General features: G+C 47.9%; 2 protein-coding genes across 2 annotated transcripts; both read right to left on the bottom strand.

Moving 5' to 3' along the window:
* Positions 1-12,995: 12,995 nt before the first annotated feature.
* LOC144124621 (COP9 signalosome complex subunit 9) lies at positions 12,996-37,537 on the bottom strand. Its single transcript, XM_077657420.1, has 3 exons — positions 37,345-37,537; positions 33,874-33,946; positions 12,996-13,101 (listed from the first exon to the last, which is right to left on the bottom strand). The coding sequence occupies exons 1-3, from the start codon at positions 37,414-37,416 to the stop codon at positions 13,064-13,066; spliced, it is 183 nt and encodes a 60-aa protein (XP_077513546.1). The 5' UTR covers positions 37,417-37,537; the 3' UTR covers positions 12,996-13,063.
* A 23,143-nt stretch (positions 37,538-60,680) lies between these two features.
* Positions 60,681-106,021, bottom strand: Lamp1 (lysosome-associated membrane glycoprotein 1). Its single transcript, XM_077657421.1, has 5 exons — positions 105,805-106,021; positions 81,580-81,884; positions 77,146-77,362; positions 69,424-69,603; positions 60,681-62,045 (listed from the first exon to the last, which is right to left on the bottom strand). Exons 1-5 carry the CDS (start codon positions 105,854-105,856, stop codon positions 61,903-61,905), a joined length of 897 nt encoding a protein of 298 aa, XP_077513547.1. The 5' UTR covers positions 105,857-106,021; the 3' UTR covers positions 60,681-61,902.
* Positions 106,022-130,775: the final 24,754 nt, after the last annotated feature.

Consider the following 130,775-nt stretch of genomic DNA (forward strand, 5'->3'; position numbering starts at 1 on the left):
GGGACGATGGCCTAGTAGTTGAGCATCCGCTTCGCGCGTGGGAGGTGCGGGGTTCCATCCCCAGTGCCGTCGGGTGCCCACCGGTGATACAATGGGTACAAGCCTCTCCTGCCCTGGTGCTCGGCGTAATCATGGTGATAAACTTGGGAAATTGGTCTTTGACTCCAGCCCGATAAACCTAGCAGGGCCCAAATTTAACCCTACTTGAGCCTCAAAACAATTTTTTCGTTTGCATGTGCATTCGCCGTGTTCGTGTTGCGCAGTGTTGGCAGCGCCACCGAAACAGATGTGCAAAGCACGCTCACGCCGTGGACTAACAGCAGGCGCCAAAGGCCTAGAAAGCGAAACGGGACGGGGCTGGATTGCGTCGGTCACCTTCCTCGTCGCGCATCGGGAGAAGAGTCTCATGTCCGTGCACATCCGGCGGCGGTTGGCCCAGGCCGCTCGCATTCGCCGCGGCTTTGTTGGCTGCAACAGTATTTTGGCGCAACTTCATCAGAAACCACCAATTCGTAGCGGCATGTACGTAGCAGGTTTAAAGCAATGGCGCAGGTCAGCATTCCCATTACTGCATTGCTAACTGATGTCAGAAAACAGATGTATGATATGTCAGCCACAAAAAAGGGTTAACTGGTTTTTTAGAGTTAACTCTTATTGCTAGACGCCTGGCTGCTATTGGATATATAGAGCTGGCCCTTAGTAAAAGTTGTATCAGTTTTTAGAATTTCGAAAACGCGATTACCCTCGGCGCTGTAGCTAAAGAAACTGACTGTCTCGAGCGCGTTTCGGGAACCACCCGTTTTTGGCGTGCGCGCAACAACGCCGACCAGTACACGTCACCTCGCGGCACACATGTCATGTGACCATCTCATGTATGGGCCGGAGCACTGAGTAGTGGCGAGCCCTGCAGAGCGGGTGGAACAGAGATTAACGTGGCACGTGAGCGAATTAGTAGAAAAAAATTCAGCCACAGTGCGAGGATAATCACGTTTTCAAAAATCTTGAAAAACAGATATAGCTATTACAATCACTTGGTACGGCTATTACTAAAGTCACTTGCATCCAGAACCAGTCCTGCCTTGTTCGTCCTGTCTTCTTCGTGCTGTTCTTTACAGCTTAAGGGCATGAACCAACTCGTCCCCCCCAAATTTTTATCGCCGATGATGGTTCCAGCATGACGAATGCACTCTTCTCGGTAATCTCATCCAGACGGCGATTGACGCTCTTTTCTCGAAGTTTCTATTATACGCTGAAGTTGTTCACGAGCCCCATGGCTTGCCACTCGGTAATTGGCGGTATTTCTTTCGTCTCCGACTCCGCGGTCAGGTTGTAACTATACGCATTTGCCTCAGCGATGCATTCGCCCATGGAGGAAAAAAAATTCTGCCTACACTGCCTCAGTGTTCGACTTAAGAGCATTAGCTACGGGAGCTTGAAGTGTTTACATCGGTGTGCTCAGCAAATGTCGAGAAGACCAAATGACCAAATCAAAACATCCGCGAATGTTTCCTTTCCGGAAACATCCCTTCTAAGACACAAGCAGCACCATCTACCTCATGGATGTTGCACTACTGTTGCGATTTACAGCCACCTTCGCTATATGCGTTATATTTTCTCGTTATGTCAGTTGATAAAATTTTACAAACGCGTGCATCACAACACGACGAATCGTTTGACACCGTCCGGAACCCCTGCGACAAACGGTTCGACCGTAAAAGGCCCTCGCAATGCACGGTTTGGGAGCGAAGAGGACGTCGTTGCAAATCCCACACATATTTAGGGCTTCATCTCAATTAGTAATTTTATCCTCAGGAACATGCCAAGTTAGTTGACACCACTTCGAACATACTGCGTCGAAAGGGTGGGCCTCAAATTTTATGCAAATGGTGGTCTCGGGGGAGTCCCACTTCGATGACCACTACCTGGCAGCACATATATAAGGGATCGAAAGTATACCAATTGTAGTGTTCCTGTATATGCTCCCGCAGGGAGCTCCCGCATACAGGAACACTAACCAATTGAGGCGCTACGCGCCCCCTGTTGCTCAGTTATACAATGTGGTCACGTGGTTACTGTTGCGGTCAATTTGACCTTCATCGCAGAAATACGCGTCCTTGACAAACGTGACGCTCTTAAAAACTCGGGAGGGAGCATCGGGCGATAACCTTAGCCTAGTCGTAAAAACCAAAAAGGGAAGCTGGTCTAAACGTGGTCACACCACGTGATAGCGTGTGGTGATACGTATTACCACTGGTCGCATTTGAATGGCGGTGAAATGCTAGAGGCCGGTGTGCTGTGCGATGTCAATGCACGTTAAAGATCCCCGGGTGGTCGATATTATTCGGAGCCCTCCACTACGGCGTCCCTCAGACTGAGTCGCTTTTGGACGCTAAACCCCATACACCACTACCACCACCTATCACCACTGCGCATGCGCATGCACGGACCAGCGCGAAACTGACTGTAAACGCTGCAGACCCATCTCCTTGCTGTAGACGCGTGCACTAAAGCATACTGTCACCAAAACGTTATGGACTGACTTGGAGAGCGAAAAACCGGGGTAGGGAATGGGTTCATGAGCACTTGGCCTGCGAAAGCTGGCCGCGCGACGTCACGCGCTCTCTCCTTTTGAAGCGATAGCTTCACTACGCCATGTAAAGCCAAGGTCACCGGGCCGAGCCGGAGCCGTTAATGCGCATGCGCCGAGCAACCGGTGCGCCGCGCGTGACGTCAGGGTTGCGCCGTCGCCGCTGCCGACTCCGCAGCCTCGCTGCGCGCGTCGCGCATGCGCAGAAGCTACAGGTGCGCTGCGCTTGCGTAGTTTGGCAATAGATGCGCTTCATTGCTCGGCCACTTTATAAGCAGAGGGTGCGAAGCGCTCGTTCTTCAGATGAACGATGGGTGAAGAGCGGAAGGTCAGCGTGCATACTGCGACCGACATCAACGGCGACTGCGGGGAGCCACGTCGACGGATCGTGAAGTTGTGGCGCGGTATAAGGCGAGTCGACAACGAGCCCAAAAAGCCAGGAATGCCAAGTGCGCGGCCGAGACGACGGAACAAGGAGAGGAACGGCTCTCCAAACGACGCCGCCAAGAAGCGTAGAAATGACAGCGACAAGCCGCGAGTGAAGCGACGTCTTCTTCGGGTCAGCTATCGCGTACACACTACGTTTAACCGGAGCTAAACCGCCAGCTTTTTTTCCCCATGCCTTCAACAGTCCCAACGCCTAGAGACTGATCTTTGAACGGGGTGAGGCGCTCACTTCATCCAGTACACAGAGTCCAGCATATGATGATGGGGTCGTATTTGGTGGTATAGGCCTCGTCTGTCTTGACTCGGACCGACTTCGGCCGAACGTCAATGACAGCTCGGTGCTTGGTGAGGAAATCCATTCCTTATCAATTACGCCGCGGGAGCACTCGTGCAAGAGTACACGAAGGCCACAGTGTGCGTGTTCCACCGACAGGGTGTACTCGTAGACAAGGGAGGGGGCCACTTCTAACCTGCCTGGACATAAAGTCGACAATATGGCGCCCCTTCATGGCTGCTCAGTGCTTAGTTTCAAACTTCGTTATAGCGAACAGATTAAAAATCGTACACAAGTTCGATATAGCTGAAATTTGATATATAAAATTTCACCAGAAGCTCTCGCAGGAGAGCCGAAATTCAATCAGTGAAAGCGCGGCAACTGGAAGAGACCTTTTCCGAAGTCTTACCGCTGTTTCGAAGCCGCTAGCGGCGATTGCGGAGGCCGTAACAAACCGAGCGCCAAACGCCAGTTAATTTCACCGCGCAAGTAATTTGCAGCACGGTAGATACTAAGGTAACCTGAGCCAATCAAGATGACATGCGCTCCATGCATAATAGTGTTCCCCTGTTCCATGTGCCCTATTCGGCAACGAGTGAGAGGAAGGAGTACCAACAGTCAGCTGCTGTATCTTCGCTGCAAGTGGCGTCTTTTAAGGTCCTTTTTTTTTTCGACACGAAGGAGCGACTCCAGGACTTTCAAGGCTAACTGCTCTGCTTGCTTGGGAAAACGATGCACTTTCGACGGACGGCGCGCAGGGCGGCGACCGACCAGGGGTTTGTTTCCCCAGGAATTGACATTAGGACGGGTATTCAAATTTCTAAACGAGGGGGGAGGGGGTGTAAAGAAGCATGATAAACATTTTTTTCTTTGTTTTCCCACCACAAGTCAGCTATGGACGATGTGTCTCGTCTCTTCGCATTGCTCCAGCGCTATTAAACTTCCTGTCGTGTGTAAAACAAAGAAAATCGTCAAGAGTTACAGTCGGTGCCTTCAGAAAAACAATTTGAGATGTGTACACCCCTATAGAGAGTGTGCAGAGAAATCTCTGCGACGGACTCGTGCCGCGGAAGCCAGGTTAGCGAATGGCGGCGCGCCACTTCGCAGCAGGCCTCTGCAGAGCTATGTCCATGCGGGCTTTCTCCGTTAATTTAGGCAGTAATTGAAACGCTCACTGTATTTGAAAAGCAGCAGCCCGAGCTACCTATTCAATTACAGCATTAATTTTTCTACAATAGTTTTGCACTCTTCAGATATTCCAGAGACTATTTGTTGTGTTCATGCAGCATTGATTGGACGAGAGAGCTGCGGGTTTCAGACTACTGCAAAATATAATTGTGAGATGGGGTATACCGGTTGGCTTCGCCGCCCAGCACCGCCAGCACGTGGCGGCGGCAGGTCAGACGCCAACAAGGGTGTTTTATTTTCAACATTACAGCGGTGTCGAGAGAAAAATACGTCGCCAGAAAGAAAGCTATCGCCCTTTTCAACACGTCTGATACAGTCGATATGTGCAGAGGCCATGGCAACTGAAAAGCTAGAACCGACCACCCTGCTGGTTCCTAGGCACTGTGAAGGGTGCGAGAGGCGCTAACGGGCGCCGACCTACTAGCGACCAACTGTTCACGCCGCTATATATGCCGTAACACAATTGGCAAGTGCGAGACAAAACGTGAACCGTGCCGCGAACGCTTACCGCACCGCTAGTAGTCACTCGTGTAACGAGGCAGAGCCTGCCTCCTGCTATCCGAGAGAGCACAGCTTGGCGCTCGGCAGTTCGATATATCTACTTTACGGAAAACCGCATTCAATACAGATAAGAACTGCATGTGTTTGAAAGATATTTTGGAAACGTTCGAGATATCCAATAAGTAATAATATTCGTCCTGGTTAACCAGCCACCGCGGCGACTCAACACTCGATAAAATTATATCGAGGTTTAAGCCGCCGCGGTGGCTCAGTGGTTTTGGCACTCGGCTGTTGGCCCGAAAGACGCGGGTTAAATCCCGGCCGCGGCAGTCGCATTTCGATGGAGGCGAAATGCTAGAGGCCCGTGTACTGGGCGCCCTTTAAAGTGCCATTTAAAGAACCCCATGTGGTCGAAATTTCCGGAGCCCTTCATTACGGCGTCTCTCATAGCCTGAGTAGCTTTGGGACGTTAAACACCCATTGATCATAAGCACCCATAATCTTATTTCAAGGTTTGACTGTATATTCGTCGGTTGGCTAATTAGCTGCAGGAGTTTGAGCAGAAGGGGAATAAACTAACTAGCAAAGAGAAGTCAAGGCTCATAATTCTGCAAGCATGGCGGGCGAGGAACATGAAATACAATACTTCCAAAAGAAAAGAGAAAGCATAAAGGTAACCGAGGGCAGATACGATAGGCGGTCACAGAAATTATGCCAGCGACTACGACCGGCTCCACGTACGGCAGATCAAAGCGCCCTGATCGCCATATCCGTTTTTTTTTCTTTAGGGGGTTTAACGGCTCCAAGCTACTCACGCTATGACAGACGCCGTAGTGGGGAGCTCGAGATAATTTCAACCACCTGGGATTCTTAAGCCCTTTCAGGCCTAGTGATTCCAATTGGAACCACCAAATTTAGAGGCCGACAGTATTCAACTGAGCAAGAAAGTCACACTGTTTTTGCAGTAATTCCGACATTTAGCACTTCATCAACTTACTCTAGTGGCCTTCCACCTGGCCGACATATGCAACAGGCGCGTAGCGAAGCGAGGCCCCGGCGCCCCCCCCCCCCCCTCTCCCGAAAGTTAGGTAGGTCTATAAATTTTTCGTCGCCATCACTTAACCGAGTGCCTGAAGCGGGTTGGTTTTAGGCTGTGTGTGTGTGTGTGGGGGGGGGGGGGGGGAACCTGTGTCGCTCCTGCCAACTTGGACAGCATACATCACGGTCGTCCTCATAAGCATGCCTCTGGCAGGTGGTAGTTAGCTGGTTATATGGCCAGGCGGGCCATGGGGTGAGTCAAAACCGACTTGGCCCACCCTTGAAATTTTGGCAGCCTACCCCAAAAATAAGGCCGGAAAACATCGCGGCGGCTGCGTTTTTATGGAGGCAAAACGCTAAGGCGTCCGTGTGCTGTGCGATGTCAGTGCACGTTAAAGATCCCCAGGTGGTTGAAATTATTCCGGAGCCCTCCACTACGGCACCTTTCTTTCACTCCCTCCGTTATCCCTTCCCTTACGGCGCGGTTCAGGTGTCCAACGATATATGAGACAGATACAGCGCCATTTCCTTTCCGCAAAAACCAATTATTATTAATGGATGGACACACAAGATTTCGAAGCGTTCGCCCAATACTGCGTTTTTGGCAGAGTCAAACCGTCTCTCGTTTATTTCAGACCCCCACTAACCTCGCACGGATTTTTAAATCGCCGCCATATCAATCCCCACATTTGACAGCTATTCGCAGGTGTTCGCCAAGGCTTGGGAGCGATCGCTAATTGGACCGCTAGCTTGCAGAAAACAGAAGTGTTAATGATAATACTAAATTAACTCACTTCGGACTTTTGGGTTTAAATAACAACGGATAAATCACACGTGGACAAGACTGAAGAACGATAACAAAAATGGTGGGTATATTCAACAGACAAAATTACACACTTCTTTCGACGACTTTTCGTTGCGTACTCCATGGCCGCTCCGGGTGGAAGTGGGAAACTCCGAGTTCCAGGTGGGTGGAACGCCACGAGGCGGTCGCAATGTTTAGTGAGGCATTGCCTCAAATAGTCGCCGCACTAGAAGAGCTCATGGGAGCCTCCTGCGACGCAACAAGCGCTTCCACCGCGTCTGCCGTCGACCATCGACTATGCTCATTTAACTGCATTTGTCTAATTGTCTGTGACACCTAACGCATCATTTGTCCGAGTATTTGCAGAGCACGTCGGTTGACATGAACGTCGCTTTATACTACGTAGATCTCAAAGAAGTCGCGGCAACTTTTAATTCACTTATGTTTATACTGATGTGTCCGCGTTTCTTTAAACATAGTATGTCGATGTAGCCTCTATGTGCCTATGGAAGAGCACGAGTACGTGCACGCAGTTCCAGTTGTAGTTTCTTCTAGTTAGGCAATTCCTCGCACTGCACGTGCGGGGACATACGTGCTGCTTGTTCTGGCTATCTCTTATTTTTTTGCCAGCACAAAGTCACCCCTACTACTGCCAATGTCTTGAGCTGCTTTTGTGTATTCGTAAATTTTTTCCTACTTCAAGATGGCGGCCATGCAGGGTCAAAGTGCGGGTGCCTACGTGACTCCTTTTTTGTGTGTCAACTACTTGGTGCGCTTTTTGGTGTTTTTTTTTTTTGCTCATCGACTCCGTGCGTCCGCGAGTGCCTCGTCCGCTAAACGACCGAAGCCTTAAAAAAAGGGCCGAATGGGCACGAGCTTCAGTGCGCTCTGCGGAGGGAAAGCCACCGCCGCGTACTCCCGGGATCCCGAACCGCCGCACCGCATCCTTGAAGCCGCCCCGGAAGGACCGTCGCCTTCGGGGGCCGCCCAGCCTGCGTCTTTGTGGATGGACAGCCGCCCCGCTCCCCGGTCAACTGTATGCTCGCTACCCTTCTGAAGTTTCTTTTCGACTGTCGCTAATTGGACTCTATCCGTCGTCGTGATCTCTGCAGAGAATTTCTTATTCCGATGTATAACTTAATTCGGTGTATTTAATGCGACGCGTGTTTTTCCGCAGTCCGGGGTTATTGTCGTGTAAAACTGTCCATTCCTCTACTATAAAAACTGTCGTATTCATCGTATCGAATCTATAAATGTTGTTTTGTTGTTGTTACCGCTTAACACGCGTCTGTCTCATTCACTACGTTTGCTTACCGGCTATGCGTGGTCACCGAACCTGTGACAATCTCGTTTTGTTCAGGCTGGAAAGAATGGCTGCAAATTCTGAGGAGGAGTTTCACAAAATTTTATCTGTATGTCAATACAACGGCTGATTTAGGCGTAAGCTCGGAAATGCCGCGAGTGGTAGGCACTCAGAAGCACCGGGCTATTACTCTTCGACTTCAACTAAGGAATGCTATAGGCTAACGACATTTAATCCTTACATGGACGATCTCAGAGGTTCTCTTGAGCGCTGCTTTGGAAAGCACAGGGCAACTTTAAGTAGCTTGCAGTTTGTTCTGCCAACACACGTCTCCGAGGGAACTTTGAGTCCGTGGTGCCGGGTTTTGAATTTTACATACAGGACATGCATACAACGTGCATCCCTGCGCTAAGGGGAGAGTGGCAGATGTGGAAAGCAATATGGGAAGCAACAGGAGTATAAAAAACACTGCGCTGCGCCACTGACGCATTAATGAACTGCGATAATTAAGGTCCTATTCCCAAATGTTCATATACTGCTCAAGATTTTAGCAACGTTGCAGAACACAGTTTCTCTACATTGAAGTGGGTTAAAACATACCTTCAGAACCGAACAGGTGAAGAACGCCTTAACGGGTTAGTCCTGATGTCAATTCATCGGGCTCCATTTAGCGTTGACAAAATTATTTCGGCATTAAGGGCAGCACCAAGACAACTTGGGATTACAGCATGACAAAAATGATATTGCAATCCAAACCAAAAGTAGTAGTGGCTGAAGAAAAAAAAAAGAAACAGTCATATATAGTGCCTTTTTGTGATTTATATTATGCCACTCACATAAAGATGTGGTAGTGCTGATGTTAATGCTTATTTGTAGCAGTGCGTACATCGCTAAGGTGTCCATTCTATGTGGCGAATATTTACTGTTATGTGTGCAATGCTGTGTATTGTTTTCGTAGTTTAAATTGTAAGCTGTGTGTTTACTTTTCACAATGCGTATATGCTTCGTACTAGTTGCTTCTGTGCAACTAGCATTGGTAGTAAAGAAGGTGCATACAATGCCACACTGAAATGAAGCTCTGTTTCTTGTTTCTTTCCTGGACCATTATAAGCTTAATGAAGCCAGATTAAACAATTTAGTTGCAATTATGAGTGAAATAGAATAAGAAGGTCTCTGTTTTGTAGTTCACGTTTTCGTATTTGCCTGAGCGCTTTTTTCATCACACTGTATATATGACCATGTTGTATTAAACGGTAGCAGAGCATGAAAATTCGCCTGTGTGAGTCATTATAGTGAGGGGCGTACCTCACATGCGCACCAGACATACTTTATTTTATTCACACTTGCATTAGCAAAAATCCTCCTCTCCTTCAGTATAAAAGAAGAAAATTTTGTTTGGTTGCCCCCCCCCCCAAAAAAAAAAAAAATCCTTGCTACATGCCTGATATGCAAGTATATAGGTAGGAAATGGATACAGAAACTGCGCACGCTTTGATGTTGCCATCGGCTGCCGCCGGTATCACCTCTCTTGCATCGTGTAGAAGATAGAAAACTATTCGTTTTTCTCTAATGACTTGAAGGGGTACAAGTAAGGTTCACGTTGCTCCTTCGAAATAAATTTTTTAGGTAAAACACATTTACAAGTGCTAAAATATTTCATACAGAATAATGATTCCACATGAAATTGCGAAGACTTGGAGAAAGGATAAGCAGCACGGTCGTAACCGAGTTACTTGTGGCTGCTTATATTTTGCAAATACCACTTCTTATACAGCCTACATGTAACAATAAATGTTCTTTCCACCGAAGAAGATGTCTACATACTGCGCAAGAGCTTTTGATAAGATAAAGAATAAGTTTCAAGAGCGGCCAACCACACGTGTTGAGGCGTTGATTTGTCCGATGCAGAATAGCATTCATTGTACAAACACGAAGACAAAGTATATATAACACGAAAGCATTGAACGTCTGGGAATGCAGCCCATGGCAGCAAATTGAAAACAGGACTACGTGGAGCCGAGTGGTAATGCAACCATGCTGAAGGTTGAAACACATACAGCTTTCAACCTTTGAAAAGCCTACCAACTCACCCAACAGTTGGTGCTGTACATCCAAAAAGGTAATCACAGGAAAGTCCACTTTGCGGACGCAGCATATGATGCTGCTGAACAAGGTGGAAACAAATAATGCACCACCCACCCCGCAAGGAGCACCTTGACTGTAACAATAGTTCAAAAGCTTCTGCACCAACTGAACCTTTGAGAACTTCCCATTAAAAAGTTTGTCAATGCAGAAAGCTAGATGATAGCACGAGGCTGAAAATCTGGATACTTGGAGTGTAAGGGATTGGCGGATGCCCGCGGCATTGTTGGACCATCCGTCCTTTTGATGTTGTCCCGGTGCCTTGAAGCGGGGATCTCCTCGTTAACCCCTGTCGTGTGTGTCAGCAAGAAGCGCACAGGGCGAGGCAGCTGGACGTTGACCAGCCAAGGCTGCAACAGAATTAGAGGAAAGGATGGGGCACGTTTTCCCAGAACTTCCCGAGGTCCCAGTTTTGCAGGAATGATGCGACAGCGCGCAGAGACGCGGATAAGGCCGCACTGTTTCCTAGTTGCCCTCCACAGAGTTGCTTTGCGCCAGAGGTGCCAAGAGTGGTGGGAGCCATCGCCCCGTCGAAGCCGTCATACGACGACCGCCCCCTCGTCCCGACATTGCAAAGATAGTCTGGGTTGGAAGGTCGGCAGAGCATTTGAAGGGCGAACACCGCCGGATGAGACAGGTCCAGGCGCTTGCTCTTTACTGGGAGCAATTGTGCGTGACGTACAGTCAGTAAGGATGCGGCTAGCAGGCTCTATGACGGCTCCAACGCCCGAGGACGTTGTATGTCAACAGCCCTTGGGAAACGGGCTGGCATAACGAAACACAGCCGGACAAAAGGGATGCAGCTGCACGCTCAAGGACAGCAACGGCAGGGTTTGTGCCATTCCCATATTTCGGGAGCGCCTGTCACCAGTCGTCGTGAAGTCAAGTAGCGTAGGAATACGGTTGAGCGCTTCCATTTGTTACTCGCGGCGGTAGCGGCTCGTGTGAGGCCGATAATTGCCCTAATGATGGGAACCATCATGGTCACAAGTCTTCAGGAAGCCGGCGACACGTGGGAGTGTTTTTGATGCCTTTTCATATACCTTCCTTATTTCGTAGGGGGAGAGTTTGTGTTATACTGTGGAAGTATTGGGCGTAGCACGTAATCTAGTGGGCCAATCATTTTGGGGTCCGTTCCCGGAATGCCGATTTTTTAAAGCAATTTTGATGTTCCTTAATCGCACTGTGTATTTTAGGGAGAGGGTTTTGAACCTTGAGGAAAGTGGAAGGCGTGCCATGCAGTATGTAATCCAATCATGTGTTGAGTTTGTTGTGATTAAGTGATGCAAAATCTAGACCAGGCTCCTTGGTCTCAGAAGTGAGCCCTGGCGCCCAGAAAATAGTTTTGAGCTAGATTTAGATCCCTTGCATCTTTGGCGATGCCAAGGAGGGAAGATTTTCTCTTAGCCAGTTCCGTGTTGTGCTGGCTGCTCGATCTGTTGTAAATATGTAAATTTCTTTATAAAGCTTCAGTTTATCTTCCCTCAAGTCAAGTGTTGCCTGACCTCGTCTGTTATACTGCCTCGGACGGTGGGGCACCTTTGGTGGAGCCCGAAGAACGAACTTTGAATCTTAACTTGGAGTGTGGTCGCCCTGCCTCTTACATGCCACCTCTCAAAAGAACCAGTGCTTGTCTTCAACCAACTCAAGAATTCCTCTCACAAAGGACTGCACATTTGTCCGCACACTGAAAAAATAACAAAGGTACAGGTAGATGTCATGTTATTCTCGTGTTTCCTTGGGGAGAGCTATGACACACGCCTATACTTCAGCAAAGACAAGCACTGCTTCAAAGCAGTTATTAAATTTTCTAAGAAATTCCCCTACTAAGCATGTTGCAACCACTAAGTCCCAGTGGTTCCATCTAGAATCATGCAAAAAAACTGATAAAGAAGCGATGGAACTTTCATTTTAATGGAACATTTTAATTTGGGCCAAAAAAGGTTAATAAGCTCTGGCATCGCACGGCACACTGACCATTTTCACTTCCATCGAAATGCTACCATCGTGACTGGGATCGAACTCGCGTTTTTCGAGTCAGCAGCCGAGAACCATAACCACTGAGCCACCGTGGCAGCTTGATTGCCATATCTGCATGCGTGTGTGCATCAACCATGAAAGTGCTGCTGAAAGTAAACGTATTAAGCAGAAATATGTCTGCCAGGAAAAACTTAGTATTATAGTCGGGGACCACACCAAAACAGGCAAGCCTACAGTGCACACCAAGCGGCAAATAGAGCTGGTGATGTAGACATTCTGCTTGAGGTTTGCAATTATGGCGTTCCTTTCTTTTTTTTGGTCGTCTTCTCTAGTGCAGATGGTACTTATGCTGGAGCGTTAGAACCACAGCTGTTTTGAAGAGTTCATTTTGCTATTCCTCACAAGCCTACATCCTTAAAACTTACTAGCGGGCTTCGCTGAAACACCCTATATGCTTAACGTGGATTTCTCGACACAAGAGCATGGTGGGAGAGACAAACGTGTTATTTAGTCACTGCAGCGGTGGCCTAATGGTTTGAGCATCCACCTCACAAGCGGGAGGTGCAGGGTTCGATCCCCGGTGCTGCTGGGTGCCCTGGCCTGGTGCTCAGGTTATCTGGTGTGAAATTCTTGGAAAATAGGTTTCTGACCCCACCTTGAGTAGACAAAAACGCTAAGTCATGGGACTCTTTGGCCACACATACCTTTACACCACAAAAGTGCATCCTCATCCTCATAAAATGGCTGATTTATTTTGAGAAGTGAAAGGCCTATGTACAGAAGAATGCTGCTCCTATTTCACTGCAGGTCCTCATCGTCAAAGAGGTCATCAAAATCTGCAAAAAGAAAATAATACGACAAATGAAATTTCCTCACGAGGAAACTATGTGCCAGCAGAGAAGATCAGGTGCAGGAGCTTAAACTCTTGCACTCATGCAAGTGGGAGCAATAGTGATATAGGAGATAACTGTTACTCTACAGAGGCGATTCGCAGTGGCACTGCTTGCTCACTCATCTATCTGCGAGGCTCACTGTGATTTGAATTGTTAAACATTTTCAAACAAACCAGTGTCAAGTCAGAGTCAAGTAGACATGCAGCAAATAATGCACTAGCATGAATTACCCCTCCCAGCATTTGGTGAACATTGCAGTGGTATGCTGAGTAAACAAAACAGTGTAGTATGGCAATCCCTCACAGAACACCAATTGTATGGTCACTCGTGGGGCGACACCAGAAGACAGCATGCGATGTACATGTCTCTAACACGCAAGAATCACAGCGTGACACTGCGATGACCAGCTGTTTTTTGCTGCATCCTACAATTACGGCAAAAACTGCTTGAAAGAGAAATACTGTGTCGCTTATTTATGGTTCCGGTGAAAAAAGCATGAACAAATTCTCAATGACAATGCTTCAAAAATAGTTGCTGTTTATGTGCAAGTAAGGTTTGGTGGTTCTGGCATGCATTTTGTTATCATATCAAGCAACATACACACGTGGCAACATTCCTTTGATCATATGTTGGCAATGTATTTGCTTCAACTATCCTGCCTTTGCTGATTACGTTGTGCCAGTTGATGCAGACTGCAAGTGCGAAGGCGGGCTACTCACCAAATAGGTTTCTGAACAAACTGCGAGTAGCGCTTGTCTCGTCCTGTTCTTTTGTCCTTTGCCTTAACCTCCGGTTTCAAAATTCAGTATGCTTGTGACTGTTCCACACCACAAAAGAAAGCTACAAGGCAAACATCCACTCGATGACTATGGTGACATGCCTCTCAGTGGTGTGTAGTGCGACATTAGCAGAGGACATTTCCCATCCTAGGAATCGCAAAGCCTGAACACACAGGGAGGTATTGTATTGTACTGTATTGGGCTTTACGATGAATAAGCAACTCAGGCCATCATGCGGCAAACACTTGGTATAATTTCTTTCAAAAATTGGGTGTCATCAGCGAAAGTTCTTGTGTGGACAAGGACTCCGAGGAGCCTAACAAATCAAATAAATACCACAACCTTCTTCTCAGGACCGAGAAAAACGGATGAGGTGCATCATGAAATGCATCAAAGCACAGGGTAAGGATTTTTAGAATTTATAGCTTTTGTGTAAAACATTTTTTCCTGGGCAATTCAAGTTCTGTACATGAAAATAAAATGTGATTTACTATGAGTTCACCTCCGCATTTTTCACATGGAGGTATGCCTTGTTTTGTCAGCAGAATGTTATTTATGTGTTAGGTGTGTGTGTCTGATACGCATGTGGCATAAAATTACCTCTATAAAACGTTCCAGGTGCCTGCCTGATCTCCATTCTCCCAGGATGGTTTTTACTAAGCACAATTTGTTATTTTCTTCACTATTCCATGTAAACTGCCATTTTTCTTTAAGTTTATTTTTTACTAAGTTTAAGCAATCTGGACAGGGCATATTTACAGTCCTGACTTCCTTATGGCGAGCTTGAGCAGTGCACGCGTCAGCTCTCTCGTAGCCAAATTCCAAGATGGCTTGGTACCCAGTAGAACTTAATTTCGCGTCCTTGTGTTTCAGCAGTTATTATGTTATGTATTATATCTCCTATTAAAGGTTCTCTTACATTTCTGTCGTGCAGTGCTGTGATTACACACAGCGAGTCCGTGTAGATGATGCTGTTTTGAATGTTCTTTTTGACTATTTTTGCTACAGCCATGGAAATGGCATAACACTGGGCTCAGAAAATTGACGCGCACTGAGGCAACCTGACTACCTTTTCCCATTTATCTTGCACTATAGCACTTCCGACATAAAGTGCTGTTTTATAACAGTATGTATAAAATGCTGTGTAGACTGTATTTTTCGTCTAGTGCCTAAAATTCTTGTAATATGTGTTCAAGTGGAGTTTGCTTTTTCTGAAATTGTGTCATTGTGTAGTCCCGTACAGCGGGAAAGGTGTACCAAGGTGGCAGTGGTTCGGGTCTCTGGGCAACATCAGGTAGTGTGTCCAGAATGGCTAATTCCTGGCAAATTCCTTCAAAACGGAGCATGAGGGGTCTCATTGCATTGGGTTTGTTAATGAAAAGCTGCTTTGACGGGCGCTTCGTAACTATGGAGCAGCAAAGATGTTTTGGTAGTGAACGGGTTCTTAAGACGTATGCACATCTGAGCATGGTTGTTCGTTACATTCTACACATAGACTGTTTATGGGCGATGTCCTGTATGCCCCACTTGCAAGGCGCAGACCTGAGTTATGTACATGTACTGGATCTAATCGCTTCAGGTATACGGCCGAGCTGAACTGTACACTATGCACCCATAATCTAGGCAAGAGCGAACTATGCTGCGGTAGATGTGTAAAAGGCAGGTCCTATCAGACCCCCAGCGTTTATGTGAAAGCACCTTTATGATACTTAATGATCGAGAAGTTTTCTTCTTCAGGTTCTATATGTGGGGTAAGAAGGCCAGTTTTCTGTCAAAAGTTATGCCCAGGAATTTGTAGTCACTCCTTACCGATAATTCAGTTTCATTCAGGTGTAGGCTAGGATCTGGTTGTAGGCCATGTTTGAGTGAGAAAAGAATGGCCACTGTTTTCTGTGGGGGGAACCGGAAACCGTTTCGGTCAGCCCACATTGAAAGTTTATTTATTGTTAACTGCACTTGTCTTTGCACTGCACTTGACTGAATACATAATGTACCTTGGAATTATTTTACTAATAGAATTCATTTTAACAACAAAGAAGGTTGTGCTTAAAATACATCATTGAAACACTCCATTTTTGAACCAACGCATATATGGAATGAACGGTTTGACAGGAAATCTTTTAGGCAGTTCAGCATCCTGCCGCAAAGGCCAAGTTCAGCCATCCCGAACCTCCAGTCCGTGCCATATGCTTTCTCTAAATCAAAAAAACAAGACAGTGTTGCTTGTGCACAAAAGCTTCACTGACAGTATTTTCAAGATGAAATAGGTGGTCTGTTGTGGACCATGCTTTTTTTTAAACCGCACTGATGGACATCGAGAAGCTCATGCGCTTCTAGCACGAAGGTTAATCTAATATTCACGATACTTTTAAAGGATTCCGCAAGGCAGCTGGTGAGGGCTATCAGTCTATAACTGCTGGGAGAGGTTGGTGGTTTTTCGGGTTTTAAAAATGGAACGATGATGGCCTTCTTCCAGGCTTCGGGTAGTTTACCTGATACCCAAACCTTATTAAAAAAACTTAAAGGTACCTCTACGGCAGGGTCAGAGAGGTGGGATAGCATTTGATAGTGTATTCCGGCAGGGCTGGGCACAGACTGTTTACCAGCAGACAAGACTAAGTGGATTTCTTGAAATGTAATAAGATTATTATATGGTTCATTTGTATAGCCACTTGTAGGAAGTCTTGGTTTCTTGGCTGTGTTCATGTACTTTAAAAATGATTCTGTGTAGTGTGATGAGCTGGAAACTGCCGAAAAATATTCACCTAAAATGTCTGCCTGTTCTTCGATGTTTGTCTGTATACCAGGGGCTGTTAAGAGGGGAAGTGTGTGAATGGAGAGTATTTACCATTCAGCTTTCACACATTCTCCCACATTTCTTTTGATGTGGTTGAGCTTTTTATGGATGTCCCTAACTTCGCCACAAAGTCTTTTCGGCACTACGGCGGATATATCGGGCTTCTGCTCTTGCCTTTTTAAAGTTTGAGATTTTTTTGCGTGGGGTACCTCCGAAAGATTCCCCATGCTTTCTTTTGTTTCTTTTTTTGCCACTCTACATTCTTTTGTACACCAAGTTTTGTGGTTTTGTTTCACCACTCCAGAAGACTGTATAGCCAGGCACGCAGTGGAAATAATGCAATTTGTGAAAATTTCATTAAGTTCATCCATACTTAAGTTATCTGGATATATTTTTTCTATGCTAACGTTACCTTGAAACAGCACCCAGTCGGCCAAATGCAGCTTCCATTGTCGTGGTTTTGTAGGAATGATTTCCGGAGAAGATGTTAGGTTGATAAAAACGGGCAGGTGATTGCTGCCATACGGGTCGTCCAAGACATGCCATTTGAACTTAGTAAATAACGAAAGGCGATGTAAGTGACAAATCTAAGCAGCTCCATTTTCCTGAGCTCGGAGAGCAATATGTGTGTTTGGCTGTGTTGAGTAGGCATATATTATAGCACAGAATAAAATCTTCTAAAATACGGCCTCTAGTGTCTGTTTGTTCGCTTCCCCACAAATTGGAGTGAGCATTAAAATCCCTGAATAACAGATATGGCTCTGGTAATTGCTTTAAAAGTAGCTCTAAGTCATGAAGTGTTATTGTCAGGTGTGGTTGGAGTTATACGGAACATATTGTCATTGTTTTAAAATGTACAACAGTGACTTCAGCGGCTTCAAATGCAGTCTGAAGCTTGACTGGCCACACTACTTTGGACAACTATGGCGGTACCTCCAGAGAGCCTATTTGCTTGCTCTCGGTCGTGGCAAAAGACTGTATATTTACTCAAAATATTTTTATGTTTTGATCCCAAGTTTGTCTCCTGGAGCCACAAAGCAACCGGGGAATATAAAGCTAGAATATCTTCTATGTCACTGTAGTTTTTTAACATGCCTCGACAGTTCCAGTGAATTAGAAATGCCATATCTCATGCCTTTTGTGGATGTATTTAAAAACCTATGCCCCCAGTTTTGTGGGGCCCGTTATTAGAATTTTCCCTCCCTTTTTGTGTTCAAGGGAGTTGCGCCGCTGCCGCTACTGCTTATATCCATCGCCTCACAGGAGGATATGGATTTGCGCGGGGGGGGGTTGAACCTGCGGGGGTACGGATTTGTGGCTTCTCCTGATGGGGAGAAGGCGTACGCCCTGCCGGCTCAGGGGTCAGCCAGCCAGCCATTTTTTTGAGATGGCACCTGTCGGATATGTGGATGGCCCTGCCTGGGCAGTGGCCTGAAGCTGGAGTGGTGTATTACCACTCCCACTAACTTTGGTTGTCCCAGAGGCCGCCGCCAGGTGCACCTCAGGGATGTCAATTGGGCCGACACCGGAGTGCTGTTCGGGTGGGGGACAGGGCAGGCACACATCAACAATGGTGTACTGTGTGCACACTGTCACCAGACGTCGCTTGGCCCCCCGGTGCTCAGTGTCAACATATGGCCTGGGTGTCTGCTCACTGTACTTTTTTCGTGCCTCAGGGTAGGATATATTTTCACGTACTTTCAGACTGATTATTTTCTTTTCTTTTATGAAGACTTCACAGGTTTGCGAGGAGGCTGTGTGGTCCTTTGCAATTTGCACATTTTGTTTCAGTTGCTTGGCAGCTGTCTGTGTTATGTTCGGTTCCAGCACATTTACCACAGGTCTCTTTGCCTCTACATGTCTTGCTACTATGGCCATACCTTTTGCATTTGAAACATCTCCTAGGTTTAGGTATGTACAAGCACACTGGGCACCTGATGAATGCAACCTGGACAAACTCGGGCAAGCGAGTGCTGCCTAATGTTAGAACAATGTAACGAGTTATTTCTTCTCCTTTGTGCCTTATAGTGATGCGGCGAAGGGATGTTATGCCTTGGTATCGCAAATTCTCGAGCAGCTCGTTGTCATCTTCCGCCATTAGCAACCGCTCAGAAATTACTCTCTGAACACTGTTCAGGTTTCCGTGAGGCGTTACTGTAATGTCAAGGTCAGGAAGTTTCTGTAGTGTGAGCAATGCATCACTCTGCTTCTTGGATTTCACCTGCACTGGCAAATCTCCGGAGGAGAGTTTCTTTGTTTCATATTCCTCGCCTACGTTGGTCTCTAGCCACTATTGTATCACGAACGTTGATTGCGCGGCCACTGGCTCATTTTGCTCAACAGCGTACACTATCAGCAACTGGGGGAAATTTTCAGCAGATTTCGAAGTCGGAACTTTGATTCCTTCGATGCAGTACCGTTTTTGGTTCCGATAGTTTTTTTTAGGGGAGGAATTGAGAATCCATGCAGCATGTATGGATTAAGGGGTCCTATTCTGTCACTTGTTCTTCACCCTTAATGACACAAGAAGGTCCCGAAGCCCGTCACCTGGTATACAGATGGGGAGCGCATCGGCTGGGGCTTGACCATGGCCTCGACCACCACTATTCCTGGTTTCTACACTTCACCCTACAACCTATCGCCACGGTGCGGATACAGCTTCAGTATGGTGACTAAGGGTCCGTGGTGGCACCAAGCATCATCACCTTGAGATTCAAGGTGCCCTTGCGGGCACACAGGGAGAATTGCATGCAAGTGCTGACAAATTATACAAAACGTTGATGAAGTTTCACTGCTACTGGATGACTGAGCCACATCAAAGTAACAAACTACACTGTGACAAAATGTGGCCACAATGCCATCCCAAATTTGTGCAAACCAAAACATTATTGAGACTCATGAACATAGCAAATCTCATTATTTGCCATTCACTCATGGTGAGGAATTTTCTGCACTGACCAGAGCTGGATGGATGTAACATCACCTGGGAAGACACTGGCAAATATGGTAAGTGGCTTCTACACAGCAGTGCAGAGTGTGGCTCAACTACGCAAGTCTGCCCCCCATGTATCTATCTAATAGGTCTCCACTCCTCCCTTCCTGAACAACACAATTCCTTCCCAACAAACGGCAATGAGCCTCCCTCTATAATGAACAGCTTGCGTGCATCATGCGGCTTATCCAATGAGGTCATTCAGTCGCACAGCTGCAGCCAATGAGAGAGGGGCTGTACCACAGCTGTGGCCGTGTGGCGCGTGTACTGCAGATGGCGTGGGATTCTCGCTGGGAACTCCACATGGAGTAGACATGCGCCGCTCGCATTCCCGCAAGCAGTGCTATACCACATACTTCGCATTTTGATTAACTATGCCAATTGGCTGTCATTTTTTCCACTCATGCTGGCACCGCCGATGACAAAGCAGTTTCAACAGAATGAGAGCCTTAACGTTGTCGTGTTAAAGGTTAAGGGCTGAAAAATCTTCTGTAAAAGTTATAGCAAAAGTTTTCTGAGTCGAGGAAGCTCTCGGCAGGCCTGCTGCACCTTGATAAAAACGTACCAGTGGAGATGTCTGCAAAAGCTCAAGCTGCCATTCGGCAATGTGAGCTATAACAGCTAAATCACCCACCCTACAGTCCAGGCCTAGCTCCCTCGGATTACTAATGAGAATGCTTAAGATGGCTTATCGACATGAAAATCTAGTATCGCCCAAAAAGTGACAGTAATACAAAACACACGAATGATTGAAACGGTGTGAAGTCATCAAAGGCAGGAAAATAAGAAATTTTTGCCAGTAATAACACTTGCAACTGCTCTAACTACAAAGGAATTGAATAGAATTAGAATAGAATTGGAACAGAATGCCTTTGTATGTCATGACACGACTCCAGCCATGACTGAGGATGTTGTCGTTCAGGCATTCCACACGATCGCTTCCTATACACAGGGTGTTTCACCGAAAATGTTACACAATTTTTAAATATAGGCCTTTTGAGTTAGAAGAGCGCTTTTTTCGGCATAGCATTGTCAGCTATGTGGCACATCAGAATGCAGCCAAGACATGCTAACTACTCGGCCGGTTAATTAACATTGAAAAGTTAATTTTTAACTTTTACTGACAGTCTCCTTAATTACTGAAAGGCGTATAACCCACCGTAAGTTATATCTTCACCCGTTTTTAGACTTTCAAAATTGAGGTTACCCTCGGTGCTGCGGCCCAGCAAAGTTTGGCTATTTTGATGAGTTACGTGCACTAGAGAGGTTGCTTTGCCTGCAGGCTTCTTGAAAGCGCATGTATTTTGGCATAATGTAGCCAAAATTTGTTGGGCCACAGCGCCGAGGGTAACCGCCTTTTTGAAATTCTAAAAACTCGTATGGATATTACTTATGGTGGGCTACACACCCCTCAATAATTAAGGAGACTAACCAGTAAAAGTTAAAAAGTTAACTATTCAATATTAGTCAACCAGCACACTAGTTAGCACATTTAAGCTGCATTCTGATGCACTACACTGCTACTGACAATTCTATGCCAAAAAAAGTGCTCTTCTAACTCAAAAAGTCTATTTTTAAAAATTGTGTAAAGTCTTAGGTGAAACACCCTATATATGTACCTCTAGAATGCTGCCAGCTTGCTTAGCGGTGTGGTTTGGGTCAGATTATGACTACCCAAGTTGTTGTGCCAGTATGGTGTCCGTTGCATTCAAATCTGCACGAGATGTCGCAAAGAATTGCTAGTTGTAATGTGTGGCAGCCATCAAACAGGAGTCAGCCCGCTGGCCAACAAATGCAAGGGTGTCTATGAGAGCGGGCCGGCCCCGTGTCGCAAGCTCATTGGTGGACGCAAAGCCATGCTATTGCATTGTCACACGTAATCAGAGATTTTCACCCGAAATCGTTTTCTATTCCAACATTTAAAGAAATTTCATCGCACCCAACAGTTTGAAGCAACGCAGATGTCAAGTAAGCAGTGATGACCTGGCTTGAAAAGCAGCCAGAAGGCTTTTTTTCCAGTGGAATAAATTCGGAGCACCAAAAATTAGTGAAATGCAAAGAGTTGTGGGAAGACTATATTAAAAAAAAAAAAAAAGAATACTTATTTTTAGAAGTTGTTTCATCCTTGCTCAGGCAGATAAATTACTGAAAGCTGTGTATATGAATCTTTCATTTGTATTGATTCTGATGAGACTAGGAACCCAGCAGAACTTTATTACCTGTCCTTGTGCTTCAGCTGTTATGATGCCTCCTATCAAGGGTTGTACAGTCAAACCCGACTATATCGAACCCGTTTACATCGAATTACCCCGTATATCGAACAATTTATGAACATTGTATTGCTAAAATGAGAATATATAGCAAAAAATACTAATATATCGAACAAAAATAGCAGCCGCGCTTGATATATCGAACTTCAAGCCGCGCAAAACTGCTCCAGAAGTTGGCTTTCCCGCGTGGCGGCCGGACGAGCTGCGCCAACATCCATCCCCCCCCCCCACTTGGCCAAAGTGGTTTAGCCCAACAGCGCTCGCACGGCGCTGCTATAAATAGAGTCCCAGCGCTGCTCTCGCTCCCTCAGACAGCCACCCAGCCACCCCTAGCAGAAGTGGTTCGACCGCGCACTCTGTTTACTCGCAGCCACGTGCGCCTGCATTCTGGTATGTGACTCGCGCGACTGCCATTGCGACTGCTTTGTTCCGTGTGCTTCGTTGCTTTGTGGGAGCGGTGAGCTCGTCCGCTTCGTGAAAGATGGCTGCTGTGAAGCGACAGAACCTAACCATATCTTCAAAGCTGGAGATCATCAGAAGAGTTGAGCGCGGAGAAAAGAAGTCGGATGTCGCCGCAGCGTACAGCATCCCCAGAAGCACGCTGAGTACGATTTTGAAAAATAAGGCCGACATTAGGGCTAAGGCGGACAAGAGGCCTGCTGCTACCACCAGCGCTCGACGAGTACGGACGGCTGCATTTGAAGACGTAGAGGCTGCAGTGTATAAGTGGTTTGTTGACGTTAGGTCGCAAAACATCCCCGTTTCTGGCCCAATGATCGAACAGAAAGCAAAGGACGAAGACATCATTGCCGACCTCACTAGGGATGCCGCCGGCGACAGTAACTGTCAGGATACGACGAGTTCGTACCCGCCATCGTGTTCCGACGCACTTAACGCGCTGAGCGTTGTTCGCCGTCACTGTGAGTCAATAGAAGGCTGTGGGCTCAGCTGTTCTCAGTCGCTCGATAACGTTGAGAAGTGCATGCTTAATAATGCTTTCAAAATCAAAAAGCAGAAGAAGATCAACGACTATTTCTCGCATTAATAGTCCCACCGTACATGTTTTTATCAAATAAAGAATGCTTTTTACTGAGGTGTGGTTTGTACATTGCCAAATTTGTTAAAAGTTGTATTTCGAATTACACGATATATCGAAGTGATTCCCGTTTTTTTACGAGTTCGATATATCCGGGTTTGACTGTATTGCATTTTCGGTGTGTAGTGCCATGATTACGCTTAGGGTATCGGTGTAGATAATACTTCTTTCTGTATTCCTGTTCATTATTTTCTCTGCAGCCACAGAGATGGCATAACACACCATGTGTGTAAAATGCTGTGTAATCCTCGTATTTTTCATATAGTGCCAAGAATTCATGTAATATACATTGTGTGGTGTTTGCTTTTTATGAAAGTGTATTAGTGTGAATTCACATACAGAGGAATGGCTGTACCAAGGTGGCAGCGGATCAAGTCTGGACAAATATCGGGTGCTGTGTCCAATATGCCTAATTCTCAGCAATCCTCTTCAAAGCACAGAAGTGGTATGATTGCTCAGTGTCTTTCATTGAACAGTGTTCTCGACAGGCACTTTGTAATGATGGGGTAGCAGAGATGTTTCTGGAGTGACTGTATTCTTAATATGTGCACCCGTGTGAGCATAGTTCTTCTTTCTGTAAAGGACCGTTCATTGATTCCACAGTACACTGTAAACAACTTATTCTCCACAAGCAATTCAGGCAGTCACAAGATGATATAAAGAAGCAGCCAATATTTTTGTTGATTATTGAGAAAAGTGGAGCATGCCCTAAAATAGATGGGAAGGATAGTGCTTACATGGCCCCATTAAGCTTAAAATAAAGCCCGCACGATTTCGAAACTATCACGTGATTACAGTAGAGCCCACTTACAACGGCCTGACGGTCACGCAGAATGCGTTCTTTGTATTCGAGGTTTGTAGTAAGTGGACTTCCCACGTTGCTTGCAAAAATACTAAGCCACACAGTGTATGCCCTCTTTGCCAACTGCTTATTCAAACTAGACCCCACTACGGCGCTTTCCAAGCCCCCAAGCGCAATCATATTCTCCTCTCCAATTTCATCGCTACCAACAAGCTGCTTTATGGACGCGATACAACTAACTGCGGTAGAAGCGCTCACAGTAGCAGGTGGTAGGTTAGCCTCCTTGTCAATGTCCTAATCAGATTCCTGGCAATGCGAGTTTCCGTACTTCGCATACTATTAGGTTGTTCAGTGTATGGCTGTCCGATGTCTGCGTCATGATCTGCACCAATGAAGTATCCCCACGCGAAATCGGGTCAGGCAACTGCGCATCTGTGACGCGTTGCCACAAATAAATATGCGTCCAATAATGTGGAGTTCGATTGTGTCCTCCATCGTTCCTGGGTTTGTTCCAAACACTGCCTTAGGAAAGCAATTCTAGATGTAGTGCACAGTCAATTCCATTCACGGGATCTTATCATTCCACGGCAGGCAGGAGAAAAGCGTGGTCACTGCAGTGAGGGAAGCAGCACTTCATGCGCCACACGGTTGTCGACCAAGAGAAGGACCTTCCTATGTTTGTCTCTCATTTTGTCTTTTTGCTTTTTATGGAATGTCATCGTCAAACTCAACAAGCCACTCGGCGAACAAGTCACCTGTCAATCCTATGCCCTCTCTAAACTTAAGCCTAGTGACGCACTCGTCGAATAAAAAAAAATTCTTACACCATTCAGGACTTAGTACGACAGCGTATGAGAACATAGTTTCCATAGCACTGCACATTGCGAATCTTCCTGATAAGAAACGGTGACCACCGGTCGTTGCGGTTGATGCTCCTGCACAGAAAGCTGCTAACGCAAAGCTTACTGCACTTCCCACCAGCGCTAAACGTCGCTTTTCAAGGCATACGTTTTTGACCGCCACACATGGTAACAAGTTTTGTCAGCATTCCGTATGTCGTGTACTTATTATTTGTTAATTATTTTATGGCTTATGCATTTTGGGTCGCTGCGTTATTTCCGTAGGAAGGGGGTGACAGGGCGGTTAGGAGCTTAGAAGACACTCATCCTTCTCCGCTCTGGCAAGAAACACTGATTTTCGACTGCGGAACCGAGGTGTTCGCTGTATCTGAGACCCAATGCCATTGCCCTAATACATTTTTTGATAATAGCAATGCCCCCATCCGTAATAAGCGAGTGTTTGTTATAACTGTGGCCATTATAAGTAGGCTCGACTATATGTGCTCCCATAATGAGATATCAGCATGGTTAGCGTCCACAAACGCTCTTCAATAGAAGTAACTCGCTGTAATGAATAATGAGTAAAGCTGTAATGAGTCAACCAGCAAGCAGTCACCACAATCATTCTGGTATAAGCATGGGGTACTGCTTTGTATAACCATGATGCTGCAGCTGTTACTTGACAAAGCACAGGTAATTTCTTGCAGTGCAACATGGCTACGCATCTTTCCATAAAGCATTTTTTCATGCATGCGCGGTCTTCCTCTCAATGAGCAGTGCCACTTTGCTTCGGTCATAGTCTCCGATGTTGCAATGTACATCCTACATGCTTCGCTGCTTCCTTATTAAATGCTTGCATCAAAGGAACTCTGCTGAAATGATCTCCCCACACTGTGCCTATCAATCAAGCACGTGTGATGGAAGGCGTCCGGCAATGATAAAAGCTCAAGTTCATGCGTGAGCAATGTGATCACTGTATGCCAACCTACTGAAAATAGCACCCCATCATTAGTGGCTCAATTAAGTCAGAACTCGAATTTACTCGAACTAAACTTCTACCCTAAAAATTCGAAGTTACATGTTTCTACGGCACAAACATATCAAAGCTCGGATATCAAAAAACTATTACAACCAGTGTGATGTTCGCAAAATCAAGCTATCAGCTGTAATGCGGACTAAACATTACTCGCGGTGATATATTGACCTAATGGAACATGTAACAGTGCTGCGCAAAAGTCAGATCAAATCTAGGATTGACATTAGCCCTTCTTAAGCCTCTCCAAAACGCCTTCTCTGCATGTGCACTCACTGTGTTCTTTTCGGACAATGTTGACAGCGCCACTGATGCAGAAATTCAAACTTTGCGCACTGTGTACGAAAACTAGGCGTAGAAGGGCTAGAAGGTGAAACAGGGTACGGTTTGGTTACAGTGATCCTCTTTCATGTCTAATATCGAGATAATAAACGAGAATCATGGTTCTGCACATTAGACAGTAACCTCCACCCCCTCTCATTCATCCCTGCTCTTGGTAGCTGGAGCAATATTTGGGCAGCACAGCACTGGCGCAATTCCACAACCAATTTCTAGAAGAATGAAGCAGGTTTAATGCGATGGCGCAGGCTGGCGCAATTGGTGGAGTGTTCGACCACTGCATAGCCATTGTTCTTAACTTAGCCCTTTAACTCCCAGGCATTGAAAATATCGGATAAAAGTTATCAACTTCTAGGATTTCATCACTGATGGCTCCTTGAAGGCAGAAATGTAAAAAGCTGAGAGATTTATTCAGAAAAATTAATTACATGGTAACGGCAAATTTCGATAGTTTCTGAATGTCTCAGGACCACAAAACCGCGTGTAATACATAGGCGCATGCAATTCATCACTTGAAAAATTCAAAACTTCTCTATCATCTGTGAATACGCATTACGACCACACACATTTTAGGCTGTTTTACTGCTGGGGTTAGCTTTTCGACGAATTTATCTTTCCAAGGGCCCCCTGCATCCCTGGCAGCCTACACTTTCGTCTTGCGCTGATGAACATGTTAGAGAAGACCGTTACTCCCACTATGCTAGCAATTCATGTAGTTATGTGACCAGAAATGAAAATTATTCACATTTTTACGCTCAGTATCCTACACAACATGTTCAAAATTATACTTTATTGATTTTTTTGAAATTTGAAGCGCCGTACGCTAATGCCGCTTTAGCACGTTGGTAATTTGGCCAGGCAAACACAAACTGGGGTATTAATTGTCCCTTGTAAATTCAGTCATTAACTAAAATTCACTAATTAACGCTTTATTGACTGAAGTTAGCGTGCATATTTATACTGAGAACTTGGAGGCAGTTGCTTTTGAGGGTTATTCCATTTTGTACAATTTTAGTAACGCGCCTGTGTCCTGACGCACATCTAAAATTTTGTCCCAGTTCATCTAATTAGCATGCAAGACAGTGGCTCTCGGCGTTAAGCACCTCCCTCGTGTGATGCAGCTGTTGCGTATGGCGCTCCATCTTACAAGAATGTGCAGCGAGCGGTGACGCGGATGACTCTTCGTCCTGGGCCAGCGTTTTCCTTCTTGGCGATCAAAACCGATGAGTAACTTTGCTGGTGGTGGATTAGAGCGAGTGATGACTTTCTAACTTCGCGACTAGGCTTGGTGCTGCCGTATAAACATGGATGAGATAAAGTGGGCCACGCGATTCTTTCTTGCGTTAATTTTTTTTTCTTAATGCGGCGTGTTGCAGAACTACTAAAAATGAAAGCGGTTTCGTCATAGCTAAGCTCGACAAAGGTGACAAAGGTTTGTACTTTCACAAAACTGGTGAAAGTGATGGGCCCCGTTTTGTAACGAGCGCTGGCAACTTTGGGCTTTTGTTTTGTGCGGCCTTTGCGAACGACTCCAGATCGCCACGCCACTGAAACAAGCAGAACCCGCATTGAAGTTTTCTCCGTTGGAAAATGCTCAAGGTCAGAAAACGACGCCTAAAACGTCTAATTGGCGTTTCGCGTCTCGCCATCCAAATCGGCGAGGTCCAACTAGGCCGATGTTTTACAGCATTTTCCAATGTTTTTGCAAAAGAGGCTCTGGTCACCAAAAAAAAAAAACAGCCAAAGAGGAATTATCAATGAGGACTTCGAAATTAATGTCCTTGCCTATGTGACTGCAATGCCAAATGCAAGTGTCAGGGAGATTTCTGACCGATGCAGAAAAAATGTCGGAACAGTGCTGAATGCCATAAAAAGGCACAACCTTACTATGTCAGCCTTTATCAGGACCTAAATGTTGCTGATTTTTAGAAATGAGTAGAATTCACTAACTGGGTCTTAATAAAACTTGACCAAGATGAGCACTTCCTAGAAAAAGTGATGTGGACTGACGAGGCTAGATTTTGCAGAAATGGAACTTTGAACTTCCACAATGCTCACTACAGGTCCCAAGAAAATCCTCACTGGCTGCGGCATCACAACAACAAAATCCGCTGGGGCGTAAATGTTTGGTGTGGCATACTTGGGGGCAGGCTAATTAGGCCATAGTTCTTCGAAGACGACCTGAACGGAAAGAAGTACGCATGCAACATTCTTGCTGGAGTCATCGACAAATTCACCTCCAGCATCTCTCTTGGGGAACTACGGCAACTGTGGGTCCAGCATGACGGAGCCTGAGCATATTTGGCTTCTTCAGCAAAGAACTGGTTAAATAGAAACTTTCTTCGGCATTGAATTGGGCGAGGAGAGATGCTTTGGCCACCCAGATCTCCTGATCTCTCTCCGTTAGACTTCTTTCTGCGGGGCTATGTGAAAAATCAAGTTTATGTCATGGAGTCCACTGATATCAATGATATGAAGAATAGAATTAATTCCGCCTGTAGGAGCATCGGCCCAGTACTCTGTGGAGTTCTTAACTCAATGCAAGAGCAGCTCATGTGCTGTGTTCCCGTGGAAGGCAAGCATTTCAAAATTTTTAACTGTGCGAGATTCTCCAAAACTTCTCACTGAAAGTAAGTCTTAACAACCATTGTAACTCATGGAATCTTTGACAAAAATTTGTGCTATATTTATGAAATGTTTAAACGTAAAGCTTGGGCTGGCACTACTTTTTTCGCGTGCCTCTGCCAGGGTAATGACGGAATTAAAGCTGCAGGTAAATAAATACATTTTTGAACACTACATTGGAATACTTTTGTTCTCTCTGATTAGCACTTGGCAATGCGGTTTTACTTCAGAAAAAGACAGTGCAATACAGAACGCAAGTCCGTCATATGCTTTCCCAGTCAAAGAGCATGCAAAGCCGCTAGGTTACTTTTCTGCATGCGCCCAGCTACCTCGAAACTTAGCATCGCGTCGCCAGACGAAGTGCCATATGCAACAGCTGCGTCACACGAAGGAGGTGGTGCTTCATGCCAAGAGCCGCTGTCTTGCAAGCATAATTAGACGAACTGGGACTAAATTTTAGACGTGCGCATGTCAGGATGCAGACACATTACTAAAATTGTACAAAACAGAATAGGCCTCAAAAGCAACTGCCTCCAAGTTCTCAATATAAATATGCCGCTAGCTTCAGCCAATAAAAAGTTAATTAATGAATTTTAGTTAATAACTTAATTTATTGGGGACAATTATTACCCCAATTTGTGTTTGCCTGGCTTCATTACCAACGTGCTAAAGCGGCATTAGTGTAAGGCATTTCACATTTTTTAAAAGAATCAGTAATTTTGAACACGCTATATAATACAGCCCAGACCATTTATAACGTAACCGCTTATAATGCGAGACCGCATTGTATGCGGCTTTTTGTGAAAACCGCCTAGCTTCTCATACAGTTAAATGTATTGTCGTACCGCTTAACACGCAGCAGCGCGTAACTAAAGACAGCGTATAGTGCGGTTTTTGAAAGCCTAGCGGCCCCTTATCGGCGCTGCCAGTGGGTAATGGCGGACGCGAGGAGCATGCTTCCCAGATTGGGCAAGAAGAGGGCAATACGCGGAGCCTGGGAGCGTTGTCGGATTGGTTAAAGGCAAGGGTCAAGGCAGGAGAGGATAGAAAAAAAAGTCCCAAAGCAGGCGTTGTTCCTCTCACTCTCCGACGCGCCTCTACTGCGCACGGTGACACTGATTGGTCAAAGCTGGGAAGCACACAACGGTACCGCCAGAAGTGCATGCTGGAGCGGCGGCCGCAGCCGCATGGCATAACACTGCAAGCGCCGCTCGTACCACGCGTGCGTGCGGCTGCATCTTGTCACGCCTGAGCCTATGAGCGCGATATGTGTCGTCGCATGAAGCGAAAAGTGGACAACATAGGCAAGTCTACCATCCTCGGCTGTCTTCAGTTGCGATGGCGTCTGCGCCTTCGAAAGTCAGGAAACGGCAAACTCTCGAAACCAAGCAGAGCATTGTGAGACGCGTCGAGAGCAGTTTGAAAAAGGCTGCGGTGGCAAAAAAGTGCGGTTTCTCCAATGCTACTGTGTCCGCCATTTGGAAGAACAGCGACAAGTTGCGACAATAGTTGCAGGAAGACTCCGCTTTGCTTGCTAGGAAGCGGATTCGTGCATCGAAGTACGAAGATGTCGCCGCTTTGTTTCCATGGTTTCGTGAGGTCTGGGCACAGAGCGTTCCGGTGAGTGGCTCGATATTGCAAGCCAAGGCCAGGTCTCTTGCATACATTTTCAGGCATGATAGTTTCAACCCAGTGAACGGCTGCATTCAGCATTTCATGGACCGGCACGAGATAAGCTCGTCGTCATCACCGACCACGACGGCGTTGTGTAAGAAGTAGCCGCCACAGATGAGGACATCGTGGCAGTGGTGCATGGTCGCGATGAGCCTCTACCCGAGGATGAGCCTTACGAAGTGATTGAAAGTGCAGCAGAAGTTTCGTGCAAAGATGCGCTCAGCGGTTGCAACAAACTGCGCCTCCACTACGCTCACAGAAACCTCAGCAAGAATGTGCCTCACTGTTATTTAAGATGAAGCCATTAGCAACGCAGTTCAGTCGCAGCACCAGACTAAAATAACGTCGTTCTTTTATTCATTACAATGCTTCGACAAAAAGGTGAAATAAACTTCATCGTTGCCTGTGATTGCAGTGTTATACACCTGACTCGTTGTCAGGTGCTCTTTGAAAGGTAGTCTGGCCATTATGAAAACGCGAATGCATAGAAAATCTACATTTTGGTTACAGTGCAGTACCGTTTATAATGCAGATTTTCACGACTCACGCGCTATGCATTATAAGCGGTCTATGCTGTACACCAGGTGTTACAGGGTTAAGTAGTAAGAGGTGTTGCCTGATTACGTATTCTGGTGTTTTCTTTTTGCCTACCTCGCTAAAACTTTTATTAAATGTTACTGGGAACACATCCCAAGAAGCAGGATAACTGCTGATACTCATTGTGTTGACTTCATGAAAACAGACTTAAAGCTCTGTGGCTGCAAATTTACTGCAATAAAAATGCTGGCAGAATAGAAAGCCACCTGTACAAAAGCTGCGTGCAATATTTGTATTGGATGACAGACCCTGAACAACACTACATTTGGGGAATTGTCTTACACCATTGCCGCACAGATAGGCTATTTTAAATGCCTGATGCAAACAGCCTGGGCAATGGCCCCATACTGTACATATTTACATACCTACAACTCAACAAAGTCCAAAGTTATAAAATGGGTAACATTTTGATTGAAGTTTTCAATGCAGATTGGTAGATAACCTTACAATACTGTAACGGACTAGAAGACAATGAGGTGAAGGGCAGTGGCGCTGGCAGGAGCGCTTGTGACAGGCAGTCCGCCATTAAATCATGCCATAGCCATCTGTCATGTCGTGCGGGGTTTCACTGCCATCCTGGCCCCGGAGCTTCGCCGTCCTGCGTCTGCCGTGGTAGTTGGCCGTGTGTTCTTGATCTGCACCGCCCGGCCTTGCCCCAGCCCCCGTGACCACCAGAACCAACCTCGCCATTCGCCCAAGCCAACGTCCCGACCAGAAGACACAACGAACTGATGATGCCGCCATGACCAGACCCTACGACTCCAGCGATCCGAAACACGTAAGCACATAGCCCTCTGCCCATGCAGCTTGGTGTGTCCACGAACTTCGGCCATCGGCTCCTGGTGTCCTGTGGCCCAGAATCTTCGTGGGCCAGGGCTCATCTGATCATCTTTTTATCCACCTTGGGGGCAAGCCCTTCATCTTCTTCTCTTCTCCGTTCATCCCTTCTGCCACGCCCATCGTCATGTCCTGCGTTTGATCGTCACCGCTGTTCTAGCTCGTGCAATCACTCGGTGGCTCCAGGTCGTGTCACAACTAGAAGACAACGAAGTGGGCAGTGGCACGGGCGGGGCCAGGCCACCCGCCATTAAATTATGCCATAGCCATCTCTCATATCCTACAGTATGTATCGCCTTGCTGTCACATAGTATTTTACCCCCCCCCCCCACAGTGGCTCAGCGGTTATCAACCGCTGCGCCCGAGGATGTGGGTTAAATCGCAGCCACAGTGGCAGGGTTTTGATGGAGGCGAAATGCAAAAGACGCCCATGTTCCCTGGAGTGTCAGTGCACGTTAAGAATTCTAGGTGGTCGAAATTAATCTTGAGCTCTCCATTACGGCACCTCTTTCCCTCTTCCTTATTTCATTCCTTTCATCCTTCCTTACCCCACAGTGTGGTTAAAGTGTCCACGGAGAGTGAGACAGTTGCACCTTTTCTTTCCCAACAACCCATTATTAATGTGTTAGCATTATGAGGGTCTATGCAAGAAGAAAAGGCGACCGCTGCATGTCAGCAGCCAGTGGCCAACCTGCCACCTGCCGACTGGGCTATGAACAAACTAATGCTCCATTTTATACATCAGGTGCAACGTTGCAAAAGCTAGTGCTCTTGTTCGCGCTGCCTAAATCCACAATCAAGAAGCAGTGCATTTCTCATGGTGAGCGCAAAGTAATAAATTCTTTGCCAGCAAACTTATTATTGCATGATGCATTTGTCATGAGCTTGATTAAATGCGTTCTAATTACTGACGACACATTGTCACTTCCTCGTGACTTCGCTTTCTCAGCCACAAAACAAGTGCGGTGTAACACACCTTTCTTTATTTTTTTTTGTGCAGACTACTTCCGTACCTTTCACAGCATTGCACCTGATGTATGAAATGGAGCATAGTATACTACCTCGGATTAACGAACCATAGTATGCCACCTAGGATAACACAAACTTTCGTGTCTGGTCCTCAGATGTAACGAACTTAGTGTGGTGACCTCGGATACAGCAAAACCTAAGTTTACCACTTCGATATAATAAACAGCACGTCAACCTCTAATATAACGAGCGTTTGGCTGCCAATGCATTGAAACGATGCACCGAAAACAACCTAAGATATTTTTATTATTACGCTATTGTATTGTGGTCTTGACCTAGTGATACTGTCAAGAAATCTTATAAAGAACTTTTTGAATCTATCAAGACAGGTGTGACAATAACTTAAAAATGCTTATCGTCTCCATGCACTTTGTCTTTCATGTGTGAAATGGGTTTCAAGCGTGGAACAAAAGTCAATTCACAATCCAAGAAAATCCCTAAGAAATATCTTTGCTTTCTTTACTTGAATATGTTGACCATGCAGTATGTTTCGTGATTCTGCTTGAAAATCACACAGTCTCAATGAAAGAAGCAAGCAGTGTTAAATTCAAACCAAGGTATTTTTTTTCAGAGACCAGTTTAAGGGCATATTTATAGCCAGAGGATTCTTGCACTCAGAGATAAAGGCATTACACGATTTAAAACTAGTTTGCATATCATCAACACATACATATAACGAAACTGCAACCATGTAACCCTGTATATTTCTTGATATGACTATGAATCTTAGTCATTTTAATGGCACAGTAATTAATGGCATCTGCAAAGTGTTCCCTCTCCTGCTTGGACTGATCTTGGTCCAAAGCAAGGAAGAGCTGAGAGAGAGCAACTAAAATCCCCGCTAAATCACATGGCTCAGCTGGTTACTGGACCAATTTTCAGAACCGCTGGATGAGAGGTGAAAATCTGCTAATACAATGAGGAATTTGACTCTAACAGTTATGAATTTACCGAACACGTTTACTGAAACACTCAAAACACAATTGTGCTCTCCTTCTGCCCATACCATTGAAGAAATCTGCGTGAACCGACTTTTCGTTTGCAGCCAGGTCCATCAGCAGACCACCGGAACCTCCAGCCTGTAAAGCATTTTGAACAGTCAATAGCACATAAATGTAAAGCCTAAATGCAAAGGCAAACTGCACCTCACAAGAGCCAGCTGGTTTTGTATACTGCACAAAATACAGACCACAGCAGACCGCTGCAGACACGTAGAGAACAGAGCGGATCATGGCACAAACACAAGTTAAAGGGGCTCTGTAACACTTTCTGAGGGGAGTACATAAACTCACTCAATCACTACACTCTATTGTCATGAACTCCTGGGCCAAATAATACACTTCTAAACACAGTGGAGAACCCATAATTGAGCACGAAACTTGGCGAGTCCTTCAAGCGGTTTTTTCATGCTCACCCCCCCCCCCCCCAGCCCCCACCCCCCACCGGCAGGGAATCCACGCAGTGGGGCCAGCGTGCAAAAAGTGGCAAAAGGAGAGGGAAAGGCGCGAAGGCACTGAAAATCAAATTCTGACTACTGATAACTCAGCTTCTTCAAAATGCATTAAAAAAATTCTTGCTGCAGGATATTCGTGAAGTGGTGTCCTTCAATATCCCAGGAATATCGCACCTCTGTTGAGAGCCCCTTTAATAACCCAACAGCCGAGATTAAAGAGAGGAAATGCACATGGGTAGGGCATCTAATATGACAGGAAGATAAATCATGGCCCCTTAAATGAACAGAACACTGAATATTAGACATTCAATTTTTTTTGCCACAATGGAAAGCTTGACTGTCTAAGATGCTCAATTCTGCAACAGTTTTGTTAGAAACGCTGCAGGCAATTTTTGCCGCGAATTTTTTATTACTGTGTTTGCCCATTTTTATGTAGGCCAATTGTGGAAACCATGATCAGCGAAAGTGATGGCGACTGCACGTTGGCAGAAGTGATGAACAAAAGAATAATATAAATGTCACCCCAGACAGTAATTAGACATGTTTAATACAGAGTAGCATGCATTTCAGTTTCCATTCCCAAAGCTATTACATCATAATGACGCACTCCTCGTCAACAAAACTTTTAGTGGACCGTGATTGCCACTTCACAAAAGAACTGCAAAACACAGCGGTGCCACCTAGTGAAAAAAGCTAAAAGCACATATTCGGCGATGTGAAGGCTGTGTTGCTTTTAAATGAAAGGTGCACTGGAGAGAGTGCGAACTTTAATAAAACATGAGAAACACTCCTGAATGAAAAAAGCTCTGTGCATTAATTTGTGCTTTGCAAAAAAAGAACCGATCTAAGAATGTCTTGATCTGTAGCATGCCAGAAGGAACACAGGGCATGTTAAACCAACCTTCTGCCACATTTTCTTAACTCTGCAGCCTATTAACAAGATTCAGAGGAGAAATATACATTATAAAACAATTTTCCGGAGATATAACGGTAAAATTTTTTGCGAGTAGGCATAACAATACTTCTAACATGCTCAAAAAACTTCATATAAATACATCAAAAAATAAAAACATTTTTGCTTTATAGCATATCAAACTCATATCCAATTTCATTAAGTGGGCCATACTAACAAACTTCTGGCTCCAGCGGGGGCCAGTAGCTGGAGAGGGGGGGTGGGGGCAGAGACAAAGAAGTGCAAGAAAAAAGTAAAAATTGAAAATGTAAGCAAAAGTTTATAAAGAAATATTGCAAGACACACGCAAAAAAAGAAAACAAATAAGGAGAAGCTTCAGTGACAATAGAATTGCTCAGACTGAAACTTTCTTTTCTTTTATTCTTTTTCTGTTGTATTCACAGTTTCTAGGCCCTATCACAAAAAGCCACTGATGCAGATAGGGACAACTGGATGTCGAGGAATTATTAACTGCTATAGGTTACCAGAAGGCAAACAGGAAGGAAAGTCTAAGGTCGCATGGAGCAATGCCTGAAATCCTTAGGGCCAGTGGGCAACACGGCAAGATCCAGCAGGATGCATGCAGCCCACAGGCTACATAATTGAGACCACTAATTTAAGCCTTTAAAGCTCCGCAGAAATGCAACTGAATAAGCACCTGACATAACTAGAGATCGTGACAATACCCCAAGCTCAAAACAATTTGCACATCAAATAAAGGAAAAAAATCTTTCATTTTTTAGAGACGACGTGCGAGATACACCAAGCTCATATCTACCTATGACATAGACACACACACTTTAGCACTTTATGTCAGAACCTGATCTCCACAGTTTAAATGCCTGTGCTTTGAGAACTTCGTGGCATGTTGACCAAATGGGCTGTACACAAGACCGAGATCAGGCTTGGTAACACACCCTGGCTGGCAACAACTCAAAGGGCTAAAACAATGCTATGCTTGGACTGACTTGCAATTGTTTGCACCAACTTCATAACAGTCTCCAAGTTGGCGAACCAGGACAATGGTGAAAGTGCTTGCTTGTCTCGCCTGCTTAATGCCACACACCTTGATGTGAAGCGTGGAAGCAATTAATCCCTGGTTATCCCATCCTGGCATCCGTGACATCAAGAGCAAGCCATGAATAGTAGCTTTCGTACCTACCTCGTGTAACAAATGAATCGTTCTGCCAGGTCTTAAAACAACTAGACCTAAGCACTTCACCAAAGAAAAACACCATCATTAAAGACTCAACTTACAATGACATATGAGACCCAAACGGAAACTGAACAGATGACTTATAGCTTTGTCTACAGGCAACAAATTACTCATGTACAAGTAGATTTTCCAAAACTGCCTTCAGGTGTAATTTTATTATTTGTATACAGGCGAAGGACCGTACTGCTCCAAGCTGGGGAACTCAGCTTCGTGTAACGGTACATGCAGCAAAGGCAATTTTGGAAAGCTTGGAAAGGTAATACGACAGCATCATTTAGCCCCCACAGAATGAAGTGACCAAAGTTTCAATGGAGGCGAAACGAAAAAGGCGCCCGTGTGATGTGCGATGTCAGTGCACGTTAAAGATCCCCAAGTAGTCGAAATTATTCCCGAGCCCTCCACTGCGGCAACTTTTCCTGCATTTCTTCTCTCACTCCCTCCTTTATCCCTTCCCTTACGGCGCGGTTCAGGCGTCTAGCAATATGCGAGACAGATGCTGCGCCATTTCCTTTCCTCAAAAACCAATTTTCAACTTTCAATAGAGTCGACTCAAATATAATGACAACAGAAATGGTTACGATAACCCAGTGCTACCAAGAATTAGCGACGGAAGCCGGTGCAGTCAAAAATGAAAGTTGCTGAAGTAATTAACAAACGTCAGTGCTCAAAAAGAAGCTAGGTTATTTGCTGTGCCCACACGTTTCTCTAGCATGATGCCAGTCATCACGAGCTAATTCCAAACGCAAAATCATGCTTTTTTCAAACATGCAGAAAACAAAGCAAACGAAAAAAATGTAAACGGCTACCCAAGTTTGTAAGAAGCGAAGTTAGCGCAAGCGACGTTTGCGGTACTTACCTCTTCGAGATCTGTGTAGGGCCCGGCGCCTTCGGGAAACATCTCGTCGGCAACCACAACACCGGGCTTCATCTTTCAATTTCTTGAGTGACCGAAGCGGGAGAAAACTTTCCACGAGAACCTAACTACGACGACGAGTCGCAGCACAACCACAGGCCCCCTTTGTGGCTAGCTTTGGCCTATGCTTTGGCCGACAAGGGCTTCGTCAAATTTAGTATCATCATCATCATTGAAATCACCGCGCGTGATTTGAACAGCGCTTGCAATAAAACAAACCTATTCACGATAGCTACTGACGCCTCCAAATGTGATGAAAGGGCAGGGGTGGGAATATATTGCCCGCTTCTAGATTGGTCTTTTTCTTTGCGGCTTCCCGACTACACCCTAATTTTCCAAGCGGAGTTTCTGGGGGTGGTTTTTGCTCTTCGCAAATTAGACCCATCTTTCTCTGCAGTGTCTGTCATTACAGGATAGCTTTCTTTGTGCTCGTCCCTTGCTTCGACTTTGGATTCTCCTCTCTTGAACACGTTCCTATCATTACTCCCTCCACATCTGAGCCTTGTTCATATCATATGGGTACCAGGTCATAGCAGTATGACAGCCAATGAAGTTGCTGATAGCCTGGCAAAGGCGTCCCTCAATGGCCCCATGCTACCTATCGTTCCGGCTGCAGCGTACATCACAGCAGCGAGATTTCGAAGACGGAATTTGTTAAGCGTGACAGCTGGATCTCTTTTCAGAGTTGACGATTACCTACACCTCAGGTATTCGTGGAGCAGGAAATCATGCCATTCACGACAGCTTGAGGTCTCATTAACAAGGCTCCGCTGCCGGATCCCACCCTTAAATTTTTATTTTCACAGGTCTGGTTTGGCGCTTTCTCGCCTCTGATTATTCTGTTGTGAACACGAAACCATAGACCATTTTTTTGTTGTTTTGTCGCCACTTCATCATGATGAGAAGACGGTTTTTAGAGAAGCCATTACAACAGATTGGCCTTAGTTTGAGCAGCCGTCATATTCTCGTTAGGAGCCACCATACTTGGCATCTGTGGGCGCAATGAGGCCATATTTCTTATTATATATTAGAAGAGATCCAGTTGTCATGCTGTCATGGGTACAGTCACAAGTCTGTTTTTACCGCCGTCCAAAATTTCTGAATGGAATCAAATCGGCTACCTTGGCAAAATTTTTTCAATATTATTATTTTTACAATTATCATATTTTAACCACTTGGCTACAAATCTCATTGTCAATCTCCTGCATGCGCTGTGCATTTCCCGTTTAATTTCGCAGTTTCTTTTTGTTTACTTCTTTCTTCCACAGCATTCATTTTATTTTCGTCCATGAAAAGATTAATCTGAAACGCTCTCTGTGCTCCCCACTTCTTGGCCAATCCCCCTGTGTGGGCATGTGCCGTTGTGTGAGGGTAATAACAACAACAACAAACCTCGTTACAACACCTCAATGGATTAAATTGGAAACGTATAGGTGAATGTGGGGTCCGCAGTGATTCACGGGAAAGGAGTGATAGGGCAGGCCCACATGATGCGGGATAAGGTAGCGTGCCCACCGCAGAAAGTGAGGTTCTTTAACGTGGGTAATGCTGAAGAGGGAAAGCGCAGCCCTATAGGAGGAGGAGGAAAGGCGGGGAGGTTAACTGGCAGATGAAACCAGATTTCTATTCTGCACTGGGGGGAAGCAATTAGGGAATATAAAGGTGAGAGAGAAAAGGCAGTGATAAAAAAAACAGAGGGTGAAAAGGCTTCAGCAAAGTCACAGCCTGTCGTGCAGGCCCTCACCGCCGATGATCGCTGCGGCCAGTGTTCAAGAGTCTTACCTCTGTTAGCGGGCGTGAATCGATGTGCTCCAGCGCACGGCGTAGAGAATGTCTTTCGGAACTGTACGCTGAACACTCACAAAGAATATGAAATACGGTCTCATTGCGCCCACAGATGCCACATGCAGGGTTATCAGCCTTGAAGATCACAGTAGTGTAATGGTTTGCGAATGCGAAACCAAACCACAGGCGACAAAAGTTGCCTCATGTCGTGATAGGCCGGATGGAAGCCGTAGTTTCAGGTCAGGATCCAGACATACAAGACGCGGGTTCGAAAACTGGCCTACCGCAGCGGTGGCCTAGTGGTCTGAGCATCCGCCTCACATGCGGAAGGTGCAGGGTTCGATCCCCAGTGCCGCCGCGAACCCACCGGTGATACAATGGGTAGAAGCCTTCCCATGGTCTAGTGCGTGGCATATTTAAGGTGAAATACTTGGGAAATGGGTCTTCGAAAACACCTTGAGTAGACGAAAAATACCTTGTGTCATGGCGCTCTTTGGCCACTGATGCCCTTGCGCCATAAAAATTCACCATCATCATCAAAAACTGGCCATAATTCCACAAGGCAAGCGTTATTTTCCGCGCCAGCGTTCGAATATCCTACCCGCTGCGTCGGCTCTCGAGATGGGGATGGTCCCTATGATTAAAGAAGACAGTTTTTGTACTTTCCTGTTCGAGCGATTTTGCTTAACTCATGCATGTGTTTCGTCCTAGACTCCTACAGTGTACACTTCCTTAGCTGCATGATTCTATGCTGCCCCGTGTGCTAGGGGTTCAGGACTCCTCAAGCTGTTTCTCACAGCTTTTACCTGTCCTCCTCGTAACTTTTTTGCCGTGAAATAAATTTGATTTGATGGTTTGGTTTATGGGGGTTTAACGTCCCAAAGCGACTCAGGCTATGAGAGACGCCGTAGTGAAGGGCTCCGGAGATTTCGACCACCTGGGGTTCTTTAACGTGCACTGACATCGCACAGTACACGGGCCTCCAGAATTTCGCCTCCATCGAAATTCAACCGCCGCGGCCGGGATCGAACCTGTGTCTTTCGGGCCAGGAGCCGAGCACCATAACCACTCAGCCATCGCGACGGCTGTTCTTCCAAAGGGTTTACTGTGCGTTACAATATGAGTGGGTCTTTTCTGTAATGTGAGTACTTTAATTAGGTGCGTAATATGAGTGAGTCACCAAGATTCAATACATTAAGTCATTTGATTAGTAGGGCGAGAGACGCACCCGCTTGATTTACACGCGAGGGCGGAAGTTAGCGGTTGCTATATAGTCTAGGAGCAACTTGTGGAGACTGGTCTGTTTCCCAGTCGCGCACAATCTGCAGAGTAGAGGCACGGCAGGTACAGGGTGGGACACAGATATGGTAGAGAAGAGAGAGATCACTTTATTGACACCGATATGGCGCAATTTGGAAAGGCGGGCGTTTGAAGCTGGCGCCAGGAGATTTCCTGTGTGAAGGTGGTGTTTTGGCGCTTCTGTTTTATGTGTAATCCAAGTACACATAGCGTGGAGGCCAGCGCGGTTTCATTCATCATCATCATCATCAGCCTTACTACACCCACTGCAGGGCAAAGGCCTCTCCCATGTCTCTCCAATGAACCCTATCATTTGCCAGCTGCATCCACCCTTTGCCTGCAAACTTCTTAATCTCATCCGCCCACCTAACCTTCTGCCGCCCCCTACTGCGCTTACTTTTTCTTGGAATCCACTCCGTTACTCTTAAGGACCAGCGGTTATCTTGCCTTCGCATTACATGCCCTGCCCAAGCCCATTTCTTTCTCTTGATTTCGACTAGGATGTCATTAACCCGTGATTGTTCCCTCACCCACTCTGCCCGCTTCCGGTCTCTTAACGTTTCACCTATCATTTTTCTTTCCATGGCTCGCTGCGTTGTCCTTAACTTAAGCTGAACTCTTTTCGTTAGCCTCCACGTTTCTGCCCCGTAGGTGAGTACCGCTAAGATTAAGCTGTTGTACACTTTCCTCTTGAGGGAAATTGGTAAACTGCCACTCATGATCTGCGAGAATTTGCCATATGCGCTCCACCCCATTCTTATCCTTCTAGTTATCTCCCTCTCATGATCCGGATCAGCTGTCACTACCTGCCCTAAGTAGACGTATTCCGTCACAACTTCTAGGCTCTCGCTGTCAATTGTGAACTGTTGTTCCCTTGCTAGGCTGTTGAACATTACCTTGGTTTTCTGCATGTTAATTTTTAGACCCATCGATCTGCTCTGCCTGTCTAACTCATTGATCATGATTTGCAGTTCACCTCCTGAGTGACTCAGCAAGGCAATGTCATCATCAAATCGCAGATTATTTAGGTATTCTCCATTTATTCTTATTCCCAACTGTTCCCAATTCAGGCCTCGAAATACCTCCTGTAAACATGCGGTGAACAGCATTGGCGAGATCGTGTCTCCCTGCCTGACGCCCTTCCTTATTCGAATTTTATTGCTGACTTTATGGAGGACTATAGTAGCTGTACAGTTGCTATATATATCTTCCAGTATTTTGACGTAAGGCACTTCTACCCCCTGATTACGCAATGCCTGTATGACTGCTGAGGTTTCCACTGAGTCGAATGCTTTCTCGTAATCAATGAAAGCTATATATAGAGGTTGGCTATTTTCATTAGGTTTAGTTATACCAGCCGGCCGGTCATATTTTGATAGAATAAAATGAACAGAATTATTTTGAACAAGTTCAAGTGAATTGATTAGTTTCTCGTGATAGGAATCCCAAACCGGCGTCGCGTATTCCAATTTCGACCGAATTAGTGTCTTGTAAAGTAATAGTTCCAATGAGTATAAGGACTTGGAAAAGTTGCGGCATAATAACCTAACATGCGGTTAGCGTCGTTTTTATCTTTTGAATGTGAGGCGACCATGTCAGGTTAGCGGTGATATGTACCCCAGTGAATTTGTATGAATCTACTGATTCAAGGGGGCAGTTATTCAAGTAATAGGAAGTGTGCGTATTAAATATCCTTGAGACCCGCACAATTTTGCATTTGTGCATGTTTAGCTCCACAAGCCGTTTTTTACACCAACATGCTATTGCACAGATTTCAGAATCGAAGAATCGTTAACATTATTTATTTTACGATCAACGACGCAGTCGTCTGCTAAGAGGTAAATATTAAACTTTATTAGAGAGCGGACCAAGGACTGTACCCTGTGGTACGCCAGAACCATCATTACAGCTTGACTATGCAGACTGCAGTGCAAAGGCCTCTCCCATGTCTCTCCAATTACACTGTGCTTTTTCAGCTGCGGCCGCAGTATTCCTGCATGCTTAAGTCTTGATCTCATCCGCCCACCTAACTTTCTGCCACCCCCTGCTACGCTTGCCTTCACTTAGAAGGACCCTTAAGGAACAGCGGTTATCTCAATTGCCTTCGCATTGCACGCCCTGCAGAAGCCAATTTTTTCCGCCTGATTTCCACTATCATTAACCCGCGTTTGTTCCCTCATCTACTCTGCCCGCTTCTGGTCTCTCAACATTACACCTAACATTTTTCTTTCGATAGCTCGCTGCGTTGTCCTCAATTTAAGCTGAACCCTTTTCTTTAGCCCCCCTGTTTCTGCCCCATAAGCGAGTACCAGTGAGGCACACCTGTAGTATACTTTTCTTTGGTAAATTAACTGCCTTTCATGATACGAGAGAACCTGCCATAAGCGCTACACCCCGTTCTTATTCTTCTATATATTTCCCTCCCATAAAAACATGCACAAAACGAAAGTAATGTTCAACAGCCTTGCAAGGGAACAGCAGCGAGTCAACAAAGACTCCGGGGAACGACTCTCTTTATTCAAGTAGGCGCGCTCCGTGACCTATATAGCTGCGCCTTTAGCCAATGAGATGGGGAGGTGTCGCCATCTGTAGAACTTTCCGAGTAACACAGATGCCGATTACGATAACCACTTTGGTTAAAAAGAACATTGCTTACTATTACAAATGCACCATTGACGACCAGACCGTTCGTTCCTCATGTCTTACTGGACATTCTATCGAAGCAATCCCCCCGCTAAAGGGGCCGTCCGAAACCACTTAGTATTCTGAATATTTAGTTAACCTCAGGAAAGACAAGAAAATTATGTTTGACAATCTTTTTAGCGCAGCTAGGATTAAGGGGGTTAAAGATTAAGGGAAATCACTCGATACACTGGTATCGAGTGATTTCAAAGCTCCCCACCCTACGCGGGAAGGGGGGGGGGGGGGGTTATCCTATCCCCTCATCCGAGGTACAGAAGCTTCACACCCTACACCAGCAATATGCACTCACGGTTTTCACGGACTATACCCATACTTGTCTTGGCAGTAGTGCTAGTCGGGACACATGCCCTGACCTTACTCTTTATCATATGATCCCCTGACTGCGCCCTGGGTGAATCTTGACGAGCACCTTGGCAGCGATCAATATATCGATCCTGTCTACCAATATTAACACTTGCGACTTTCATGATGAGGCTCGTTCGGTGCGGTTTACTAAACTGGTCCTCTTTCTGCGCTGCGACTCATGCCGGCTCCTCAAATGATTAGTCGCTTCAGAAGTGGATGCAGGCCCTTCAGACGCGATTAGACAAGCACACCAAAAGACTAACCACCACTACGGAAACTCCCGACTTCGATCACACAACTGATTGGGAAGCGAGCTGAGCACTGGTTCGCAGGTTCCGTCAACAAAACCAGAATCGCAAACTTAAAAAACGAATAGCCCGAATACCACTAAACTAACCAGTGACAACTGGCATACCCTATGTAACAAAGCTTGGCGGCACGCTTGGCAGAGCACGAATTTAGGGTCTTCGCCACCTCATCCAACATGGACACTCGCGCCCGGATCGCTCAAAGGAGTATAGACACCAAAATTTCGGTGGCATGTTTTCTTCTCTCCACTAATGTGGAAGACATTACTAAGCATGAATCACCATGTCGTATTCAACTAAGACAGCTAAACAATTTAAAATCGCTTTTTTCTGTCATGCTGTTTCGGTTTTGGTTTCAGCAGCCGTGGCTGTGACGTCAGAGTCGTTTATGTCACCTTAGGCATCTAAAAACGACGATATAATCCCCGTGTAATAAGGGACGTCTTCCAAAGCACAGCGTCGCGAACAACCAGCGGTACAGTCCAGACACAGACCAGAGGCAGCGTTCAGTCCAGAGCACGCAAGAAGGACCGAGTGTTCTGCGCTCGAGCTTCGGAGCGTTCGGCGCTTCTCGTCGTCGTCTTCGTTAAGCGCCAGCCTCTGAAGATTCCAAAGCCGAAGGCCAGTCTTACAATTCCCCTCGGGCGAAAGGGCGCCATCCTGGCGGCCTAGAGCGATGTGACGACGGCGGGGTCGTAGTATGGTTTGAGGCGGGTCGTGTGGACCATGACGCGGCCTCGGCGACGATGATCAGGGAATGGCGTAAGGGGTTCGATGAGGTAATTGACGGGGGATGTCTGCTGAAGAATAAGGCAGGGTCCATGGTACTTGCTAATAAGTTTGGAGGAAAGGCCGGGTCCACAGGAGGGTACCCAGAGCCACACCAAAGAGTCAGGAAGGTAAGCGGGAGGAAGTGCAGGGGGATCACGGGTGCTTTTCTGCTGCTGCTGGGCGTGAGAAGTGAAGGACCGGGCAAGCTGTTGGCATTCTTCGGCATAAGTTGCGGCTTGAGAAAGAGTTGTAAATTCGGAAGCATAAGGGCGGTAAGGTAGAATGGTGTCCATTGTGCAAGAAAGCTCACGGCCGGACAGGAGAAAGTACGGAGAGTATCCGGTGGTGGCTTGAGCAGCGGAGTTATAAGCGTATGTGAGAAAAGGGAGGACGCAGTCCCAGTTACAATGGTCGGAAGCAACATACATGGCCAGCATATCTCCGACGGTGCGGTTAAAACGCTCAACCATGTCATTTGTCTAGGGATGGTAGGCGGAGCTGGTGCGGTGAACGACGCTGCATTCGTGAAGGAGAGCTTCTACAACTTCAGAGAGGAAGGCCGGACCTCTATCACTGAGCAGCTCTTTGAGCGCACCAAGGCGAAGAATGAGGCGATGGAGAATGAAGGAAGCAATGTCGTGGGCTGTAGCGGATGGTAAAGACGACGTTTCAGCGTAGCGTGTAAGCTGGTCGATGGAAACGATGATCCAGCGGTTCCCGGTTGATGTGTTGGGAAGAGGACCGTAGAGATCGATGCCAAGACGCTCGAAGGGCTGTACTGGACAAGGCAGCGGCTGCATAGGAGCGGCGGGTCGGCGAGGTGGATGTTTGCGTCGCTGGCATGCGGTGCAGGACTGAACGAACTGGCGGACATAACGGGCCCTCCCACGCCAGTAGACAGCTGTCGTAGAAGGGTGAAGGTCTTCAAGAATCCGACATGGGCACACTGGGGATCATCGTGATAGGAAGAGCAAATGAAGGAGCGCAGATGTGTCGGAATGACGAGAAGCCACTTGCGACTATCCGGGATATAGTTTCGGCGGTACAGAAGCTCGTCTCGGATGACGAAATGGTGAGACTGACGACGGAGAGCACGGGAAGGAGGTAGAGACGATTGGCCAGATAAGAGATCTAAGAGGCAGGTGATCCACGGGTCTTTGCGTTGCTCGGAAGCCATATCCGCGGACTCAAACGTCACAGAAGGCAGGGCGGCTATACAAGGCACTGCCTCAGATGGTAGAGGGGAACGTGAGAGTGCATCATCATCGGCATGTTTGCGGCCGGAACGACAGATAACGCGAATATCGTACTCTCGGAGTCGCAGAGCCCAGCGCGCCAGTCGACCAGAGGGATCTTTCAGAGAGGACAACCAGCAGAGGGCGTGGTGATCGGTGACAAGGTCAAAAGGGCGCCCGTACAGGTAGGGGCGAAATTTGACGACCGCCCAAAGAATGGCTAAACACTCCTTCTCGGTGACAGGATAGTTGGGTTCAGCTTTTGTGAGTGTCCGGCTAGCGTAAGCGACAACGTATTCGTCAAAGCCTTGCTTGTGCTGAGCGGGTACTGCACCGAGGCCGACGCCGCTGGCATCAGTGTGGAGTTCCGTCGGAGAACGAGGGTAGAAGTGGCGCAGAATTGGTGGAGTGGTCAGGAGGCGACGGAGTGTCGTAAACGCTTCATCACAGGCTGGCGACCAGGCCGTCGGAGAACGAGGGTAGAAGTGGCGCAGAATTGGTGGAGTGGTCAGGAGGCGACGGAGTGTCGTAAACGCTTCATCACAGGCTGGCGACCAGGCCGAAAGGTCGTGGTTGGAAAGGAGCTTGGTCAGGGGTCGATGATAGTGACGAAATTGCGGAGAAAGCGGCGGAAGTAGGAGCAGAGGCCGACGAAGCTGCGGAGGTCTTTTACAAAAGTGGGCTTCGGGAATTCGGCCACGGCTCGCAACTTGGCTGGGTCCGGGAGAACGCCATCCTTACAAAAGGTCACAACGTCGTCTAGACAGCAGAGGCATGTGTGCCATTTGAGCCCTCGGAGTATGTTGTCCATCATGCGCTCGAATGTGGCGGGTGCATTGCAGAGGCTGAAGGGCATGACATTAAATTCATAGAGCCCGCCGGGTGTGACGAATGCAGTTTGTGGGCGATCGGCCTCCGCCATCGGCACGCACCTGCCAGTAACCGGAGCGCAAGTCCAATGAAGAAAAGAACTCAGAGCCCTGCAGGCAGTCGAGGGCATCGTCGATACGGGGGAGAGGGTAAACGTCCTTGCGTGTAATCTCGCTCAGACGACGGTAGTCCACGCAGAACCGGATGGAACCGTCTTTTTTCTTGACCAGGACCACTGGCGATGACCACGGGCTGTGCGACGGCTGTACCATGGGTCGCTTCAGCATGTCAGTCACCTGCTCGTCAACGAGGCGGCGCTCAGCGGCTGACACGCGGTACGGACGTTGGCGCAAAAGGGGCATGGGTTCCAGTGTCAATACAGTGGGTAACGGTGGTGGTGCGGCTCAGGGAAGGTTGCTGGTAGTCAAACGAAGCTTGAAAACGCTTCAGAACGGCGACAAGCTGGTCTCGTTGGGTAGAGCTAGGTCATGGCGGCGTCGACGGAACGATGAAAAAGATCAACAGAAGACGGATTGGCGATGGAACAGCCGGAATGGCGCTGACGTGAAGGCCGGCCGTGCTATCGACGAGGGGATTGCTGAGGCGGGATCGAGAAAGGCGACGCTACCAAGAGATTGACCACAGAGTAAAGTGGCAGGGCAGGAGAACGGGTTGGCCACAAATATCGCAGGAGCCACGAACAATTGTCAGCACGGCATGAGGCAGCAAAGCAGACTTCTGGTCAGCGCATCGTAAAGAGGGGGTATAAATGACAGTTGCATCTGAGAGAGCAGCACAAGAAAGAGGCACCAGCACTGAAGAGAAAGGCGGAACGTCTGTGTCCTCTGAAGCGGCCACAGTAGCGGCAGCAGCACCGGTTACGTCCAAGGGGGCGTCAGTGTAGGGCGACAAGTCAAGCTGAGCACGGGCGCAGTCAATAATGGCGTGATGTGAGGAGAGGAAGTCCCAACCAAGGATAACGTCGTGAGAGGAGCGGGCGAGGACGATGAACTCGATTGTGTAGGGAACGTTCTCGACGAGCAGGCGGCCGGTGCAGGCGGCTAACGGTCGAATGTCCTGAGCGCTGGCGGTTCGGAGAGAAACGGGAGGAAGGGGCGTCGTCACTTTTTTGAGTCTGCGACAGAGGGTGTGACTGAGAACGGAAACGGCTGCGCCAGTGTCAACAAGTGCTTCAACGGCGACTCCCTCAACGAGCACGGTAATAATATTGGCAGACACAGAAACAGGTCTTGAGTGAGTCGCTGGCGACGCAGTTCTTGCCTCCGGAACTGCGGCCGTTAGTTTTCCACGTGGACGGCGGGTTGGCGGCGGAGCATCGGAGAACGGGAACGACGGCCAGGAGACGGCGAGCGGTGGGACCGGCGATGGTAACTGGGAGAAGAAGAATCCGGAGGCGGCTCGTGTGACGCAGGCGAGGACGACGGCGGAAGGTCGTACGTCAGCTCACGCCTATAATCGTAGGGACGGTGGTCACGACTGCGACACAAAGGAGCCACGTGGCCAGCGACGCCACAGGCGTAGCAAATAGGGCGGTTGTCTTGTGTGCGCCAGGGGCTGAGTGGCTGCGGCTGTGATCAGGGGCGGGCAACCGAACGGTAAGGTGGGGTTGCGGGTCGCTGGGGTTCTAACTGCCGGGTAGGTAGCCTGTACATAGGGGCAGCCGGTGAGGGCCGCGACCGCACCACGGCATTGGCATACGTCAGAGGAGCCACGATCAGAGGTGGCTGAGGAGGAGGTGGCAGGACTTCAGCGACCTGCTTCTCGATAACACGCTGTAGGTTGGGAGTGAGCGACGGCGTAGGCGGGCAGGTAGACAAAGATAGCTGGCGTGCGATTTCCTCACGTACAAAACCGCTGGATGCGCTGGAGGAGCGACGGTTGGTCCAGAGTACCGTCCCCTGGGAGAGCCAAGCTGGAAAGTGTGGCCTCCTGAAAGCCTGCACGCCGGGTAGAAAGGCGCTGCTTGCGCAGCTCATCGAAGCTTTGGGAGTAGCCGATGACACCGGAGACAGTCTGGGGATCTTTGGCGATGAGCATCTGGAAGGCATCATCCTCAATGCCTTTCATAATATGTCTGATCTTGTCGGCCTCGCTCATAGAAGGAAGGGTTGACACGCTTGCAGAGGTCGACGACATCTTCTATATAACTGGTGAATTTTTCACCGGTTTGCTGGGCCCGACTTCGCAAGCGCTGCTCGGCGCGAAGCTTACGCGCAGCGGGACGGCCAGACTTATGTCAGGATGGTTTTTAGAGCTGCCCAGCTTGAGATGTCAGCCTCGTGGTTTCGAAACCAGAGATTGGCTACTTCGCTCAAACAAAAGATAACGTTGGTGAGCTTGACGGTATCGTCCCACTTATTGTATGCGCTTACGCTTTCATAGGAGGCCAACCAATCCTCCACATCCGTGTAATCTGTGCCGCTGAAGATGGCCCGGTCACGCTGGCGCGCGGCGCCGGAACAGAAGACAGCCGACGGAAGCGGTTTGGGTGACGGTCTCGGGCATTGCAGAGGCGGTAGGCAATGCGCGGTGCGATGGCGGGTGCGAAGCTCCACGGCGAGGGGATCGTTGGCACCTCCACCACTTGTAATAAGGAATGTCTTCCAAAGCACAGCGTCGCGAACAACCAGCGGTACAGTCCAGGCACAGACCAGAGGCAGCGTTCAGTCCAGAGCACGCACGAGGGACCGAGCGTTTGGCGCTCGAGCTGTTGTTGTTGTTGCTAGCCTATAAAAAGATGGCACATACCCACACTGGGGGATCGGCAAGAATCGGGTGGCTATTCACCTGAACGCAGTTAATAAAAAGCAAAAGCACACAGCCGACGGAAGCGGTTTGGGTGACGGTCTCGGGCATTGCAGAGGCGGTAGGCAATGCGCGGTGCGATGGCGGGTGCGAAGCTCCACGGCGAGGGGATCGTTGGCACCTCCACCACTTGTAATAAGGAATGTCTTCCAAAGCACAGCGTCGCGAACAACCAGCGGTACAGTCCAGGCACAGACCAGAGGCAGCGTTCAGTCCAGAGCACGCACGAGGGACCGAGCGTTTGGCGCTCGAGCTGTTGTTGTTGTTGCTAGCCTATAAAAAGATGGCACATACCCACACTGGGGGATCGGCCAAGAATCGGGTGGCTATTCACCTGAACGCAGTTAATAAAAAGCAAAAGCACACAGCCGACGGAAGCGGTTTGGGTGACGGTCTCGGGCATTGCAGAGGCGGTAGGCAATGCGCGGTGCGATGGCGGGTGCGAAGCTCCACGGCGAGGGGATCGTTGGCACCTCCACCACTTGTAATAAGGAATGTCTTCCAAAGCACAGCGTCGCGAACAACCAGCGGTACAGTCCAGGCACAGACCAGAGGCAGCGTTCAGTCCAGAGCACGCACGAGGGACCGAGCGTTTGGCGCTCGAGCTGTTGTTGTTGTTGCTAGCCTATAAAAAGATGGCACATACCCACACTGGGGGATCGGCCAAGAATCGGGTGGCTATTCACCTGAACGCAGTTAATAAAAAGCAAAAGCACGTGGGAGCGCAACACCGGTGAATTCTTCATCATGAACAGATAAGGGACGAGAGTTTTGATTTCAAAATTATATGAATAATAATAAAGAGAGGGATTAAATAATAACGATTAAGTCAAAATGTAATTCAGAGCGTTCGGCGCTTCTCGTCTTCTTCGTTAAAGGGACTGTGCAATGAATAAAAAGTCGCTTGTAAATGTTTTCAATGCTTAGAAATGATCCTAAGAAGCATTCACACCAAGTATGAGTCTTCGGAACTGAGCGGGCAATTATCAATTTTTAAAAACCGCGTTTTTTTAAATTCGCGGGCCGATTTGTGTGCTCGTAGTGACCGATTTTGAAACTAAAATCGTGAAAAAAAGACGTCACTCTACCCATGACGTCACCAGGCCACCACGCACTTGTCATTCGCTGGAGCCACGGCAGCCACGACATCACGGGCACACTTCCGGTAGCCGTGAAAATCGTCTGCTCGTGCTGCCGCGCGACCCTCTCGGGCAAGCGCGAGCCAGGGCATGGCCTTCGCACATATGGTTTCAATTTTCCTCTGCCGCCTCCTTCTGTCGGGAGTTCCGGAGCCACTCGCAGTGGCTCGCCGAGTCGCTACTGTCGCCGCTGGCGTTCAGCCGGTACTCTGTAGGCTCGATGCCCATCGCGGCCGTAAGAGCGAGCAGTCGCACCTTGTGATCCGGGTCCATTACTGCTAACTACAACAGACGACACAAGCAAAGAAACCCGACGCGCGCCGCAATCACGCCGCCGACACTGCTGCTGGGGTGCTAGGAGGGACAACCGGAAGTTGCAAAAGGAACGTCAGCGGATGACGTATTGATGGGCAGGACCCAGTCCCAGAGCTGTTTTCTTTATTTTTGTCTGGTGCGCAGCGTGTACGAGTTGAGGGGGGAGAGGAGGAGCGTAATTTTTAATCGTCTATATCTTGGTTGTTATTGATGCTAGCTTAAAAATTCTTGCGTTGGTGTGACGAGTGATGAAATGCCTATCTCTCATCTGCTTTACGTAATCTCAATTAATTTATTGCATAGTCCCTATAATGAACTGCAGCTCACTAATCTCTCTTACCGGTACTCACCTACGGGGCAGAAACGTGGAGGCTAACGAAAAGAGTTCAGCTTAAGTTAAGGACAACGCAGCGAGCCATGGAAAGAAAAATGATAGGTGTAACGTTAAGAGACCGGAAGCGGGCAGAGTGGGTGAGGAAACAAACACGGGTTAATGACATCCCAGTCGAAATCAAGAGAAAGAAATGGGCTTGGGCAGGGCATGTAATGCGAAGGCAAGATAACCGCTGGACCTGAAGGGTAACGGAGTGGATTCCAAGAGAAAGTAAGCGTAGCAGGGGGCGGCAGAAGGTTAGGTGGGCGGATGAGATTAAGAAGTTTGCAGGCAAAAGGTGGATGCAGCTGGCAAAAGATAGGGTTAATTGGAGAGACATAGGAGAGGCCTTTGCCCTGCAGTGGGTGTAGTAAGGCTGATGATGATGATGATGAATCTCTAGCAGTGGGAGGCCGCGTTGCTTAACTGAGACACGGTCGTACGGCGCCGATCCACGGAGCGAGCCATCGATGTCGTCAGTGCCCAACAGTACCTGACCGCCACACGCCACGACCTCTAGCTACCACCTTTTCTGAAATATAGCCATCCATCTGCGTCCACTCTCCCTCTGTGCGCGTTTTAGCTGGTGTCGCAGAAATGCCGGTGTCAGCATTGTGGTTGTAACACGAGAATATCCATATGAAAAATTTTGGAGATACGGGGAATCGAATCAAGGTCTTGTAGATTTCGAGGCGAGCACGCGCAGAACACGCTACAAAGGCGGCTCGAACTGAAAAGTGGACTTATATAGTGAATGCGTTCTGGTCTGTCTTCTTAAAGTGCCTATGTGTACTGATACGTAGATCAGGAATTATGAGTATGCGCATTTTGAAACGGGACCCGCCGCAGCGGCTCAGTGGTTAGAGCGCTCGGCTATACTGATCCGGAGTTCCCTGGTTCGAACCCGACCGCGGCGACTGCGTTTTTATGAAGGTAAAACGCTAAGGCGCCCGTGTGCTGTGCGATGTCAGTGCACGTTAAAGATCCCCAGGTGGTCGAAATTATTCCGGTGCCCTCCACTACGGCACCTCTTTCTTCCTTTCTTCTTTCACTCCCTCCTTTATCCCTTCCCTCACGGCGCCGTTCAGGTGTCCAACGATATATGAAACAGATACTGCGCCATTTCCTTTCCCCAAAAACCAATTATTATTAATATCATTACCCGATAACAATCGCGTTCTACTTCATAAAGCATTTCAATTGACTGCCACGAGCTGTTAGTGTTCCTGTATATGCTCCTTGCGTGAGCATAAGCAGGAACACTACGATGGTTGGATGGATACTGCTGAACCCTTTAAATCGGGCGGCGGCTCAAGCCACCTAGCCATGTCTTGTGAAATTTTACTCCTGTCTTGCTTTTAGCCACCAATCAGATAACCTTCGCTTGGTTACTTCTAACCTCTTAAAATCCACTTTCCCTTCACTATCCCTAAACCCCAATGCCTTGGGTAAGTCAGCCCCGCTGCCTTCCACTGTAGGGTGAAGCCCTTTACAGAAAAGTATCAAGTGTTCAGCCGTTTCCTCCTCCTCTCCGCACGCAATGCACAAAGTGTCTATCTCCTGGTACCTGACTCTATACGTCTTAGTCCGCAAAACTCCAGTCCTGGCCTCAAACAGCAAAGAACTTCCCCTACAATTATCATAGATATTTTCTTTGACAATTTCCTGTTTAAAGGTCCGGTATGTTTCCAGTGCCGATTTCGTCAGCATCACTGTTTTCCACAACTCTCTCTCAGTTCCTTTAACCTTTTTCTTAACCGATAAATGCTGATTTGCCCCCTTACTGCTGTCCAGATATTTGCTTGTCAATTTTCTAGTTCGCTTTCTCCATTTCATGTCAACATTCTTTATATACAGGTATCTGAAAACTTTCCTAGCCCACCACTTTTCCTCCATCCTTCTCAATCGTTCCTCAAATGCTATCTTACTGCTAGCCTCTCTGCTCTCGAAAGACGCCCATCCCATATCCCCCTGTACCCCCCGATTTGGTGTATTGCCATGTGCTCCCAAAGCTAACCTCCCTACTCCCCGTTGCCTAATTTCCAGCCTTGCTTGAACATCTGGCCTCATACACAGGACCGCATTCCCGAAGGTCAGGCTAGGGACCATCACCCCTTTCCAGATCCCTCTTACCACCTCATACCTATTGTAATTCCACAGTGCCCTATTTTTCATGACAGCTGCATTCCTACTAGCTTTATTCATTACATATTTTTCATGCTCTGTCAGATACTCAACACTGTTATTTATCCACACCTCAAGATACTTGTACTCATTCACTACTTTTAGCACGAACTCCTGTATTCTATGCTCGCCGCCCTCTTCATTAAATATCATGACTGCAGATTTTTCCTTACTATACTTGAAGCCTAATCTATCTCCCTCTGTACTGCATATGTCTAACAACTTCTGCAGGTCTTCCTTGTTGTCAGCCATTATCACTATATCGTCCGCATATATTAGTCCCGGTAATGTCTGTTTAATCAATTCCCCTTGCTTGAAAAAAGATAGGTTGAAGCCTAGTCCACTCCCCTCTAGCTTGGCTTCCAAACCTTGCAGGTACAACATGAACAACAAAGGGGACAGAGGACATCCTTGTCTAAGCCCCCGCTGTATCTCTACAGGCCCTGATACATTTTTTTCCCATTTTATGAGCACTCTGTTACCTCTATATATATCTTTTAAAAGATTAATTACTCCATTTTCCACATCCAATGTGCCCAATATGTCCCACAAATGCTCCTGAGTAACGTTGTCATAGGCTCCCCTAATATCCAGAAATGCTAGCAATAAGGGCCTATGTTCCTTTTCCGCAATTTCTATACACTGTGTCAATGAAAATAGATTGTCCTCCAACCTCCTTTGTTTCCGGAACCCATTCTGTAGTTCCCCTAACACCCCCTCGTTCTCCACCCAAGCCTGCAGTCTATCCTTTATAATTTGCATCACCACCCTGTAAACCACAGATGTCACTGTTATGGGGCGATAGTTACTTACGTCTGCTTTGTCCCCCTTTCCCTTATATATCATGTTCATTCTACTTAATCGCCATTCATCGGGGACTTTCTCTTCCACTATCATTTTGTTCACTACCTGTATTAATGTTTGCTTGGATTTTGGTCCTAACTTCTTTATCAACATAATCGGGATACCATCTGGTCCTGTTGATGTGCCACTAGGAACCTCTCTGCCCTTTCCCACTCTCCTTGCTCAAGTGAAGCTATTGCTGTAACCGGTCTATCCTCCTTCGATAAACTATGTACCACGTGCTTTGCTGAAAATTTTTCCGTCATCCTTGTTCCTATGTGTTTTATTGCTTCATCCCCTTCTAGTCGAATACCCTCATCTGTAACGATAAACCTTTGTTCTAGCCTAGTTTTATTACTCATTGCATTTAGATGTTTCCAGAATTTTTGGGCTGCTTTTCTATCCTTTTTATTTACTTTTGACATCCATTGGGCACCCTTTCTTCTAATTTTCTCATTAATCAAATAGGATGCGTCCCTTCTACTTTTTATGAAGGTATCCCATTTTCTGTCTACTTCGGGTTTTGGTTCCCCCCTCTTCTTGGAATATCTGTGTTCTCTGGATGCTTCCTTGCGCTTTTCTATTGCCCTCTTGACCTCCTCATCCCACCAACTCTTGGGTTTGCATCTTTTCCCTTTTAGCTTTACTCGCACCTTAGCTAGCTCTAGCTCCAGTAATCGAGTTAATTTGGTTAAGTCCATTCTGTTTCACTATCCTCAAAAATTACTTTCTCGATTCTTTTGGCTGCTACTTCCAATTGCTTTTCTGAGTAAAAATTTCCCCCTGATTGTCCATCTTGCTTCAGTCCTACATTGCTTTTTCCTCTGAAGCTCAACTTGATACGCTTGTGGTCACTACCTAGACTTCTGGAACCATCTTCATCTATGCTCATTACCCCTAATCTGTTATACATCCTCTGTGACATTAGTGCATAATCTATCGTCGAGTGCAGACTCCCCGCCTCCCATGTTATGAGCCCTTCACACTTCTCGGTGCTGTTGCATACAACTAAATCATGCCTGTCACACATGTCCTGCAGCATGCTTCCTGTCGAATCCGTGTACCCATCCAGGTCTTTTAGGTGACATGAATGCACATATAATTATCTCGCCCTGTCCTCCTAGCTCATCAATGCCGCTTGCAATACATTCTAAAATTTTCCTGTTTTCCTCTTTGGCATTGACCCCTGTCCACAGGTATACAAAGCCAAGGAGTGTTAGCTTGCCTGCCACTGTTCCTTTTAGCCATAAATGTTCCCTGCATCCCAGTCTAACCCTTTAAAAATTCATACTTTTATGAATGAATGCCCCAATTCCACCTCCCTTTCTGCTGCCCTCTGTTCTATTGCAATATTCCCATGCGTAGTCTGGGTTACAGGGTGGTTGCTCCATGTCTCTAAGATGTGTTTCCGCTAAACCATATACCATTAATTCCTCCCGTCTTAACTGTTCTTCTATTTCCTCCCATTTCAGTCTATTCCTGCCACCTTGCATGTTAATGAAACCTATATCTGAATTAACTTGGCCCTGGCGCTTGCGTCTCTTTCTTCCCCTATGGTTCCATTGTCCGTTTGATCTTAATTCTTCCTTCTCTACACTGGTTCCTTCAGAGCTCTGGGTCCCCCCAAAAAAGCTGTTGCCTGGCGACCTATCCTACTACCCACCTTCTTGCCAGTGGCACCACCGTAGTGGATGCCATCCTGTGCAAAAGGGTGGGGCCTAACCTCGTACACTTCCCTGTTCACCTCCATCACCTCGTATCTTAGTCGTCGACTCAATAGCCTAATTACCCGATTAGTCTCCACGACCCTCCTTTCCGTTTCGCGTGCCTGTCTCTGGACCTCTGGGATTGTGCATATGGTCACATGCACACTGTGGAGCTGTGACAAAGCAGCGCCATCTATGTTGTAGAGATGAAAGTAAATGTGAATAGCTTGCGCTGAGGCACGATAGGTGGCATCTGTCAGTTTATGGAGTCCCTACGTTTCAAAGATAGGCAGGGTACGAGGGACGCCCCAGCGGAGGGCTTCGGTAATTTCGGCGATCTGGGGTTCTTTAACGTGCATTGACATCACACAGGGATTGTGGATTTGAATTTGGAGGACCAGCAGACAAAACTTTTGAAGACGTCACCTGCATGGTCCGAATGCGGAGCCCGGTGGTAACACGACAGTTTCGCCCCAGCGGGCAGCAGCGCGGGTGCAACCCTTCGTGACCTCTTCTGGCTTCAGATGGGCAGGCAGCGGTGACCAGAACTGTGTGCGCCATGCTTTGTGCTGGTGTCAACCATTGCGATGTCATGGAACCCACACCGGCCGAGCGCCTGTGATGTACAGTCTTGGTCAAAAGTCTTAAGGCCAAAGGCTTATCGTTTCAGCTGCGTAACAGAGCCATTACGGCACTATTAAAGACCGAATGAACTTGAAATGCCAGCAGAAGGTTTCTTCCTGCGGTAGAGAAGCCTCCTGCTTGACTTAAGTATTGAATGATCTGCTACATGGAACATTCATTTCGCTGCACCTGTGCAATGTCAGTGCACGTTAAAAATCCCCAGGTGGTCGAAATTTTCGGGAGCCCTCCCCTACGGCACTTTTCTTTCACTCCCTCCTTTATCCCTTCCGGCGCTGTTCAGGTGTCCAAGATATACGAGACAGATACTGCACCATTTCCTTTCCCCACAAACCAATTATGATTATTATTACTGAACGCTGTGGCCTTCTGACCAAGGCTGTACAAGTCTGTGTGCTGTTGTGGCCAACCAATGCCATGAATGCAATGCCAGCGGAGAGGTAACCTCCATTACAATCTTCTCTTTTTCACTATGAGCTTCCTTCCCTCACAACGTGGTTGAGGTGTCCACCGATATGCGAGGCAGTTACTGAGCCTTTCCTTTCCTCTAAAATCGCAACGGAGATGCATAACTGCCAATTCAGGGATGGGCTGTTATGAGAATCCTCCTAGAGATTCCCAGGGATTTGCCTAACGAGACTCCCTAGCAGTGCTGCAGCACGCTGTTGCATTCTACTATGAAAGGCAAAGCTCAGGCGTCCACCATTTTTTTTTTTTTTTTTACTGGAACCACGTGTCTAGTCTCATAGTGTTATGAACCACCAACCAGCAGAGCTGTCTACGTTTAGTAAGCGATAGCGCCAGCGGTACCGCCGGTTGCATTCTGCACATCGCAAGTGCACGTTGCCCATTTACCCAGACTACTTCGACAAGCGCTAGTGGACCTAAAAGTGACCCGTGACGAAACCATTCCCTGAGGTCATTTACATGTTATACACAGAGGACACAACTATTTCCTTCGACAACACTCAGATTTTCAGCAGTGTTGCCAATTGCGCGTAAGCATTGCAGTAAAGAAGTTTGACTTGGACTATGGTCAATGACCGCTTCATTTTACATACATGTTCAGGCGCGAGCAAAGATTAGCACAAATGAAGTGGTGGTCCAGCCATTTCAAGTTCTGGAGCAATTCTTGGAGCAGAAAAATATTCATATTAATTTTGGAGCACCTTTGTATCAGAATAACAATTGCGGAACAACCTGGGAGCAGCATGAACGGAATAAACGAGTCCCCCAGAAGAGTTTGTTAATAACGAGATCAGGTTATCACGTGTAGTTAGCAAGAAAAAAAAAAGGAAAGGTGTTCACAAGAGATTAAACATTTTATTATGCTGGCACTGTCACGCACTCAAGTTTAGCCAAGCGTACATGCTTCACTTTTAAAGGACACGTTCACTAGAAGCATTCTTTTTTCATGTTGACACTGTCTCAATGCTTCTTGGAATTTTTTACAAATTCATCAAGCTCGTGAAGTGCCGAAATTCATTGTTCCAACAAAGCTTGACCTTCTTCGGCGCTCTTCAGGGCGCAACCGACATGATGCGCGAACATGGAGGAAGGAAAACTCGGGAAAGGCCCTCTCTTTTCGAGCTGCAAGCCAAAAAAATGTGCCGGAAGTCACGTGCTTTCTCAAGGACTACTGCGAGTCTTTGGCCGACGGCGCAGCCAATAGTAACAATAGGCACAGCGGAGTCACCTGCTGCAATGCCTGATACACATGCGTGCCGAGACGGCGGCCAAGTAGGGGGAGATTGCTTCAAAAAACTGCCTCTATAGAGTTCTTTCCTCCCTCCATGTATGCAAAACTGGTCGCTACATTCTACCACGAGCCAGCCCACCAGCGGCCTGGGTTGCCAACTGCGGAAACGTTTTAGTAGGTTGCCGCCTGAAAGCCTGAACGGTTACAAAAATAGTTGTTTTCCCACGAGCACTTCTTTTTGCCGCAGCTAAGGTGCAATATTGATCAATTTGCAGCTTGTGGAGCAGGCTGTAGCAGTAAGATGTAAATAGCCAAGGGTTCGACGAAAGTTCGTCAGGTCAGGCATTAGTAGAAGCAAAAGATGACTGTCACTAACCAAGCCAAAGTAAAAACAAATTGAAGTTTCGGAACCCGTACGGGTTCCTTGTTCACATTGAGGCTAAAATGGCAGTGGTCGAAACTTAAATACGCAGAATATGACTGTATGTACACGGGTGGCATCGTCCCTTCCTTCCGGTTCATAGTATCAGGTGTTGTCTGGATGAATGATGACTCAAGCAAAAGGAGTGTCGTCAGGTTCCGCTCTTTGGAAAGAATTTCGGCGTTGTTCCAGGCGATGCGAGTTTTTTCGTGCGCGTGCTCGGCAATCGCATTGGAAGCCACTTTATGGTTATGAACATCGTGCTGATGCTCTCAATCTTCGGGGAATTTTCTTGTTTTGCCTATGTAAACCTGGTTACAATCACCGGACAAGATTCGGTACACAACACCAGGAAAGCGGTTATCTGGAAGAGGGTCCTTGACATTCACCAGCATACTTCGAAGTTTGCTGGAACGCATGTGTCCGGAAGGGACGATGCCACCCATGTACATAGTCATTACGTCATATTCTGCGTAAATTCGACCACTGCCATTTTAGCCTGTGTGAACAAGGAACCCGTACGGGTTCCGAAACGTCAATTTGTTTTTACTGTGACTTGGTCAGTGACTAATCTTTTGCTTCAATATGTAAATGTATCAGAATGGCATAGCTGGAGCACCACTGCCACTGCTGGTACAATGGGTACAAGTTTTCCCCTGGTCTGGTGCTCTTTAGGGTGAAATGCTTGGGAAATGGATCTGTCACCCTCACCTTGAGTAGAAGAAAATACCTTGTGACATCGCGCACTTCAGCCACAGATGCCCTTGCGCCACAAAAATTCATCGCCACTTATCCGAGTGTTCATAACCGCAGCTCCCAGCATTGTCACCTGCCACTCCGTTGGCTCGTTGCTGAGGCCAATATCTTTTGGTTTGGTTAATAGGGGGGGGGGTGTTGAACGTCCCAAATAGACTGGCTATAAGGGATGCCGTAGTGAAGGACTCCGGAAATTTCTGGTTTGGTTTATGGGGTTTAAACGTCACTAAGAGACTCAGGCTATGAGAGACTCAGTATTGAAGGGCTCTGGAAATTTCTATCATCTGGGGTTCTTTAACATGCACCAACATCGCACAGTACACTGTCCTCTAGAATTTCGCCCCCATCGAAATTCAACCGCCACGGCCGGGATCGAACCAGTCTTTCGGGTCAGCAGCCAAGCGTCATAACCAAGCCATCACGGCTGATACCAATATTTTTTGCTGACGGCTGTACCTTGCATTAAATAAGACATTCTGGACTTCTGAACTCCAAGATTTGAATGCCATTATGGAAAAAAAGATTGTGGTGCTTTAGCAGTCTCATTAGACATGATTTTGTGGCACAGGAAACGGTAATCGCTCGTTAGCATCAAACACCTAAATTGTTGCTGCACTTGGCATTCCTAGTCCTGTAAGCATTTTGGGTTTAATTATAGGTGGGGTTTAACTGAACGACCAGGAGCGACTCTGGCTATTAAGGACACCGAAATGGAGGGCTGAGGATTTAGAACACCTGGGTATCTTGAACATGTGCAGACATTGCACACCACAGGCATCTTTATATTTAGTCTCCACTGAAAAATGGCTGCCACGGCCAGAATCGAACCCATGACCTTGGGATCAGCAACCAAATGCTAAAGCCACAGAGCCACCCTGTGGCTCTAACTGGCTCTGTGGCCAACTCTGACTCTAACTGGGCATCCTCAAAAGGGCCAAAGAACATACCTCCAATATTGCTTACACATCAAATGTGCAGGGGTTTGCATGCTTGCAATTGAGGTGCAAAGGACACCACACTGTAGAAACCATTTTCCACAGAAGAAACTTAAAGACGAAGTCTAGAAAGTACTCTTTATTAACTCTCAGTAAAAACGCTCAAACACCCAAAAAGTACTTCAGCTGGAGAAAGGGACCACTGCATCGCATCACAAGGCAACCTAATTGATGGCATATAGTATTACACCCTCCAGACACTAGGCACGAGCATTTTTTCTTCATCCCCACCCCCTCCAGTTTAAAACCTAGTGAAGTGAGAAACTGAACAACAGCCACGAAGAGAAAAACTGAAGCGCTAAACACATGTAGGAACCGATGCCTCGTGGCCCCTTCCCCTAAGTATATGTACACTTCCTTCGGTCCCAGAGGAAAAGAAATTTCCCACAATTCGTGGCCTCAGTCCTGACTTGCTGCAATTCAAATGTAACTCTTAACTGCATATACACACAAACACACCTCATGTAGCCTCTTAAGGACCGAGAGTGTGAGAAATTGCTACACCATGAGCTAATGGCTAGCTACAGGTGTGTCAGGCACTCCTCAGGAGACCTTGCCTGCAACGTCATCAACACTTGTGTGAGCAGTGCCAATGGAGGGACTGGCTTTCGCACTGGTGCAGGTCAAAACTTCAAAGTTGGGGAGGGGAGGGGGGGAGGTGTGTGCTTTGGTAGGATATAACAGCGCACTGAGGCAGGGAAGAAAAACGAAACACCATTTCTATAGGACATGATGCACCCCACTCACTCTCTCACATCTCACTCTGCTTGCCCAGGGCAAATGGCAGGGAAGGAGGGAGGGTGCAAGAAAGGTCACTAGAAAAACCTGGGAACAAGGAATACGAAGCAACAAACAACGAATGGGCAGAGGCAGGGAGCCATGTATGCATTAAACTGGTCAGCCGCTTGCAACTATTTGAAATATCAGAAAAGAGGCAGCTGATAACCTATGAAACCTCAAAGCATCAGTTACGTGCTTCAGAGACAGTTGGGCAGAGTAGACGTGCCCAGATTAGTGAGGAAAGTATTCCAGGCACGGAAAAGAACTGGAGGAAATGAGCACGCTAGTATTGTTACAGACGGAGGGGAGACTGACCAGTGACCAGTTGGGCCAGGATAATGCCATACCGTAGCATTTGGCGCAACAGCTGGGCATAATTGCTAATAGGGGAGACTTGCCACCAAGGGGGAAAAAGGAAGGTGTGCGGTAGGAAGTCATTTAAAAGGAAACAACAGGGAAAAAAGAACGAAGAGTGGAAGAGGGACACTGGATCCAAGCAGTTGTTCCTAGACGGACTGGTATCCCTTCTGCCGGCTCTTGCTGCGGCCAATGAGGTAGGCAATGAGTACGATGATCACGAGGGCTGCCAAGGCTGCGCCAACTGCGATGGGCACAATGTTGCTGATGTCGCCCGCTGAGCACTCCACAGCTGAATGGGAGAGAGCACAGAACAGGACTGATCAGTATAGTGGAGCAATAAAAGCTGCACATCTGTTTCTTCAAAGGTCTCATGCTAGGAAATTACATGAGAGAGTGAGAGTTTAATGGCAAACAGTTGTAGAAGTCAAAGGTTTTGGACAAGCCATTTTAGTGTCAGTGGGTCGACGACTGTGGCAACTTCGGTGGGAAGGCCATTACAGTCCAGTTATAGTTATAAATTATTCAGCTGGTGGAGGTGAATTCCACGCAGTGACCCGTGTATACCAGAAACACCAGGAGAGTTACTGCTGCTTCGCGTTCTAGCAGCCAATGCTGTGGCCGAAAATGCACCACATGACTTGGAGGCGTACAGACACTAAACTTTAGCTGTTCTCTTTGGAATGATGCACAGCATATTAAAAAACAGAAAGCCATGTGGATTGTGTCAATAAGTGGTAATTTAATACAATTTATTTCTCCCGTGCTGTTTTGATTTTGGTTGTAACAGCCAAACGACAGTTGAGACGTAAAAGACATGTTCAGGATACGCGAGCCATATGAAAACTCCAGTACGGTTGTTTGTTTCTGTATTTCAGTTCGCACTTACGCAAGCCTGCTCAATAATTCAAACGAAAAATAAACAAGCAGCGATTCTATGTCTCTTGCATGCCTCATGAGACCTGAACAAGTCTTGCATGTCACAGCAACTGTTCAGATTTTGAAGCCGAAACGACACGAGAAAAACCAATTAAAAATTATTCGGCTGCCGTACGTGAATTCCATGTCGTGATACATTATACCACTGCCCAGTGCATCACTTCAAAAGAAATAAATATTCATCCAAAAATTTGGTGCCTGCCCCTTTGAAGGTCCGAAGAAAACGCTTGGTTTTGGCAATGAAAATATTACTGCCTGGGAGTGTGAAGCAGCCAAGCCGGCCTTGGGGAGAAAAAGCATCGGCCTACCAGCTTGCACAAGTCCGGTGGCATAGGCCGCCACGATCCTATGCATCTGGCACTAAAATGGGTCTGATCTGGACCTCTCGTAGCCTTAACTGAGGGCATTTAAAACTATATCCTTGATAATTTTTGTCTGACTTTTTTATATGTGAAAGTAAAGATCAATGCTGCTGAAACAGTCAAAAACAAGTACAATTTTTTTTTCCAGAAAATCTTCACATTGCGACCGGAATATCCCCATCATCGTCAGCCTGACTGCACCCACTGCAAGGCAAAAGCCTCTCCCATGTCTCTCCAGTTAAACCTGTCCTTTGCCAGCTGCGTCCACCCTATGCCTGCGAACTTCTTAATCTCATCCGCCCACCTAACCTTCTGCCGCCACCTGTTACGCTTGCCTTCTCTTGGAATCCACTCTGTTACCCTTAAGGACCAGCGGTTATCTTGACTTCGTATTACATGCCCTGCCCAAGCCCATTTCTTTCTCTCGATTTCGACTAGGATGTCATTAAGCCGCGTTTATTCCCTCACCTACTCTGCCCACTTCCGGCCTCTTAACATTGCACCTATCATTTTTCTTTCTATACCTTGCTGCGTTGTCCGCAACTTAAGCTGAACCCTTTTCGTTAGCCGGCCTCCACGTTTCTGCCCCGTAGGAGAGTACTGATAATATACAGCTGTTGTAAACTATTCTCGTGAGGGGTATTGGTAACCTGCTAATCATGATCCGAGAGAACCTGCCATATGCGCTCCACCACATTCGTATCCTTCTAGTTATCTCCCTCTCATGATCCGGATCAGCTGTCACTACCTGCCCTAAGCATTCCTTTACCACTTCCAGCACCTCGCTTCCAATTGTGAACTGCTGTTCCCTTGCGGGACTGTTGAACATTACTTTCGTTTCCTGCTTGTTAATTTTTAGAGCTACTGTTCTGCTCTGCCTGCCTAACTCATTGATCACGATTTGCAGTCCACCTCCTGAGTGACTCAGCAAGGCAATGTCATCAGAGAATCGCAGATTACTTAGGTATTCTCCATTAGGACTTCTCCTTCCATAAATCAAGTCTTGAACCTCCACGTCACCCTTAGGAACAACCTGGAACATTTAACTAAAAGAGTTACTGAACTGGAATGCAAAATTGAAACTCTTCCTTCCAGTCAACCTGTGTCAAATGCTGATATCTCTAAAAAAAATAAAAAGGACGAAGCTGATGATCTGGAAAATCATTCAAGGCAGTCAAACGTGTATTTTGGCATCGATGATTCTGATCCTTGGGAAGACTGAGCGGTATGCAAGAGAATTTTGTTCAGAGAAACTTGGCATTACTGTCACTTCTGTTGCCAGAGCTCACCGCCTTGGCCGCCTTTTGACTGACAAGAAACGTCTCATTATTGCCAAATTTTATAACGAGAAAGAAGTCGAATCAGTCATTACTCTTGGCTACAAACTAAAGAACACCAATCTTAGCATATCACGCGACTACTCTGAGGCTGTTCGTGATAAGCGCTGTAAACTGTGGCAGTTTTCTAAGGCGCTAAAGAAGGAGGGGGACCGGATTCGTCTGTAATAAACTTCATGTAAACGACGCTTATCTCTGGGGCACTGCTGGCAATCGGGCTGCGCATCTGAGCCTTATGCCGATGGACAACATTCAAACCATCATGCTGCTTCAGACCTTGCTCCGCCAATCTTGCCGGGACCGAAGTGCTTAGATAACATTTTCTTCCTATATAGTAACATCAGAAGCGTTACAGCGAGAAGTGATGCCCCCTACTCCCTAATGGACTCCTCCGAAACCTCGCTAATAGCATTAACTAAAACGTGGCTAACCGATTATATCTCAGATGATGACACCCTTTCATGCAAATAGTGTTTTAAATTTTTTTGGTGCGACAGAAAGAACAGAAGAGGAGGTGGTGTGCTTATTGCGATTAAGCAAGAGCTGATTTCTATACCAATTGTTACTTCTACTTAAACATTATTGCTGGTGTGTTGTATCGTCCACCCGACCTGTATGATGGCTTTGCAGATGAATTTTGACGCTTACCGACAGATGCGTGTATGCGCTTCCCAAATTCTGTCCTAATTGTGTTTGGCGACTAATTTCCCAGGTATGAATTAGGAAACACTTTCTCCTAGTGACAAGGATGCGCACGCTTTGCTACAAACTTGTCTTGATTTTCATCTAACACAGCTCATTACAAAGTCCACACGATCCTCAGGTACCACTGCAAACATTCTCGACTTGATTCTAACCAATAATCCCGATGCTTGTTCTAAAATATTTCACCTTAATGGTCTCTCTGACCATGAAATTATTACTGGGTGCATCAATTGCAGAATTATCGACAGAAAAACTACCACCAAGCTAATCAGGTTTTATAGCAGAGCTAATTTTGACCAAATGAATCATGAATTAACCTCTTTTTCTGAAAAGTTCTTGGCTGAATCTTCATTCCGTTCCATTGAACAGAACTGGATACTGTTTAGAACTACCCTAATTAACCTCATTATAAAATACATACCGGTTATCAAGATTAAGTGCAGCAAAAGTGCGCCCTGGTTCAATGGGCGGCTGCGAAGAGCTAATACGAAAAAACATTTGTATAGGTAGGCAGTTGCTAACAACCTATTAAACACGTCGGAAAAATACGAAGTGATAAAAATTACCAGAAAATTCTTAAAGCTACCCGTCGCCAGTTTTATACGACGTTTTGCCCACAATGCTGTATAATAACCCCCTTAGGTTTTGGAGCGTAATTAACCCTCATTCACATCCTGATTCTTTCTTGACAGGTTCTAATGGTGACCAGCTGGACGATGCGCATTCTGTACAGCTCTTTAGCAACGCTTTCTCATCTGTTTTCACTCAAGTCATCACCCACCTCTCCAGTTCTTAACTCATTTCATAGTTACTCTACACCCCCAATAGTCATTAGTGATAATGGCATTCTTTATTTGTTAACTAATCTTAAAATTACCACAGGTGCATATCTGGTTAGTTTGAACAACAAAATATTAAAAAACATACCTCAGTATTTTTCAAGTCTTGTCTGCGCTGTTTCTCAGTCTTTATCATCTGGCTCCATCCCTCACAACTCGCGTGTAGCCGAAGTAATACCTATTTTCAAATCGGGCATCCGCTCTGATCCTCTAAACTATAGACCCATTTCACTGACTTGCTCTTCCTTCAAGCTCCTTGAACACGTCATACACACTCAGATCATTCATTATCTTGAAGGGCATAGCATCATATTCAAATATCAGCACGGTTTTCGCAAAGGATTTTCTTGCGACACTCAGCTTGCCGGACTTACTAAAGACTTTTTACTTCTTTGGATGCCGGAATTAAAGTCTATGCTCTGCTTTTGGATTTTTCGAAGGCATTTGATCGGGTTCCCACCATAGAGTACTTCTCAAGCTATCGCATCTTAATGTTCACCTTCAGGCACTAGCATGAACAAGACTTCCTTTCATCTCGCGTTCAGTTCACTTCTGTTAATGGTTCTAACTTTACAATGGCTCATGTCACATCTGGTGTACCCCATGGGAGCGTGCAAGGTCCCCTGCTCTTCTAAAAATTATTAATGACTTGCCAAATTGCATTTCTTCACAAATACTGCATGCTGACGACTCTGTTGTGTACCGAACCATTACAAATGACTGACCGACAATCTTTACAAACTGACCTCGATTCTATAAACACTTGGTGCCAGTTGTGGCTTATGACCCTAAATCCCTCTAAAACAAAGCTCGTCTCCTTTACTAGACATTCTTATCGCATCCCAACCACATACTCTCTTCATCACATAACAGTTGAGACAAATTCCATTTACAAGTATCTAGGAGTTTATCTTCAATCAGACTTAACCTGGAACAATCATAATAACTTGATTCTAGCAGCTGCTAACCGTTCTCTTGGCCTTTTAAAACGTAACCTTCGACATGCTTAATTACATTAATTCGACCTAAAATTGAGTACACTGCAGTCATATGGAACCCAGATCAAGCCTACATAAAATATAATAGAATCCCTGCAAAACAGTGTTGCTCGTTTCATTTATTCTGACTACTCACATTTTACTAGCGTCACGGCGTTAAAAGCTCGTGCTGGACTTAACCTTTCCCATCGTTGCAAACTGGCTCGCTTAACTCTTTTCCACAAAATTTACTATCATCCATTGCTTCGAGATGGTTTCTTTCAATCACCATCAGTAGTGTTTCCACGCCCTGACCATCCTTTCAAGATAAAACCCATCACACGTCACACTTCAAGTTTTGCCAAATCATTCATACCCAAAACCATTATTGACTGGGACCGGCTGCCTTCCACAATCGCAACTGAAATGAATACGACATCATTTCATGAACTTTTAAAAAATCAAAGCGGTGTGTAGTTTTCTTCAAGTTCTGTTCTGCTCACCATAATGTGAGTTTTGATTTTCGTTCTGTTTATTGCACTGTTTTATTTTTATCATGATCATTTTGCATTTTGTTGTTCCACCACATTTTGATACTTGCTGACTCGGTTATTACGCTTTTCTTGTTTTCTTTTTTGTTCTGTTCCTCATGTTAGATGTTCCTTCATGTATCTTCATGTTCGAAGTTTTACCCCCCCTATGTGATACCCTCGTGAGGAGGGCCTTTAGGGGTATCGTGAAATAAATAAACTATTATCCCCAACTGTCCCCAATTCAGGCCTCTAAATACCTCCTGTAAACAGGCGGCAAATAGCATTGGCGGGATTGTGTCTCCTTGCCAGACGCCCTTCCTTGTTCGAATTTTATGGCTGACTTTACGGAGGACTATGGTAGCTGTGCAGTTGCATATATATCTTCTAGTATTTTGACAGAAGGCTCTGATCACGCAATGCCTGTATGACTGCTGAGGTTTCCAATGAGCCGAATGCTTTCTCACAATCAATGAAGGCTATATATGTATAGGGGGTGGTTATATTCTGCGCATTTCTCTATCATCTGATTGATAGTGTGAATATGATCTATTGTGGAATATCCTTTACGCCTGATCATTTGGTTGATTAAACTCTAAGGTTGTCCTGACTATTAGCGATTACCTTAATAAATACCTTGTATGCAACGGACAGTAAGCTGATCAATCTAATTTTTCAAGTCCTTGGCGTCTACTTTCTTATGAATTAAGATTATATTTGCGTTCTTCCAAGCTTTTTCCCTTTAGTCCTTCAACAGATTTGCTGTTACTCAATCCTCACCAGCTGCTTCTTCACTTTGCATTGCTCTTAAGGATTTCATTACTTCCTCTTTCATTACTGGCGGGATGAGACTCATTGCTGTGCGGTACTGTCTCTCTCATTAGCGTTCTGATCACATTGGCTACTGTATAGATTTTTGCATAACTCTTCGGCTACTTTAACCATCTTATCCATATTGCTAATGACATTGCCCTCCTTGTCACTTAGCGCATACATCTCGTTTTTAACCTAAGCCTAGCTTCCTCTTCACCGCTTTCAGGCTACGTACGTTCTTTAGAGCATGCTCAATTCTCTTCATATTGAACTAACTTCCTTATGTCTGCTACCTTCTGCTTGTTTATTAACTTCGATAGCTCTGCTAGTTCTATCCTGTCTGTAGGGTTAGACTCCCTCATGCTTTGGAGTTTCTTAATCGGATCTTTCGTCTCCCGAGATAGCTTGCCAGTATCCTGTCTGTATCCTTTCCTCCGCGAGGCAGGAGTAAACGATTTCCATTTCCGCTGAACTGCATTCTGCTGCATGGTTTCTCTGAACATCCATATGTGTGCATACTTGTGGTACACAGTTCTACATTTTTAACAGAACAAAGAGTTTGCTACTTCATGTGAGCTACGCTGCCGTATAATATATAATAAAGGGTCGTGCGCTTAACGAAACCCTTTCAGAGGCTCTTTATCCACAGTGCTCTGCATCCTCGATTTTGATTAAGATTTTAAAGCAGTCAATGCAAATGTAAGAGTCAACAGAAGGCATTAACTGGAATATCCATATATGCTGTATACAGCTGCTCTATGAATGCCGGACCATGGCCAACAAATTGTGGCTCCGTACCCAGATACAAACGTCCCTGGCAAAGCAATGCTAGGCCGTTCTACAAGCCTGTCTGCAGGAAACTACACAATTCACTCACTGTAGGCTGCTCTCCTTGCAAGGCTCGCAAGGAAATAAATTTAACAGCACAAATGAGAAGCCACGCTCTTCACAGGTGGTAGGGAGCGCAAGTGGTGAATTCATCACAGGACACTTCCAACCAAGAAGCCAATTGCACGAACTGCTAAGAGTAGGTCAAGCTGGCATACTGTTCGCCAGCTGGCCTCAATGGCGACAGAGAGGGCGCAAATAACAGACACACATTTTCACGGAGCAGTCATCACAGTTGGGACCACAGACAAGAGGTAACGAGAAGGGAGGCTGCACTGACCAGCACCAAACTGGCCCGGCTTGTCCGTGCCATTGATGAAGGCCTGCAGCTGGACATTCATCACGTCCAGGGTAACATTAGCCCCTAGATAGACAGGTTGGTCCACGCCACAGTGGTATGACCGGTCATCAGGCACGCTGTACAGCATGAAAGTGTCGTTCCGCACGGTCACCACCTCGTCTGAAAGGAATTGGCGGGAATAGGAGTGAGTGGGCATGCGATCACACACAGGACAGAAAGTGTACCATCCTGCAGTTGCTGCATGGCCGGACAGGAAAGTCCAATATGGGTAAGAAAAATGCGGCACATAATAGCCATGACTATTTCTACCTCTTTGTGCAACATCAAGTAGTGCTGTGATGCTCTTCAGCCATAAAAACACTACTCCTAAAACACTACGGATGGTTTGTATAAGCGCGTGTAAGGGCCGGAATTTTTTTTCCACATTTGAGGGCCAATTTTAGGGGTGCGGCCCATACACGCAAGGTGCGAAAAAAAATTTTCTGAAGTAAACACCAATCAGAAAATGAGTGTCATTTATTCTATGTTCAATTGTCACTTGCGGAGTCTTCCGACTGAGGTGGTGCTGTGCTCTGGTGCACGCCCATTCCACAAGAAGTCTCACAGCATGACCGCTGCCAACACGTAGCCGTTGTTCCGCACTTCCATCACGTAGCAGAGCAGCTCTTCCAGTTCGGGAAACTTGCACGGCTTGCATCGGAAAGAGTGCTTTTTGCAGCTTGTGTGCAACCTTCTGGTTGCACCATCGTCTGACTCACTTCTCGGCCATGTTGAATTTCCTGTCTGCTGCACGCTTGCCGTGTTTGAGAGCAAACTTCCAGCCGTGTAGATATAAGGTGCTTGCCCCTCGTGCTAAAACTGCAACACTCGGCGGCAGCACACGAAAGTCACAGCTATGGTGAACTAACATGCTACCACAACTCCCGTGCCCATTGAGAAAGCCGTGCATTTATCAGCCACAAAAAAACCTGCAGCTGGTGACACTGATATGGATAGTGGGAGCTCGCAGCGGAGAGAAAAGTTTACGATGGGCCGCGACCTTGGGCGCCATCCGTGGGCAGCACCTGGAAGCTCCTGTGTGTGCGCGGCTTCCACAAACACACACAGCATTGCTCGCAGCCAGAGCTGATCGCGGAGACCACGCCGTGTGCATTTCAAAGAATATTCCCGCGTGGTCTAGGAAAGTTTGGGCACACCTTTATCACTGATTTCTTAAAATATATTTCCTTGAGGAAAACAGGGTGCAGCCCTTGCAAGAGTTTATAGGATACACAGTATTCATTGGTTTCATGCAAAGAATGCTTCTCCAGTTTCTACTGGGTAAAGGCTTCTTACATTCTCTCTCACAACGCAGAACCACCTATCTGCATTTAGTTTTTACTGCCAGAGCATTAGAGGGCCCATGGCAAGAAATCGTGGTGTGGTAGTGATTCATGGAAAGGAGAAAAGCGAAAGAATGAAAAGAGTGAAGATGTAAAGTGGGAGGGACAGCAAGGGCATGCGCTCTCTGGAAGCAGCCAATGAAAGGGTGCACGTCTGAGAACCAAAGAGCATAGAAAGAGAAGATTACGAAAGGGAGGAGGAATAGAAGGTGCGTGCTGGCTTAGAGCATGTGTCAGATGGGAAGAGAAAGAACCAAAGAGTGTCTTAAGAAATCTGAGAGGGAGACATAGCGGAGAGTCAGCGCTCATGGAAATGAATCATGCTCTCGCATTAGCCTCATTACCAAAGATCACAACGCAATTTCTGAAACAGTCACAATCACCAGCATGCCAATTGTGGTCCATGTGGCACTTTAATTCCACGCTTTGTGCTACACACACCAATCCCACCTTCAGATGAGACCTTTATGCAACACAACCACCCATGTGGTTTTTGTACTGGCAAGGCTGAATAAACCCTTCAACACCCAGGCCTGAGCTTTACTCATCATGGGACATTATACCAATGCAGTTGACTACAGAGACAGCGAAAAATTCGAAAAATCTGAAAGTCCAAAATATCTAATTTTAACGAAAAGCGTCACTAACTTGTTGCCAATATGCCGAGGTCAGCAGAGTGTAACCTCTTTACAAGACACTCACAAGACCCGAGAAAAATGTCTCCTGCAACCAAAAGTTCTAAAAACACTTAAGAGTCTGACCAGATCAGTTTATTGCACATCAGCATATAAGCGTGTTTGAACACATTAACAGGAAATTGTTCACAATAGCTTAAAGAAGTCCTTTATAGTAGTAATGTATTGGGTACCCCGCTGTTACGTTGTAGCTGTGAAAACGTTCCCGCATGATACGTCGCAACCTGGCACCCCGAACCTGGCCGGGCAACGCGCGCCAACCGCCATTTTGACGAGTCTTGGCCAGGCTTGGCTACGGAATTGGCTACAAGACCATGGCCTCCGAGATCACCCCCTTGCACGCACATGGGTAATCTCGGAGGCCATAAAAAGCTGCACGCGAGTTGGAGAGATTGCCACTAGATGGCCACTGCCTCGTCAGCCGAAGCGAGTAAAACCCGCGGGCCCGCAGCAATCCAGTCTTTCTTGTTTGTGCGGTTCAACCCATCCGAGTCGTCCGTGTCCTTCCGTCAACAGCTATGCTACCTACGCCTCGTCAGGCCTCGCTAATCCAGTCTTGTTTGTGCGGTTCAACCCATCCAAGTCGTCCGTGTCCTCCCGTCAACACCTACGCTGACTATGCCTCGTCGGGCCTCGCTAGCACCGCGAGCGATTTGTCGTCCTTTGATGGCGTCGCGCAAGCGCAAGGCGCTTTCCCTCGAGGAAAAGCTGGATGTTCTCAACGCGGTCGACAGGCAGCCAGAGCGGAAAAGAGTCCACATCGCCAAGGATCTTGGTCTGCCACCCTCGTCGCTTAACAGCATCATCTCGAAGCGTGCCGAGATACAAGGGAATGCCGCGCTCTTCGGCCCGAAAGCTAAGCAGGCTCGTGGCGTCAAGTATGGAAACCTCGACAAGTCGCTTCTTACTTGGTTTAAACAAGCTCGCGCTGCCGGTGTTAACTTCGATGGCAGCATTTTGCGTGAGAAGGCGATGGAAATAGCCGACCGACTGGGCATCAGTGACTTTGCAACGTCAAATGGCTGGATCAACCGTTTCCGGAAGAGGCACAGCATTGCGTATAAGACGGTATCCGGGGAAGCAGCAAGTGTAAACAGTCGATGATTGGAAGGCCACACTATCTGCCATAATTGAGGGGTATGAGCGTTGTGACATTTACAATGCCGACGAAACGGGTTTTTTCTTTCGGGTGCAGCCATCCAAGTCATTAAGCCTGAAGGGCGAAGCATGCCACGGAGGCAAATGCAGCAAAGAACGATTGACGGTGCTCCTTTGCTGCAACATGGATGGCTCGGACAAGCTGAAGCCATGGGTAATCGGAAAATACGGAAACCCACAGTGCTTAAAGAACATTCACCTGCTGTCATGTCACTACAGAAGCAACAGTCGTGCATGGATGACGGGTTCTTTGTTCGAAGAATTTCTTCGTTACTTCGACAACAAGATGGGCTCCCAGTGCAGGAGTGTTGTCCTTTTTCTGGACAATTGTGCTGCCCACCCGAGAGACCCGTCGTTTCTTCGGAACGTTAAGCTTGTTTTTTTCCTGCAAACACTACAAGCCACTTGCAGCCGTTGGATGCCGGCGTCATAAAGAACTTAAAGCACTCGTACAGGAAGTCCATCGTAAAGCGCTGTCTGGCGCGTATTGATCACGGACAGCAGCCTACGATCGTTTCAATACTGGATGCTATGCACTACGTCGCTTCAGCGTGGACTGCAGTGAGCGCGCCAACTGCACAGCACTGCTTCGCGTTGTGTTGCTTTCACATGGACGGCGGAGAGGAAACTGCCACGGAAGCTGAAGAGACGGAAGCAGCCTCTCATGATCAAGAGCTGTGTGAAGCTTTGAATGCGCTGGGTGCCACGGGAGTCAAGTATGACGACTACGTCGCCGTGGATGCTCCTGTCGTGACGTCCGAGTGTCAGAGTATCGCCGAGATCGTTGCAGACTCGGTCGCGAGTGAAGCCTCAGACTGTGATGACGAGGAGCATGAGCCGCATGATTCCGGGGAGTTGGCGGACCCGAGCTTTGGAGAAGCCGTCGCGGCTCTGGACCTCCTCCGCAGGTACGTCGCACCTCAAAGCGACGCTGAGAGCAATGCGGCTTTCCAGGCCATCGAGAAACGAGTGGTGTTTTCCAACGAGCGGAAAAAACGGCAATCGACGATTCTCGATTTTTTTTAAGGCCTAAGCTCACTTGATGTCGAAATAAATTGTTTCAAGGCAAAGCTGCACTGTTTTCATTAATTTTCGGACCTTTCCTCACTGTTGCGTTTTCCCGGCTGTTACGTTTTTTTTTCGCGGTCTGGTGAAAAACGTATGAACGGGGTTCCACTGTACTTGTGCGAGGATTGCATGGTCTGTAAGCTCTTCAGAGCACACGAGGTCCACATCTGCAGATATGAACTCAAGATTCTGGTACCTCTGCAGTCCCTTGGATGGCCGCCCAAGCTTCACCTTCAAGGAAGTTTTCCACATGATCCACATATAGGGCCTCTCTTCCGAGATATCACCACATTTCAAGGGATCATGCAATGAATTAAAAGTCGCTTGTAAATGTTTCAATGCTTAGAAATGATGCTAAGGAGCATTTACACCAAGTAAGAGCCTTCGAAACTAAGCCGGCAATTTATTACGATTTTTAAAAAACTCAAAATTCGCGGGCTGATTGGGGTTCTCGTGGCGGATTTTGCAACTAAAATTGTGAAAATATACGTCACTAGTCGTCTGCTCGTGCCGCCGCGCGAGCCCCTCGGGCAAGCGTGAGCCAGGTCATTGCCTTCACGCATATGGTGTCAATTAACCTCTGCTGCCTCCTTCTGTTGGGAGTTGTGGAGCCACCCGCCGTGTGTTTCGTCCGCAACAAGAGACGACAAGCAAAAGAATCCGACGCGCGCCGCTATCCAGAAAGGCAAAGAGAGACTGCGGAGATGCTGCCGATGCTGCTGCTGGGGTGCTGGGTGCAACAACCGGAAATTACAAACCAAACATCAGCGGATGAAGTGTTCATAGGCGGGGCCCAGTCCCAGACCAGTTTCCTTTATTTTTTTTTTGGTGCCCCGCGTGTAGGAGTTGAGGGGGAGAGGAGGAGCCCAAGTTTTAATCTTCTATATCTTGGTTGCTATTGATGCTAGCCTAAATATTCTTGCACCGAGGTGATGAGTGATCGAATGCCAATCTTTCTCGTCTGCCTTATGTAACCTCAATTTATTGCATAGTCCCTTTAAAGCCTGCTTTTATGAAATATTTTTTTTCGCAACTTCACTTCTCAGGCCACTCCAGACTGCTGAAATCACCTGAACAGCAAACTTCACGTCAATTACTGTTGTACAGTATTGCTGCATGTCGAACAACAGACAATCTACCACCCTAGTTCTGTACTGCAACTTGAAAAAGTGCACAATCCCTTGGTATATTGGTTGAAGGTGGGATGTGGCATTTGGAGGGAAAAAAACTCGTGGCGTTGAGCAATGCGACGTTGGTGTGGCTTTCATTTCGTGATCAAATTCTAGCACCCAGGAGTTGAAAATACTGGATGTCGGCCTTCCATTCTGGTTTCCTCCGTACGTGATGGGAATGTGATGCCAGTGGCTTAAACAACTGGGTTGTTTAGACTTCTCAATCACGAAGAGAAGCTCCTCCCCAGTACCTGACAAAATGCAACAATAAAGGATGCTGATGCGCTCCTTCGACTGGTTCTCGCGTCGCTACTACAGCCGAACCCTGCTACAACGAACGCTACTTCAACAATATATTTCAATTCCCTGTCAGCTCGCCATAGAAAGTAATGCAACACATTTCTCACCACAAAGAACCACTTTTGGGGCGTGTTTCCACTTCAACGAAATTTTTGCAATGCGAAGCTGGGTAAAAATCTATCTTACAATAAAACAAGCATATCGCTGCCCATCTGTGTACTTCCATATGTCCACGCTGCTTTGTTTCATTAGACTTTCGCTGGAAGCGATTGATCCACTCATTCAAACGCACATGGAGACCGCCATTGCTTGGTGGTGATGACAATCGGGCTAGCTGCCTTGCGACAAGGCCCAGGTGCAACATGAAGTTTTCTTCCAAGCCAAAGCCGCAACCAATCCGTTGCCAAAGGACGCAGCAGCCTGGCAACAGCAGCAGCGTGTTTGCCCTAGTTTTTTTCATTCTTGCTTGTGCGCTGCAATCGACACGAGCATGGCGACTGTGTCGGAAGCGGAAGTTCCTTTCTTCCGAGGAGCTGAGTGATGAAGCCATAATTGAGAGCGTTCGCCACAGCGACGCATCATCAGGTGATGACAGTGACGCAGAGAATCTAGCACCACCATCTGCACTAAATGCGAAGGAAGCATTTGATCTGCTGCGCAGATTTATTGGTGCTCACGATGACGACGTCGCGATGCAACTGCTCACCGAGTGCGAAAGTCGCCACTCGTGGCAAAAAATGAGACGCAGAAGAAGCTGAGTGACTTCTTTGGAAAAAAAATGATGTTTTGGGACTATGTTTTCCAACCTGACAGTATTTTTGGCCTGTTTTCGCTGCAACAAAATTTTTCGCGCGCCCTATCAGTGTCGTCGTAGAGAGGTTCAACTACACTTTTATTTGGGACGAAAGACTGCATAGATGAGTTCAGCGAACTGCGACTACTGTTCAAGCCTGTGTGGCGGAGGACATCCAAGAACAATACGAATTCGAAACACTCGAGCACAATTTGCCTGCTCGTGGAGACCCCAAGCGCTGCCATTCAAGAGCCTCCCTTTTAGCTTTAATTTCGTTTTGTTTGATCAAGTTTTCAATCTGCCTTGCAGTTTGAATGCACAAGGTATCACTGCACACATTATATGGTGGCTTGGGTATTGGCGGCAAGTGCGAACGAGGTCCAAAAAAAATCTGAGCAGTCAGTTGTGGTGCGCCCAAAATTTCAGGAGCTCAAAAATTGGCTCCATGGGCTGTGTCACGGTGACGCGAAGTCTCAATAATCAAGCATGTCGGAAAAATCAGGGGTCCGATTTTTTGGTCAACTGTACAATCAATGACTACATCACGCTCCTCCAGCCCAATGCTGCTTTGGTTTCACTGCAAAAGATTGGGGCAGGCTCATGCACAGGTCTCTACAGTTTCCCAAATATTTTGTTACAGTGTGTCTGGTCCCCTAAAACAACTGACCATAAAATAAAATACTGCATATTACAGAAGGCACTGAGGGACAGCTGTAAACAAACTGTTTGAAGTTTCTGTTAATACCAATCAGGAACCAATAGAACAACATACAATGGAGCCCACTTACGAAAACCATGACAGCCAAACGTCGTTCCTTCATTACGCATAGTCCACTTACTACGAACATCCAGGTGTAAGACCAGACTATCATATCAGACTGTCTCAAAACAGAGTTTGGTAGTGGGCTTTCCATGATATTTGCAGGGGTCACCATCTGCCTGGTGAAGTGGTGTTATGTACCCATGATTAAGCTTGGTGGTCTTTGCTAAATCTCTACACAATTTCATGCATGCATTTCTACTCTCCTGATCTAACAGAAATAACAGTGCTTTCTAGAGCTTTCTTTTCCTCATTACTAGGATCTCTCAATACTGATAGCCAGCAGCGGTGAGCACTGAACACTCCAACTCACAAGGCTTGGAAGCATTGGGGAAGTTGACTGGGTCAACCGTGAATGCGACGGTGACATCGTGTAGGTAGACTGTGCCATTCTTCGCAAAGCTCAGCATCAGGCTGTCGTTGCGGTTAAACTTGAGGGCCAGGGTCTGCTCTCCACCCAGGGAACTGCAGCTGCTGTGGACATGGTCCACCACTGTCTCGTTGTCCAGGGGCAGAAGGGCTTCTTTCACCTGAGGACAGGCACAGTAAAGCACACCCCCCATTCATGGCCGCCCTTCAAACAATTGGCTGCAGAATGAGGTGCTGACCAATAATATGTTAACCAAGGGACTAAAAGAGGGGCAATATACCACAAAAATACACTGCAAAGGTTGTAGAAGTAGAGACCATAATTTGCAATCTTGCATGCCAATGGTCATCTGGCTTGATGGTTATGCTGTAATTTGAGTTCTTAAATCACCTCTTACGTGAACGAAATGTACCGACTGCACGTGAGCTATGAGGAATGCCATAATGGAGGGCTTCAGATTAGTTTCAACCACCTAAAGCTCCTCAACATGCATCGATATCACAGCACACTGATGTCTCCACATCATCTTCATGCGGCTGGGTTTCAATCCCACGTCTTCGAGGGCGGCAGCTGAATGCCAAGACCACCGAGGCGCCACAGCAAGTATCCAAGTCATTTTTGTAACAAACTCCTTGCTTGATTAAAGGGGCTGTTGAGTTAACTTCTGAACAGCCAGGCTGTGAATGAAACAGGATTAAAATATAGAATCAGAAATTGCCCTCTAGGAAAGTAAGCTTGGGAGGGGGGTGAACAGAAGCAATGAATAAAATCAATTTATACAAAATCAATTTATACATGTGAATACAAGCAGGACTCCCAGAAGGACATGCAGCACAGCAACATGGGAATGAGGAATGAGTGAAACTGCTTGCTTTGATTATATGTTGCGAGGACTAACAGATTGAGCACATGCCAGAAGTCTACTCTCCATCTGACTGCATATAGGATTGAGCAGTTTGACTTTCTTCAAGATCTCACTTTCCAAACTATGAGGTTGGCCAATAATATGTGAACCCTAGCCTGGGCAAGGTGCAGACCTGGCTACAAAAAGGAGAAGACTATGACAACTACGCTACTGAGAAAGCCCTGTGGCTGCCTCTGCACTTTCACAGCAACATCGCCACCGAACACCACCTTCACAGCACAGCACAGAGCACCACATTCTCGCTGCCTGCTAGCTAAGCACCATCTGTTCACCATCAACACCTGCTTAGAGCAGTTAGTGAAATAGGTTTATCAACTGCAGGCATGACACAGACAAAACTGCGCATGGTTGTTATGAACACTATCATGTTCAGTCTACCACAACGATATATAGCAGCAGTTCGATCGCTACCATCAACACTGACCACGTGATGCCACGGCCTCTCGCACAACCCAGCATGACAACCAAATGAAAACTTGAAAACCTAATTCTTAAAGGTAAACTTACTTGCGTTCTTATCTGTCGGCTATCTGATTAAACTTCCGTCACTTTCTTTTTAAATGACAACAAGCACACCTCCTTGTGCAAAATTACTGGTAAATGATGTTAATTACTGGCAAAGTAATTGTTTATGCTGGCAAAAATGCTGAGACAGATGCTGAGAGACTTTGCCACAAATAATTACCACATTACGTTATCAAAGTCAATGATTTCATGTTGCAATTATTATTCACAGAAAAAAAAAGTGCCAAATTTCTGAAAAATAAAAATGGAAAAGTTCAATCCTTAGTGATAAGCCATGGCAATTGCATCAACTGAATAAAGACTTCACAGCGAGAGAGAACTGGTGCCACCATAACTGGTCACAAGACCTTTCCGCCATCGACGACATTCAGGCCTTCTGGTTTCGACAGCTGCCAGCATGCCCTGGCTGTGGATACAAAGCTGGCAGATGGCACAAAAACATTCAGCGAATGCACACAGAGGTTATGCTAGTGCTGAAAATTCTTCATTCAACCACTTGCTTTATTCGTCTCCTGACTGCCTGCATCAGCTCAAATCTAAACACATTGACCAAGAGATAGCACAAGCAGCCCATTGAGGAGTTATCTCAGCACTGTGTGCAACTAGAAGAATAAGAATGGGGTGGAGTGCATTTACCGGGTTCTTTCAGATCATGAATGGCATTTTACAAGCATCCCTCAAGAGTAAGGATGAAACTGCTGTATCTTACCGGTACTCCCTTACGGAGCAGATAAGACGAAGGCTAACGAAAAGGGTTCAGGTAAGTTAAAAACAATGCAACGAGCCATGGAAATTATAGATGCAACGTTAAAAGACCGGAAGCGGGCAGAGTGGGTGAGGGAACAAATGCGGGATAATGACATCCTAGTCGAAATCAAAAGGAAGAAATGGGCTTGGACATGGCATGTAATGTGAAGGCAAGATAACCGCTGGTCCTTAAGGGTCACTGAGTGGATTCCTAGAGAAGGCAAGCGTAGCAGGGGGCGGCAGAAAGTTAGGTGGGCAGATGAGATTAAGAAGTTTGCGGGGATAGGGTGGCCGCAGCTGGCAAAGGACAGGGTTAATTGTAGGAACATGGGAGAGGCTTTTGCCCTGCAGTGGGCCTAGTCAGGCTGCTGCTGATAATGATGTGTTGCTATCACATTTGACAAGGCGGCATTTTCTTGCGCAAAGACGTTGCAACTACATCCCCTTGATGTTTGTGTAAACAAACCCTTCCAGGACGCAGTCAAGCAGTGCTATGCAGAGTGGATGTACTCAGGTGAGCCTGCAGTGATGCCAATCGGGCGGCTGAAGCGGGCTTCGCCAGCCACGCTGTGCAAATGGATCGTGGACGTGAGGGCGGCCATCCCAGAAGATCTTGCGAGTTGTTCTTTTAAGAAGTGCGGCATTTCGAACACCCTTGATGACACGGAAGATGAGTACATTTGGGATGATTTGTCGGACAAAGAAATGCCCACAGAAAACGCTGCTGAAGATTAAAGTGATTGAAGTGAAGTGCGGGATGTGATTTGAATAAATGTCTTCTCCGAGCTTTCGTCACTCTTATACGCGGGTATAGCTTTTTCTCTATTTCGCGTCTCTAAAACCTCACCTCGTATTATATTCGGGCTTTTACGGTAGGTGCGCAGTTTGGTTTCACTTCGGTACCAGTGTTCAGATGCAGTGTTCACGGAAAGCAGCTGTTTGGATAGCGATAATGGGGTAATGTCCATATATGTAGGTCACCTACATTCATGGATCCCTGGGAGTCTTCCTACCAGTTCTGGCATAGTGGTGCAGTGGTTAAACGATGCACCACTGCCCTTCTATGGCAGGTACTGTCTTCGGTGGGACTCTGGTTGCTTGGGTTGTGATTCACATTTCCCTTCCCGAGCAGCCTCTCAAGATTAATTGAGCTGCCACCTGACACTGTGGGCAGGCTGCTCACCTGCCCACCGAGTTATGCTACAAAACCACCCTCAGACAAACACACGATGGCAAAATGCAGGGAACGGCCATTATAAGTGCTGGCGCACTAAAGCACTAAGGGAACATGCATGCTTGACTGTTCAATGGAACCCCCTTGTGTGAGGTCACAACAATGCGAAATTAATGTGCCATTTCCCAGGAGGAATGCAGCTACCAAACCGGAAACAAGCTTGATCATCAATGAGATCACTAACTTTAGAACTAACATGCGATGAAAGCAAAGCTGTGATCTCAAAAATGCCATTTCTGTCAGAATAGTAATGAGCTATGGAGTGGTGCCCGCATATGGTTTGGATGTGTGGCACTAAATTTTTCAATCAAACTTGCGATGGCACTGAAGTCAGATCAGGTCTTCGATCGAGGCCATGCACAAGTTGGCACAGCACTGGAAGGCCGGACACTACATGCTCTAGCCACTGTCCCACCACAGTGAAACTACTCATGACGCAAAAATCCACACCACCCTCTGCCTGCTCCCACTACGCCTGTTCACGAAAGGAAGGCTAGTAGCCTGCATTCTCATCACACCATACTACAGGGGAGGGCAAGCAGACATCAACGTGCTGGAGTGCAGGCCTGATCCCACTAAGGAGGTGCAGTGCGCCACATATAGGTTAACATCCCAAAGCTGCACATGGCCAAAGTGAGCAACAGTGCCAGGGGGCATCTGAATTAATTTCGGCCACCTGGGATTCTATAACGTGCACTGGCATTGCATAGCACATGGGCGTTCTTTTCCACTGTTTCCTTTAAATGTGGCCACTGCAGCTGGTACCTTATTGCACAGTCTTGAGCTCAGCAGCTAAACTCCAAAGCTGCCAAGCCAAATCATGACTGGTCCTACTAAAGGGGAAGGCTCCTTCCTACTGCAATGGCTAGGAAGGCACAAACCCTGATTTAATGTCCCCAAGCAGGGTAACTGCAAGCATCAATGGCAGGAAGGAGGGGTCTCTCACCTGGTTGTCCGTAGTCAAGTAGTTAACCTTGAGCTGCAGGGCTGCCTTTACCAGAATGCAGGTGTGGTTGGCCGGATCGGTCACATTGTAGCTGTTCACTGAGGCCTCCTTCTTGGGCGCTGGTGGTGGTGATGGCGGCACCGTGGTGCTCGAATGAGGGGTGGTCGTAGTAGGAGACTCGTGTGTGGTGCTTGGGCTCTCTGTGGTCTTGGGACTGGTCACAGGTTCATGGGTGGTCGACTGGATAGTCGTGGTTTCTGTGTGTGGCGGGGTCTTCTGCGATTCTGCTTGTGTCGCACTTTGCGCTGCACAAGAGAAGAAATGGAAAAGCTCTTGAGGTAACAGCGAAGGATAGACAAATGGACTTAAAAACAATCAAAACTAATGAACCCTTTGATCAACCGCTGACACTATGGTTACAAAGCAAAGCATGTAAATAATGGTACGGGTTTTGGCCACTTGGTGCAGTGCTACATGCGATAATGTGGTAAACATTGTGGAACGCATACTGGGAAGTAGTCAAGTCTTAACCATTGCCTCTTCACATCAATGTATCTAAACAGGATGCAGAACTTCAGTTACGAAGCATGTACCATTGACAGCCCTCTCGAGCACTGCAAAGGTATACTTTGATGGCTGCGACAGTATGCAAACTGTGTTGACGTGGGCGCATGAGCCTCACACTGATAAGCAAAGTTTGAGATACCACGCACCTATACTAACACTAAGGAACAAAACTTGAGAAAATAAAATGCCACGGCAACATGCAGAACACTCAGCATTACCGCTGGGGCCTTCACAACTCAGATAATAGAACAAAATTATAACTCAGCTTGGCAACACCACACTTACTGGTTTGCATGTTCACAGTGCTGTTGGCATTAAAACTAGTCACTACCTCAGTGTCACGACCGCAATTGCAGGCAAACTATTACCTGGTTCTAATGACAGAGGCTGCTTTGACTGAAAACAGGTTTTGCAAGCAAGAAAACACAAAATGAAACACCAGTAGGGCCATCGGAGAAGATGTGTGAACTGAGGAGATTTTTTTTTTAAATGCCAAACCTAGTCCACACCACCAGCCATTTACTGGTGATCAATGAGCACTTTTCATTATTAATAACGCAAGTCTGAACCGAACCCAAGAAAAAAACATTTGAATTTTTGAACTGAAACGTTTAGAGCAGTAAGTGTTGAAAAAAAAAAAGAACAAAGTTGCAAAAAGCCAAACAAGCGATTTCCACTAAGAGCAAGAATTGGATGCACTGGTCGCCAGTGCCGCTTTAAAATGTTCAGAGGCAGAATGAGTTGTAGTGCTCTTTCAGCCTGTGCAGGCATTTTGAAACTGGATGCACATCCTGTTAAACATCGAACAGAGCATGCCTGCAATCAGAACAGCCTCCCTATTAAGAACCATTAGGAATGGAACTCAAGACCAAACTTCTTTGTCACATCTTAATTATGTAGCAAGTTTATAGATTAGCTGCATCATGGGATATTTCATAACTCTGTACCAGTGTACCAGTGCTAGGATTTGATGTTTTTGTTTCTGTGCCATGTTTTGATGATGCACTCCCATTAATAAACTGCGTGTGAGGCGGATAGAATGAATAAATGAGAAATATACAAATAATTTGAGGATTTGGATTATGGTGGTGTGCAGGAAAAAGGGGCAACCAAGCTGCAGTCGAGCCCCGCCTGCACGCGGAAATCTGCAAGGCAGGCTGCAGTGCAGAGCACGGGAGTGCACTAAAGGCAGCCACAACTGCTATGCCAATTGAACACCTACTGCAGCCGTTCTGTCGCTGGTAACGGCAAGATTCTATGTCACCAGCTGCACTGAGTGGCAGAGCAGTCAAAAAGGTATGGTGCCTTCCTGCAGAGGATTAGTTGCAGGGCCTTGCAACAATGGAAGCTTGGATGGGAAACTGGCAACTCAAGAGCCGAGAAGCCTGTGAAACACCAAGGGGCCAGAGCTGTGCCTGTCAAAAGCTGGCACGACAATCGCGCCATGTCTTGGGTCTGACTGAGCTGCACAAGACGTTCAACCCGCGCAAGGCCAGATGAACAAGCACCTCGCAACACGACCTGTCGGTCAAGGACCTGTCACACTAGGCCAACAGCCTGCCGATTCAGTCTGCCAAAACCATGTCGTGATGTCTGGTTCTATGTCACACTGCACCGACTAAAACAGTCGGCCAAGTGTCGGCGTTGGCGCCAGGTCTCCCACAAGACGACAGTTGACCGATGGTCCGCAAACGCCAATGTCACTAGCGAGACAACGTGAGAGACCTCCCGCCAACTTGGTCCTTTCTCGTTCTCACTCGTCATTTCTTGCTATGCGAAATCCATGGGGCGGGACGCGTCATTTTTAAATCAAATAAATCACACTATAGTAAAACAAACTCCTTAACAATCATGATTATGAACCTAGACTGAGTGCAGTCCAGTACTGAGCGGCACTCATTGCTGGGTCAGAAACGCATGGGTCGAAAAATAAATCCAGGCGCTCGCGGGTAAGCAAAACGGGAGAAATTATTTAAGGCTAAAATAATTTTTTAAAAAATTCGACAACGTGGATTCGAACTAGGAACCTCCGGAATGAGAAGCTACTTCTATACCCACGACGCCATGGAGAACAGAGCGATTCGCCGGCTTCAGAAGTGATGATAAGAAGCAGTCCTGCGGTATGACACTCTTGACAGAAGTAGAGCAGACGACCAATGTGGGAAAACTTGGCCGGCGCATTGCACCGGTCACTGCTTGCCGCCCCACTGCAAGCAGGGACCCACAGACCAGCAAGCATTGTTGCGCCACTCAACTTAAACACTCGAGCTCAAAGCATGGGCTTTGCCACCGCGCAGCAGTGACCGACTGCTTGGCTTGGTGTTGAAGTTCATGCCAGAAAAGACAAAAATAGCCATATGATCAGAAAGACCTCCAGCTATACTCATCAGCGACAAAGAATGCTTGCGTTAGTAGCGAGCTTTAACGACCCTCAACGAACTAAATGTGATGACATCTCCCTCCTCCTCCTCCTATGCCGGCCCTCCTTCTCTCGGCTCCTCCCGGGCACCGACAGTGGCGACACCTTGGCCGGGGGATGCTGGCAAACGCTCCCAACGCTCGCCCTTTAGCGCAGTAGACCGTGCGTGCGTTTTCTGCTTTGGCTGCGGTCGAAATGGATCATGGCATAGGAGATTAAAAAACTGGGTGCTCAAATAACTGCCGCGAGCAACGTCTCACTCCTTTATCGAATTTTTTTGTACTGCAATCGCTTTGCTTGTGGTGCCCACGGCGGAAGTGGCGCGCCCGAGCTCGTTTGCGCGCAGCAGTGAACATCCTCGGAGTGGTTTTTCAACCGGCGTCTTCTGCCCAATCTTGTTCAAAATTTTACTCCGCCAAGAGGAAGTGGACTGACATACGACTAGATTTGCGGCAGGCTTTATTTGAACAGATGGCGGTGTAATGTTCCCATAATCTATTCTCTCAAAGGAGCGCTTGGTCATGCTGTCTGCTGTGCGTAGAAGCCTACTCATCTTAATTTTTCTCTTCCTAGTGGAGAAAAGCTTAGTGGTTATTTCGGAGTTACTATACCTCGAACACATCGCAAGCTAACGTTAAATGGATCCGACTGATGGTAGTCCCTTATTTTTTTATTTGTAAATAGGCGAATACGGTTCCTTAGTTGCAAACTAACACGGTTGAGAGCACAATTTTGGTGTTCGTTAATTGTTTGGGTTGAGTAGCAGCAATCAAAACAGGCTGTTAACCACTGCTTCGCACGCAGCTACAGCTCTGCATGACTCACTAGAATGTGGTTTGTTTAGGTGACTGTCGTCTTCGGTCAGCATATGCAGTAATGGCTGAGAAGAGAACATTCTTCCCTGGTGTAATTTCCATGCATAACGCGCAGCAGCCTGGACTGCCGCAGTTAATCGCTTTCGGTCGAAGCAGTGTGAAAAAATTCAAGCGGTGAAATTCCAAAACCTGGATTTACTCAGCCCTGTTTGAAGCAAAACGTTCATTTAGGAAGTTGTTTGACGCGAAACCCCGGGATTGTGGTGGCTGCGTTTCGATGGACGCGGAACGCTAAGGCACCTGTGTGCTGTGCAATGTCAGCACGTTAAGGATCCCCAGGTGGTCGAAATTATTCCCCAGCCCTCCACTACGGCACTCTTTCATCCTTTCTTTTCCTAGTCCCACATTTATCCCTTCCCTTGAGGACAAGTCCGCCAGTATATGAGACACATACTGCACCATTTGCTTTCCCCAAAATACCAATTTTCCAATTTTCAAGGAGAAAATGCATGCATCTATGTTTAACGGAGGTCTTCGCTTGAATTCTCAAGTATTATCAGCGCAGATATGGAGTATTCAAGTGATAGCTTTTGGTATGAACCCTACCAGAACAAATAAAGTTAGCAATGTGCGTAACATGAAAGCAAGACCAGCACCGCAAGCAGCATGAACAGCATCGCTCAAAAAGTGAGATGCCGTCTTTAGTATCGAGTTCATGAGGGAAGGAGTCAAACTGCAACAAAAATAAGTCCAGCGATGCGTGGTGCAAATGACGGAGCTCGAACAGCATGAAGCGCAAGATTTGAGTGGAGCCCGCGAACGAGTCCGACTAGAACCAAACCAATACGCCACGTAATGCCCGCGACATCAAACCTGCACCTGCAGAGCTTAGCAGAGCCAGCAGCATGAACGGCGGTGCTAAGACAATGAGAAGCACGGATTTCGTAGCCCGCGAGCGAACGAATGCATCTAAAACCATGCCGAACGACATTAAGACTGCAGTCGCTCGCACTTCACAAAAATCCTCCGAAAAAAAAAAAAACTTGACAACTTAAGAGCGGCTACTCACATCGTAAAGACGCGTATCCAGCACATATCAATGTTTTCCTGGCCGATCTTACGAAGCCAAACCTTTCGGCGAGCCGCATTGCTTTTTCCGGATGGCATAACGAAAAACCTTTTTCCCACTGCCTCCTCGTTGTTGCACCCGTAAGCGCAACAGAAGCTCAGCGTCGCGTAAACGTCGTCAAAGCTAGCGAAACGCTTCCCGCCAAAACTCGCACAAACGAAGCGCGATTTCAACCCCCGACAATGGCGCCGGCGTCTGCTGCGGAGCCAAAAAGCGCGCTAAAACGTGGCCACAGCGCCTCGGCCAATGGGAGGCTCGGTTATCCGGCGGAGCGCTAGAAGTGGAGGGAAGCCGGAAAGTTCAAAGCTTTGCGTTACTTTTGCTTCACTGAGGGGTTTTAGCGAGCTTTCAGCAACGGCGCCACCCGCGGTCGCGCCAGGCGGCGATCTGCGCCGCTGCCTGGCTGCCCTGGTCGTCGCATCGAAGGCGCAGCGGACGCCGCTTAAAAAGGTCCATTCTTAATATCGCCCTGCTGTTAACAGCATAATTTCACCGTAAACTAAAACTACGGTCAATTTCCGCGACACCTTCGGCTGCGGAGCTAGCGAACCGCTGCGGGTGCTAGGCGAGCCGGACCGCAAAGGCGGTCCAGCGGCAGCTGGCGAGGCGATTCTGGTGAGAAATTTCTGGTGATTCTGGTGGAGGCGATTCTGGTGAGAAACGACAGCAGGCCTGTGCGCAACAAACAGCGGCGCTTTCGGCAACTACGCTGCCTGCGGGAGCGCCAGGGCGACGAACTGCGCTGCTTCCCGGCTGCCCTGGTCGTACCTAAGCCTAGCTGGTTTCGCATCGATGCCGGAGCTCTTCAGGGCGCTTAGGAACTTCTCTAGTCACCCCTTTACTGCCAAACCCGTCCCATAATAAAATAATGTTATGCTTGAATTACGCCTTCAGCAGCGGGTCTAGTAGACGCCAGCCGCACCAAGCAGCAAGCGGCTATAGGATGAAATTTGCTTGTATCGCAGTTATCACTTCAACCAGCGCATTGGCATTGGCCAACGATTCTCAGAAACGACAACTTTCTGGACATTCATCTATCCCAGAGCTTGTTATGAACGCAAAAAAAAAAACAATACACACTAGAGCGGAATCGTGTTCATGTATGGTGAATATTTTAGCTCGGCGACCGACCTCGCTACCACACTGTCGGCAGACTGGTTTTGTCGGCGTCGCGGGCCTCAAAGTAGTTCACACTACGAAGACATTTGGTCGTCGGACGCGTTGTCGGCCTAGTGTGACAGCTTGGTCTGCCACAGACACGATCTGCCCACCCGGCCGGTCGGCCGATCATCGGTGTCGTTGTCGGGTCTGCGTCGTGTCGGGCTAGTGTGACAGGCCCTTTAGTGGTACAATCTCAAGATGACTGGCGCCAACGAAGGCTGCTGCACGCCACGGACGCGCGTGGGAACGAAGCCATCGGAGAAGTCTGGTGGTAGGACGCCAGGCACGCAGCAACAGATCGCGTAGCGCGGGTACAAAGTTCGTTGTGGAACTGCGACGCGCCCGCAGGAGAGGAAGGCGCACTTCGCGGGCCACCGCTATGACTGCGGAGAAGCGCCCCACGTGGTCTGCGCTGTCGCGCACACAAGACACCAGGCTGGCTGCCCGAGTTGTGGTGGCTGCTACTGACGTCATCGGGCTACGTTAGCTGCCGCTACTGCACGCCCAGCATCCGTGTTGAGCGGGCTGAAAGAGGGCGAGGAGAGGGCTCGACGGCAGATTTCCCCGCCGCATCCAGGCTTAAGGGAAAACGGTGTACGCGGCCCACAGTTCACAGCAGGAAGTTCGTTACATCGTGCATCAGTTGGTTTCAATAATAAACTATAGATTCCTGTATCGATTATGTTCCCATCCAAGTATGGCAACTGCCACCTGACCCGAGCCTATGTGCGCTCCCGTCGAACAAATTTCCGAGGGCCTCTGTGCTACCATCATGCCCCGGCCTCTCCAAGCGGCCACCTCGGGGCCTCCGAGACAAGGTGGGCACAGGACACTCAAGCAGGGGCCGGGAGCAAGCCAGCAATGTGTCGCGAATTTTACAGTTTAGCGCAAGCGAAGTGCTCTACAGAGGAGATGCAGTCGAGCCCGGATATTTCGAATTACGTTGGCTATACCGAACATCAATTACCCACTTGACAACTAAATTGTGTAAAAGCATGGGAGAGTCGCGTATATCGAACTGCAATTCCGCCGGTCATTCGATGTATCGTACGGCGCGCAGCGCCCCTGCAAGCGGTGTTTCCCTTGACGACGCTCTTCGAACACTTCGTTCGCGGCGGAGACGGGTCGGCTAAGCTTAATGAGCCTATTCCATTTATAGCGGTGCAGTAAGACGACAGGACAGCTTACTGAAAAGCAGTGGCAGTTCCAAAGCATTGTCCATTGCGGCTTCAATGCGAAGCAAGTTACGCAGCAGCGCCTAGCGAGCTCGCTCCGAGAAGGGAGTCACTAGCGCGGGTGCAATGTATTGTCGCTTGCGAGGCTACAGATAAGCGCATCTATCCATTGGATATGTCGTGATGACGTCACAAGGTCAGGCGCCCTAGGCGGCCCAGTTGCCATCTAGGTTGCTGCTCGGGATTTTTCTGGGGATTTTTTGCTCACTGCCAACGAACGACGACCGCTTTTCTGCGACACGGGGCACTTAACGCTGTCACGTCACCATAAGGCCGACGGCCGCACTGCGGCTCAAAACTCGTTTTTCCATGCTGGATCAACAACCAGACTGCGTTATTTTGAAGGGAGGTTGAGTCGGACACGGGTCGGCCGGTTCGTACAGGGACGACAGCCGAAAGCGCATGTCTGCAGCCTGCCCTCGGCCAACCGCGGCTCGGTAGGCAGGAAGGAGATTATCACGCAGCCAGCTTATCTGCGCGATACAGCGGATCATGTTTGCCATCCTGTTGGCAAAAAGCTTCCGACCGACACGCCAAAGGTCGACCAGCTGCCCCAAAGCAGGTAAAGCGAGGACGCTAACGCTAGATTAACGGGCAAATCGCCTGTGGCGATGCGGTCTACTGGACGCTGGTTTTGCGCACTCGGAAGCAGGCATTACCTAGCTGCGCCTCTAGACTATTTAGGGAAACTACGGAGCCTAAAGACCAACTGGGGCTACCGAAAAAAAAAAAAGAAGTTCTGCTGCGAGACCGACTTGGAAAGAGCTGGCCGAAGAATTTAAAGCAGACAGCTGGGCTAGTTGGTGATCTTTAGATTCAATGCACATGGTAACTGCGCTAGAGACACGGACAAAGATAGATGGATAGCGTTCGTGGTGTCCCATCTTTGTCCGTGTCTAGCGCAGTTACCATGTGCATTGAATCTAGAGGCCGAAGAATGTCAAGGGGAACTGTAGATATGAGAACCAGAATATTTTCCGGGGACTACTGCAGCAATGCGCCGCTGTGTAGGGCGAGAGCGACCGGGACGAGTCCTGCACTGGCCAACGCGAAACGTTTATATCCACCATCGGGAAACGAGGAGTGCAGTTCGATTCTGTAGTCTTCCCGCGCAGGCAGAAGAAAAAAAAAGGCCGCTGAGGAAAGGAACCCGTGCCGATGCAGAATCCGGCCATGCTTCGCAAACGCGGTACACTCTGCAGTACAAATTCGTTCCGTGAATGCTCCGAAAGAATAGTCCCTGCAAACTGTCAAAGCAGTGATAACGCTCCCGATATCGCGAAAAGGGCCAGCAGCAGAGCACTCGAGTCAATGGAAACCGCTCGCCCACAGGAGATTGCCCAGCAGGGGGGACGAACGGACAGCAGCAATTACTATCAGCGGCCGGCGAGGTTCGGAGGAGCGCCAAGGGGGCGGCTCGGGGTTATTCCGAGCTCCGATCACGTTTCGCCAGAGGGCGACGCAGATACGGGACAGGTCCCGCAGTGGACGCCTGCCGGCAGGCCGCCACGGCGCTCGGGGGAGCCCCGCCGCGGTTCCGTGGTCCGCTGACAAACAGCCACGGGCAGATGATACGCGGGGCTTTGTTTTACAGCCGCCGACAGGATTAACGCGAAGGGCGCCTCCTCCGGGGATGGTGTGCGGAGCCACGTCCGGCCGTAGTAAGCACGCGCAGCGCCTGTCGGCGTGGAAGTGACGCGAGGGCGCTGCTTCCCAAAGCAGGAACTAACAAAGGAAACTCCACGCTGGGTACGGTATGTGGAGGGGGGGGGGGGGGGCGGTTCAACGTCCCAAAGCTGCACACGTGGAGTCAGAGACGCCGCTGCAGAGGTCTCGGGAATTAATTTCGCGACCACTTGCATGGGGTCCTTTATCGTGCCCCGACATCACGCAGCCCACGGATGTTTTTCAATTTCGCCTCCATCGAAATGCGGCCGGGGTCTACTCCGCTTTCTCCACTCGGCCTTTTTTCTGAACAGTGGACGGTGCAATCATTTTGTTCTATTGGTACAATACAACGACTCTGCCAGTGATTCCATGCCATCTTTGAAGTGTTCCGCCCTTCGCCACTGGCAAAACCACTTCGCACAGGCACCGCCCTTCAAATAAAGAAGGAAGGTTGGCGACTCGAATATCGGAACACTGCATCAGCGAAACTGACGGAGAGCTTGAGGTGCACAGCGGAGAATCGCTGCTCTGTCTGCTGCTTCACCGCAGGAAGCGAAGCAACAGACTGGGGGGCGCGAATGGGTGGCCAGCGCGCGCGCACGCCGGCTGTTTTGCAATTTTTGAACAGAGCTTTTGATTTAGATGAGCGCTTTTCCTCATAGCATTGCCAGCGGCGTAGCGCATCTGCTAACTAGTAGGCTGGTTAACTAATATCGAATAGTTTAACTATCGGTCTCCCCATTTACCGAGAGGCGTGTCGCCCACCGTAACCATTTTTAGAATTTCGAAAACGGTTACCCCTGGCGCTGTGGTGCAACGAATTTTGGCGAACTCGACGAGCTGCGGGAACTGGAGAAGATGCCTTTACCTGCAAGCTTCTCGAAAGCACAGGCGCGATGTAGGCAAAATCTGGCCACAGCGCCGAGTGTAACTGTTTCCGAAATTCTATAAACTGATGAATTACAGTGGGCTACAGCACCTCTCAGTAAATAAGGAGACTAACAGTAATGGTTAGAAGGTTAACTAATCAATATTATCTTACCAGCCTACGAGTTAGATAACCTTAGCTCTATTCTGATGCGCTACACCGCTGACACAGCTGTGGTGAAAAAAATGCGCTCTGTTAACTCGAAAAGCCATTTTTCAAAATCGCAGAACGACCTACGTGGGACACCCTGCGTGGCCTATTCGCATACAGTCATGCGATTTGAAGGTGTACCGACGTGTTCACCTCTTTGAATGCGTAGGTCTAGAAAATACTTGGGAAACGTGTGTGGAATCGTCCGCCAACGGTCGGCCACACACTAAAAAAAAGCTGGTAAAAAATCAGTAACTGCAAGGAAAATGTTAGTAACTGTAGCAGTTACTACTTCTTGTGAACCGTTACTAACTTTTCACTGCCCGTTACTACCTAGGCACACCCTTAAAAAAGGGAGTTGGCAAAAGGGCAGTAAAAAGGTAGTAAGTGCAGCAGTTACTAACTCGGACTGCGTTTTACTGACTATTTAGTGCCCTCTAAGTAGCCCTTGCTACCTTCTTACCAAGTCTGGTCGCTAATTACTACCTAGTTAGCAGCCGTTCCTTTAGCCCTAAAATGAACTCAAAGAATATGACTGACACAGACTGTCGTGCTAATAAGTTCGTTTTGGAATTAAACATTTCTGCAGGAGCGCGCGGTTAGCTAGACTAAGTTACTTCTACGATCTCAACTTCATAATTAACGCTGGTAATTAAGCTCAACGGGCAAGATCCACTAGCCCGTAACTGAGAGTCGGATTTACGGAGTATACAAGGCAGAAACATTACCTGTGCAAGCGCAGTGCGCGTGTTTGACTTTCTAGTTTGCGCTTTCTTGCATTCTGAACCTCTGTGTGCGCCCGGTGAAGTTATTGCCATCACCTCGCATAGTTTGTACATGTAGTGCGCAATAAGCCTAAACCTAAGCGCGTGATTTACGGCCGATACGCTCCGACTGGTTTTGGGATTTCGTCAAATTGGCTATGTAGCTACTTGTTTTCTAGTATGCACAAATCAAGAAACATATGCGAAAGTTTCTATTTGTTTTTCTACCAAATACTACTAGTTTCCCTGTTACTAACAGGGTAGTAACACATGTGACAACGAGTTACTACCCCAAAGTTAGTAAGTACCTTTTTTCTAAGAATGCAGGTGAGCCGCCTCACGGCGTTCCAGCGACTCGACGCCCGCGATCGCCTCGAGTGCCGGCACGCTGGGTGGCACAATGTTGCAAAATAGATTCCGCTGGGAAGCGGAGAGCATGCAACAGTGCAGAGGTCGAAGAAGCAATACGAATGAGAACACTATGCAGCAATCAATCAAAAACTACGAGAAGCGGGCGGTCTTTTTGAAACCAGTTTGTACAGACGCAAGGCGTGCTATGCATCTGCCAGGCGTAACCGAATTCCACGTTGCGATCAGCCTTACACTAATGTTACACATACCACACTGCAAGTAGGAAAATATGCACCTAGAAGAAAAAAAATGTCCACACTTCTAAATGGGCGGCTGTTCGGGAACGGCCACTTCCTATAGCGGCATAGCGTCGTCGCTAGCTCGCTCGGTAATGAACACCCGCTGCTTCGCTATCACGACGCTAACTACGCGCACTGCAGGGCGAAGGCATTTCCCACCGACACTGCTCGCTTATCTGCGGCCGAAGCGGGAAACCGGGGGCGCCCAAAGTCTCACTCTTCCCCCCCGCACAAACATAGGAGGCCGATAGCCGCGTCTCAAGACGGGCCTCTCCTATCTTGGGCGGGGCCGTATAGTACTAGTGACGGCCCGTTAAGAAGCGTCGACCTTCGGCGCCCGGAGGAGGGGGCGACCAGCCGCAGTGTTTACCGCGGCGAGTACCGCTGCACCGGGAAACCAGCAGGACTGGCGGGACAGCATTCGGAAGTCGCTCTGCTCGCGCGACTGGTCGAGACCGATGGGAGAAGTTCGCCCCCTGTCAGACTGCACACGACCGATAGGTATCGCGAGCCCAGACCAGCAACGGCGGGATTGAACACAGACGCCATGCTGCTGCGTGATCACACGCTCCGTTCTTCCCGAAACCGCCGCACGGAGCGGAGCCGGGCTGCTTTGCCACAATCGGCGGAGCGAGGCGCTTATCAACATCCAAAGCGACACCGGAAGCAGGCGCGCGAACAGGCCCGAGTGTCGCAAAATGCGAATTTCCGCACAGACATCGCCACAAGTCTAGGGGAACGCGAGCGCTGTCGAAGAGCGCCAGCTACACAGCATGTCGCAGCGCCAGAGCGTCAAGTATGGGCGGGGAGGGAAATGGTCCAGGCCCTTGCGCCGACGATTGGCAGCCGACAGGTCTCCGACTCGTTTGCGCGAGCAGCGGTCATACACGCACCGATGAGGCCATCTGCGCTGAATGTGCCGCGTAGAGTGATCGCTAGGACGGCTGCGTCGCATTATCTTGCGCCCCAGTTTCCCTTTCCAAAGTGCTACCCCATTGTGAGGCTGAAAACTTGACACGGAACAATCCGGCAGTAGTGCGGCTCTCGAACGGGCAGGTGCCTGCAGGGTGCCCACTGGGACGCATTCTATAGCTTCGATTCAGGCCGCGGCCGTCGAATTTCGATGGAGGAGAAATTCTAGAGGCTCATCTTATAGACTGTGCGATGTCAGTGTACGTTAAAGAACCCCTGGTGGTTCAAAATTTCCGGAGCCCTCGACTACGCCGACTGGCGGAAGGGGCCGTATACTCATTGCAAGTTGCTTTTATGGTGCGCCGTCACTGTGTCTCACGTGAACGAGACGTCACGTTACCAAACCGCCGTGAATTCCGTGAATGTACGGAATAACCGCCAATTTCGTCCGGTCAATTTGATCGGAATTCACGGAATTTCGCATAATATTAAGAAGATCGGTGCTAGGGCTGGTGTTAGAGTGGTTTTTAACGCTCCTGAAAAACTCCAGGATTTGCAAGAGAGTGAATGCCGAGGATGCGGCCGTCGCTTGTTCGAAGCGGCACCAGCAGCGATTCGTGGGCTGTAAAAAGAGCGTTGTGTACTCGATACCACTTGCCTGTGGTAAGCAGTACATTGGCCAAACTGGCAGGTGCCTTAATGAAAGGCTGAGGGAGCACGCAAGAGATTTCAAGAACAAGTCAGGTAGCAAAGTGATTGACCATATTCGGAATTGCCGCAACTGCACTCCCGCGCTCGAAAAAACGTCAGTACTGTGCCGGTGCAAGACAACTTGGAAGAGAGATAATTGAGGCTAATGAGATAGGAAAATCGGGTAACTCGTGTGTCAGCAATACTTCAATTGTGCTCTCAAAAAAAGAAATCAGTTATCTTGCGCAGAATTGGAGCTCGACCCATGCCTTCGCGCAGAATTGGAGCTCGACCCATGCCTTCTCTCGTGCGATGATGGGATCTGTGCTGATCTGATATATATGTATGCGAAGGCTCTTCTTTCCCTCTTGTTTGATAAGAGCAGCTGCTGTATTTATGCAAATGTTCCATCAATAAACACCTGAGTTGTTAGTAAGCGCTTGTCCTGTCTACCTCGTTTCTTTTGTGTCGTGTCTTTTGCGCAAAAAACCCAGAATGCTTAGGCACCAACTAGCCTGCAAAAACATACTCGCAAGCCATAACATGGCGATGTCCGGCAACACTGTGCAGTCGGCGGCAGCGGCAGCCAAATCCGTAGCCAAATCGGTACACAATGTATCTGCGCCAGGTTTTTGTGGCGCACCTCTGCTGCTGTGCGATGCAACCCAAGGGCCCGCACGCCTCCGCGACTTCTGCATAGACTGCGGCGTTTCTCTTCTGGCGCCGCAAATTATTTAGGCGGTCCTGCCAGCAGTCGATGAGAGCGGCTGTCTTGCGCTCGCTCCACAGTTTCCGCGCCGACGAGCAGGTGGACGCCATCTTTGTTTACACTGACGGCGAAGCTTGGAGCGTGGTGTAGAGATTATTTTCAAATGTTTGCATATAAGCAGGCATAGTACCTGAAAAATTTTCTTTATCACATTTTAATCAATCACAACAACAACAATTGTGGTTTGGTTTTGTTAACTTGTGTTTACTTTTATAGGTTCATGAGAACGAGAGTGTTCTCGATTGTGCTTGGAACCTCAAGCACTCTTGAGGGATCGGCATCGAGTCAAGCAGGATCGAGCTCGATTGCGCTTGAAAGTGGCCGTGTGACAACCGTCGATCTGCATTGAGTTCGATGAGCATTGACTCAATGAGGATCGAAAGTGCCCGCGTGACAGGGGTATAACACTCTTAATTCACGCTTAACACTTAATTTATCTTTAATTCGATTTCGATTAATTGAGCATTTTCCCTCATTCAATCTCAGTATTCATTTCAGGTGTTCAAATTTTCCGCCACTTTTGCTCTGGGACCGCCCACGTTTAGGACATTTTTGGCTCAATTAACTATTCATCCGATTTCGAAAATTTGCGCAGCATCCTCACATACCCCTCTCGATTACAACCTCTCGTTTGACGCGACCTCCGAGTTCCCCACAACTGCTGCGGACACGACCTTGTCGACATGGCCTTTCGCTGCATTTTCTGCTACACAGTGCACGATGGTCTATGCATGCATTGCAGATAGCCCAGCGGACGTAACTGCACAGACGGCATCGGACGGCCATCCTCGGAACTAAACACGCAGACAAGTCCAGGCTCGCCAAGAACGTGCAGTGCAGAACGAAACTGCGTCACGATGCGTGCGGCCGAATCTCGGCACCGTATGTATAGCTGGATACACCTCGAATGCGAAGTGAAGCTTCGGGCCACATAATTCATGTCGCCACAGCGTGTCTGCGACGCAAGGAAATGGTCCGCTTCACTTTCAACCAAAGAAACAGCGTGCCACAGGACGAAATGTGAAGCGCTCGAACTCTCTACCGACTTGTTCAATAATACAATGGGGCATGAGCCCCTCTTTCTATAAAGACGAAATGGGACACTAGACCATACTGCGCGACGTTAAAGAAAATCCCAGGTGGGTCGAGGTTAATGCGGAGCTCCCCGCTAAGCAGCGCCTCTTCAAACGTCCGCCCTCATAACGGCGCATGCCCGGCGGTGCAATAACTCATCGGCGGCCTGGTTCCGTGAGGCAGTAATCCATATTCACCGCGACCGGTGCGCTCAGAACGCGAGCGACGGCTGAAACGGAAACAATAGTGAGCCGTGCTGGCGGTCGCTGCCGGCCTTGCTTAAGTAAGCGAAGCGACAGCTCCAGCCACGCATCCGAGAACACCAAAGGCAGATGGACCCCAGCGGCGGACCATGGCTTCCGAACGGCTCGTAACATGGCAACGGAAATTTGGTTTGGTCAGGGTGCTACGGTAACGTCCCTGTGGCACGAATCCGGCGCCCTCGGGAGAACGTCGTGCACTGGCCTATACCGAGGGCACCGCCCCTCAGTGCATTCACAGCCGGCGAGAAATTCCGCGCGAGTACCTCGCTGGTGGTCACGGACGGCGCACCAACAACGCCTTCAAGAGAACCTCTCTTGAACAGAACAGTATCCACGCTATTTACAATGTACAGCAGCGCAGGGCCGAGCGGCCAGACGGGCGCCGGACATTCCACACACAGCTCGCCAACGAACATTTAGGCGCAGGGTACTCAGCTATTACAGGTCAACTCAAATGCAGGCAAGAACCTCCACACCAATGGACACTGCGGTACCAAAGGAAACCGGCTCGAGGGACAAATTGCGACTACTCCTCGCGCCATAATTGCATTTGTTTATACAACACTGCAAGCCTCAAGGCGAGGCTTAAGCAGGAGTGGGAGGTATCAAGTGCGGACATAATACACGAGAAAAACAAACAAATCTCCTCATCCACAGAGCAGGGTAGCCAACCAGAACTCCCTTCTGGTTAGCAACCCTGTTGCTCTTTATCCCTCTTCCGGGGGCAGATTTCCATCGGCAAAAACGCGGAATGCTTACGGTCGGCTACGAACACAATATTCCCCTACAAAACAAGCGAAATTCTAGCAGTTACGAATACTTCAGGTTTCGATCTCATCTATTTGCTAATCGCAACACTTCATTAACCTACTATGCTTTGCGGTGGGAATATGCCTTCGTAGCCAAGAGGAAGCATTCCGAATATGAGCGATCGAAAACTACCCCGAGACTTGGGCTGCATATCCGGCCCCTGAAAGGGAATGCGCCAGAGGATAGTGCACTCCTATTACTCTCGTACCGGCTTATTTGTGTTCAGAGTGTACGCAGTGCATGGTACTGCACGCGAACTGAGCAATGAGAACGCCGCATTCAATTAGCTGGGGGCGCGTGCGACGGCAGCATGCGTGAACGCCCGATCACCCGCTTTTAGTCACTGGCCGGACTCACTTAAGGAGGGCAACGCTCTGTGAAAACCCTGCCCCGAGAGCCCCATGAGCGGTAGCGCCGTAGGGGTACCGACACGACCAAGTGCGGCAATCGCCACGTCTTTGACAACCTGCGGAATTGCCGGGGCAAACGTTTCCTGCTAACACATCTCTCGTGCTCAACCTCCGAAGGATCGCTATACTATGCGTCTGTTGCGTGCAGGAACGAACCGCACTCCATTCACTTTGCGCTCTCTCTGGCTGGAAAGAACTGCGACGAAAGACGAGGCGGAGGCCCCTGGGTCGGAGTGCGCGTTGCGGCACAACTGCGGCGCTTGCCAAAACCCGCGCGACTACAAAGCAGGCTCTGCTGCGCGTGGCCGCGGTAGCCGGAATACCTGGCGGCAACGAACGCAGTGAAGCGGGGTGGAGACGTGACGTAGCACAAGGGGCGAGGAAACTTGCCAGTGGATGTGCAAAGCGGCGTGAAGTAGGGTAACACTGGCAGATATAGTCTCGGGAAGACGCTGAGGAATTCAACGAGGTTGGTTGGTTGCCTGTGCAGGACGAAACTCGACGACAGCACTACGCGTCGTGTACCGGGTGTCCTAGCTAACTTGAAATACTGGCTGCGAGGTAAATAGGGGTGTGAATTCGAAAGATAACCATTGAAAACAGTCGGCTGAAATGTTTGCAACAAGGTACCGCTTATGCATCTTTTTATTGGCCTTAAAACAAAGCGCGCGACATCCAAAACATCTTCCAAGGGGTCTACTTGAGCGCCCCAAGGCGCGCTACGAGAAAAAAAATCCGGTTATCTCCGAAACGCTGTTTCCAAGATGGCTTTGCGTTTGCACTGGGCGCGGGATACTACAGTCAGCGGATTTTGTAGCGAGACTGGGCTACAAGTCCAGCATTTCGCGGTACATGGGAGAGGAAAGTTGTGCGCATGCGCCGTTACCATGGCAACCGGAGAGGAGCAGCAGGTGCGCGTGCGCTTCGACGCTCTATCTCCCGAACCGCGCTTCGCATGCGTATAAAAGGCGGATATTCAGTGGGCGGCTCTATCACAACGTTTGACATGGATGCAGAGAAGGAGAATCCAGCCGCTGCTAAACGGCGGTACAGACAAGAGAAGAACTCTTCCGATTTTCTTCGAGGTCATGTCTAGCGACGATCAAGTGACAGGGCGCGGACATACCTAACCTTTCATGCGCTTTGTCACGCTTCACACTTGCAATCGAGCCGATTTTGCACAAGCATTTCCGCTGAGCAGTCACGACAATGCGGTGCGGCGCTCTGTCGTTAGCGCGCCTGAAAGCAAGCCTACCGTGCCACGCGAACGTGCAACCTGTCGCAGCAGAGGACGCCGCACCAACGAGAGGGAAACGTGGGACGGTGTTCGCACGTAAAGACACTCACTAAACAGACCTTTCTCCGTTAGCAAACATGGCACTCTCAAGAGGCATGGCCTGGTCGGCGAATGTGCCACCTCTGGGCTGTTCAGTTGCACGCGTCCTCATCCTTTCTTCGCCGCCTTCCCACAAGCACAGCGCGGGAAAGTACGCGGTACGAGAGTGCCTAATAAGAGATGTGAAATCCACCCGAAACAAAGCCGCAGCTTCCGTGCCTTTCGCCTTGAGGCAGCGCACCTAAGCTACATGGAAATTGCCTTTTCGAGCGATTCGCGTGCTATGAAAAACTTGCGAAACCGGGTGCAGCAGTCCGCAAATCACACCACGCTGCCAGCAACCAAATATTGTACCAGCAGGCCGGTAACAAGTCCGCTAGTCACTTGAACCGGGACGTCAATGAACTGGAGCACCACTTCAATCGGGGCATGCGCCCCTTGCCCACAGTGACGTCAGCACGGCTTTGTTGAGACTTCAGAACCGGGCCCCTACAGGCCGATGTTACGATGATTTGTTCGCCAGGTTGAAACGTACGTTGGTTCTGCATACTCGCAGTGTGTCCCTCCAATTGGGTCTGGATGACAAGCCCCTGTGAACGTCGCACCTTGTCGCCCCGTCCAGACGCGGCTGCGCCACCTCTTATACCACCACCCATTATCTGCATGCCAATAAACGAAACTTCACAACCGCTCGACAACAGGGCCAAACAATGTCTCGGCAACACGTGCGACGACCTCTGCCAGTCCCTGGGAATGAATGCCACCGCAACAGCAGCCTGCGACACGATGCCACTCTTCCGCGCCGCCGACAGAGCGGTACAGGGGACGCCTCTCGTCACGTGAAGACAAGGTTAAAAACGGAGGACCGAGCGGGAGCCGCTGGCACGCGGCGCTTCCTTTGCGACACTCGGCGGTTTTGGCAGACGCGCAGCCCCGTCAACGGCAGAGCACGCGAGAGCTGAGAACGCGCGCGTTCGACCGGGCAAGCACAAGCAGCCACCACCAGACAGCCGAACCAATCACTAAAGAGCGGCCGAAACTGCGCTGCAGGGACTGTCCCAATAGCGGGATATCCCCCCCCCCCCCCCTTTACGGGAGTTTCCCGTTCCCTCGCAAGAACTTGTTCTGCATAAGCGTGCCACATAGGGAAGCCGGCTGCCGACTTCTGCAATGCCGCAGCGTCTGGGTGCTCATGAAACGGTGGGCCAGTATGCCAGACTGATTACAGTGTGCACTTAATGAAATAAGGTGTACAGAAACAGTTTCGGCACAGAGCCCTTCGCTATAGAAATGTGCTCTGGAAAATGCAAGCATGGTGCACACATGAACCACGTCTCCAATAGTCAGTAGTCTGCAACAGTGAGAGGCCCTGCTTAAAACCCTCCTCTATCAACTCGTTTTCCCCTTTCGCCGGGAACTGCCGTCTCCGTGGGGAGTAGAGAGGGGTTAGAATAATGACAGCGCGTCGCGCGCTTCGGACGCTGTCCAAGGCCGTGGGAAATTGGGAGCGAGACCGCGCACGGCCTTGTCAGGGTCGCAAAGGGCCGACGACATGTTTCGTTGAGAAGGGACGGACAGGCTCCCAAGTGGAGGGTCCTAAGGCCGGGAACTTCTTTAACGACTCTGCTGTCAAGCTAAGGGATGGGATTCTTTTTACTATAAGCGGAGACAGCAAAGCCGATGCAGGGCGCCTAGATGGGTTGCACATGTAAGGAGCTATGTACGCAAAACCGCGCACCCTGCACATTCCAGGAGCTGCACGTTCCATTGAGTGGGGCTCTGGGGGGGGGGGGGGGGGGGGGCATGGTCTCAGCCCACTTGTATGAGTGGTGCCATTACACTGATATTGGTCGAAATTGGACGAGAGCAGATATAGTAAAGCTCCGCCCAATTAAAGAAGGGTTTAAAACCAGCTGCAAACAGAGTTGAGGGGAGTGCATGGAGTCTGTCTTGGCTTTTAAACAGCCTTTCTTTTTAACCGCCCTTTTCTCACCTTTGTATCTGGGCCCGTAATTAATAAATCCGTTTTGTCTGAAGAAATTGGAGTTGCTACTCCAACGGACGCTAGGACAAAGAACTCGAAGTGCTCTTTCTAATGCTAACCGCCCTGTATACGACCATCGGCGAAGGTGCCATCATTTATCGCTCGCGAGGTGCATCCGACCAACCCAAACCAGCCATCCGATTGTTTAGAAACTGGTGACCTTGAAAATACTGCTATATTTTATGCATGTACTGGAAATACACAGCAAACGAGATTAGAAGTATTTGATAAAGCCAATGTTCAAAGTCATAGGTGCAAGCATGAATTATGATGGGTATCAACTCCGGTGACCAGCAGGCCTTAAGCCTGCTTGGGCACATACCCCTGCCACACGGGCCCTTTCGATCCTCATTGAACTCGATCTGCATAGAGATTTTCAAGCACGCTCGAAACATCCGGTGCTACACGGGCATTTTCAATGCTCATTGAGAAGTTTCCCTCATGTGTGTTAGGTGGCGCCAAATGATCCGTCGGCAGCCATAACATAGTGATGTCCGGCAACACTGCAATCGGGGGCAGCGGCAGCCAAATCAGTACATCTGCGTCATGTTTCTAATCCCGTGGCGCACCTCTGCTGCTGTGCGATGGAACCTGAGGGTTTGCAACGCCTCCTCGATTTCTGCATAGACTGCGGCGTTTCTCTTCTGGCGCCGCAAATCATTTAAGCGGTCCTGCCAGCAGCCGATGAGAGCGGCTGTCTCGCGCTCGCTCCACAGTTTGCGCACCGATGAGCAGGAGGACGCCATCTTTGTTTACACTGACGGCGAAGCTTGGAGCGCGCTGTACAGATTATTTTCAAATATGTTCGCATGTAAGCAGGCATAGTACCTGAAAATGTCTTGCATTTTAATCAATTACAACAACAATTGTGGTTTTGTTTTGTTAACTAGTGTATTTTTATAGCTTCATGAGAGCGAGAGTGCTTTCGATCGTGCTTGGAACCTCAAGTGCTCTTGAGGAATCATCATCAAGTCAAGCAGGATCGAGCTCGATTGCGCTTGAAAGTGGTCGAGTGACAACCGTCGATCTGCTTTGAGCCTGATGAGAATTGACTTAATGAGGATCAAAAGTGCCCGTGTGACAGGGGTGGAAGCCCTCACGAGGGTTGGAACACACAAAGGAGACGAGGGTGCATCAGACAGTAACACTTGGCCCATAACAGAGATCTTGCAGGGATGCACTGCAATGGTGCCAGCGCATGCAAGATCTTATGTTGTAACTGCTTGCTGTCTTGCCAGTGGTCTGCTTGGCGCTTTATTCGAGTGCCAGACCCTGCTCACTAGCAGCCCCAATGCCATTAGCAGTATGCAATGCAAAGGCACAGGGAAGAACTGCAAAAGTAAAAACAAAAGCCCAGGATGCATACAGAACAGGCTATGAAAGGTAGGGCACATGTCTCCGATGGTGTAGGTGCCAGCCATGAATGGCAAAACATGCACTAGGTCTGATGCATGTGTGCATTTATGTAAGAATGGGGGCACAGCTGTTCGATGCAAGCGCTTTTGGAACTGAACAGCTGGAAGCAAGGTACATCCCGCATTCCTTTTGGCCACCTCTCCCTGAGAAAGAATTGTATATGGCAGCTGGAATAAATGCTGCCTCAACAATGCATGTATGTATCTTGATGAAACACAGCTGTGAACAAGGCAGGCAGACATGGTAAGAAGTGGCACAAATATAACAGTGCAAAGAGGCTGACCAGAGTGAGGTAATGCCCCTGTTGCAAGTGTGCACTTCCCTCAACCTGGCAGGAGTTATCGAGCAGAGCTTAATATAAAGTGTGCAGAGTAGTCCTGACCACAGCGCTCCATGTGGCCCATATTACCTGCACTGAAACCCAAATGGTAGCAAAAGTTTGCCCATTGTGACCCAAGCAGTGCATAAACTTGCCGAATGATTGAGCGAAATATGCAACACTGCAAAACATGGGCTTTAGCATACACCCGCAGACCAGAGAGATGAAGATTTGGACGAGCAGCAATGAGAGAAGCCAATGCAACGACAATGTAACTGTATGCAAGGCCAAGAAGCCCTCTGGAAACTTAAAACAGTGCTGCAACAATGCAAAGGATGGAAGACTGGCAAGGCCTTGCACACACAGGGAACTAGTGGCTATGAATGTACCAAAGACAGCAGGTGCAAGCAGTGAGTGAAACACTACGAGTTGGCTGCTGCAAATATCAGCCATGACAAGTCTTGGCAAGGGACACCAAAGAGCAACAGCTAACTTCCAAGGGTGAAAAAAACTGGTGAGTACAAGAACTGAGGAGAAATAATGCATTAATAATTCTAAGGGTAAAAAAATTGTCCGGAGAAAGAAGTGCAGAAAAATGGAAGCAAGAAAAAAAAAACAAGCTATTAAATAGTGCAGACCATTACAATGGAATAGTTATCAGGAGGGGGATGGATGAAGAGGTGAACAGTTAATGAAATGAGGGTTTATCACCCAGCGACTGACAGTTGACAAGACTTGGTCAGCAGGGAATGACCAGTTAAGAGTTCCAGTGCTGTGACGAGTGGCAACACTATTAGAAGTCTGAAATCAGATAAACGTCTACATGACCGGGAGGGGGTGAAACTAAAGGGTGTGCGAAGCCCTGCCCAAGAGTCGAGAAGGAAAATGCACGCGGCCTAGCACAGCCTCAACGGTGCATGTGTCAATCGACGCATGCATTGGGGGCGAGAGAAGAGGATGAACAGGGACGGAAATGTGCATACTCTGAGGATCTCAGGCGACGACGGCAGCCGAAAAGGGTTCGGCGCAACGAGAATATCGAGCAGCAATCGCGCCCCCGAGATGACAAAAGGGGGCGGGAGCCGGCTCGCCGATAGAGCCCCTCGGCACGTGACTATTACCAATGTGCTCTCGGCGGTGCGTCAGTGCACCGCTGCCAGCGACGGCCGAGAACGCCCAGGTGCACTGCATGCGCTAAGCGCAGCTGTGTTGCGCCAGATTACCGACGACAACCTGTCGGACGCGACACCGCAGGACAGTCGTCATTACGGAGCCTGCGCTGGGGCTTAATAAATCGCGAAGAGTGGCCTTTCCGGGTGCATTGCGCGTACCTTACACAACACGTGTTCGATCAGCCGACGTACTATTGCAACGCAGGTGGTTAGCGCGGGATCATCGACCAGAGTCGCGCTATCGGGCGACCACCACTCCGGAAAATTACGACGAAAACAGGGACGAGTTGCCAAACGTGCTGCCGCGATAGCATCTGTCCACGAGGAGCGCCACATGGATTAGAGCCAGCGCCAAGTGACGTGGACCGAGGGCGATTGCAGAGTTCTCAGAAAACCATGACACTGCTTTTGACCAATGCGTCACACTGACTGGCCACTGTAGTACAGCCTGTGAAGCGGCTTCGACGCAACACTTCGCCTTTACTGAGCCGGCCTGCCTACCGGTTTGGCCGCGCAAGGCATGCGCGCTGTTATAAATGCGCAGCACTTTCGCGAGGAACCCGTCTTCTGATAAACAACTGCCATTCGCTGCAAGGTTGACTGACCAATCCTCACAGGGACCATGGATACTCGCGACAGGCCCGAATCACCTCTCACACACATATTCTTTGCTGCGGTGCATTCGGAACGCCTTGGGGAGATACCTGAGACAGCCAGTCAGTTTTCTATTTGCAATCTGTCGGTCCCGGCCGACGGAGGACACGTCTTGGCGCCGATTATGGGCCGTCGAGAGCCGATAAAATGCGCTCTCTGAAACCGCCGCGCAAGACAAAACCTGCGCGCGGTGGTAGACGAGCGGCGGTGCTCGATCAACGCCCCTCGAGAGCGCGGCCTTTTATCTCGGCACGGGCTGCTGCACGGGCCGCGTCGCGGGCCCCAGACGTTAAGTTGCTCGTCAAGCAGTACGCCCCGCGCTTAGGCTGCACTGTTGCGACATGGACGCGGTGGTCGGACCGACCGCCCGCCGCTTCCAGACCGGCCTAAGTGCGCATTGTTTGTACGGGCACGACTGCGCTATTACGGAACGCGCTGGTTTGCAGCTTTCGCAGTTGCTGCCGCTTCGACGCACGGAAGAGAAAAACCACCTCCTCGCTCGCGGCGAAGGCGCGCGGATGTCAGCTGGAAATGACTCGCCCACGGAACTCGCCCTACTACCGTTGGCGAGACAGAGCACCGCAACAGCACGACAGGCATGACGCATCTAAACTTGACCAGCGCGGAAGGCGGTTAGGGATACGGAGGCGGCGCCAGCAAATAACCTTCGAAACGCCGCACTACAACACTGGCCGCCGATACGACGCCACATTAGTGGCGGCTAGCTGGCGGCTAGCGGCATACCAGCCGTCTCAACAGAAATAAGACACTGCCCGCGGTAAGTACAGACACAACCGAGTGTCACCCACAGGCGACGTGAGACATGAGCGAGTCGTCGCACGAACGAACGCGAGCACCGACGAAACTCACCAGACGCGAACGCCAGGGAGGCGGCAAAAGCGAAGGCGGCACTCCACTTCATTGTGCTTGTCTTCGACGGACGGCGTCACCACTTGAAGATGTCAGTTAAATTAAAGCTCGAACCGCACTGCCCTTCCCAGCTGAAGTGCACGACACAGATATTAGAGTGAACTGCAACAGCGCAAACGCCTGCCTGGTTTTACGCCAGACATATGATCGACGCTGTTCTCTCACACCCCCTTCCCATGCTGCGTCTGCTGCCAGACGTTTTCGCAATTATCAGTTCATCGTAACAACAACGAACAATTTTAAGCCTCGTATAGCACGAAAAATTGATAATATGAAATGTAACAAACGTAACGACGCTATTTATTTTTTTAAAATTTGGGTGAAGGCGTTGATCAGAACAGCCAGAGATTAGCACGTGACCCCGTCTCGACGAACAATGCGCACGTGAGGATGCATCAAGCGTTGTGGAGTTGTGGAGAGTTAACTGCGCGAGCCAAGGAGCGCTTTTGGTACCATTCACGAGGAAGGGACCGTAGGACAAATTCTCCATAGCGCAATAAAACCCCCGCTTGTGTAGTCTACAGCGCGTGTTAAGAGGGCAAGGTGCGTAAGCTTCTTAATTAACCGCGCGCTTCGTACAGCATTCGTGGTGGCGGCGGTTATTCGCACTAAGAAGGAGCTTGCCTTGTGCAGTGCTGAGCTCTTCGTATTGCAGATTGTTTGAAAACGCCGCATTTACGGACGAGCAGTTGATAAGTGAGCGGTGTCCTGCTCGTGATGCATAAAGTTAGCTAGCCGGATGCTGCTGCACAATATCGAGGTGTTCAACTACAAAAATGTTCATTCGCCTTCATAAGGCGCTTCATTTTGTCATTTCTTATGCAGGTGAGTGTTGGCATCGCGCATACAGGCTATTTAGCAGACATTGTACGCTCGGAACAACTCGATTCCAGCGGATAAGTGGCATAAATTTCTGACAGTGTATGCGGGAGAGGAACGGGATTGCTTACAGAAGTTTAGAACACTGGGCGCTGCGAGAAAGCTGAAAGTCGGTCGGTATGTGTCTTCCTCTAAGGAGCAGAGTCGTGGCCCTGTGGTCATGGCCTGTACAATTAGCATGAAATACTGGAACTGGGAAGAGCTTGAGAAAGGCGTTTTCATCTGAAGTGACAGCACGCCGAAGGCCTATGGGCAGTGGAGTAGTTCACTTTAGCTTGTTCAGGTCCCTCTCCTGCCATTGTGCGGCGGGCATCGGTATGCAGATGCGATTGATCCAGTTTGATGATAGTAATGGGAGCTTGCATGGCCTTGGCAAATGATGTCGCCAAGCATGCCTAGTGCTTGAATGACTTAAAACAGGAACTGTTTGCATTTCTCAGTGCGTGCCGGGGTCTCGCATGGCTGCTAATATTTTTACCCATGCAAGCTTTGGAATATTTATTGTGCACTGCACCCCGTTGATTAATGATGGCACAAAAGAGAGCGGGCACGAACAAGGGGCAGTACAAAAAATCAGCAGAAGCCACTTTGTCCACTTAGTTACTTAGAGATAGCTTGTACATGGTGTCACGGGGCCATGATGGTGAACCACGTTTAGCTTTGGCAGTGCAGGCCAGGAAAGGTCTCGTTAAGCGGATCACAGAAATCTGCACCTTCTTGCAGTGTTCTTGATTTGCCAGTATAGCAGGGGCTGTAACGGTGCAAGCTATGTATTAAGGCGAAAGCATTTAATGGCTCATACGTGTGGTGACTGTCCGTCCGGTCACGTGACCTTGCGGGGTCTATCCGTTACATCCTAGGTCACGTGACCTTGTCACGTGATCACAACGTACCAACTGGACTGTGAGCAAACTGCCCACTCTGGCGGGTGGTGTGATCCGCCACCAAGCAAGAACTGCGCATGCGCAGTGGGACGTCGCCGCTCAAAATAAAATCAGTGCAATGAGTCGAAAATGGCGTTCGCCTTCCCGCAGTTAAGAGATATCTAAGTGCCTCCAACGAATTTTTTAAGGTTTGGGAGTTCATTATTGCATGCATTTGTCACTGATTTTGTTGGACATGCTGGCAGTGAAGTGTAATTCTCTGATGTTGCTTCTGCTGTTATAGCTTTGGCCAGCTATTTTAGGTGACTGCTTTTGAACACATGTCAGAAAAGTTTGTGTTGACAGGAATGATATGGGAGTGTCGTTATGGACAGAGGCATTTTGGCTTTATTGTGACAATCAGGAAATGCTCTCTCCGTTAAGTGACATGTTTCAGAATTGGGCTTAAGTACGTGGCAGCACTCAGCTGTACGTTGTAGTTCACAATTCTTATTTGGCAGTCTGCTTGCATTCTTCTTGGTGGCTGGGATATGAAAGGTGGCAATTTAAAGTAACACTGCAGTGAGGCTGTGGGTCACATTGTAGCTGTGGGCTCTGCACTCATCTCGACTATTTGTGTTCTTTAAAAGGTATCAAAATGTCTTCACACAAATGTTTCTTTGTTTTACCTTCATTGCAGTGACACTGCCGGAGCTGAAACCGAACCCACAGCTTCGGGCCCAGTAGCAATGGCCCTTAAGTGGACAGCAGACAGATGAAGGCGGGTAGGAATGCCTGAACAGCTAGGTAAACTTTTTCTTGTAAAAGGGTTTCTGTTGTACTCTACCATGGTTGGTAAGTTCCAGTAGTTTCATGGGCTGTAGTTCCTGTACTGGTAATTGGTACGAGCACTTGACCAGTACAAGAGGCTACTTTTGTCCATTGCTTCCTGTGCAGCCTTGTAGGGGTAGTTGCAATGGTTGTTGTACCAGCAGCTCACAGAACTTTCCTAAAGGCGAGGTGCTTCTTCACCAATTTCACTTGGATTGCTGCAGCATCCTAATATTGGTGGAGGCTTTGTGTGTTGCATGTGGCAGCAGAACAGGGAAGGAGCAGGAGTGAGGGCAAAAAACATGAAATAACTGCAGTTTTGTTCACATGGCAGGGACTCGGAATAGTTCGGAGGGTTTGGGGCACTCCTCCTAGTCTCTAGCTGCATGCACTCGGATCAGATCTCCGATGAACGCTTCAGTTTAATGAGTAAGCATTGTATGGATATGTTAGCGGTTTCGTGTCATCACGATAACATTCGAATGAATTGAGTTATAAGAAAAAGAATGGTTGCATTAGATAGAGCATCAAGAAATCTCGCAGGGGAAATCATGAGGTGCATGTGGGGTAATTAATTAATTAGAGCCAAAAATGTTCAAAAAGTGGGTGGGCTGGAGCAAAAGTGGCACCAAATTTGAAAGCACCGCAAGTGGGCAGAGTTAAAGCGTGGTGCCAAATTTGAAAAACAAAGTGTGGACGGAGCGAAGCCTGGGGCCAAATTTTAAAACTCAAAATGGGCAATGATGGAACTTGATTAATTTTGGGCAGGTAGGGGTGAGGAGGTGTCAATGCTTACGCATTCCTCCAATGCGGGCGCCGCAGTGATGTCATAATTTTAATGTGAAGCACAGTTCAGCTGAGCTAGTTGGCTTATAATAGCCAGTCATAAAGTACTGAATTTTAGTAACCTAAACTAATAATGTCCCGAAAGAAATCATTGATTGACTGACCTCTATTCATGAGCATGATTAGAAACAAAATATGTGCAAACATTTGAATGCAGTAAATCACTCCTCATGTGTACATCTTTTTAAAGCTGCTTGTTTCAATTTTTAAGTTTTATATACATTAACACACTCTTGAGCAGCGAAATATAAAATGTAAACAAAAAGTTGACATCGACTATAATTCGGTGCTTTGTGAGCGGTGTCTGCCTAACCTTAGAGGTCGAGGCAAAGCAGTCACAGAAAGACTTCATAACGGGGTCGAGGTGCGTCAGGTGAAAACCCCTTAAGCCCGTTCTGCGGTAGAAGCAGTGGCGGAGGATGTGGCCGGGCTCCCTGCAGTGGTAACAGAGCGGCCTATTGTTTGGCGTACGCCAAACGTGCGCTTTGCTCATGGAGGACCGGGACTCCTGTGGTACAAAGGGTACAGCTGCAGTTCAGTACCGCAGTGAAGGCATACGAGTGACGGGAGAAAAGGCTTGCCTCACTGGCTCAGGACGGCTTTTTAGTGCTTGACTGTATGTCATCACATAGGGCGCTGGCTGCGGAGCTGGTGGCGACTGACCAGCACGCCGGACTTCATCTTGGACCACGTCCAATATGGCAGCGACGCTGGCATGTGGAGCTTCGAAGCAAAGTTTCTCGAGTTCTTCGCGCACCAGGCTCCTCACAAGCTCTCGAAGCTCCTTAGTGGGTAGCGACGTGGGCGTACAGGGGTGAGCGGCTGCTACACTTAACCTGACGGCCGTAGTGCGTGCCCCGTTCTTGCAGAGAATGCTCCATGATTGTTGCCTCCTTGGCAAAGTTGGCCACCGTTCTTGGCGGGTCATGTACCAGTCCGGCAAACAAGTGGCGTACCTTCTTGGCCTCGGGCATGGCAGGGTCGGTGCGATTGAAGAGTCGCGTCATGACCTCGATAAACATAGCGACGCTCTCGTTCGGCTGCTGCGACTGCGACTGCAAGGCTATTTCAGCCTTTTCCCTTCGTTTGCTGGTGTTGAACGTGGCTAAAAGCTCTCAGCAAAAGATCTCCCAGTTAGTGAAGGAAGCTTCGTGGTTCTCATACCATGTCTTGGCCGAGTCCTGTAGTGCGAAGTACACGTTCTGTAATTTGCACTCGCCGTCCCACTCGTTGAAGCCCGCCACACGGTCAAAGCTGGCCAACCAGTCTTCGACGTCCTCAAACCTCTCACCGTGGAATGATGGGGTCGACCGAGATGTGTGAAAGATGAGCAGCGGGACATTCCCGGAAAGCTGACTTGTCTGGCTAGCCGTAGCGGACGTCATGGCTCTTACTGATCTTGTGAGTTGGCCGAACTCTGGTTGTAGGCCTCGCAGGCGGTGGCTCGCCTTGTGGACTGGTGTTGTAGCCACGCGTTGAGAACTGACATCAAGAGTGTCCTTGAGGTCAGCGTACATGGACCGTTACCCAGCGGCTCCACTAAATATGTCACCGAGGAACGGTTGACGTGTGCAGGGCTGGTTTACTTATACGCGCAAGACGCTGTTGGGACGCGCAAGGCAGCAGGCAGTTTGAGAGATGAAGACGAGGAAACATCTAGCCCCGAGATGGCTCAAGGCTTGCCAACTGCCAGGTAATACTGTTTAGCCGCGTATGGCTCCACTATAGGAGTTAGTTGTGTGGCAATATTAATGAGGCACGGCTGTATTTGTACAAAATTTTATGATATTTGGCCAGTATTACTAGTATTGGTAGCGATCACAACAGGTTTTGTGTAACATTGTGGCAAAGAAAAACAGAGTGGCACACAGAATCAAAAGCACAGAAATTGAGTACTGGACTAACGCTAATTTTGCAGCCATTCTTTTGCCTGTGGAAGAAGGAGAAGCTTGCACAAAGGCATCAGATAAGTTATTCTGATGCAAATAAATAAAAGTCATAATTAATTGGGAGATCACTACCCTTTTAATGACTTTGGCAGGAGTGAAATGGATTCAGTGTGTGGATGTAATTGCGCTGTGCCAGCCATCAAGCTGTTAAGCAACCAGAAGATAGAGAAGAAAAAGAGAAAAGGACTACGGATGGAATGTAAGCAAAATGGGTAAATATACAGAAAATGGTGGGTCAGTGTGAAAATAATTGTTCCAGAAAGCATTAAGGTTCAAAACAGTTGGCAGGTGGTTGTTATTCACAGGGCCCGTAAGCCTGTAAAAGCTTGGGAGTCATCTGAAGGCCCAATTCGGAAGGAATGAGCTGTAGTCTAGAAGATGGTATTGGTAACTTGCTGGAAAAGGAGCTGGCCATGAAGTGAGGTGGGACCCTGTTTGCAGAGATGCAAGTGGTGTGCATTTTGAGAAAAACTGTGATCGAAAATGGAATTCATCATTGGTGTGGACAAAGGTATTGAAAAAGGCAGAAGATAGAGTAACTTTGTATACGGCAAGCAGTGAAGGCAGAATGCCTGGGACCCTAACTGCTGATCCTGTACAGAAAGCAGAAAGGCTTTTTATGTTGCTTTGAGTGACCTACAAAAGAAAAAAAAACATGCCAACAGACCTGATAAACTGAACAAAAGGAGAGAGTGATAGGACCAGGTCTCAGAGGTTTTTAGTAATCTAAAGACTGGGTTGTCAGGGGAGTTGGAGAATGGCTTATTTGAGGCCATCAACTAGCAGATAGGTTGTTCTTTGTTGCTGAATGCATTGAAATTGCTGCATTAGAGGTGCAGCCATTTTTAACAAGGAGAGAGCAGGTGCTAGCTGGTGCATCTTACTGAGGAAATCACGCTAAATGGTACAGAACGACATGAACACGTGCTTCGTCTGTCTGTGTTCACGTCGTTCTGTACTACTTAGTGCGATTTCCTCAGCCATTTTCAGCATTTTATTGCGATGGCAATTTTTAGTTGTTAAAGGGGCTTTTTTCAGAAACCTTTTACCTGTTTGGAAATTCATGAAATGTTAGTACCTGAGTAGTATAGTTATTCATGTGCGTAATAAAAAAAAATTGGAACACTGCGGATGCAATTAGGGAAGCAGTGAAAGGTGTGGCTTGAGTAAAAATAAAGAAAGGCTTTGAATAGGAATGCTGGTCATTTCCACTGCTTTTTTGGGAGCTGTGGGAAGAGAATCGAGACGAATTGTGGAAGTGAGATCGGATTTTTGTTTCTTGTGTTTGTGATAAAGCCAATGGACCCACTGCCAACTGGAGCTGATCCATACTGACGTCATTTCCCTAGGAGACAACCAGAAGGGCTTCATAGTTTTAGTGGATCTATGTGAGCTGCAGTTGAGATTTCAGGACTGAGATTTTTCATGGAAAGCATTGGCATTATGGTTCATAACACTGATTGTAGTACAAAATTGCTGAAATCGGAATTATGTACTGTTGAGGTGCACAAGTACGTTGGTAAGATAAATATGAGCAAGACTGCTTGTGACACCAGAGGGAAGAAGTAAAGAAGAGTGCAGAAAGAAGTGCAGCTGCCACTGAGCAGGGGTCTTTGAGGTTATTGTTTATCACCCTGGCTTGTCTGGTTTTCAGGAGCTCGTTGAACGCTGCTGAGGAACCGGCCAAGGGCCTCTAAGTGAATGCATGCATACTGAGCAGGTGATTGATTTTATACTAAGCTGTCACTCAGTGGCTGCTTTGACAGACTGACTCAAAACTTCCTTCATTTCTCTTTGTATACCTTCTTTGTAATTGGCTGTGTTAGTAACACTGAGGTCATTTGCTCTTGTTTTGCGACAAGAGGATTTTGCAGTCGGGAAAGATGCAGCATTTCCATAAGGCAGAAGCAAAATCGTGAACAGCATTGTTGAGAGCTGGTGGCATAGTTATTCTGCGAGAGTCTCTTGAAAGCACACAAAGCATGCAAGCAGCTTAGTTTATTGGGCAGACTATGCAGCATGCGTCTTGCCAGTGTGCACAGTTAAGCCAAGCCACGGTAAAGACTTATGCCCGCCCATTCAATGGGTGTGTGTCTTTAGCAAGGAAATATTTTTTTATATACACCTCACCTCAAGTGCCCCAGGTATGGGGTGTTACATGAGGGATAGCAGTGATATTTGAAAGCAAAAAAAAAAAATCGTTTAATGCATGAGTACTGTATTTACGCGCATAATTTGCACCCTCGCATAATTTGCACACCCTTAACTTATCACCTGGGTTTACAAAAAAAAAAAAAATTACTCGCATATTTTACGCACCGCGCTGCGCTAGACCACCATCATGCACGCGGGCTCTATCCTAGGGCTCTACTCAGTAGCATTCGGCTATTCAGCATGTTTGTTTGGAAGGCTTTTTGAATCTTTTGTGCACTGGGCGTTCATGGTGGTGTCAGTGGCCGCTGTTACAATCGCAGCGGCATCGCTACTCGGAACGGCCAGCAGCGCTTCCGGGTAGGATTGGCAGCTGATAGAAGAGCCAACACCGCTGTTTGTTTGGCTGATGCATGTGACTCGACTGCCGGCTACGCGTTTCTTGGTGGCTCTGACGGCTTGTGTTTGGTTGTTTGGTGGTGGCGGCCTTTCATTTAGAGAAAACTTTTTTTTTCAGGGGGGGGGGACCAGCGTAGGGTGCGGGTCCGGGTGCTGACGTATACACAGCAACATACACTATACCTATATTGTGCGTTATGACCTTTGTGCAGTTTTTTAAGTCGCGCTCGCGAAATCCCCGCGCAATTTGCGCACCCCCTTCTTAGAGCCCTAATTTGTGAAGAAAAAGTGCGCAAATTATGCGCGTAAATACGGTATATTTTTTTGATGAATGTCTTGAAGTGTTGTGTCTTAAAAATGTCTTAAAAGTGGTAGTAGAAGCAGTAGAATTTATTATTCCCCATTCAATGCTACTTGTCTTTAGCAGAGCTGACATGCAGTGTCATCAAATCAGAGGAAATATCAGTAGTAACATTTCTTATTAAAACAGGTTTCAAGAGATAATTGAATTCTGCCTGTGAGCTAAGTCACAAAGTCGCCCAGAGAGCACATTGAGGGTAATGTAACTAAGTGGTGTTTGTGGGCTTGTTGGAAATTTAACCGTGTGCTGAACGCGGTGTAGAATAAAGGCTTTCGTTTTCTTGTTCAAATTGGAATTATTAATTGCTGTTAGCAGCAAAAACATAAATATTGGCACCATGAAAAAAAAAATGATGGTCAATCGACATAGTTGACGGCGACTGCATGCACGTCACGCCTTCGAGAGTGCTCGCGGCAACGCAGCTTCCGGTTTTGCTCTGCCAGCCGCCGCCGACCGAGGAGGGGATTGTTTGTTCGGATAGTTAGGCCAGTATGTTCAGTCCCTGTCTTTCCCGCTACCTCTTTTTTGGCTGTTCCCCGTCGGGTTTCTTTTCTCTCTTATTTCCCCTCCTTTTGCGCATCTATTCTGTTTCCCCCTTCGTCTTTTTTTCACCTCCAGTGTCCCCACATGACACAGACACAACACCGGGGGGGGGGGAGGGGGGTATTGTTTTGGACCCCTCCTTCCCTTTCAACCCCTTTCCCTCTGCCTCCAAAGCCCAACCACTTCCCTCGTCCCTCTCGGCGGCTTCCTGCTGCCCATGTGAATCGTGAATCCAAGAATCCAAGAGCAGGGGCAGACTTCGGCGGATCAATGACGTCACTCACCTCCTAACCACATCCATCCACACTTATGTCCCCCTTGTGATTACCGCTTTAGGTGCGCAGTTTGGTGTTCCCTTTGGTTCTGGTGTTCAGGTTCAGTGTTCACGGATGGCAGTTGTTCGGATAGCGATAATGGGTTAATGTCCATATATGCAGAATTGGTCAATTGCTTCATTCATAGATCCCTGGGAGTCTTCCTACAACTCGTGGTGCAGCGGTCAAGCGATGCACCACTGCCCTTCTATGGCAGGTGTTGCCATCGGTAGGACTTGGGTTGCTTGGTTTAGGGTGCAACCCAAGTTGCTCTTCCTGAGTAGCCTATCATGATTAAATGAGCTGCCGCCTGATGCGATGGGCAGGTTGCTAGGTGTATGTATATATGTACATGGGCAGGTGGCCCACCACCCAGTGGGCAGGTGAGCATCCTGCCACAAAACTGGCTTCAGACAAACAGACACACAGACAGAAATACACACAATGGCTAAATGCGGGGAATGGCCACTATAAGTGCTACATAGTTTACTAAAAAGGGAACTTAATTTTTCTTGCAGCTTGCCATTGTTTTCTATGTGGAACTTGTGTGCAGAGCACCAGAAAAAGGCAGAGCTTTTGATTATAGGGTTCTAGCAGATTAATATCCTTGCCACAATGAGTCTGTGCTCATACAACTCGGTGCAAATTGGAGGCTGTCGCATGGCCACAGTGTAGGCTCAGTCCTGCTTGGCTCGATCGCGGTTCCCACAACATGATTGAGGTTTTCAGGCGCAATCAAAAGCGAGGGCTGACACTCTCGCCTTCACAGGGCTATAAGAAAGAAAGCAAGTTAATGAAATAAGAACACAAACATTAATGTGCAAATTGATTAAAAGGAATGGTGGAATATTTTTAGGGCACTTTGCCTTCATAGTGCACAAAAGCATATTTATATGTGATGTCAGCACCATGCTCCACTGCTGGTACAAAGATGGTGTCCCCATGCTCGTCGACACACTGTGACTGCTTCTGTTGTGTCCTTTTGCACAGCTGACAAAAGTAAATCGGCAAAAAAAATAAGTTTAATGAATTGCAACACACGCAAACTCTGGAGCGAAAGTGAAAATTCTGCTTTCATCAACTGCTGGCAGGGCTAGCTTGATGACTTGTGACGCCAGAAAAGGAACTCCGTGATCTACAGCAAAATTGCAGAATCATTGCGCACACTGGCCTTGGCTGCACAGTGTTGCAGGACAGCACGCTGTGGACTTCAGCAGAACATATGTTGTCATGGTGTCACCCAGCACACACGAGGGCAGTTTCTCAATCAGCATTGAAAATGCCCGTGCAGCCCCAGATTTCGATCGTGTTCAAACACCTCGATGCAGATTGAGTTGAGTTAGGATCAACATTGCCTGTGTGATAGGGCTGCTATAAGCTTTCTAGTGGTTTCTGCGGACTCGATGCTTCTTGTCCCCACTTCATTCTGAATTCAAGTTGGCCTTGCATGTGATTGCGAGTCGTACTGGGTGGCAGTTTTGTCGGGAAAGGGCAATGTTTGGTGTGGTCTGCTCGGCAGTTGGACCAGGGTGTTTGGTGGGGGCCGCTGTTTCGTTTCCTCATCTATGCAGTCGAAAGCCGAGGCCGATGTGTTTTGCCTCGTATGTCTGCTCTGTTTTCAGTGCTTGGTGCAAATTTAACCCTTTAAAGTGCTTTGTACGTAATTTTGTACGAAGGGAACCCACTGCTATTTCTATGTGTGTGCAACTAGCTGTGATTTCAGGTGAATTTAGCATCCTTCACGTTGCAAATAAGATTTTTTTAGTAATTTCAAGCATGATCTGCATCTTTGAAAAAGAAAGTGATTTTATGATCGTTCTTATCTTTATGGTTAACCTTTAACAGCACTCTTAATAAAATGTGAAAATATTAAACAGTATAAAGAAAAATCACCTATTTCCTCGTCACTTTTATGTGAACTTTAAAACATTGTAACATTAGTTGCAGAAGGACTAGGACAATCAAAGTACCCTTATTGCAAGCATAAATAATAGTAGAATCCACTGGGATAAAATTTATTTGAATCTGAGTAGCCTTGCATGAAGGTGCGCAAAGATGTGAGGAAGGAACAAACAGGACAAACGAGACGAGCGATGCTTCTTGTGAAATCCTTGCATTTCAATATTAATGTCTTCATCAGTTATCAGACTTCTTACGAAATTTTGCACATCCCTGTAACAACTTTACTGTTGGTAATCTAGCGCTGCAATGATGGCAGATTGCTTTGCCCGATGGCCTAAATGAATATATATATATATTCACTTGCCATTTTTTTTCTCCAGGTATGACGTTGAGGGCAGCGTCTCCAGCAGGTTCGGAGGCTGTGCTTGGCGACCTACTGCATGCGGCAATTTGACGGCATGCTCTTCAGCCAAGGTAATCTGCCAGATTTTGCAGGTTCTGCTATGGACTCGCCAACACTGTGCTGCCATCCGGTTCAGATCTGATCATGCTGGGTTGCTTTGGCAGCACCGCCTATGTGTGTTGATGAAACTTTGGTGTGTGTGGTGCCTGGGTAACCTTTTTGGAAGCTGTACCTGATGCTGTGGTAGGAATTCCATGCCAGGGGTGGCAAAAGGTATCGTTGCATTAAATCTGCAACATGCTGCTCTAAATGGGAGATTTTTTTCTGAAGGCGCGCAAACTGCGCACCTAAATGCATTTTCTATGAGCAGCGGAGGCCACAGCGAAAGCCTGGTGGAGGGAGCTTCCTTCCGTCCAATGGGAACAGCGTGGCTTGCATGTCGAATGAAAAGGGGGACAGGATTGCAGCGTAGCAGAAAATATTCTTTCCTATTTAGCTTTTGCGCACTTCAACACCAGTAGTTATTTCAGCTCTAAGGGCCGTTGTACGATCGTTTTTGAGCGGCTTCTGCTCGGCCCGTTCGGCGAGCAGACCATCTGTTTTCGGCCTCTGGGCGGACGTGGGGCGGAAAGGTGTTGCACGATCACTTTGGCGCTTGCGAGTGAGCGAGCATTCCGATTGGCGCACCCGGCAGTGCCTGTCGTCTAATCGCGTGCGGCGGTACAGGCATGCGCTTGTAGCAAGACTTGCAGATATCTTGCAGTAGAAATTGCCCGTATTAATTGCGGCCAACTCGAGACATCCGTTGCGTCAACGTTTTTGTTTTTTGCTGCGGGATTTTTGTCGAAGCTACAATCGTGGTCGGCTGTGATATGGCATGGATCTCCGTGCGGCCGCCTCTAAGGGCCGCGAACCAATTCGTGATGAAAATTTGCAACATTGGAAGAGAGCCTTATCATCTGAAGAAATGTTGTGGGAAATGATATGTGGACCATTTCTATCCAAGAGACCGAAAAACGTGTCACATCACGATCGCGTACTCCTCCTTGTTCGATCGCTATGTTTTCACAACGGTCGACGATTTGCCAAAATAACAGAAGGCTGCTCCTTCTGAAAGTTACGCTACTCTTACGATTTCAGAACGACGCGATTCTTATTGCGAATTCTCGATCGGGTCATGCCACAGTACAGGCTGCTAACAACCGTCGGTAGTTATAACCGGGAAAATCACATTTTTCAAGTAAAGATTACATACTTAAAAATTTTAGTCCGTTATTCAAAATTTCACACTGCTGAGAGAGAAAAAAATAATTGCACTTGCAGCCTTTCCTAAGCATTTGCACAGTTGTCACTTTAATATGTAAACAACCTCCTCCCCAGCTACCTACAGTCAGCTGACTGTTAATGCAAAAGACATGCTTAGCTTTTCAATATATAAGTTGTGCGTGTGTGTGTGTGTGAATTGTGCATGCATTAAAAATTCACATTTTAGCACACCGCTTTTAAACACAAATGCACATGAAAAATTATGACTTTTCCAGCTATTTGGAACAGGTAAAATCAGTTGTAATTAAAGCAGTTCTGCATTTTACAGAACAGTGACAATGCAACAATAGGGACTTATTTTTTGTTGTGTTTTTGAGTTCATTATTAAAGCCAAAATAGAAACAGCACTGTGTGGCTGCAAAGGGGCTTAGACGTGCATCACTTGGCTATAGTGCAAGGCTTTGTTCTGCACAGTGACAGCGGGCCATCAGGCAGTCCTTAAGCATTCCTTCATGAGCTCATATTAGCATTGCACAAGCCAGGCTACAGCGTTTAAAACAAGTATGGGAAGTTCTGCTGAAGGCCATGTTCTTGTTGCCAAGTGCAAAATAAGGTGGCATATACAGTCGAGCCCACATATAACGGCCCCACTTAAGACGAACTTTCGCTTGTAACAAACGAGACCTGTGCGACCGTCAAAATATACATTATTTCAGTGGCACAAAATCACACGTATAACGAACGTCATTAAGCCCTGCTGATCGGTTACAGTGAACGGACGGCGTAAACCCGGCACCACGACGCGAGATAACCTGCCTCCGACCCCTTTGAGCGCCCGGCGCACGGCATGTTTTCCTGAGCCTCACCGCAGGTGAACTGCCCCTGCCCGCCCCGTTTCGTGCCGTTCTTGAGCGAGCTACCCTTTCCCCGCCGACGCGCTTTCCAAGATCACCCTCCCGTCCCTCCTCGCAATTCCGCTTCCCTCTCCTCACACTTGCAAATCCGCGCGTGGCCTCCGCGATCAACCGCCCCGCCGCCGGTGCCGACCGCGGAGGCCACGCACCGTGAAGTAGGCCTTTCGTGGGAGCCAATAAGTGGCTGCACTGACGCTCACGGGCACCCCTCATTGGTCTCTCCGCTGGCGCCGTGCGTCTGTATCTAGCTTGATTGACTTGATTGCCGCCTGTGCATGTTGCGCGTCTACCCCATCGCACGCTTTTGTCACTCTTGTTGCGGTGCGGATGTTTCTTGGCTTCGTTCATATTTCGGGCCCTGGTTGTAATTCGGGATGGCAGACGGGGACACCGTGCCCATTTACATTGTTTTCAGCGGTAGAGATGATGAAAGCAGCCTGGGCTGAGGTGACGGCCACTTGCATGCAGAACTGCTTCTGCAAGACCGGCTTCGTCGACACAGTGTCTGATGCCGAGCCTGATGCTTCGGAAGATTACCAGCCCGGCGGCGTTTTGTGGCAGTGCGTCGTTGACTCCGACATGGGGGGTCATGACATTGGTTGTAATGATTTTATTTCTGTCGATGACGACGCCGATACCGCGGAACCATGCACAGACGAGGGCATCGTTTCTGAAGTGCGGGACGAGAGTGACACCACGGAGGAATCAGATGAGGATAAAACTTCGGAGCCAGCATCCATAAGCGCTCCTTTAGTAGTGGGCTACATAGAGAGCCCGAGACAACTTGTCTATGCCAAGGGCTTCAGCGAAGAGCACGCTTCTGCTTTAAATAAACTGGAAACCTCCTTCATAGGATCTGCGCTGCAAAAACAAACGTCTGTCACGGGCTTTTTTGTAAAAAAAAATCTTGTGTTTTGACAAGCAACAGTCTTTAAAGCTGTGGCCCACTTACTACGAACTGCGCGATATAACAAACAGACGCCCCGTGGCACTCATGTTCGTTATAAGCGGGCTCGACTGTACTCTGTGCAACTCCAAAGCATTCTCAAATGTCGCTGTGAATGCAAACCAAAGTGGGTGCCTTTGTATTGCATAAAAGTCTACACATGTCTTTCTCATTACTATAAACATAATGAGATGTGGGAGCCAGTAAACTGGATTACACGTAGAGGAAATGCAAGAACCGATTTGGAGGGTTTACATGGCAATGGCTCCTGGCTTAGGCTGGGAAAGAATACTTTGTTTAGCCAGAAACAGGATACGATGACCACATACATGCATGCATGCATGCATGCATGCATACATACATACATACATACATACATACATACATACATACATACATACATACATACATACATACATATGTACGTACGTACATACATACATACATACATATGTGCGTACATACATACATACATACATGCATGCATGCAGCCGCCGCAGTGGCTGAGTGGTTATGGTGCTTGGCTGCTGGCCCGAAAGACGCGGGTTCGATCCTGGCCGCGGTGGTCGACTTTCGATGGAGGCGAAATTCTAGAGGCCCATGTGCTGTGCGATGTCAGTGCACGGTAAAGAACCCCAGGTGGTCGAAATTTCCAGAGCCCTTCACTACAGCCTCTCTCATAGCCTGAGTAGCTTTGGGACGTTAAACCCCCATAAACCAAACCAAGCATGCATACACACACGCACGCACGCACACACGCGAAATTGGAAAGGTCTCCTGAGCTAAAAGCTATAAGCTTGACTAGACTTGACTTGGCTAGAATTTGTAAAATTGGATTTCCAGTATGAGAGCTATGATGTTGCACAATAAAATGGAATAAAAATTGAGCCATTTAAGTATGTGACAGGTTTATATGCATATTTTCTCTCATACAACTTTAAAGCAATGTTTAAGAGTTATTTTCACTCATTAGTAAAATGTAAACTGATTGAATGTAAAGGTGACCAGTTCCCAATCTAGCCAGTAAAAGTGAGCATTGCTAATTGTTAACTGATGTTTGTACCACTCAACACGTGTTGAATTTTAGAGTGCGCTATTAGTTGCTGACTATCAAGATCTTCAGCAAAGTATACCTACTTCACTGCCAGTCTGGTTTTCAAAGAAAGAAATTAGCTTTGGCAGACAGGCATCAACAATTTGGAAAAGACCAATTTGAAGTTAGGCCGAAGAATGCCGAAAAAAAACCAGAAAAGCAGTGATGGCTTTGGTCTTTACTGGTGTCTCTTGCTGCAACTTGAAGTTGACGGCTTTTGTGTTTAAGATGAACCAACGGCCCTGTTAACACTATCCTGAATATATAAAAGTCACATGCATAAACATGCATTCGTAACATTCTCACTGAGCCATGTTATGATGAGCCAAGTTATGAGGACGGTGTGTTGCTTCGCTGAAGAGACGGTAAGAGAGAGGCACCAAGAAAAATCTGACACAGATAGGCACAATAATGCATGCTTACCGTATTCACACGACTTAAGTCGACTCGAATTTAATTCGACCCCTCCAAATCACATTTCCGAAAAATGAAACTTCTGAGGTTGTTTAAGCTTGCCCTTGAATAGTTGAACGCGATAGCATTATCCAGCGGCCACCGTTTATCGCCAGCCGCTATCGGCTGCCGCGCACGGGCGTGCCCGTGGGCACACTCCAAAACGAAAATGTATTAGTCACTGGACTACTTGTCCTCACTTGCGCTGCCGTCGTGATCGCTGCTGTGGTCCCACAGCACGTCTTTCTAACGTCGTCGTCCAGCGAAATCCCGCACTTCGCGAACAGCCACATCACGACATCGCGTGGGGCAGCTGAAAATTTTCCTCACTGCAGCTCCACACCTGTATCACATGTTGCGAATGTCGAACGGTGCGCGGCTGTTCGTTTCTTTGGCTTAAAAAATGGCAGCCATCTTGAATGTAGCCGTGAACGAGCGCAGGTTGCTTGCCGGACCTGGAGCACAAATGATGACTGACGAAGCACTACATTAAAAACTTGTGAAACGCGACCGGGAGTAGTCAAATGCGTCAGAGCCAAAGAGAAACTACGCGTGAATGCCGTCGGCTCTTCCGTCAGCTAACGACACTCCCCAGCACCACTGCCATTTTGAGGGGGGGTGCCGCCTTCCATCAACTATCAACGCTCCCTTGAGAGCCGAGCACGCATTTGAAAGTAAAAAGAAAACTTGTTGGACGCTTGAGCTTCCTGTAGAATGCGATTGCGTTATCGGGCCGCCGCCGCTTATCAGCAACCGCAGTCAGCAGTCACGTGTGGGGTGCCAGTTTGCTGCTTATTGATAGCCGCCATCGACCGCTGCCCGCACGTGCGGGGAGGGTATGCCTGTTCTGCGCGTTGACATAGTAGCTGCTGAAGGCCAGCACCAAGAGCGATGCGACGGAGCCACGCAGCAAAAATGCAACCACGCTGTAGCATGCCTGATATCTCGTTTGTCTCGCCTTTACTTGGAGAGTGATGTTTTCGTTTCGATTGTAAGTCGACCCCCCCCCCCCCCCCCGCTTCGAATTTTCAAATGAAAAAAAATTAGGTCGACTTACAATCGTGTAAATACGGTAACTTGGAAGACGGCGATGATAAGTGCATGTTATGGTGTAAATATCTTAGGTTGTAGGTGGGCGTATAAGGATTATGAGGTGAGACCATGCTACATTGCGAGCCATGTGAATGGCTGAGTGTTTGAACCAGTATACAGTGAATATACCTTTCTTGGTAAGGCCTTATAAGTAGGCAAAATTTAGTTTTGCTGACAATAAAAAAAATATTACTGCATTCTTAGTAACATTAGCAAACAGGCCATTCTAGAGCATGTAAAATGTTGTTTTGGAGAGCTGAAACATGGGCATTGATTGCAAGATGGCATACCCCATACAGCCACCGGGGATGGCATGTAACAAAACACTGAAGGGAAAGTCATAATGTGGGTAATAAAAAGCTGAGGCCCAAGGGCAATGCCTTGGGGGACGTCCAAAATTGCAGGAAAAGGCAGGATGCATAAGAATTGGCAAGGGAAATCTGCCTTCGGCTGGCTAAACTGTTTCAGCTTGGATCCAGTTTAGAGCTATTGGATACACAACAAAAAAAGCCATACATAAATAAGCGAATCACATGCTTTTTCGAAGCCAATAAAAAAAGCATCGAGGGGAATATTGCAGTCAAGATGCATGTCTTGAACATGAGCAAGTTGGCTATTGCAGGAATGTTTTCTAAAAGCTTGCCAATTTGGATGAAACAACTTAATGGGCCAAAACAATCTAGCAGGGCAAGAGTACAAAATGTGTTTGGTGATTTACAGCACATGGCAATGGCATAAATAGGGCCATAGGTGCTGCGTAATGACGGGTAAGAAACATAGAGGGGCCAAGCTATGATGAGGCAGGAAGCTATCTACACAGTATGCACTAGATATTCGTACACCGTGCTTCCTGTCCTGTTGATGCTTGCTGCAAATTTCACAAAACTTGATACGAGTGTAATGTCGGGTGAACCGGTGGTAAGTTGCCATGTTGAATCTGCGCTAAGGGACGAGGACAACAGAGCAGGGATTGCTACTATGTGCAGTTGTGTTGTTTTCCGTCATCTTTGTTCCTAACATACCTTTACCAGCTCCACTAGGCTCATTTTGCAGTCTGCTATTTAAAGTGGTGCCAGGCAAAGCAAATCGCTATTCTTCAACCAACAAACTGCTTTGCCATACAACACATCCTTCTAATCATCTTCATAATTTGCAAGATAAATGTACTTCTTTAGTCACATAGTCAAAATAACACAGATTAATTGCTTGTTGTAGTAGTAGTAGTAGTGGTAGTATTTTATTTGGCCATATAATACAATATGCCCTCGAGGTGAGGCTAAAGGAGGAAGACGAAGCAAGCCTCCTGGCAAGGCCTACACCCCGAATACAGTAGAATCTCGTTACAACGAACTTCGCGGGACCGTCGAATTTAATTCGTTATTTTGAAATATCGTAGTACTGAAAAGCCATTTTTTTCATGTAAGTAATGCATCACAAGAACTAAAATTATGTACCTTTACAGCAGATTTACGTGTTGGTAAGTAAATAATAAATGATAACGCTAGGCACAGTTTAAGTACAATTTATTGCTTGAAGAAGCCTGTTATCTTCTTCTGGCGAGTAGACGACAAGCGCTGCAGGACGAATGCTTTCACATCCTCGACCTTCCTGTGCACGTCATCGGGGACATCTTTGCAGTGCTTGAGGAGTGATCGGGTCTTCTCTAGAAAGACTAGGACATCCGAGCCGGAAACAATCTCTTCCTCTTCGTGCACAGATCCAGTGTCGGCATCGTCTTCGTCGCTACTACATTCTTCTTGCTCACACACTTGATTCACGATGTCTTTGGCGGTGAGCTCCATGGATGTAGCCGCCGCGCTGTCGCTGTTCGCATAATCTGTCACCGCGGTGTCTACAGGGAGCTTCTCGGTAAGCTCATCCCACAGTTCTGGGTTGAGCTCTTCTGTGTCATCACTACCTTCCGACGTAGATGAAGTCTCCAAAAGGCCTGCCTTTCGCCAGCAGTTGCTGATTGTGCTCGCCTTGATGCTCCACCACGACCCTGTAAGCATTTCTGCGGCTTGATGGATGTTGACCTTTGTGGGCAGCTTCAGTCGAATATTAATCAGGAGGTGCTGCACCAGACGCTTCCGAAATTCTGCCTTCACACACCTGATGATGCCCTGGTCCAAAGGTTGCAGCAAAGAAGTACAGTTCGGGGTCATAAATTCAGGCTGCACATTGCTCAATCGCACGTTCACTATATGCGCTGAGCAATTGTCAACGATAAGAAGAATTTTTCTGTTTTTCTTCTTCATTGTGTCGTCGAGCTGCAGCAGCCACTGCGTGAACAATTCTCGCGTCATCCACGCCTTCTTGTTGGCTCGGTAATCGCAAGGTAACGAGACAACGTTCTTCAAGCAGCGCAGCTTAGCAGACTTACCAACAACTAGCGGCTTGAGTTTTTCTGTGCCCGTGGAGTTGCAGCAGAACAGAACAGATATTCGGAGATGCGATTTCTTTCCGCCCTTGCACTTCTCCCTCTTTAAAGTCCATTGTTTTATCGGGCAACAGCTGAAAAAAGCATGCCGTTTCATTAGCGTTGAAAGCGTCGTCTGGAGAGAAAGACTTGACGATTTCTTGGAAACGCTCATTCTGTCAGGCAACCGCACTATCGGCATCTGCTGCCTTTTCCTCACCACAAGCAACCTGCCAGGCGATGCCATTCCTTTGCCAGAAGCGATAGCCATCCAGCACTTGCATTGAAACCGGAGTTGCCTAAGGTGACCGCGAACTGTCGTGCCTTTTCCTGAATAATAGAGCCAGACAAGGGCACATCGTGCTGTCTGGCGTCCTTTTAAACCACGTGAGGACGGCGTCGTCGATGTTCTGGTAGTTGCCCAGCCGCAGACGTTTTCTTGAGGGAGCCAGCTGCGAGTCTCGATGTAGTTTTATGATCTTGTCCTGATCTTTGAGCATCGTTGCCATTGTTGACGGTGGGATGTCAAGCTCCCTGCACAAGTCCACTTGCTTTTTTCCAGCGTTCAGCTGCGACAGAATGTCCACTTTTTCTGTAAGTGAAAACTGGCGTCGCTTCTTTTTAACGCAGGGGCCAGGAGAACTCATTATCAGCAAAGCTAATGCACAACACAATCACAGTGCCGATAACTTAGATCCTACCGTTCGCTGTCAACGTGGTGACACTGCGCTGAATAGGCTTACGACTACGACGCAGTATGCGACCACACGCTGGATGATGGATGGATGATAATGGCCTTACCCTTTGTATCGGGCGGCAGCTTGCGCCGCATAGCCTATATTCATTCAACGCGACACTCGCGTTGATGCCGATGCTGCTGGAGCTGTATCCGTTGCAACGGGTTCCCCAGCGCATAGCTCCTGCTTTGGATGATGATGATAGGCGTCAGCTTCAGGGATTTGGTATGAAACTTCGTAACAACGAAGTGTCTTGCGACGATTGCGAGATTAAATTGCATATGTTTTTCTGAAATATTCGGTAATCTGAAATTCGTAGTACTGAAAGTTTTTTTACATTGCAAATATAGGCATTTTGGCGGGGATTTAAAAAAATTTGTAACTGAAAATTTCGTTAATCTGATGTTCGTAGTAACGAGATTTTACTGTAATACATCGAACATGGTGGCCGAATGGACAAAAAAAAGCTCAAAACGATCAACAAAAGTTATCACAGTAGAAATGGCGAACACTGATAAACGATGCGAAAGATACTGAAACAGTGGGCAGTAAACACAATACAGTCAAGTCTTGATATAACGAATCACGTGGGGCCGCCAAAAATCGTTTGTTATTTTGAAATATCGTTGTAATGAAAAACTCTCAGTTATAAGCCTGTGGTCAAACCTAGGAATGAAAATGACGTACCATGGCAGAAGACACGTGCACAGATAAGCAAACTCTCAAACGCAAATGTTACACTCACTTCAGAGCTGCTTTATTTGAAGAAATCTGTAATTTTCTTTCAGCGTGTGCAGCTCACACGACCGATGAGGAATGCCTCTACACCTTCCACTTTGCGCAACGCCTCATTAGGTACGTCATTGCACTGAGTGATGAAAGTGTGGACTTTGTTCATGTGCATTAAAGCATCAGAGTTCGATATGATCTCATCTTCAGTGTTCGGTGACCCACAGTCGTCTTCCTTTGGGTTGTCGTCGTCACTGGAGACATCGCGAACGGTGTTGACGATCCCCTCAGTTGTCAAGTCTGCTGACGTTAACGCTACGCTGTCCCTCTCCACGTAGTCGTCAAAGGAAGAGGCGGCGGGCAGCAGTTCTGCAACCTCGGTCCACAGGTTTCCCGGGCTGCTGTCTACCACCTCCAGGTCGTCTCCATGCTGCACAGGCACATTGGCAAGACCTGCTTTTCGCCAGCAGTTGCTAATGGTCTGCACGCCTTCAAGTGCCGCCAAGCTCCCGTGATCATATCCGCTGCCTGACGAATGTTGATAGCTGTCGGCTGCTTTAGGCGAAGGTTGATAATCAACCGCTGCACAAGGCGCTTACGGAATTCTGCCTTCACACTCTTTATAATGCCTTGATCCAGCGGTTGCAGCAAAGACGTTTTGTTTGGCGGCAGAAATTCTAGGCAAAGGTGCGTCAAGCGAACATTCACAATGTGAGCGGAGCAGTTGTCGACAACCAGAAGATTTTTTTCGGCCATCCCTCCTCATCTGGTCGTCGAGTTTGATCAGCCAGTCGGGAAACAATTCTCTGGTCATCCAGGCCTGCTTGTTTGCACGATAGTCATACGGTGCCGACATGACGTTCTTCATGCAGCGAGGCTTCGCATACTTGCCAATGACCAGCTGTTTAATTTTCTTCGTGCCTGTTACATTTCAGCAGACCAGGACCATCATGCGAAGATGCGACTGCTTCCCTCCTTTGCACTGCTGTCCTTTGAAGTGCATCGCTCGATCTGGCAGCAGCTGGTAAAAACACGCGGTCTGGTCCGCATTGAAAATATTGTCTTCAGCTAATGATTCGGCAACCTCTCGGAAACGATCATTTCGCCAGGAATCCGCGCCTTCCCTGTCAGCAGCCTTTTCCTCATTTGACACTACCTGCCAAGTTATTCTGTTTCTTTGACGAAAATGAAAAAGCCAACCTGCACTTGCGTTGAACCTAGTTACTTTCAAGTGCATCGGCAAATTCGTGCTCTTTTTCTTGCAGAATTGGGCAAGATGGGGGAACGTTTTGCACTCTGGCATCTTTAAAGCACGTGAGAGCAGCTTGGTCCACATTATGAAAGTTTCCTAGTCGCCGCCGTTTCCTCGTAGGCGCAAGTTACGACTCTGTGAAGTTTGACGATCTTGTCCCAATCTTTCAAAATGGTCGTGACGGTCAATGGAGCAATGCCACGCTGCCTGCAGAGGTCGATTTGCTTTTTCCCTGCGTCGATTTCTTGCAATATGTCCACTTTTTCCTGCAGCAAAAACTGCTTTCTCTTTTTTTTGGCGCTGTCGCTAGCTGCATTCATTGTTGTATCTCTCACGAACTTCGCTGCAAGATTACTCACAACAAAAAACTACCTTGCCAGCAAACGTGATTAGCGCGAACGACTGACTGGCCAGCGACAGCCAACACAGAGAAAAAAATTAGGCAGTGGCTTAGCTCTGGTTAAGCCTGGATATACAAGCAAAAAGCATCAGTTATGCATGGTTTGACGTCATGGTTATGCTTCGTAGCTTAGCTGGTATTGTATACATTGTTTATCTATAAGCGTAGACTTGATTACTCAATGGCATATGTTTACGAGTTACAGTATTAAACTTCTTTATTTATTAATGTTGGACACATTATCTTGCAGTTTCTCTACAGCCATAAAGACAACCCGGTGATCCGAGTAGTAGCAAGCGGCTGTCTCTATGGTTGTTGCAGAGTATGTAGAATGCACAGTTTGTCTTTGGTATACAAGGTCTATAGTGGTCCCCCATTGAGTTGTCTGTTCAGTGGGAGAACTGACCGAGTGCAAGTTAAAGGAATCTTTGAGTGGCACGTCAAGGGAGCTTGAGGTACGGTTAAAGTCACCCGCGACTACACAAAGTTCACCATTCACTTGGCTCGGTATCGCAGTAGCCACCACACGCACGTCGTTCACTGTATTGTAAGGCGACATGTATACCGTCTGCACAACTATGCCAGTTTCTTTCAGTCGAACAGTACACGATTCACCGCTAGTTGCAGCGACGGTCGGCAGTTGGGTGGCCTCAATCCCGTTCTTCACATAGATACACACGTCGGAACTTTTGGTAGGGTTAACACAACTGGCGTAAGCAACCATGCTAAAGTTGGGGATTGAGACAGTTTGTGATCCTGTCGCAACACCAACCTCTGTAAAGAGGACATCGGCACTTGTCAGGAGTCGGTCACTACAAACGTCAGCCATGTGGCAAAGTAACGACCTAACGTTAAGTAAGGCAATTGTTAGAACCGTGGCGGGGTTTGTTTGCAGCGCTTTACACCGAGCGTACGCTGTATCCAGGACGTGTTTGTCAAAGCCCTATCCAGATTGTCAAGGTGGTGGTAGAACACGTGGTCTTTCTCCGCGTTGGTGATGTACTATCAGCGTCAAATGAAATGCGAACCGCGGAAAGCGCGGCCTCTGACCCAGCTTATGCCTCAGCCTGTCGACAGGAAGCATAGGCGCGCCCATCCGGTTTGCGATACTTTTGCTTCTGTTTTATTTGACGTTTGTTGTCGCGTTTCGCCACTGGAGCGCCACAATCATTCTTTCTACGCGTGGAAACTTGCGCGGCGCGATTCCGCTGGCGGCAGCGGCTCTTGCACGCGTGGATGAAGCGAGCGCTTTGATTTTGCTTCCGTCATCGCCATGTTATTTACCGTCCGTCTGTGATGCGAAGAATAAATGTGGGCCGGTTCGTGGGAATTAAGACAGGAGGTTTACTACGCTTACGACAGCGTGCAACGTTGCTACCTTCCGCAGTATTTGTCGTTGAAAAGTGAAACGTGCGCGGACTACATAAAGGAAACTGGACGTCACTCCTTGACTTTTTACCACCTGCAATTCTTTCACCCATTCTCAACTTATGTGTCATGGCACAGTTGTCGAATAAAAAAGTTGGTATTTTCTCCATACGCCATTGAAAAAAGAAAACACTTTATTCAGGGTAACTATATGGATGCGCAAAACCTCAGCATCAGACATACAAGGGACACTCAGGGAGGCCCCGTCAAGGGGTCGGTGGCGTGCATCCGGTGAGGAGTAGGCAGCTGTCTGACAAAGAGTCAGTACTTCGTGAAATCACCTCTAGCGGCGACCACTGCTGCCATTCGTCGAGGGATACTCTCATACAGCCGGACCCCAAAGTTTGAAGTCCGTAAGCGCTCCCACTCCTCTTGCACAGCGGCCCACAAAGCATCCTGGGAGCCAGCCTGGAGTGGCCGCCGCGAAAGGGCCTTCTTCATAGCACCCCACACATTCTCCAGTATGTTCGTGCCAGCGCCTTGCGGGGGCCACTCCAGCAACATGATTCCCAGTTGTTCCAGCAGACAGATAACTGACTTGGCCATGTGTATTGGGCTGCGGTCTTGTTGAAAATAGTACAGCCCGTTGGGAAATGGGCCATCCAGGGCGTAGGGCACCACGACATTCTGGATCACGTCGCGGTAAGCTCCGGAATCAAACTTTCCGTGCAGGCGAACCAACGGTCCAATGCCGTCCTTACACACCGCTCCCCATACACTGACGGAGCAGCGGCCGCTGCT

This window comes from Amblyomma americanum, chromosome 3 (assembly GCF_052857255.1).
Source record: "Amblyomma americanum isolate KBUSLIRL-KWMA chromosome 3, ASM5285725v1, whole genome shotgun sequence".
Lineage (NCBI taxonomy): Eukaryota > Metazoa > Arthropoda > Arachnida > Ixodida > Ixodidae > Amblyomma > Amblyomma americanum.

Coding starts and splice junctions, on each gene's coding strand:
- LOC144124621 (XM_077657420.1), bottom strand. CDS start 37,416: ATGAAGCCCGGTGTTGTGGTTGCCGACGAGATGTTTCCCGAAGGCGCC. Junction 33,947..37,344: donor CCTACACAGATCTCGAAGAG/GTAAGTACCGCA, acceptor AATGCTTTACAG/GCTGGAGGTTCCGGTGGTCT. Junction 13,102..33,873: donor TCACGCAGATTTCTTCAATG/GTATGGGCAGAA, acceptor TTCTTTTTGCAG/ATTTTGATGACCTCTTTGAC.
- Lamp1 (XM_077657421.1), bottom strand. CDS start 105,856: ATGAAGTGGAGTGCCGCCTTCGCTTTTGCCGCCTCCCTGGCGTTCGCG. Junction 81,885..105,804: donor CTCCCTGGCGTTCGCGTCTG/GTGAGTTTCGTC, acceptor TCTCTTGTGCAG/CGCAAAGTGCGACACAAGCA. Junction 77,363..81,579: donor ACTTGACTACGGACAACCAG/GTGAGAGACCCC, acceptor GCCTGTCCTCAG/GTGAAAGAAGCCCTTCTGCC.